Raw genomic sequence first — 144179 nt, 5'->3', positions numbered from 1 at the left:
GTTTTACTTGCTGAAACATATAATCTCAATATCTGTAAACTGTTGTTAAAGTGAGTATTTTCAGAGAATCATCACTTTCTGACAAGACAATTCTCTCTGAACAGCTCACTCACTCTCTACAGAATGTATTTTTACCCAAGTCATGCCTGTTATGTTTGCTGTGGTTTTCACTCTCTCATACAATCTTTTATGTATCTTGTCTTCCTACAGACTGAGTATTCCCTATTGGCAGGGCTAATACTTCTCTTGAATAATGGATACTTGTCAGAGCACCACTGGTGACAAACCTTCACTTTGGTCACACGCCTCTGTGTACACCCTTTTGTGCTGTCAGAGTCTGCCTGCCTCTTCTTTCCTCAGCACAGACCACAGTGCAGTTATCACCTCATTTTAGAGTGATAGTGTAGTGTAAATCTGAGCAGAGGGATTTCCCCTTCTACTACTCTTGCTTTTTCCTACTCTTGATGTTTAGACATAGCTTGTTTTCCCTCAAGTCTTTTTTCACCCATGAAGCCATTTTGCAAACCTACTGAGTAGCAGTTTTTAGGAGAAAAATGTTTATTTACACACCGCTCTGCTGTTATCACTTAGATACACTGATTTATACAACTTTAAGACAAAGAACCAAATTCTGAGTTGCACTATCAGGAAAAAATCCTGAATTCCTTGGTTAAAATAGGGACTAATTTATTAACTGTACCATCTTATCATGATTATGGCATACTTTTCTGCTATTCTCATAGTGTTTGCTGAAACTATTTTACCTTTTCCTCCAACAAAGTAATGTTCTTTCTGACAGCATTCAGATGCAGTATCACGCTGATTTATTGGCGTATCTGCTGAATTAAAATGCTTACTTATGTCATTAAGGAAATGAGATTATGATAAACTGAGGTGCTTTTGACATGGATCATTGTGTTAATGATCAATATCTCAGTCTTGTAGAACTTGCCACTCCTTTAGGAGACGTTTGTACATGCCAATTACAATCTATTAAGGTGTCATTTCAAGTTAGTTTATTACACTTTCTTTAATATTTGCATTTTCAGAAATTTTAGTGTAAAAGGACCAATACATCAGTTTCAAAAAGTAAGATACTGAATCATGAGTGAAATAATATGTGTGGAGCTTAGCGTTGAAAAGAATTTCTATTTTTAGTGATGGTTAAATCATATTTTTTTATGAAAATCATAGTGTATGCAACAATTAACAAAAGCACACTCACATAGACTACATTAAGTTTGCAAACAGAAAAAAAAAGAAAGTGAAATTTCAAAGTGAGGATTTCTTTTTATGGGTCTTATTATGCTTTAGTTATTTGGAGAAAGAAGGTCATGTGACAAAAAAACAATTAGCAAACTAGGTAGGGGAAGCATCTCTGACAGGTAAGTTTAGTTTTTGTGAAGTCTACTTATAAATTATTTTACAGAGTGATTTCAAAAAGAATAAATTGATTAATTAGTTTTATAAACTTGAGAAATACTTTCATAAGGTCATGCTGTGACACCTTTTTCTTTCTGTTACACTGGATGTAAAATAGTGCTGTTCAAGTACAGTTGCATAGAAATGACTGCATTAACAATGGGGCATATTGTGCCAAAACTTTCAATTCTTTTCCCTTCACAATAATGCAATATGATCATTAACAGTAGACAAGGCTTGCCAATTTGTCCAGAAATACTACTTATTGTCTTAAATAATGCAAACTTACATTTTAAGACTGAAAGCTTTGGTATTCGAACATAACAGAACAATCTAGATAGTAATAAAATTTTATCATTCTCATACTATTGTTTGTACAGTCAAAAATTAAGATCAATTTTTAAAACTAGAAACTCACCAATCCATCTATTAACCATCCATCCATCTCTCCACCCATTTTAATTATTACTCTTTTATATATATATATATATTTACTATCTAAATGCAATTATTGTTCTGGCAGGTCACTCATCCACATTGGCTGAGAAAATAGAATTCATGATAAAATAGTTATTTATACTTATATATATGTATACTAGGAAGTAGTTCTCAGACTCATTTGTTTCTGATGGCTGGTAAAGGACTACTGCAATGTCTCCAAGAAGTTTGTTAAGTGTAATTTGAAATCTTCTACATACAGAACAAACTATGGTTGATGATGCCAGAGAAGGTCATGAAACAAACTGCAGTGGTAGCTCATTATGGCAATGCATAAGAATATTAGGTAGAAAAAGCTAAAATAGGTAAGATGAAAAGCCTGTTATAAGTGTTTAGAGTTTCACAGAATCACAGACTCACAGGATTGTAGTGGTTAGAAGAGATCTCAAGAGATCATCTGGTCCAACTCCCCTGCTAAAGCATGTTCCCTAGAGCAGGTTGCACAGGAAGGCATCCAGGTGGGTCTTGAATATCTCCGGAGAAGAAGACTCCACAGCCTCCCTGGGCAGCCTGTTCCAGTGCTCCGTCACCCTCACCGTGAAGAAGTTCTTTTGCATATTCGTGTGGAACTTCCTGTAATCCATTTTGGGCCATTGACCCTTGTCCTGTCCCCACAGACCACTGAAAGAAAAGGTTGGCCTTTGTCTCCCACACTTAAGGTATTTATAAACATTAATAAGATCCCCTCTCGGTCTTCTTTTCTCAAGGCTGAACAGACCCAGGTCTCTCAGCCTTTCCTCATAAGGGAGATGCTCCAGGCCCCGTATCATCTTTGTAGCCCTCTGCTGGACTCTTTCCAGAAGATCTCTGTCTTTGTACCGGGATGCAAAGATTTGAAGAAATATACACAGGTATACCTGTTTTAACTTTACACTGGATATAGTGATGGGCTCTACTTAGGAGAAATAGCAAAAGAAGCAGTTGTCCTTTTGAACTACAGCTTTATTTTTTATTTTTTTATTTTTTTATTTTTTTGATAATAGTCATTTGCATTGGTTTGTACTTAGTTTGTGAATAGTGTGAATAGTCCTTTTCCGGTGATAAGTCAGGAAATAAAAAAGTAGAGGATACTACATTTATCTCTCTTTCAAGAAATTCTTAAACTCCTCATGATTGTTTTATATATGTGCTCATTTCAATTTGGAATTGTCTAGAAATGTCCTAGTGACAATATGCATAAAACATTGGCATTTGGAAACAGCATTGAACTGGAGAAGACAGAATTTCCTCCTCAGTAACTTTTGTTTCCTTTACATTTCTTTCTTTAATAGGTTGCAATTTTTTTTTTTTTATTTATATATATATATATGTATGTATTTTAGCAGAAGCCATTTCATCAACAGTTACTTTACTGTGCTTTTCTCTCTCTATATATATATTTGTGATAAATCTCTGGTAAACAGTGTATAGTATTACTCCTGCATCTAATTCTCCTGTTCTTGTTCCCAGTCTCTCCAGAACATGATGTTGCAGCCTAACAATATTTCCATCAGCATGTTATTGTCTCACCTTTATAAAAGATCTTAAGCCTGGCAGCATAGTTGCATTTCTGTGAATGGAAGGGCTTTGTGCTGTTTTGTATTGGCCTTGCAACAGGGACAAGGCTCTGCTGTGGTTTTAGCTGCAGAGACAAATTCTCTGACAAATCAGGAATATTACTGTCTCTCTCCTAATGTAAAGGAGCTAAGAAGAGGAAATACAGTGCTGTACTAGGAATGTACACTGATGAATGTAATGCACTGCTGGAAGCCAAAGAGTAAAACTTGTTTTTCTCCTTTCTTTTCCTCACCTTTCTTACTGAATACATATCTGCAGTCAGGTCTATATATGCAGGCACATTTCCTGGCATAGAGAGAATTCAGACATGTTTGAAAACAGAGGAAGATGAGGTTTGGTAACTCAGTGGATGGAAAAGCGAAATATGAAGGGCCAGGATGTTAGGTTATAACAGTGGGGTATACAGCTTCTGGGATGCACAATTAGTTCAGTTTGTTCAGTGTTTTACTCAGAGACTTGCCTCCTTTAGTGTGTCTTTTGTGTGTAACTGTGAGAACAGTTAATGCAGAGCAGTATCTGTTTGGGGTATAAGATACCCCAAAGTTCTTATGCTTATTATCTGAAGAACAATATATTTCAGGAGTGCTGCTCCTATTGCAAATATATCTGTAATACATATATGAAATATAGCCTCAGTTGCCCTGAAGAGCCAAGATACTGTACTTAGAAAGGAAATATTGAGATCTAAAAATGGTCTATTAAAGATGGATGCAAGATTTTTTTGTGTGTTAAAGGAAGACTACTAAATAATGTTAATGTCAGGCATACCAACACAGCACAATCAACAAAGAGAAATAGAACAGCACAAGCCAATTTCTAAGAAATCCTGGAAACCTTATAATAAAACGCTTAAGAGTCATAACCATACCTTTAAACACATATGGTAGAGGATCTCTGAGGACCTTTGGCTAGCTCAGGTGCAATATTTGAAGGACCTCTGCTGCTTTCTGAAGTTGCATGTATTTGACAGCTGGGGTACGTGCCTCTCTTGTCACACAAAAAACATAAAACAGCACAGCTGCCAGTGCAAATGCAGATATGACATCAGCAGGACCATGACGGAAAGAGAGGGAGCAATTCAGGTTATCCTGGGAAAAAAAAAAATCTAGTTGGCATAGGAATTTTATGATTTAAAATACAACTTTGTGTTTTAAATGAAAGAACCCCATTTTTCTCAGGCACAAATAAAAGAAAGAAAGAAAAAAAAAACCTGAATATTATTGTCCATCACCAGGAGCCTGATATTTTTCCAGTTAGTGCTATGAGATTATAAATCCAGAAATCTAATGTGCTTTTTTCCTTCAACAAAACTGATGTTTTTTTCTGCCTATTAGAAATATTTGCTATTTCTCTGTTTGGGGTTTTCTTTTTATTTTCTGTATATCATCTCTTCATGTTTAGATGAGTAATTTTAGGATCAGAAATTACCTTTTTTTTTTTTTTTTTCCCATTTTAGTAACATGCTAACCATGATGTTTCCTTTGTCTAGAAAGTCCACTATTACTTTTACTATTGCTAATATTACTGGTTATGTACTTTTTCACCATATTGTCTGGAGAGGAAGCCTTTACTCAGAAAAGTAGGGAAGTGGAAGGGTTAGCATTTTTTCTCACATAGTAGCAAATAGCCTGCTCTCTAATGGTTATCTACTGGTACTCTATTCACAATTTCAAGTAGGCTGAGATAGGAACAAAAGCCACTGCATAAAATGTTTAAAGGGCTTTTACTCTATTTGCCTTATCTGCTGAGTTCCTCTGCCTCCTTGCTGTAACATAGGGTGTTTCTGAGAACACAGTTTGACTGTGATAATTGGGTTTGTTAGCTCTGACCGTGATTGTGTAGGTATGGATGCACGTGTGCATGTGCCTGTACGGTGTTTCCATGTCCTTTACTTTCTTGAGATGCTCATCTTCTTAGGCCTTCAAAGAAGGGACCAGGACTGTATTTTTGCAATGTCTACTTAAAAATCAATCCAGCATGATCAAGATTGAGGATTCTAGCCCCTTTAGCACTCTTTGTATTTGAATAATAAATGTAACTGGAGGAGGTTAGATTGGATGATTTTAGAGCAGGCTGGCGGGCTTGCTGTTCCTTGAAAATACATATTCTTAACAAAGGCAAAAATGCAGTGACACAGAAATACTTGTCTTCTGGAATAAAGATGTCAAAAATGAGAGACAAGAACAGGATGGATATACAGTGCTGTCTGTTATGTTAATTCTTCTGTTTGACAATAAAGGTAAAAGGAAGCAAGGAAGTAAAATGACAGAGTATTCCACAAAGACTGATAAGGTGGTAACAAAACAAGAGCTTCAAGTCATTGATGAAAAGCAGATAATGAAGAACAAGAATCATAACAACCAAGGAAGAAATGTGGGAAATAAAAGCTGAAAAGAATGGAAATAAAACTGGCTTAGAGAAGGAAAAAAAAAAAAAAAAAAAGATGTTGCAGGAAGAAGAGTGGAAGAAACAGACTGGACAGGAATAAGAGATGTGGGAAGGGAAATGTCAGGGTGGCATATCCATCCAAATAGCCATCAAACAGACAATATTTTGCATACAGTGGATATTCAGTTGGATATGATTTTCACAGAAAATAACAGAGTGGAAAAGGACAGAACAGTCCCAAACAGTGTCTTTGAAATAATGGAAACTAAAAGTGAAATGTAAAGTCAGGAGATTCCCAAGGATCTGTATTTTGCTTGATTACACAAAATTGAGAAGATGGAGGCAGACATCACATTTGAGGCTCCACACTGGGAGAAGGCTTACACAAGGGAGACTGAGTTAGTTGTTTTCTAAAAAGTTATGTTTAAGCACAGTCATTGGTAGAAATGAACTTTTTTTTTTTTTTTGTATTTTTTTTTACCAGGCAAGCAGTCACTGTTTCACTGTGGATTTTTACTCATTGATATATTCTTTCTTACAGCTTTTTAGTGAGTTGGCCTGATCTCTACTTGTAATAAATGTAATCTGCAAGCCTGTCCAAACTCACACTATCATCCCTTGCAATGGGAACTCAAAAGGAACATGGCCAACAAAAGGAACTGGTCTAGTCTAGAAGGACTCCTAGAAGGAACTGTGGTAGAGTGTCCCCAGATACTCACTCTTTGGTTGGACTAACTGAAAGGCAAAGGCGGAATTAGTTCTTGTGAATTATTTATTTATTTATCTATTTATCAACCTATTTATTTATTTATTTCATTTTCAGTATTAGTCTATGTATTTTGAGCACTTATTAAGTTTAGGTATACTTACAAAGAGCCTGCTTCATAAAAGATGTGATTAGCAGGCTCTGCACACACAAGACATGAAAGAAATTTTATGTTGCAAAAAGGATCCTCATGTTATCAGTTTCACAAAATAAGTGGAGAAGTGTGCACTTTCTATTGATTACTGATGTTAAAGACAGGAGGTTAAAAAAAGTGCAAGAACTTTAATGTTTGGTCAAAAAGATTGAAATTACTTACTTCTCACTCTTTTTTTTTTGTATCTAATATGCTACATTGCATCAAGCCATTTATATGGATCAATAAGAAGAAAGGACAAAGAATCATAGAATCATAGAATAATTAAGGTTGGAAAAAACCTCCAAGATCATCTGGTCCAACCTTCCCCTTACCACCAATATCACCCACTAAACCATGTCCCTAAGCATCAAGTCCAACCTCTCCTTAAAATCCCCCAGGGATGGTGACGCCACCACCTTTTTGAGCAAACCCATTCTAATGCCTGACTGCTCTTTCTGAGAAGAAATGTCTCCTAATTTCCAACTGGAACCACCCCTGGCACAACTTGAGGCCATTCGCTCTTGTCCTATCACTGGTTACCTGCAAGAAGAGGCCCTAGCTCCCCACAATTTCCTTTCAGGCAGTTGTAGAGAGAAATAAGGTCTCCCCTGAGCCTCCTCTTCTCCAGACTAAACAACCCCAGTTCCCCCAGCCTCTCCTCACAGGACTTGTGTTCCAGACCCTTCACCAGCTTGGCACCAGTGCCCAGCTAAATAAATCCAATAGCACTGAGCAGCAAGTGAGTAGTGGTTGAATGACTTCAATATCAATGACTTTTTTGCAGTGTTATAGTTACCTTTTATAAAGTTCATGCAGCAACTTCTTCAGTTTTACATCCAATAGTTAGCTAATTTCTGTAATATGCACTGAAGAAGTCATCAGGTTGTACTTTGATTTTTTGACCGTGTGTGACCATTTTGACCTCACAAAGACCAGAGTGTAGTGAAGAAATAGATGCAAACTCTTATAAAAGTATTGAGGAGCAAAGAGAAAAATAAATGTTATTCCCTATGTGTTTGTCTTTCTTAGAAAGACATGGATTCTGCAGCAGAGGGAACAACATCATCCAGAGAAAAGATAAGGTTCAGTTAGGATAGGAATTGTCTTAGGTGGAAAATGACTAAAAATAAGGATATATTCAAAGTCTTTTTTGTTTGTTTGTTTGTTTTCAGTTCATTATGGGTTCATCCCATTCATGCTTTGAATAGACTGAAGCTAAATTAGCATTAAGTTCAGTACACTGCTTGCCAAGCACCAAGATAATACTGGCTTAGTGCAGCATTGACACAGCTACATAATGTTTAGTCCTTAAAAGACGTTTCCTTTGAACACAGTGCTCCTGATACAAACTAGTGTGAAGGTTTATTCACTGTTTTTGATGAATCGTTATTGTAAGACTGTGGTTCTACAGAACAACTGTAGATTGTATGATGATTCCAGGTAAATAAATAAAGAGTAAATCTGAATGTGACTACTTTACAGTGAATAAATTGAGTCTGCTACAATATCAGATGCAGCTGACATAAATGGAACTTAATTAAGTCAGTTCATACTATGCCAGGTTTTTAGACTCTATGTTAAACAGACTTATAAAAACAAACAAGTGAAAATAACTTCTGCAAATGAGGTGAAGGCAAATGCATGTTGCCCTAGGCCAGACTGTCTTGTGCTTTCACCACATGTGTAACTATATACAGAACTAATGTGTGTAGTTAATAAAGTTCATATTAATGAAAATGTTGAGAATTGGAATCTGTCTGGAAAAAGAAAAATTCTGCTAGTGCTTTTTCTTCATTAGATGTTTAGGTGTTTTTGTTTGTTTGTTTGTTTGTTTTGGACTGCATTACATCAGATCTTTGCTTCTCCCTCACTTTATGATGATACTAATCCATATATTAATGACAATAAAATTAAAAAATCTTTTTGGTCAGCAGGATGCAGACATTACTAAGATGTATTTATGTTGCTGAGAGATTTATGTTGCTATCACAACAATAAGTGACCGGTAAGTGTCATCAGTAAGTGATATTCCAACTCTGGCTATTGCACATCTCAACTATATTCTTTATTTCAGCTTGTTCACCTCAACAGATCATTTTCATTGACTATATATTTCCATCTCTCAGTGCCAATTAAGAACTGTTATTCACAACGCATAGCAATTAAGAGAAAATTCCATTTTTATAACAGAGAATAATCACCTAAACTCCTCTTACTGAACATCGCTTGTACAATGAATGTACAATTATAGCCCTGCTAAAGAAACTCTTACATGTACCAAATGAACAAAACCCATTAGTCTAGCTAGACAGCCATGTTAGTCATTCTTAGTGAGTTTCTTCAGAATCACAGAATGGCTGACATTGAAAGAGACCTCTGAAGGTCATCTTGCCCAACCCCTCTGCTTAAGGAGGACAACCTAGAGCAGGTTGCCCAGAACCATCTTCCTGACACCTTTTGAAGATCCCCAAGGAGGGACACTCCAAAACCTCTCTTGGCAACCTGCTCCAGTGCTCAGACACCCTCACAGGAGAAAAGTGCTTTCTGACGATCAAAATAGACTTCATGCTACTGATCACCCAACTCTGAGCTCAGCCATTCAGGCAGTTTTCAATTGATATCACGGTCTGTTCATTCAGCCCATATTTCAATAGCTTCTTTATCGGAGACAACACTGAAAGCCTTAGTAATGGTAGACGATATCCACTGTAATCCCCTTGTCTACCAAGATAGTCAATTCATTGTAGAAGTTATCAGATTGGTCTAGCATGGCTTCCCCTTTTGTTAATCCATGATGACTACACCTATTCACCTTCTTGTCCTCCGTGTGCCTGGAAATCGTTTCCAGATTCCAGGATTAGTTGCACCATCAGCACCTTCCCATGAATTTAGCTGAGGCTGGTGAGTGTGTAGTTCCCTTGGTACACATTCATGCCCTTCTTGAAGTTAGGAATCATAGAATCATTGAGGTTGGAAAAGACCTCTAAGGTCATCTGGTCCAACCATCCCCTTACCACCAATATCACCCACTAAACCATGTCTCTAAGTACCACGCCCAACCTTTCCTTAAACACCCCCAGGGACAGTGACTCTACTGTCTCCCTGGGCAAACCGTTCCAATGCCTGACTGCTCTTTCTGAGAAGAAATTTCTTCTAATTTCCAACTGGAACGCCCCTGGCATAACTTGAGGCCATTCTCTCTATCACTAGGTATCTGTGAGAAGAGGCCAACCCCAGCTCCCCAGGGAGTGATATTTGCTTTCCTCCAGTCTTGAACACCTCTCACAGTCACCATGGTTGTTCCAAGAATGTTGAGAATGGCCCAAAGTGACATCAGCTAGCTCCCTCAGCACTTGTAGATGTATTCAATCAGGGCCCAGAGGCTTATGTAATTCCAGTTTTCTTCAGGTGTTTCCTGACCAGATTCCCTCACACAAGGGTACATCTTCCTAGCTCTAGACTTTCCCCCTGATGTTTACCTTCTGTATACTTCCTTTTTATGTTTGAGTTTGGCTAGGAGCTCTTGTTCTTCCATTCAGGCCTCATGGAATTTTTGACTGACATCTGGCTCCTTGAGAGGGACCAGTCTCAGGAGTGGAGGAGGAGATCCTTGAATACTAACCACCTTTCTTGGGCACCCCTTCCCTCTAGGGTTTATTCCATGGAATTCTTAAAGGAGTCCATCATTCAATTTTTGCATTGCTTCCAATCAATCTTTCGCATTTTTCATGGCTCCATTCTGTCATATTAAACTGTAGTGGTTTAACATGGCAGGCAGCTAAGCACCACACAGCCATTTGCTCACTCCATCCACCATCCCCCCTCAGCGAGATGGGGAAGAGAAACAGGAGAACAAAAGTAAAACTTGTGAGTTGAAATAAAGGCAGTTTATTAGGAAAAAAAAAAAAAAAGTGGAGGGGGAAGAAAAAAATACACAAAACAAGTGATACAATGTACAATTGCTCACCACCATGCAACTGATGCCCAGCCAGTCCCTGAGCACCAGTAAGCCCTCCCCAGCCAGCTGCCTGCAGTTTTATTGTTCAGCATAACACCATATCATATGGAATATCCCTTTGGCTAGTCTGGGTCTGTCCCCTCTCAGCTTCTTGTGCACCCCCAGCCTCCTTGCTGGCAGGGCAGCATGACAAGCTGAAAAGTCCTTGTCTCTCTGTAAGCACTACTCTGCAACAGCTAATACATCAGTGAGTAATCAACATTATTTTCATCCTAAATCCAAGACACAGTGCCGTACTGACTACTGGGAAGAAAATTAACTCTATTCCAGCTGAAACCAGGATGCAAGCATCAAAATTATTTCCCCTAAATACATAACGATTTTCATACCCTGGCATATTTCTTGCTAAATTGACTTCTAATTGCTTTCTTAGCAGAGAATTCTGCTGATTTTTAATTGTTTTGTTGTTGTTTGTTTGTTTAACAGGGTGAGTGATTTGTTTTGGGAAGCTTTTTTGTGCTTGCTTGTTTGCTTGCTTGGTTTTTAGTCTGATTGTCTAAAAATGGAGTTTGCCTGATACTAAGATCTGTTTGTCACTTCACCCTCTTTTCAAATTCAAGCAAATCTAACATGCAAATTTCAGAGATACCAGTTTCCACACATTTCATAAAAATCTTCAACTAGTTAAAATAAAAGGTTATATTAATGTTTGTATGGAGAAAAGTCCAAAGAATTTGGCTGTTACTCATGCTAAGAGATAATGGGTGGGTGGCCAGTGACCTTTGTCAGAATACTAGCTGACCAGTCAGTTCACGTCTCCACATTTCCTTATATCTTATTTTCTGAAAGAAAAAAGACATAGAAGTGAGAAAAGTTGTAAGAGTCAGGAATATAGAAGGAAGAGAAATAGAGGCTGGGTTGAAGGCAGGTGTGGAAATACCCTGTGAGAATGAGTCAGAGGTTTAGAAAAAATGTTAGAGGAAAGAACATGTGGATATTGTGATTCAATGAGATGGGAAAAGATATAGATTAATAAATAGTTTGGCCTTTATTAGTTCCAATGCTCATAGGAAACTTCTACTGAAATGAAACAAAATTATATTCTAGAATCAGTGATCAGGCACTGGATACTTGAAAAATTCAAATCTACACACGGTAAATTCAGATTTACATGGGATGAAACCATTTTAGTGGTATTTATCCAAAATGTTAATGACTTATTTAATGAAAGTTTAAAACGAAAATTAGTTTGAAGTAAATTCTGGTATCAGTGCTAGCATTGTACACACATTTACTTATGTTCTTCTATACAGGGTTTGGAAAGCCATAAAAAATAGGGGTATAATGGGGGTAAGATATATCTCTGCATCGGGTTCATTACAGACGCTACTTAAAGAATGACATGAGGAGGTTGGGCAGAGGAGGGAAAGAGATCTTTCCTTTTGAAATATTTGCTTTATTAGAATAACCTGGATAGGATCTGAAGCTTGGCAATGAAATAGATTTTTCCTCATTGAGGATTACATTTATACAAAGAAAATTAGTGTTCTTATGACCTAGCTACAAGGTTCTGGAAATGAGGAAGCAAGCATGCCCATTTTATTTTAGCTAGGCTTATTAAGTGCACATTGACAAAAGGATTCACTTTACATTTTTTTGGCACCATTACTCTTCATGTAATGGTCTACTCTGTCTGTAGAGTAATTTAGCTTCAATAGAAGTTGTGATGAAGGACACTCCATCGCTTCATCACTGTTTAGAGACAAAATAGTAAGAAAGAGAAAGACCTATGAGTAAAGAGCTAGGCTGCATCAGGTATTGAACCAAGTCTTAGTAAAGACAGAAACTTTCTGATTTAGGGGAAATCACTTAATGAGATGCACCCCAGTTAATGATTGCCATCTAAAAGTAAGGCAACTAATCAAAGTCATCTAGAATCAATGGAGAGAGAAAAGCATCTGGAAAGGTTATTTCATTATTTCTGTCTCATAATGACTTTTTTTTTTTCTCAGCTTCATTCTATGCAATTCAAATGTGAATGACAATTCTGCCTTTCTTCTACCTTTTTTTCTTTTTTTTTTGTATATTTGTTTTGTTCGTTTGTTTGTTTCACTAGTTAAGTATTTAAATCTTTGAAGGAGATAACTTTTGTGTTTTGTTTTGTTTTGTTTTGAATACTTTATACTTATGTCAACAAACCTTAGCTGGTAAATTTGGGGAGGTTTAAAAATAACTGTGCAACTCAGTCTTCTACAAGTTCAGTACAAGAAATTAACAAAGCACAGAAATTCCATTTCAGAAAATACAATGAATGATTGCTTCATTTGAGAAATAGCATCTGGTAATTTAATTGTAGTGCATGTTTACCATAATGCATACTATGATTTGGTGCATCACCTGACAAAAAGTGTAAAAACATTTTATGAGACATCAGAATATAATGTATTCTGAATTATTAAATTGATAAATAGTAACAAAGCAGCAGAGTTTATCTTGCATGTACAATATTTAAAATGTGATTGCTAGACTTATGTATTGAGCAAGTCTCTAAACAGTCTTTTGTAAAAATGTAGGTGTCGTTTCTTCTGTCTTCTCATTGTCTCGTTGTCACCAACGTATACAATCAGTCAGCACATTCTGCTTGTCCTTTGACAGCAGTTGTTTATCATTTGTTCTCTTAGATAGTGTTTAAACATTTAAAACAAAAGTGTTCTTTTCTCATTGCTCAAAAGTTCAGAACATAACAGGCATTTCTCACTATTAAGGAATTAAAAAATGTATTTGCAAATATGTGTCTAATGGCAGTTGTCAGAAGCAATTAGTTTCAAATACTTTTCACAGTTTAATCACACTGAGAAATGCTTCTGATCTTTAAAGATCCAAACTAAATAATATGGATATAGCTTTCTATTAAAGAGCATGAAAAATACTGGAGGCAGATTAATTGCTGCAGATTAAAGTCATGTACAGTATTTAGGTCTCATTCCTTAGTTTATAAACTGTGACTCCTCAAGGGAGTATCAAGTATTGATATGACGACCCCAGGTCCTAGGATTTGCATTTAAAGCTTTAATTTAATGGAAAACATGTAAAATGTTTTATTATTATTATTATTATTATTATTATTTATTTAGGTTTCATTTTCTTTTATAGCTTCATCTGGAACATGGGTCAACTAATTATTGGTCAGACAAAAATTATCGTCTACGTCAGGTCTCATCCTGTTAAGGACTCTATGACATAATGCAGTGTTTGATTTTTCTCCTTATCTATCATTCTGCCTCTTAAAAGACTCACAAAAAATAGATACTGGGGAAACATGCAGGTTGTTTGAGTATATTGAAGAAAAAAAAAAAAAGGAAGAAAAAAGAAAAAAAGAAAAATATGTGCTCATTTTCATTTCCAAAATACAAATAAAGGGAGGTACTAATAACAAATGGTGATGGAAGAGTGATGTTGGAGACTGAAGACATTCTAGACCAACAGTGACAATGTACTGAACTCCAGAAGAATCTTCTCATGCTACAGTTTTCTCCTCTCTTTCCAGCTTGCCTGATCCCCTGCTTTGTGTTGATTTACGTACTGAAACTTAGGGAGTGAGGAAGACGACTTTCAGCAGAAAAAATAAAAAAGGGAAACAGATGCTGCTAATGAGGGGAAGAAGGATCTGAGAGGTTAATGAAAGCAACACAAAGTTTGTTTTGGGACAGATAACAGCTCTTTACTGATCCTGAAAAATGATTAAAAATCAACTTTCCGGGAATTGTAAAAAAGCCTAGAAATAATGAATTTTGAAACAAAACATACCTACATAGCAAAGAGACTGGTTAAACACTGGAATAACACATCTGGATGAATTGCTTAGAAATACTCTTTCCAAATACAAAGTGCTTTGGATGAAATTCTCGAAGGAATTTTTGAATTTCTTTGTATTATGGGGTTAGTTAGGAAAGCTGTCTCACAAACTGTGAATTCCCCGGTGTATTCCCTTGCATTTTGAATGTGGTCATACTAATAAAACAGAGCTGTCTCCAAAATCTGTGTTTAAGGAGTGCCATCTCAGGGCTTCAGCAGATCACATGAGGGTATTGGGAGATTTATCCACTGCATAGTCTGGCTTTGACAACTTATTTTTTGTTTTGCTTCTTATCATATCACACACTGAAAAGATAAACAAAAAGCACAGATAAATTAACTTATATCTTTTTAGAATATCTGTAAAAGATCTTGGCAAAGTTCATTCCTGAAAAACTCAAGAGCAACTAGGGCAGAATTCAGAGGGAGTTATACATCTGAGAATACAACTAGCTTCAGGTATATTTTTAAAATTTCACCAAGTAAGTTCCTGCTGTGGCCAGTTTCATCAAACTGACAGGATTGATGAGACAAATAAATGACAGTATTCATTTACCTAGGAAACATAATCTAGAATGGAAATGTAGACAATTCATCTGTCGTCAGAAATCTACATCATCCATCAACTGCATATTTCCTTAGGCAGTCTGAGTGCTTTGTAGTCTGTTATTAATGTAACGGTTTATTTTTCGCCTTAGTAATTCACTCATCTTGCTTGTGTGTAAATATAAAAGTGTCGAAAGCACAGCTGGTACCATCACAACCTCTGGTATTAATTTTGTTCCTGTTCCTGCATTTGGATCTGCTGGCACATATTGAATGCTTTATGCAGGATTCTGCTAACAACAGCTCTCATTTCATCTTGGATGCACTATATTTACATTAAAATGTCATACATTTTAACATATTTTCCCCGATCTTTTGAGACAAAATGTATGTTATCCTGACCACATAGCTCTAAATTTAATATAAAGAAATATCAAACAATTCCCTGAAGTTGCAAAAGAAGGGTGAGATTCGTATCTTCTAATTTTAGCTAGAATGTGATTGATTCCACTCCAAAATAGATATGTCTGTGAAAGAGACAATGGTATATATATATATATATATATGTACACATACTTACATATATATATTTATTTTTTTTTTCCCCTGGATCTAGAGAAAACCTAGATAATCTTCTAGCCTTTTATATGTCTAAAGCTGGATGAGATTAAGCTCTTGGAGGGCTGTTCCTTAGACCCTGGATTGTCTTATCATCATTCCCTGGATGTTGTTTGCTGTCACATGGGTACAAATGAGTCTGTATTTTGTTTCCATTTGTATATATTATCTTATAATGTTTGTCTTTTTCTTCATTATTAGAGCATTAGTTAGAAATAATAGCTATTGTTGCTACAGGGCAACAGTTCTACAGGACATATAAATCTTCTCTATCTGCAAGGGATGTTCTTCTAGAAAAAGTCGTCTTTAAAGAAAGAATTCAGTAATATCATAACGCTAAACTATTCATGATGACACTAAATTAAATGACTGTTATAGTCTTCAAAAGCAAAAAAAAAAGTATATTTGTTTATCTAATACAAGTATTTTCAATTTGATGGATTATTTTTTGCAATCTAAGAGATCTGAAATAGTAGGTTATACAATCAGGTGCTATTCATGTTGACTCATTATTCAGCTGAAATCAATAATGTTTTACAGTTCAAAAAGAGAAGCAGAAGCTTCAGGTTTAGTTGCAATGATGCTTTTTATCTTGAAATGCACTGTAGCATTGGGGATAATGGTTTATTCTCATTCCAAAATCCTCACCCCAAGTTCTTTTCTTCACTCCTACCTTCAGGAAATGAAGGAGGGGAAGTACAGGCCAGTAAACCTTATCCTGGTCCCTGGGTAAACAATAGAGTTAATTTTCCTGGAAATAATTTCCAAATACAGTAAGGACAATAAGGTAATTTAGAGTAGTTAGCATATATTAAAATATATAAATAAATAGATAAAAAAAAATCACGCTTGACCAACCTGATAGCATTCTATAGCAAAATAATTAGTTTTCTGTATGAGGGTAGAGTAGTAGATATTTATCTTGACTTCTATCAGGTTTTGATACTGTTTTCTATAACACCCTCATGGACAAACTGAAGAAGTATGAACTAGATAGTGAACAGTGAAATGAATGGAAAACTGGCAGAACTGCCTGCCTCAAAGCATTGTGAACAGCTGACAGAGAGAGTCCACTCACTAGTGATGCACCTCAGCAGTTAGTACTGGATTCAATCCTATTTGACGTCTTCATTATTGACCTAAATGGTGGGACAATCTACAAACACAGAAGGTTTGCAGATAATACAAAACTGGGAAGAGCAGTTGATAGACCAGATGGTTGTGCTGCCATTCAGAGGGACTTTGGGAGTCTGGAGAAGTGGGCTGACAGGAACCTTATTAAGTTGAACAAATGGAAATGCAGAGTCCTGCACATGGGGAAGAACAGCCCCATGCACCAACACAGACTGGGGGACAACTGGCTGGAAAGCGGCTTTGCAGAGAAGGACCTGGCAGACACCAAGATGAATATGGGATCTTGCAGTAAAGGCAAAAAGCACCCCAGATGTCATTAGACCCAGGAGCATTGATAGCAGGTCAGAGGAGGTGTTCCTTCCCATCTACTCAGACCATGTGTGACACATCTAGAGTGCTGTGCCCAGTGCTGGAAGGACATTGACATACTGGAACAAGTCCAGCGGAGGGGCACTAAGATGTCTAAAGGACTAGAGTTTCATATGAGAAGAGAGACATGTTAAGATAAGAGAGCTGAGAGACATGGGATTCTTTAGCCTGGAGAAGACAAGAGGCAATGGCACAAATTTAAATAGAGGAAATTACATTTAAACATTAAAAAATGTGTATATATTTACTTTGAGGGTGACTGAGCACTGGAACAGGTTGCCCAGTGAGATTGAGGAGTCTCCATCCTTGCAGATATTCAAATCCCAACTGGATGCAGATCCAAGCAACCTGTTCCAGTCAATCCTGATTTGAGCAAAGGGGTTGGACTAGATGATCTCCAAAAGTCCTTTCCATACTCAAACATTTTGTAATTCTGTGATTCATTTAAGCCATTTTTGAGTGAGGTGTTTGCCAAAACATATTAGCACGGTCAGTCCTTACAACTGCATACAATAGAGATTTGAGGAGTTTGTAAAGAGCCATGTATGTTACTTGATATTTATGAAATGTCCTAAATATGATGAATGTAGCAGTTAAGAGTTGGCATGTAAGACATGACTAAACCGAGCATTGGAGTGGAGTGCAATGCACAGAAACTTTTTTAGCTTCTGTCTGAGACAAAAAGGCCATATGATTTGGCATAGCATTCCCACCATGGCTTCAAAGCTCAGATACAGCAGTGTGCTGATACAGTTGGGCTGCTTTTGGTCCCAGGGTATTATATATGAACAGTTTAGTCTACAATGAATTTCTGCTATTGGGAAAAGCTCACATATTGCCATGGCAGTAGCCTGTGCCAATTGTATAGACATTAGGACATCACAATTAGGCTGAAAACTATTCTCCATTTGAATTGATAAGACCTTTGTTATTAATTTCAGTAAGGTTAAGATGCTAATCATAACTTTAACAGGACACACTACCACATGGAAAAAGAGATTTTTAAAGTCATTCTTTCTCATTGCTTTCTGGACACATTCATTAATCTCCTCTCACATACCTCATCCTTGCCTTACTGTCACAGCCAAAAGTTCATGCTATTTTGCACACTACTATCTTTTTTTTTTTTAAGCAAGCCCTTTCCATTGCAATAAATATGACCACTAGTTTGACATTTCTTTTTTAAAAACTACTGATGGTGAAAGAATATTTAAAACAGTTTATTATATAAAAAGTTTATAGAGTTTATAGTTCTAAAAATACCAAAAAACCGAGTAAGATCAGTCCTAAAATGTGGAATGTTTTGTTTTCCTTATAAAATACGTTCCTTAAATGTGAAGTTTTGAATTGAATATTTAGAATTACATTATTTAAAGGAAAGTGAAATGTATTTATTAAAATACTTATTGAAATAAAACATTTTTTCAGTGTAACTGAAAACAGTGAAACTGTTATTTTGCAGTTTAATATTTTCTGTAGTTTAGGCTGAGATTATGGCCTCTGATATCTTAATTACTACCGAAAGTCACACAAATGAAGAGGAAAATGGACATTTCTATGCCTGGGGAAAAAAAATCCAAGGCAAAATCTTGTTATCAGTTTATTATCGTGTCAGATCTCCAATTTTCTTGGCTTGGTCAAAGAAAATGTTTAACAGATTTTAAGATGAGCTTTCAGCAAAGCTCTAAAGAGACATTGTTTGTATATGCCCCTTTATAACCTTCATCACCTAATCTACATCTTCATTGAAGTTTAGAGGTAGTCATATTATCTCAGATATCAGAATGTACATTTTAGGTCACACCAAAGTTCCAGGTAATATAGTATCCTCTCTTCACCTGTAATTATTTTATGGTGCTTATAAAAAGAATTTAAGAATAGCACAGGCAGACAGTGATACTTCTCAGGTATAATCTCCCAGCTTTAAGCTGTCTGACTTCTTGAGTAAGAATTGATATCTTTGTGCTTAATAGCCCTTGATATATTTGTCTTTCATGAATTCATCTAATTTACATCACTTTGATATCTACATCCATCTTTAGGATCACAATGCCTTCATAAATATCTTGTCAAAATTCTTCAGTGTCATAGTGACCTTAAAAATATTCAATCAAAATCATTGGTGTCAAAAAAAATACAATCTCATAAATATTCTATCAAAATCTCCTTATCACTCACTGTCAAAACAGCATTATTACTTACCACATTCACATTCTAATCCAATAAATTAATGTGTGATAAAGCCCTGTTTTAGTCTAATATAATTAGTAGATTTTGGTATTGATAGCTTTACAATGTTCTTCCCCCCTCTTTCCCAACTTTGTGGTCTAACATTATGGGATTTAGTTTCTAAAATTCTTACAAATATTAAATTAAAGGAAATTAAAGTGAAAATAAATATTACACATAGATATTACGGTAATATTTTTCCCATTAGGTGATAGGACACTGCTGCTCACTCGCCCTGAAGCTTTTTCTCCAGACTGAACAAGCGCAGCTCCCTCAGCCTCTCCTCACAGGGCAAGTGCTCTAGTACCAAGCCACGGTGGTGGTCCTATGCTGACCTCACTCCAGTTAATTGATATCTTGTACTATGAGCCCCAAACTGGATGCAGTATTTGAGATGTCCAAAGTGTGCTGAGTAGAGAAGGATAATCCCTTCCCTGGTGTACAGTTTCTGCTCCTGTTACCACAGTCTAGGAGGTTTTGCCCCTGCTTGCTGCGAGGTCACTGCTGGCTTATGATCATCTTGCTGTCTACCAGAACTCCAGGGGGTTTTCTGCAGAGCTGCTCCCTAGCCAGTTAGGCAACAACTTGCCTTTATCACAAGGGGTTTTCCTCCTTAAGTACGGGGATTTGCACATGTCCTTGCTAATTTCATGAGGTTCCTGTTGGCCCATTTCTCCAGTCTGTGTAGGTTCCTCTAGAAGTAGACCTATCCTCCCAGGTAGTTGCTTCCTCTGATTTGATGCCATCTGCATAAACGATAAGAGTGCATTCCATCACCTCCTCCACTGATAAAGAAATCATTGATAAAGATGATAAGCAGAACAGTTCTGAGAATAGATAAAGATCCCTGCATTACTCCACTTTTACTGGCCTCCAGGTAGATTATGACCAATTAACCATAACCCTCTGAGCCTAATCATGCCACCCATCTAGTTGTTCATCAATCTGAACAGTAGTATTCTCACTTGGATACAAGAATTTTGTGGGGGGTTAGTGATAAAAGCCTTGATGAATTCAAGGTGGATGACATCCCCTGCTCTCCCCTCAGTCACGGATCCTGGAGTGACTTGCACTTTTGGAAGATGAGTGCAACATTTTCTTTCTCTAAGTCATCAAGGAAATGTCATGATCTCCATGACCTTTCCAAGATGATGGAAAGCAACCTTGCAAGGACTGGTTCTCACAGCTTAATTGAATGCGGCATGCATGGGACTGGTATGGGTCACGTAATTGATCTTAATCCACGGCTATGTATTCTCCGCTCTGAGCCCTGCTTCTAAATACAGAGGCTTGGGAGACCTTGTCTGGGAGAGGAAGGCAAGGAGTACACCAGGTTTATCTGTGTTTGCTGTCCCTGTGTCTACTCTGAAGCTGTCATGTTTTCATCTCAAAATTTAAAAAGAACTTAGAAATCTGTAACAGCTGTGATGTCTTCCTCTGAACTACTAACATTGAAGCATTCATTGGCAGGTCCCTGAGGGCCATATATCAAATTATTGAAAAGCTATTCGTAACATATAGGTTCATAACACAGCTATAGATTTTTATCTCCAGTGCTGGGTATTTCTGATTTACTCAGGATTGAAGCTTATTTGGACTTTACAAAACCTCAAAAATTAATAAGGAAATACAGCTTTTATTAGGAGAGAATTCATATTCTTTCATTGGAGACAATTTTTATGAAGGCAGTACTGTAATTTATTGTCTAGTAAACAAATTTTTTGAGAAGCTGTTTTGGACTTATGTGGCAAGATTTTGGTAGCTGAGAGTCTGCAGGGGTAGAGCCTCAGTGAGAAGAGCCCAGAAGCTGCCCCATGTCAGATCAGAGCCAGCTCCAAACAGCTCCAAATTGGCCCACTACTGGCCAGAGCTGAGCCAATGAGTGACAACACTGGCTGTGCCTCTGTTAGAGCAGATTTAAGAAAGGTCAGTGGGGGGTGGAGGGTGGAACTGCAGTGCAACAGCAGCGGGGAGAGAAGGATGAGAATATGTAGACAGAACCAGCCCTGCAGAACCCAAGGTCAGTGCAGGAGGAGGGCAGGAGGGGCTCCAGGCATGCAGCAAAAGCTCCCCTGTGGCCTGTGGAGAGGACCCTGGTGGATCAGGCTGTCCCCCTGCAGCGCATGGGTCCCACATGGAGCAGATCTCCACGCTGCAGCCCATGGAGGAGCCCCCGGTGGAGCAGGTGGATGTGGCCTGGAGGAGGCTGCGGCCCATGGAGAGCCCCTGCAGGAGCAGGCCCCGGGCCAGAGCTGCAGCCCATGGAGAGGAGCCCATGCAGAAGCAAGAGGGCTGGAAGGAGCTGCCACCTGTGGGGGACCCATGCTGGATCTGTCCGTTTCTGAAGGATGAACTGTGCTGTATGGACCCATATTTGGAGCAGTTCTTGAAGAACTGCAGTCTGTGGGAAGCCCACGCAGGATCAGTTTGGGAAGGACGGCATCCCGTGGGAGGGACCCCACGTGGAGCAGGGGCAGACAGTGACCATGAAGGAGTGAGTGGTAGATGACAAAGTATTATGAACTGACCATAACCCTCATTCCCTGTTTTCCTATGCTGATTGTGGGGAGAAGGCGGAAGAAGGTGGATGGGGGAAGGGGTTTTTAGTTTACTTTTAGTTTCTCTCTGCTCTAGTCTAGTAGAGATAGGTAATAAATTGTATTAAACTTCCTGTGCTAAGACTGTTTTACCCATGACAGTAACGGGTGAGTGATCTCCCTCTACTTATCTCAACCTATGAAACTTTTTTTCATAATATTTTTTCCCCATGTTCTTCAGAGGAGGGGGAGCGAGAGAGTGGTTTGGTGGAACTTAACTAGTTATCACTGTGAAATCACTACAGAAGCAATTAAGAATTCAGGCATGTTCACTTGGCATTTAGTGTTTTGCAGCTACAAAATCTGTTTTCTCATACGATTTCTTCTGGGTGCAATGCTGCAACAATTATTCCCACTCATGTCAGCAGCCCCAGCACACAGCAGATTTCTTCAGTGCTACATTCCTGATTTATTTCACTGTTAGGGGAGAGGTAGTGTTTGTCCTGAAATATAACAGTTAAAAATCTCTTTGAACATTGATCCAGCTTTGAAACTGAAATGATCGGAAAGCTGAAAAATATTTTGCTTGATAAGTTTCCACTAGCAAGAGGAGACTGTACAAATCTGCTGACATGCCCAATTACAATTTTCTCTTTTTATTTCTTTTATGTATTATCAGGTGCTGGGTAAGAACCTATTTCAGAACTGAAGCATCACTAAATAGAGTTATTTACCATGATTTGCCATACCTTCTTATGGCTTCCAGAGTCCTCTGTGCTATCCAGATTGGTAAACTCATTTTCTCAATCAGCTCAGTAATATCATTATTCTTCAGGTTATCCTCAGACAGCCAAGGTCTTGTGCTATAGTGCAGTAGAGCCTAGTAAACAACCCATTGCATACCCAAGATTATGTCTTTAGGATATAAAGTCTGTAATCAGAGAAGTGTGGAACAATCTCCAGTAAGTATGAAATCAGAATTTCATGATGGATTTTGAGATGTAGCCCCTCAGCGTTCAACTTCATAGCTCTGACTGTGATCTGCTGTGTAGAGTCTCATGATGTGTGCGTGTGGGGAAGGACAGAAAGCTCTGTTCTAGGCAAGGACTGTACCTAAATGAAGTCTTGTACTCATCATAAACAAGGAGCATGTAGGAATACTTCTGCCACTGTAAGGATTTACCAGAAAGGTTAATTTACAATGAAGTCCTTATACCATACCAGCTTTTTGTATACTATTTAGAATTATTATCCCACTCCCTGTGGGACCACCTTTACAGCTTCCTGAAAGAAAATTCAGAAGGTCTGCTTCTGGAAGTAATTTGCCTATGTGATTTTTGGGGCCTTCTTGTATGGTGATGGACGTCTACTTTACTCTTTTAGAGCAGACATATATTAAGGGCCCAGCATATTTCTTTAAAGACAGTTGAGATCAATAAAGGCATTTATGGGTGAAGAGCATCAAGGTATATGTTCGTCTTGAGCAATGGGAAACCTGACACCAAGAGGGAAGGAAAGGAGATTGGATCTAGTATTGTATTGGTAAAAGCAGGTTAACGTAGCAACTGGGCTTGACCTCACCATCTCTGTGGTTTGACTTTCCAGCCTATGTGGTAGTTTAGGTAAGCAGAAGGCTTTGGAATTTCAGGTTAAAGCAAACGAACGAAATAGAGCCTACAGCTAATGAGAAACTTAAGTAGCAAATGAATCAAATGAAAAAGAAAAAAAGAAAAAAAAAAGGAAAAGAAATAGGAGAGAAGAAGGAAGGAAGGAAGAAATAGAGAAAGAGAGAGAAAGAAGGAAGGAGGGAAGGAAGGAAGGAAGGAAGGAAGGAAGGAAGGAAGGAAAAAGAAGAAAGAGAGAAAGAAAAGAGGAGAGAGAGAGAGAGAGAAAGAAAGAAAGAAAGAAAAAGAAAGAAAGAAAGAAAGAAAGAAAGAAAGAAAGAAGGAAAGAAAAAGAAAAAACAGTAAGATATTAACACCAAATGAAAAAAAGGAGAGATTTGTGTAGCAGTGTTAAGTATGCTGGAAGAGTCTTTGTTTAAACGAGCTTGTATTTCGACAGATATGTCTAATATCCAATCTAAGATTGTCTTTCCACAGTTCAAACCCATTACTACTTTTCTGTTCTCTGATTAATGAGTCTTTCTTGAGATATCCCTGTACATGTTTCCAGGGAGAGTTATCACAACCTCCATCAGTTATCATTTTGGCAGAATACTCTTAGTTTTCTTATGCTTTCTACTTGAAAAGTTTTACATTCTCAAACCTTTTTTTTTTTTTTTTAATAAAATAAAATTAATTCCCCCCGATATAGCAATGCTGATTGCTGATTAAATGTAATGTTTCATTTCAGGGATGAATTTGATCAGGATAATTGTTTTCTGTACTTTATATTCACTTCTATTAAGACTAGTCATTGTGGCATTTTCTGTGTCAGCAACAGTTACATAACCAACTCACACTCAGTCTTTAATCTGCTTTAACTATATTGTTTGTTTGTTTTGTTTTGCTTTGCTTTTAAAAAAGTCATTGACCTTCTGGGACTATCCTTACTTCGCTGAAGAAAAAAAAAAGAAAAAATAAATATTATGATGAAACTTATTGTCCAGAAAACGTAGAGGAGTGATAGACATTCTTTAAGGAGTGAGACCACTAGTCTTTTCTCTGTTTTGTTAGTGTTGATTCATGACTTTATGGCTCCTGAGATAAAGGACCCTTGCTCCTCACTCTCCATTGCTCATTTCTGAAAAGCTCATTCAGAGCTGAATTCACCTTCTCTACCTTTGCCACCCACATCATGCTGTTTTCCTAACAGCTGTTTAAGGAATAAGGTAGTGTACACTTGGATATAATGCTACAGCAAATAATGAGCACGTTTGCCATTTCAGAGAGTAGCAGTCTTCCTTCTGTAGCTCCTGTGAGGAATGTCTTTCTGTGGTATTTTTTCCTCATCTGGGTAGCTGAACTCCACCACAACCACTCTCTCACACTGCCTCCTCAAAGGGAAAGGGGGAGAAAATATGATGAAAAGGGCTCAAGGGTTGAGATAAGGACAGGGAGATCACTCAATAATTATCGTCATGGACAAAACAGACTCAGCATAGCGAGATTTGAGAAATTTATTGCCTATTACTAGCAAGCTAGAGAAGTGAGAAACAAAGGAAAGAATCCAAAAATGCCTTCTCCCCCTCCACCCTCTTCCACCTCCTCCTCTCCAAGTGGCACAAGGGAATGGTGGAATTGGGGCTGCAGTCAGTCCATAACACTTTGCCTCCGCTGCTCCTTCACGGTCACTCTCTGCCCCTGCTCCACGTGGGGTCCCTCCCATGGGATGCCGTCCTTCCCAAACTGATCCTGTGGGCTCTTCAAGAGCTGCTCCCACATGGCTCCGTACCACAGGGTCCATCCCCCAGGAGCAAACTGTTCCAGCACGGGTGCCCCATGGGTGGCAGCTCCCCCCAGACCCCCTGCTCCTGCGTGGGCTCCTCTCCACAGGCTGCAGCTCTGGCCCAGGGCCTGCTCCTGTGGGGGCTCTCCATGGGCCGCAGCCTCCTCCAGGCCACATCCACCTGCTCCACCGGGGGCTCCTCCACGGGCTGCAGTGTGGAGATCTGCTCCGCCGTGGAACCCATGGGCTGCAGGGGGACAGCCTGATCCACCAGGGCCCTCTCCACAGGCCGCAGGGGAACTTCTGCTGCGTGCCTGGAACACCTCCTGCCCTCCTTCTGCACTGACCTTGATTCTTCTCACAGAGGTCACCTCTGCAGCCCCCTGCTACCAAAACCTTGCCACATAAACCCAGTACACCGTCCTGTCTCTCTGCTTTGCTGAATGCTTCTGCCACATCAGTTTGCAGCAGAACTGCAGTCTGGACTTCTACTTCTGCAAGTAGTGCCAGTGTCCTATCCCTACTGTCTTTCTAGCCTTCATAAATGCCTTTATTTTACTTAATGGCTCTGTCTAGTTATCTTTATTCCTTATCAATATAATGTACTTTGCACACTTCCATACCAATGTCTGGGCAGGGATAACCTCACAACAGATTCAGTTTTGATTATAATTGTAGTACCAAATAGGGTGTGACACAGCAACAAAGCCATGAGAAGGTATAAGGGAGTTTTGGAAAATTCTTGGAGCACAGCCATTCCTGAAGTTTTTGTAATATGCTGCAATAGACTAATGCGTTATTAATACTTTTAGTCTGCTGCTAAATTTGGGTGTGCAATTACTGATTGTCGGTAGAACATGGGATGTTTGCCTCGCTGTTCCTTACTCACATACTCAAGGAAAGTATCATTATCACTGCCCAATCTTCCCTCACTGAGTGGCATAATTCTGCTCAGTTCAACATCAGGCAGAGCGGCCTTTAAGTAAGCCACACACAGAGAGGGAAGAGTCCTATTCGATTTCCCCATGTTGTCTCAAGACTAGGCAGAGTTTAGCTTTAAATTCTAGCAGACTTCTGCTTCAGTTGTACTAACAACAAGCCTCTTGAATAAGTCTGAGATGAGTGTAACTCAAAGATAAAACGTGAATAAATTGTAGGGGTGTGAAACATAAGTGACAATGAGACATGACATTCAGAGTGTGTAGACAATACATTTTTTTAACTATAAACTCCATCATCCTCTTTAGAAAAGTAAGGGAAAAATACTACAAATCTCTTGAATTTAAGTTACATGGTTAACAACCATATGATGAGAAAAGGGAAGGAAGTTTGATTCAGGAATCCATATAATCACTAATTAGTTTTCATGTGCAAACACAGCACTTTAAATTCACAAAGTTAATTAGCTCTTCTGTGATTCCATAATGTTCTCTGTGTTTATTAGGCCCATAAACAAGTCTCTTTATTAGAAATTGATGGGTGTTGAAATAGCTGCATCCCAGAAGTAGATCACACTGGAAAACTGAGGACCTGAAACACAGGTACAGTAACTGAGCTTTGCAGGCAAGTCAGCATCAAAACACTGATTCATTTTCAGGACTTCATGACTATTAAAGAAAAAATTCTAAGTTGACAAAAAAAGCCAATGAATGGAATCACTGCTAATAAGGATAATTTTTTTTCAACACACTATGGTTGTCAAAAAGCCACAAACAAAAACAAAATAATTATGCACTTAATGATTTAAAATAAGAATTCATCTTCCATTTCTATTTTAAATGGCAATTCATAACTCATTTTAAATGAAACAAAATTATTTTCTATTTGCATGTCTGTGTCCTTTGAAAGGTCTTTATGTATTTGTTAATCTGCTCCTAAATATTCCTTAATTGGTTATATCCTGCAGTGTCTGGCTACTCAGTCCTCTCTACGTCAAAACTATTCCAGTTAGAAAGCATCCTTTGCAATGGTATCTTCCCTCACATCCTCTCTCTCTTAAGCCAATTTATATTATTTTCTGTCTTTTAGGTGGAGCTTGAGCAACTCTAGTCATGCATATTTTGGCTACAATTGGTGCAAAATTTTCTCGCTTTTATTTAAAGGCAGAGGCTCAGAGAAATTCAGAGCGCATGCTCAGTGAGGGGTGGTTGCACCTTGGAGCCAGGCAGCTTTTGGGATGGAGGTGTGTTTTGGTATTATAATGATATTTTAATGAGCAAAGTCCACCAAAGTACAGCATTTTGTCAAAAACATGACAGGTCATTGGCTCAGGGTAGCAAATGTGCAGGTTTTGGTGTGCACAAGAACAATCAAGTTTCTGTCTTATCACAGACCAAATGACCACTGATAGGATTGAGCCACTGATGAACTTTTCATGAGTTTTATATTAAGTAGTTGTGAGATAAACATCAGAATTCTGATAGCAGAGACAAGAACCAGGACTCCACTATGCCAGCTGAACACCCAAACCAGAGAATTATACTCTTGCTGATGCTCTTTCCTGTTTGTTCACATTCCTTTCTAAACAGCATACCGATTTTGACAAGAAGGCTACATAATATGTTCTATTATTGTATGGCGTTAGGATGCTCTCTTCCTGCCAGGACATGTGTTGACCATCAGGGTGACAAGGACGTCGAAACTCAGTCTCCCAGTCCTTGAGAAAAGCTTAGTCTATCTGGTGCTTATAAAAAGAACAGGGTGCTTATAAAAAGAACAGGAAGACGCTGACATATAATTTATTCCTGCTTTATTGTAGAAGAAAAGCAGTAGCCTTGCTCAGTTCTTTGTAAAAATAGTTACTGGAAAAATTATCAGTTTCTGTACAAGTTTATTACTGTTGCACAGATGTAAGACACCATTTAAGCTCTAAAAAACTGAGGAGGGTTGCTGCATCCAGTGCTTGGCTTTGACATTAGAATCATCCAAGCCCTTTATTGGATTTGTGTGCACTTACATAATTCTCAATAAATAAATAAATATATAAATAAAATTATATTTATTTTAACAGTAGTCTTAGAAATCTTTTGGATGAGTAGCAATTGACAGCAAGCAAAATATGAGGCAGCTATAATAGTAAAGCTGTCTGTAAATATTGTTCTTTCACAATCCGAAAGCAGTGTACAAGATTCTTGAGATAAACCTAAGTGAAAAAAGCAAATTGGCAACCAGGCTTGGCCCAGTCTTAAACAGAATTTTAATATAATCATTGTCAGGTTGCAGTCTGTTATCTTGATGATTATAACTGAGTATGGATAATTTCTTCTGCACAGGCTGCTGTAAGCAATCCAGTTAAGACATCTAAGGAAATCTAGAATCTATACTCCTGTATTTCCACAATTAGTAAACACAGAAAGAAAGCTAAGAAATAAAGATTAAAATTATAGCTATGAAAAAAATGTTGTTTTTTTTTGTTTGTTTTTTTAAATTACAAAACATTAAGACATTGAATATATGAGGTGTTACTGCTTTGCTACTGATAGACTTAAGGATCTCAAAGATCTCTTTGCTAAAAGAGGTATATGCTTTGGGTTGAAATACAACTGATTTCTATAACTGACTGTTTTTATATTTTTTTTTTCCTTTTCATAGAAGAGAAGGAATATCCACTGAAATATCTACTATAATTACAATATTTAAAAATCTCATACTTTGCACATCCTAATATTTAGTGTAAAATATTACTAGCTTCATGCCCAGAAATCATGACTCATGAATTATTGGTGAATGCATGTGTCAAATCCTTCTTTATTTAGTAGGAATGCCTGGACATGAAAGTATATTAATCACAGATTAATTGAGATAGCAGTTACTAAAAAGTATGTTTTCCTTTGTCTACAGTTTTGCACCATAATAGATATGGATAGAGATGGACAGATAATAAAGTGAAACAATACTAAGCCAAGACATCAGGGTGAATTTTAGAAATCAAACAATGCCACTTTCACAAGTGAAAAATTCCTTACATAGCCTTCTTTAGTGTTTCTTATTTAAAAATATAAAATAAAATAAATAAAATATAATAATAAAATAAAATAAAAAACTGTTTTTTATTTCCAAGATAAAATCTGCATCTTTAGATAAATATGCTTTATTTCATTTGAATGAATATATACATATATATAATGTGAGTTCATATATATGATTAGGTTAGCATCAACAAATACATTCATGTGTACATATGCGCACATTTGCACAGTCTTCTTATATACTATTATTGTACCAGAGCTACTGCTTCTGCTTTTTGTATCTTTCATATCAAAACACAATATAGTGCACAAGTATACTTCAGCTTTGGTGACCACTCAATTTGATCCTACTAGCTTATCGTCACTGAGTTCAGAAGAACAAGCATCAGGCCTCATTTATATAGAATTAGGAGATTTAAAGTGATGCTCATTTTGATTATTTCCCCACTCCTTACAGATTCAAGTATGGCATTCCTAGTCATGTCTAGTTCAAATAAAAGTGTGATCCAATCAAGATAAAAAGGATAACATAAGCATAGAAAAATCTAAATTTTGGAGTGCTATGATACATCCTGGATAACTAAATTTGACATATGGCTGCAGCCTTTTTATCTGTCCTTTCTTCAATAGTTGCCACTTCTTTTTTTCCTTTTTTTTTTTTTTTTTTTTTTTAATTAATGTTTCAAGATGTGACATTTCCTTTGGTCATTTTCTACACATTTTTATGTATTTTATGTATTTGGGTGCCAAGTTAGAAACCCAGTATCTGTAACACAAAATAAGTAACTTTCATATTAGAAAAGAACCTTTAGAGCATTTCTAAAATAAATGTTCCTACAATATGTGTCATATACATAGTACATCATTGTGACAGATAATTGTTTCATTGGCACTTGTATGGTACCTAAATGGCACATCTGTCTAGATTTCTATTGTATTGCTGTTTATTATTCACTATATGCTTTGTTTATTTATAGTATTACCATTCCGTTTTCTGTATTTACGTAGAATACATACATCACATGCAATAAATATAAAAGTTCAACTGATGCAGACGAACAAAACACACCTTTTTAAGAGGACAGGAAATTCACAAGTAGTAAGCACTGGATGCAATGAAACATGAACTATTGTGTCTACACATATGAGGAAGAGAGAACCAGGCAGTCACTGGGCCCATGTTCTAAAACTGGTCAGATATCACTTTCCTCCAGTTCAGAAGCAATATAATCAATGCCCAGGCATGATTTGCCTGGGCTTCCTCCAAAGCTAATAGATTTTTGTGGCTTATAGATTGGTGTCAGTTCGTGGGTAGTTGACTTAGAACCAAGACAGAAGAAACATTACTGTCTGAGTCCCTTCACAGAAACACACCCTAATTCAACCAGAAAATGTTACATATTTTACAACACTTGGGTACTTTGGTACACTACTGGAATCCCAAATTTTGAGTTTTTTTGTCTTGGTAATGTCAGAGAGGATCAGGTGTCTCTAAAAATATTTTGCATAGAATTAATTAAACTGTTCTATATAAAGACAAAAAACAGCAATAATAGAGGTAGCTCTTACACTGAGGATAATGGTGCTCACCTCCATCAGAATTGTATAGACCTCAATATTTTTTTTCTTTGTCATTCTGTTTTGACAGTGACATGCAGTGACAACATAACAGAATGTAGGTTTAAGGGGACAAGATTGTTCAAAGCAAGTACTCTATTTATTTATTTATTTATTTATTTATTTATTATCAAGACAATACTAACAACATGAGAATATTTAGTTTCTATACAACTGAAATTGGAAAAAATGGTCTTGACCTTGTAAAGGACCTTGCAACTTGTGAATTTGTTTTCTGTCACCTTAAGTTTCCCTATGCTTGTTGGAAATACCTAGCAAAATTCGTCTGAACCACAGCTTGTAACACAGCATAGTTTGCAACAAATTCCTGTAGTTGTTTTCTGTTTTATTTCCTTTTGCTTTGCTTTTTACTAGCACATAAAAACATTACAGGGTTCCATTGCATTCATGTGCTTATGCAGTAGCCTGCAGTGGGGATTTTGCTAGCTATCACAAAGTATTACACACATGCCTGAGTACACATGTGAACACATGCAGTTGTACAAAACATCCACATATATGTATTACAAAATTCTCTGTTGATATCTCCACTGTCTAAAAAGCATTAGAGCTGCCACTTCTCCACTCTATTAATGTCTAAATAAATCATAAACCTGGTAGCAAAGGTACTCATTTAGGAGATATGTATATATATATTTTTTTATATTAAACCTGGCTCTCCCATTCAAAGGCAAATGAAAGCATAAAAGTAAGTTTGTAGAAAGGAGTAATAAAGCTCTCCTTCATGGTATTTTGAAAGAAAAGAGTATTGCCAATGCTCTTGCTAGTGTCAAACTCAATAGTGTGCCTTTAGTATGCTTTAAGAATTATTAAGTAAAGCCACAGGCAACCCAAGCAAGCTACAGAGAGACCAACACCTATGTCCTGGCCCAAGCTTGTTATTGAGTTTCTCAACATGCTGAAGCTGGTATAGTGTTGAGAATATCCATAGGTCTACTTCTAGGAGCAGAAAGAGTTTGGAAAAAAATATTATTTTTCTTTTAGTAGTAAAAAGTAATTTTTTTTTTCAAATATTTATCTAATTGAAAGAGAATAACCTGTGTCTGGGCCAGAGCAATTCCAAGAAAAAATAGAGGCTGGGGGAGAATGGATTGAAATCAACCCTTACGAGAAGGACCTGGGGGTGTTGGTTGATGAGGAGCTCAACATGAGCCAGCAATGTGCACTTGCATCCCATAAAGCCAAACATATCCTGGACTGCATCAAAAGAAGCATGGCCAGCAGGTCTAGAGAGGTGATTCTCCCTCTCAACTCTGCTCTCATGAGATCCCACCTGGAGTACTGCATTCAGCTCTGGGGACCCCAGCAGAAGAAGGACATGGAAGTATTAGAATGAGTCCAGAGGAGGGCTACAAAGATGATCAAGGGGCTGGACCACCTCTCCTATGAAGACAGGCTGAGACAGTTGGGGTTGTTCAGCCTGGAGAAGAGAAGGCTAGGGGGAGAGCTTAGAGTCCCCTTCCAGTACCTAAAGGGGGCCTAACGAAAAGCTGTGGAGGAACTCTTTGTCGGGGAGTGTAGTGATAGGACAAGGAGTAATGGCATTAAATTAAAAGAGAGTAGATTTAGATTAGATATAAGGAAGAAGTTCCCTAACCCTAAAACAAATGCTTAAGCTAACACTAAACCTAAACCTAACCCTAACCCTAAACCCAACCCTAAGCCTAACCCTGAGCATAACCGTAACCCTAAATCTCACCCTAACTCTAACCCTAAGCCTAAACCTAAGCCTAAACCTAAACCTAATTCTAACCCAAACCCAAACCCTAAACCTAACCCTAATCCTAACCCAAACCCAAACACTCAACCTAAACCTAAGGCTAAGCCTAAACCTAACCTTAACACTAACCCTTACCCTAACACTACTCCTAGGTCTCCCTATACACCTACACCTACCCCTAAGCCTAACCCTACACCTAACCCTAACCCTAAGTATAAACCTAAACCTAAACCTAACCCTAAACAAAACACTAACCCTAAACCTAACTCTAAGCTTAACCCTAACCTAAGCCCAACCCTAACCCTAACCCTAACGCTAACCCTAACCCTAACCCTAACCCTAACCCTAACCCTAACCCTAACCCTAACCCTAACCCTAACCCTAACCCTAACCATAACCCTATCCCTAACCCTAACCCTAACCCTAACCCTAACCCTATACCTTACCCAGCACTACCCCTAACTCTCCCTCTACACCTACCCCTATCCCTACCCCTAGTCCTACCCCTAACCCTAACCGTAACCTTAACCCTAAACCAAAAACTTAAGCTAACACTTAAACTAACCCGTACACTAAATCTAACCCTAAGCCTTGCCCTAACACTACCCCTATCTCTCCCTCTAACTCTACCCCTCCCCCTCCCCCTAAGCCTAAGCCTCAACCTAAACCTAACCCGAACCCTAACCCTAACACTAACCCTAACACTAACCCTAAGCCTAACATTAAGCCTAACACTAACCCTAACCTTAACACTTAACCTAACACAACCTAACCCTTAGCCTAACCCTAACCCTGACCATAAACATAACCTTAATGCTAAACCTAACCCTAACCCTAACCCTAAGCCCCAACCTAACCCTAACCCTAAACCTAACCCTAACACTAACCCTAACCCCAAACCTTAAGATAACCCTACCCCTACCCCTACCCCTAACCCTAACACTAAACCTAACCTTAACCCTAATGCTAACCCTACTCTAACCTCAACACTTAACCTAACACTTAAGCTAATCTTTGCCCTAACCCTAACCCTAACCCTAACCCTAACCCTATCATAACCTTAACCCTGACCCTAACCTAACCCTAACCAATAAAACATCACCGTGACCCTAACCCATGAAACTCTGTCCTGTACTGATCTTTTGGCATTCCAATTTTGCCACCAGACAAGAAATTACCACACGTTAGTGCCATGAGAAATGATAAACAAGCAAACAAACAAAAAACAGACAAAACAAAGTAAAGAAAAAACACATTTAAGTCAGAAATACTGTTGAGGGAATAATATTAAAATTTTCTTCACTTCATACAAATATATGAAATTTGAAGTACAGATTGAATCCCTTTCTCCAGACCTATAGATGAATTTTTGAAAGAGAAAACAGCCTGATGAAATACTAAGATTATGTGATAAACAGCAGACAGTTAGTTTCAAAGTTTGGCACATAATCATAAGAAATTCAAAACAAAAAAGAACAAGAAAAATATCTTAAGCTAAGCAGATGATACTGACAGTTTAAGATAATAAAGTCATGAAAAGAATAAAAATGTTGACAAGTTAAGAAGCTTTAAAATTCCTTTAGAATCTAAATCTTACACAATGTACATATAAAAAAAAATAAAAATAGTCATGCTATTATGTTCTTTTAACTTAAAATATTAGTCTGCAGTATTGTAACATATAGTGCCAGAGAAATATTGTCAAAACCTCAGAGGGATTATACCCATCTGTAAATGGTGAGGGAAAGATTCCTCCATTTTTCATTTCCCCCTGTGTGAGTTTGTCATACATTTCATTTTATTTCAGTCAGAATCACTTGGATTAGACCCAAATCCCCTCATGCTGCCAGCAATTCTGGGGCTAGAAGTTCTAGTTCAGGTCAAGCTGGAGAGTTAAACATTCAGAGAGTGTCTGTTATCTTTCAAAAATAATATGAAAGTAATATGCTACTGCATTATGATAGAGCAGGTTAAAAACTCTTCAAATACTGCCTTATAATAAGGAAATATAGCACTGATATGTCTTCCCCAAATGAATGTTACTGTTATTGAAACAGTTTGGAAATTCTTAAAAAAAAAAAAAAAAAGACATTCTTTGAAACTGCAACTTTTCATGAAAATGCGTCTGTTTCAATTGAATTTTCCTGTCTCCACAAATAATGTGAATACAAAAGAGCAAAAACCCCTCCTCTGCCAGCTTTGAAATAGAGCCAGTCTTTCTGTCTCCCAGCACCTTTCCCAAGCTGCCAGACTACAGTTACTGAAGCTCCTATTACTCCTTCAGAAGCCAGAAAGATCTCTGCTTTCTCCAAAGTTCTGGTCATGCTGCATTCCGTCCAGCATTCTGCCAATATAAATTTACCTTGAAGTTTCAATTTAATACATTATTCACCAGCTCCCAATTCTAAAACTTCTTGGGTAATACTCAAAAAGTGCTTGTCTACCATTAGGATGAACTGGACCTTAGAAATACAGGGTAAATTATGATCTCCTTATCTTCACAGCAATAAATAAATCTGACATCTGACAGTTCAGACTAAAAATGTAATTCCAACCTTTTCCAAATACTTTTAAAAGAATTATGGAATTTATTGTTATTAAAGCACATATCTTCTTGTGTTTCTTCATCTTTGATGTAGGTAACAAACTGGTATTCAGCAAAGTCTTTTATTGGAGAAGAATATCTTCTAGGGAAATCTTCCATGTGGTTTCCTGCCAAAACCAATGGCCATCCCTCTTCTAGTGATTATAACAGGTAGGAGGGTGGACAGTTGGCAATGGCTCCTTCATTAGACACTACCTTGGGGGGTAACTGAAAACTATTAGGTGCTCAGAGGATATTTCTTCAAGAGCTTTTTGAACACAGACAAATGGACAGTCTTTTTCATGAATGGTTGCAAAGTTAGCTTTTATTCATTATATATTTTGATTTAAATTTGAAAATATAGCAAATATTGAGTAATGTGCCTAAAAGTTAAGCAAAAATATACTAGAAGGACTTGGCAAGCTGATTTTTCCATTAATAGTTTTTTCTGCTTTTTTTTTTTTTTTTTTTCCCTCTGTAAGGAGATTTACCCAATCAAAGTAGAGCACAATAGTGTTTGTACTCTCCGATGAGTGAGGATGTTGTGTTTTAACCAAGCAGGGAGCTAAGCACCACACAGTTGTTTGCTCACCCCACTCTCCTGTGGGATGGGGGAGACAATTAAAAAGGAAAATTAAAGAAGTTGTGGGGTTCAGATAAGGACAGTTTACAGAAACTGTAAGAAAGACAAAAACAATCAATCAAAACTAACAAACAAACAAACCACAAACAAAAACAAACAAACAAAGAAGCAAAACAAAACAAGTGGTGCACAATGTAATTACTCAACACCAGCTGACTGATGCCCAGCTAGTCCCTGTGCAGTGGCACCTCCCAGTCAGTTTCCCCCCAGTTTTATTGTTCAGCACGATCTGGGTCAGCTGTCCTGGCTGTGTCCCCTCTCAGCTTCTTCTGTACCCTCAGCCTCCTCACTCACAGGGCAGCATGAGAAGCTGAAAGATCTTTGACTTGGTGTAGGAACTGCTCAGCAACAACTAAAATATCAGTGTGTTATCAACTTTATTTTCATCCTAAATCCCAAAATATACCAGCCACATTAAAGAAAACTATTGCAGCCAAAACCAAGATGGGACAAAAGCAAACTGTCACGTCTTTTTGTTTTCTTGGCTAGTTTTGCTTTGCCAGCTGTCCCTATTCCAGACCAGTCCTATTTCTGTCTTGAAGGATGTTGAAAACTTCAGCAGATATTGATGATCTGTTTTTCCATTTGATCTGTTCTGCCCATGAGCTGCATTCTTCTTCTGTGCTCCTCTCCTGATAGTGTCTGGTTTTCGTTCCTTTTAATCTGGGTTGTGGTCTGTCTATGTCTGCTTTTTACCACATCTGAGAAGAAACTCCTGTACATCTTAGTGGTACAACATAAGGGCTTGAGTGAAGTGTCTATCTTCCTGCACCCCAATTGCTAATGCTATAGAAGTGGCAATCAAGTGCTGTTGAGACATTCTAGACAGAACTGTTTTACAAAGAACAAATGTATTTTCATCTGTAGAAATATCTAAAAGAAACATAGTGCAGTCATTTTATTTTCAATGGGGGAAATTTATGTTTATTTTTTAATAATAATATTTTGTCTATTTTTAAAGATATTTTCATTATGTAAATATGAAAAAATCAAGACAAAATTAGTATTATGCAAGCAGACATTTTATCATATCTCGTATGTTTAATATATGCAAATCTTACCTGGCAATTTTGAATTCTTCTTCCAGATCATGTTGTTCGTGTCAAAATGTCAACATTTCTTACAAAAAAAGAAATACTGACTTCTGCTTATCTTTCTAAACTGACTAGTAAAATGTGGATGCAGATGAAGAGGGATGGATGAACCTTTTAATTTGTGGATGGGTAGTAAATACTACCGAACACAATAATAAAGCTTAAAAAAAAATAGTCACAGCAGTCCAACATCACTGTCTGCATACTTGCAATCAACAGTCTTGAACTGTTGAACTGTAGTCAAAAAGTGTGTATTATTTTCCAGCAGAGGGACTATCAGAGCTAAAAGTGAGTGGGCTAATTGAACTCTCTCCATGAAAATAAGAGCCTATCAGATGTAAAAATAACCATAAAGGTCATTGAATCAAGATATTTGGAGGTTAGGATAGGTGCTTGGAAATATCTGAGTATTTGCTTTAGTGTGTAAGTCAGAAGAAAAATGCAGCCTTGTCCATTCACTTTAATAGACCTTCCTGTAGAAGAAGGTGCCATGTCTTCACTACTTTTTTTGTGAATATCGTATTTGGTGGTATCAAAATAGAAAGTATTCTTTGTAATCAAAGGTAATAATAGCAAAGGGCTTTTCCTTCGCTTTATACTACTAGGCAATTGTATTCTCTTTTACATCATAATGAACACAATGCTCAGTAGAGTCAAATACGATAAAAGTAAGGTGCAAACATTTTCATTCAGATCGTGGAAACTAGGACTTCAGTTTTGTATAGCTAGTCATTATCATTGTTTTAAATGAGAAAGTCTTTTGGGTCAGTAGGGCACCAAAACCTTTGGATTTGTTCAGACCACTTAGAAACTAGCTGCAAAGGAAAAAAAAATATGGCACATTTTTTCTTGCAGGGAGAGAAAAGAGCATTTCTTTGTATTGTGCCTCGATCAAGAAAACAGCATCCAGCTGAGCCAAATCAAACAGAGAGAAATACGTGGTGGTGTTTGTGTGCAGAATACACACACGCTGCAAGACACAGTATGAGCCATAATGCCTGCTGTCAGACTTTCTCCCGTCTGCAGTGTATTATTTTTTAAAACTCATTTTATTGAACACTGATTTTGTTAGTGATTTTGGATTTATTTATTTATTTATTTTTAACTGAATGCATCTAGTCATTCTTTAGAGACCCATTAAACAGGCAAGTCATTCTTTCTGTATCAGGGATGAAGCACAAGGATGACAGCCAGACAGCCAGGAAACAATATTTCTTTTCCCTATCTCTGATGTTGATTGACTATGTCACCTTGGAGAATGATATCCTCTCTCTTGGCCTCAGTTTCTCACATAAAAAATTGAGAAAACACCAAAACCACAGCATGACTATCGGCAGGCACTTATGTAAGATATTGAAAGGAACATGACAACACAACTAGGTTATATCACTGTCTCCTGCTGTTTCTAGTGATGTACAATGCTCAGTAACAGATGATGGATAAGCCTATTCTGAACAAGACAGAAGTCTCTTTTAAGTGCTCCACATCTTTTTTTTAATTTATTTTGTTTTTGCTTTAGTTTTTGTTTGGCTTGTTTGGTCTGTTGTTTATTACTTATTTATTTATTTTGTTTTGTGAATTCATTCACTCCATACTTGAACCCATGTAAGTTTTTAGCACGAACAATACTCTTCGCCAAGGACAGAGTGAATGAAGAAATTGTCTATATACTACTTGCTTATTTTTCTGGATATTCTTTAGTTCGTAGAATATTAATCTCCTATGCATTTTCTTTATGACATGCATAACTTTCTATATCTTTATTTAACCTTATCACTTGCCTCTTTTCTGGGCTGAAGAGCTACAATTTATTCAGTGCCTCCTTCTAGAGTTTCATACTTTAAAAATATTTTTCTCACAGATCTCCAGTCCTTTTCCTTTTCTACTATAATCTTTTCACTATGATGTATAAGAACTGTGTACAGTCTTAAGATATATGCATACCATGGATTTCTACAAAAAAATGGACAATGAAGTTTTCTATTTTGTTTTCCATTCCTTCCATGATAATTCCTAAATTACATTTGTTCTCTTGACTGCTCCTGCACTGACCTTACATTTACCTGAGTAGCTACTGTTAGCTGACAACCCGTCATTGTATACGCAAAGTTTTGTCATTGTTTTTTCTCCAATCATGTTTAAGGTCCAGCCATGTCAGATCCATAATCTCTGACAAGATACCAAGATGCTTCTATGACTGCTGGCTTTCCTAATTCTGATGTGAATTTTATTGTATTCATTATTCCACAATGACTCTTGGAGCTGTTCCACACTGTATAAACAGTTCACTGATGGAAAGATTTAAATCTTAAAGGTTCCAAAAGAAGCAAGATGGACTAAAAGGAGGTTAATTTTCATAGGATTCCTCTATATTGAACAGAAAGAAATGGTATGATCCATGGAAAGAACAACCTCATGTCCCCTAGATTTTTTTCTACTGCCTGTCACTTTGGATCTTGTATGAACACACTCTTGGCTCAGCTCAGTTAACATGGCATTTCTCTGAGCATTTTTAGAGGTAACATAGGGATTTGAACAACAGTATCCACCTTTTAGGGTAAATTCCCTGGCTGCTGGGAAAAAAAAAAAAAAATCATTCTTTTAAGGAAAGTTTTTTGTTTGTTTGTTTTTTTACTGCATCCAAGATATTGCTTCTGATGAAAACTATAGGATATTCATTTAAGATCTACTACCCTAAAAAGAGAGTACTGAGTAGTAAGAAAGTAAATGAGCAGATAAAAAATAGCTCCTCTGAAATCAAAAGGGAAATAAATCAAATATAACAGCTATGAAAAGTCAACAGGTTAAGTCAAAACCATCTTGAACTCTTTCTGAAAGTATAAGCTTACTTGCAGCCACCTTTGAGACAAATTCAACCTCAAGTCTGGATTTTCGTTCTTAATTTTTTGTTTTAAGTTAGATTCATGGTGAAGTCTTTGCAGTAAAAGCAGTCACAGCCCCATGGAGTAAGTCACTGGGGCTGGGCCAAAGCCAGGCCGAGTCATCGGCCTGTGGGCAGGCCCAGTTCAGTGGGGCCTATGGCCGGTGCCACAAACCTGTAGGGCAGCAGGAGCTGTAGCTCAGACAGGGCCAAAGAATGAGCCTCAGCTCAAGTGGCATGCCCAGGTTGGGGGCTGGCCTTGGCCATGACCACGCCACAGTACCTGGGAGCCTGTCCCCAAGGTTACTGCGGGGAAGGTACAATCCTTGGCTGTGCTGGCTCTGAGCTGGCCCCGAGCCCTGGCACAGACAACCCTCCAGGAGAGCGAATGTTTTAAGAGCCCTTACAAAATCATCCACTCAAAAACCTCTTGAGTAGATTGCAGAGATCACTGTCATTGAATTTGATATGGACAGTAATCTATGAGAAATATTGTGAGATTATCCACTGGGTCAAACTCATTAAATGTCATGGACAAGGATCAACCAGTTTCTAAGTATCTATTTAGAGTTGACATTGTTTAAGTGTGGATCTATTTAAGACTGTCCAAACTGAAGCATATCTTGGCAGTTTCATAAACAGGACTTCAAGTGTGAAAGAAATACTGATGTTGAAAATGTAAGGGATGAAAGATTTTGGCTTGTTTGAAATGAAGCAGGAGGTAAAACAGAATGGGAATAGGGTCATATGTGAAACATTAAGTACCTGAAATGACTTCAGTCATTTGAGGTACCTCATTCATCTTCTGGACCACATTTTTTTGTACCCTGGTGAAAAAGATGAGCTAAAGTCAGTTTTACAGGCATCATCATATGTATATGTGAAATCTGTCTCTTCCTCAAGTACTATTTATATATTTTATATTGTTTCTGCATAAAACCCCAGATTAGTTGTGAGAACAGTGCTCTTTTCCATGAATACTTGCTTATGCAGTTTTATTTCTTTGGCTTCGGTCACTGGAAATGTTGTTGCATTCTTTGTTATGTGATGACTTAACATTCACAGGCATGAGAAAGAAGTGTAGATGCTCCCACAGCCAAGTGCATAACAGCTGGCATTTACTGGTAGAAAGGAGTCCTATCAGGCTGAGATGGGTACTGAATGTGGTTGCTTATCGTGCTGGAGATATATATGCCCCTTTTATTACGTGCAATATCCTGTGTAGTGCCCCCTTTCCCAGCTATATAGCAAAACCAAAAATGGTTACAATTGTATTTCATCCTTGGCCCAGTCAGATCAATTTAGATGGAATTTAGTGCCTAGCTTCAGGCACATAAAGTTTCTCATGGGTGAGACACAGTAAGCAACAGTCTGCAGTGGAGCTAGATATTTTTTTATTTTTTTTTAGGGACCTAGAGCTTTTACCCTCTGATTATCTTATACACTCAGTGCTCAGTGACTTGCTCGTGCTATGTTCACTAGTTCTTAATTTCCCTTCCTTGCAGGGAAGTATCAGCTGGCCAGAAAGTCATGTCAGTTTGTTCTGAGCAGCTGCTTGCAGCTACCAGTTTCAGGCATTAATGGCAAAAATCCCTGTGAATTCCCCAGCATTCAACTCCACTCATCTCTCTGATCTCCAAAATCTTCCCCCACTTCCAGAACCTTTTCTCCAGTCATGACATTCACCACCTCTTTTTCAGACCTCCTTCTTCTTCATGAAACCACTTCTTGGAAACCCTTAAGAAGTATCTATTTTTTCCAGAAACCTAACCCGCTGGTTTTCCCATCTAGATAATGTACGTGCACATACTCAGAAAATGATGGTTTTTTCTGATGCTTCTTTATTACTTTCAAGATTCAGGATGTGCCACTTTTGTTCAGTCCAGCCATTATCAGAATTTATGAGCAGTCTGTACTGGCTGCAGCTAGCAAGTAACAGCTTTCTGCTTAAAAATACAAAAGTTCAATTTCAGACATCCATCCATATCCTCACACATACATCTAATTATCTGTCACATTCACAATTTAAGCTATTTTTATCACCTGTAACAGGTTTAGACAGCTGTATCTATACTAATCATAACACAATGTCTTTAAAGTTGGTAGAAAGATATTTTTAGTGTCTCTCATCTACTTTAAAAGTGCCATTTGAAGATGTCACGGACTAAGCCATTGAAATGCCAGTTGTCTTCATTGACTGTAAAGAAAATACTGGGTAATGACCTCCAGCTTACTTGGTTAGGTGGCTTCTACTTTTCACAGCTGGATACAATTTATAGAAATAAATATTATTCTGCCTAGTTTTTGAAGCCAAAGGGTTGGAGCAGGTCTGATCATGTCTGAACACAGTGCAGCATTTCAGGTGCCAAGAGAATGCTGAAGTAAAGAGGAGAGCTTCGCAGGTGGTCTACACTTCTTTACAGTCAGACCTTCTTTACAGTCAATTTGGGATCTCATTTTTAAATTTGCACATATAAGATCCTTACATAATTCCTGCTGATCCTTAAATTACTTTTTCAGATCAGGTTTACTTTTTTTTTTTCTTTGTTGTTGTTGTTGTTGGTGGTGGTGGTGGTTTTGTTTTTGTTTACCTGTAGTTCGGTTTCTTGTTCTTTCATAGGAAAAAAAAAAAAAAAAAGGCAACAAAATTAAAACAAACAAACAAAAAAACACTATTTTTTACTCTTTAATTTAAAAACGACACTACTTTTTTACTGTTTGATTAGGCCCTGAACTCGTAACTGATGTATTCATACATAACTATTTTAAGTTGGATTTTTTTTTTCTAGACTTTCACACTAGCACTGACAGGGAATAATTCATAATTCTGTGGTTATACAATGCAGCATAGCGAACAGGATGGTTACAAAAAATCCTTTTAGCACAATAGTCTTATTCAAATAATTATTTCTATGTCTTTGGTAGTTATTTTTATATAGAGAGAGATAAGTAGTCCCACTCTCCAGGACAAAGATCTTCTTATTTCTGTTGACGTTCATATCAGACATTAAAGCAGTTTACAATCAGACTGAACTTTTCTATTGGATTTAGGGAATGGAACATATACATCTTCTTTCTTTTCTTTTTTTTGACTGTTACTCAAATATCTATTTATTTAAAATTCAAGGCACATTTACTAATTATTGCCAGAGGCAACTGTAATCTTAATAGGTCATAATATGTCGTATACATCATACTGTTTTATATGCACCCTAGAATATCATTACAATACATAAGATTAATGTTTTTTTTTTTTTATATGTCAGATTTGATAACAGGTAAAATTGTTTATACCTATCACTTTAAAATCAGAACTTGTGTCACATGGAACCCCTACGTGAATCCACTACGATAAAGGAATCAGGTCTTGAATCAGGTCCTGAGGGAAAAGCTTAATACTCTCTTTTCCTGTGTTCAGTATACATAGTAAATCAACTTCGGTCTATCTAAACAGGGATTTTGTAACTGTGATTTTATTTTCTGAATGTCTTTTAGAATTTAGAGCTTTATAATATAGTAAAAAACAGGAAAAGCAGACAAAATGAGAACTATTATTACTTATTCCAATTTGTGTAAAGTTATCAGTTGGGAAGGAGAAATGAAAAAGCACAGCTTTATGCAATTTTTTTAGAAATAAATGCACAAATTGATGTCCCTGGTAGAGAATGACATGCCAAGGTTATGTCTGCAGACTACTTCCTTGCTCTTTTTTTTGTATGTGTATGAGAATCTAAAAATGGCCCCCATTCCAAGGAAGGGAAGCCATTGCATTTTTGTAGGTGGTAGGGGGCTCCTAAGAAGTTGGCACAAGAGAATTGCATTTTTTTTCAAAAGTTTATAAACCAGCTATGTAAAGACAAATCCTATGTGCCTGGCATAATACGCATTACTTTGCAAAGGTGACCTCTCTGTCAAATTGTCCTGGCACTACCTCAAAGATAGGGCTGTTCAAAGAAAAGATCCCTGCATATACTTTAACATGTGTAACACCACATTCCTCTGGGTTTTACTGCTAAAGTACTTACCATGTCAGCTAAAATGTTTCAGAAATGTACTCTAACTCTCAGTCTGTAGACCATTAGTGTATGCATTAAAACAAAAACCAACCAACTAACCAACCAAAACTTTTATGGACCAGAACTACCCCCCCGCCCCCCCCTTTTTTTTTTAAATCCATTTTCTTAGAAGGTAGAAAACGTGTCAGGTCATTCAGAAAATATTTCTGCCAAAGTAGGAATTCTTCTCCCATTAAGCTTTCCAACTCTAACTGAACTCTACATCCACTTCTGCTTGCAATGTTTCAAGGGACATAGTTTCTACACATTTTCTAATCTATGTCACATTCTCAACAGAGCCTGCTATGGCAGTTTGCAGTTGAGAGAAGTCCCATAAAGATCTAAAAATATTAGCTCTTTCATGGGAGAGATTATGTGAATATTTCCTACTGTGTTATTGGCTTACTGAAAAGAGAATGTTTCAATTCCAATTTTTAAAGGAATAAATAATAATAATAAAAATAAATAAACCTTGTGAGATTCTAGAGGTCATGGATTTTAGGCTGATCTTTCTAGTATTTCTACATAAAAAAGCACCCAGAAAAAAAAAAAAAAGTAAAAAAAAAAAACATTCTTCCATTTCTAGATAAATAATTCTATTCTCAAAGGTTAGAAAATGCTAAATAATCTGCTCCATTTTTCAATGGAAAAGGCAGCAAAAATTAAAAATGATGAGAAATGAATGAACAAAAGGCAAAAAATGTAGAAAGAAGAACAGGACAATGTCTCTGGAGAAGCTTGTAAAATTTTTGGATTACCATTGAAAAAAATGAAAACTGTTACCTTTAGCTACAAATTATTAATCAGTGTCCTATACTTTGATACAGAAATGAGTACAGAGCCTGCATATTACAGTAGGGTAGACTTCTGCTGCCCTGTGATATTCACTGCTTCTGAATTAGAAATCCGCACAGTTTCTTACTTTTTTAACTCTGCAGCATAGCTCAGACCAGTTTTGTTGAGTGAAGGTTTCCACTATTCTTTTCCTTTATATATTTAAAGGAAAAAAAATAATGGAAACGAAAAGTTCATTGTAAAAAAATAAAGCCTCCTTTTTATCCATTTACAACTATTAGAATAAATTATGTGCCCAGCTATGCCAGTGTAACTGGCTTCAACTCAGCACAAGTAGTCCAGAATTGTGCCAGTGTAAATGAGAGTAGATTTTGGCCCAATCACTTCAAAGTAACAGGACCAATAAAAGTAGCAGTTTCGTTATAAGTAACTCAAATAGCTTTTGCCTGCTGTAAATGCAATTTATCTACCACTATAGATATGATATACCGTTAAGCATTGCTTCAATGTCTGTCTTCCCCTGATTTTTGAATTCACAACACTGAGGTGATCTGAATCTATAATTCGAGTCCTTCCTTGAAAACCCTACTATGTTGCCATCTTAAAGCTTGAATTTGCACCCATTTTAACATTCATTCTTGGACCTGACTCTTCATGGATAGTTTAAATTGTTTTATTTCTTATACTAATGTTATACTAATGTTATGAATTTGGATTAATCTTATAAATATGAAATCAGTTCCAAAGACCTGAAGCAGTATACTTTGTCCCAATTTAACTTTATGCTGTATTGTCATAGAAAACAAACAAACGAGCAAACAAACAAAAAAACAAACAAACAAAAAAAAACCACCTTCAAATCCTTCAAATCCTTTTCCTATTTTCCTGTTTCATTAGACATTCTTCATTTTTCAAAAGTTAGCCAATATTTTGCAGCTATTGGCCAAAAATGTGTTAAAAATTTGGAACTATTCTGTAACAAATATGCTGACAGAGTACACTAATCAACTAGGAAGAAGCTAGCAGATAGTCTCTGAAATGGTCAGCTGACAATCTGGCCCCATAGCATTGATACTGTTTTAAGAAGCCATAAAGCTTTAGCATTTTTTTCATTTCCCCTAAAACTTCAAGATCAATTGTGAGTATTCTGACTTCATCTGCCTTGACACCTGAGAATATCTCCCTACATTTTTGTTCACTGTCATTGCATATATGAAGTAGTTATGAAGCTCATGTTACCTCACAACTGAACATTTGCTATTGGGAATAATAAATTTTATTTAAGTGATACCCCAAAACCTTATGGGAGCTGTAGGTCCTTTAGGCTAAATATTCTTGAAAAAAATTTTAAGGTATTACTTTTGGTCATATGTGGGATTTCATGATACGGTTTATGATATTGGCTTTATATTGGTTTTCTGAATACTCTTAAAATACTAAACTTTATCTGAAAAATCTTATATGATCGGGGATCTAGATGACCAAAGTGTTTTATGTTTAATATCTATGTTAAAGGAATATACTCCATACATAATGAAATAATAATAAAAGACTTCAGTTTTCTCCACTTGTCTATTAGTCTGAGGAAGAAAGGTGTGCTAAAAAATCTTTAGTCAGTCTAGTTTTAATTTATATGTCATGCAGAACACAGTGGTAAACCTGACTGTAGCATTTATAAGTCTGCCACTGTGGCTGCCTGCTAAAAAGAGTATAAAATTAAATCTTTTATAAAGCTTTTTTTTTTTTTTTTTTTTTTACCTTTTACTTGTTTTAAAATTGCTTAATATAAAGATTTCTTATTAGACACAGCTATTTTCTAAACAAGAAATAATCATGATGTCTACTCAAAGTATTACATTCAGCAGGTTTCTTACAGAAGACCTAGAGACCTTCATTTCAACTGACCTCTGTCAGACTACCCCTCCCACAGACCATAACAAAGTAACTAATAATGTTTTAGTATGGTTCTGTTTCTTTTCTTTGGAGAAGTCACATCAAATATTGTTGAATGACTAACTCAAGTGGTACAAGACTGTTCACAGTGAAGAGAACCATACTGTTTCTCCGGTCAACTCTTTGAATAGATTACCAAGAGAGCTGCCAGAAATACTTGACCTTATAAACCATATATAAACAATTAATTTATGGGTGATATTCAGCACATTCAAACAAAGTGAATTAATAAACAATCAAGTAATTAAAGTAGTGCCTTAATAAGACCTGTATTAGAACTCTTTAGAACATGTATACCTCACAATAGAGATCATACAGAAAAGATCATTTAACCTGTCAGAGATCCAGAGAAGCAAGCCAGCAAGTTCTTGTGGGGCAATATAGTCTTATGCAAACGTAAAGCTCATGTGCAAGGCTAGAGGGTTTCTAACCTGGACCAAGCTGTTTCTGTATGTACATTGCCAGAATCTTGTAGATTGGCATTGTCTTGTCAATGTATATTGACATTGAGTCTGTCCTGGTTTCAGCTAGGACAGAGTTAATTTTCCTCCTAGTAGCTGGCAGGGTGCTATGTTTTGGATTAGGATGAGAAGAGCGCTGATAACATGCTGATGTTTTAATTGTTGTAGAGCAGTGCTTACACCAAGCCAAGGACTTTTCAGCCTCTCTCTGTCCTGCTAGCGAGCAGGCTAGGGATGCAGCAGGAGCTGGGAGGGGACAGACCCAGGACAGCTGACCCAAACTGGCCAAAGGGGTATTCCATACCATCTGACGTCATGCTGAACAATACATAGGGGTGGCTGGCCGGGGTGGGGGGGGGGGGCCGGCTGCTCAGGGATAGGCTGGGCATCGGTCAACAGGTGGTGAGCAATTGCATTGTGCATCACTTGATTCGTACACATTATTATTAATACTATTATTATTATTATTATTATTGTTATTATTATTATTTTCCTGTCTTAATAAACTGTCTTTATCTCAACTCACAGGCTTTACTTTCCCGTTTCTCTCCCCCATCCCAGAGAGGGAGGGAGGAGGGTGAGCGAACGGCTGTGTGGTGTTTGGCTGCCAGCTGGGCTAAACCACAACAGAGTCTTACTCTTTGTGTCCCTACATCACGCTCACTGATGATTCTAGTCCTCGATTTAGCTTGGGATAAGCCAGTTCAGGTATCTCAACACCTGCCATGCAAAATTAAATAAATAATTAATTGCATTAATTAATTTTATGAAGAACCATAAAAGCACCCAAATTATCCATGTCGGTGGATAAGGGACTCATCTTGCTTGCTTCAGGGGATCTACAACATCATAAGGACACTCTGAGCTCAGCCTGCAAAGGGTGTCCACATTGATAATACCAGGGGTCACTTAGAAAGGTGTGGCAGATTACTCTGACACCAGCCACATGCCATTTGTTACTATTGCATAATGATAGGTGAAACACACAAGCATTTTGTAAGTATATGCTAGGATTTGTGTTACAATGATCTTGCTATTTTCCTATTTTTCAATCAAGCTACATCGGAGAGTGACTTCTGCTTGCACAGCATGTACTGGTTCAAATTTTGTGGTCCTAGGCTTTCATCAAAAACACAACATAGAGTCAGACTGGTGCTCTGTCTTCTCCAGTACATGGCTGGAGCACAGAGCAGAAAACTGCAGGCAGTGATGATGGAGTCTTTGCAACAGGTAATTACAATGTCAAGTTCCCATTCCTAAATCATATGCATTAAAGTTTGGGGGATTCCTGTGTATATGGGATTTGCAGTTCACATATTCAGTTCCAAGGAACACAGCTATTGTTATTGTTCTTGACTTAGAATTCTTAAGAGAATATATTAATCTCCCAAAAAACTAATAGACACCTATATTCCATTTCTCTCTGTTTCCTCACTGTTTTCAAGTGTACTTTAAAATTGTATGTGTATGGTGTTTTCTTTCCATGAAGACACAATCCATAGATCTCCCTTCTTTATCTCCCTGTCCCAACAGGTGATTTCTTGAACCTTTTGTTGGTCCTCTTTCTCTGCAAATCTTCCTTTTCCCCATAAGGAAAAGAATATCAGATAAGAATACAATAAGAGACAGTTAGAAGACATAAGGATAATAAATGCAAATCACATAGTGTATGTTGACAGATGCTCTAAAAATGCTTTAATTTTCCTTAAAAGAGCAAGTGACTGTCATATTGACCAATCTTTACATTAAAATAGATAGATTTGACCCCCCATTGTGAAATTAAAGTTTATGTTCATTAGTAGCTATATTAGCTTACATTGTTTTCATTACTTTGTATCTTCCTGCTATGACAGTAAGTAACACATTGCTCTTTGCTATGATGAAAATCACAGCTCACATAATTTATAAATGTATTTGGCTTTCATTTTATGTTGTTATTTGAGAGAGTTTAAAAATCATACCCCTATGTAGCCCTCTACTCCTCTGGCTATTGTATTTCTTAATCATGCCCTGCTCACTGTTGTTAAGCTAAGCCTCTCCAATCTCCTTTGTTTCTTGTCACATAAAAATACACTTATGTCTCCAGACATAAGTATGTAAAGTATGTTGCATTTTTGAAGGAGTTGCATGAAGTGAGTAATAGGTCCCTCTGCTTTTGACATCTCTGAATTTTACCTATTGTGATTAACATGGGCCTCAAAACAGATGGTCATTAAGCATTGCTGTGGATAAAGGCATGGAGAGTCATCATCTGCTAATTTAATACATTTGCTGAATTAATGGCTTTTGCAGAGCTGCAGTTTGTAATTTAAGTAAAGTCACCTCATTTTTTAAAGGCCCTTTCTTATTAACTGGCTTAAGTATAACAACCTTTCTATTCTCGCTGTAACTTTTACTGTGTGTAGTGGGTTTACGTGGCAAGGTTTTGGTAGCAGGGGGCCATAGGGGTGGCTTCTGTGAGAAGGATCTAGAAGCTGCCCCATGTTTGGTAAGGGCCCCACTGCTGACCAGAGCTGAGCCAATAAGTGATGTTGTTTTGCACCTCTGTGAGAGCATATTTAAGTCAGGGGAAAAAAAAAATGCTGCGCCACACAGCAGCTGGGAGAGTGAGAGGAGTGAGGAACAGCCTTGTAGGCACCAAGGTCAGTGAAGAAGGAGGGGGAGAGGTGCTCCAGGCGCCAGAGCAGAAGTCCCCTGCGGCCTGTGGTGAGGACCATGGTGAAGCAGGCTGTCCCCCTGCAGCCCATGGAGTACCACGGTGGAGCAGGGTTCCACGCTGCAGCCTGTGGAGGAGACCACGGTGGAGCAGGTGGACCTGCACCAATGGAGACTGTGACCTGTGCAAGACCCCTGTCAGAGCAGCTTCCGGGCCGGACCTATAGCCTGTGGAGAGGAGACCACGCAGGAGCAGGTGACCTGGCAGGAGCTGCTGCCCGTGGGGGATCCAGGTTGGAGCAGTTTGCTCCTGAGGGATGGACCCCATGGTACGGACCCATACCTGGAGCAGTTCTTGAAGAGCTGCTGCCTGTGGGAAGCCTACGCCGGATCAGTTCAGCAAGGATTGCATCCTGTGGGAGGGACCCCACAGGACAGGGAACAAAAGTGACCGAGAAGGAGCGGTAGAGAAGAAGTACTATAGACTGACCATAACCCCCATTCCTCCATTCCCCTGGGCTGCTCGGGGGGAGAAGGTGGAAGAGGGTGGATGGGAGGGAAGGTGCTTTTGGTTTCTTTCCTTTGTTTCTCACTTCTCTAGCTTGTTAGTAATAGGTAATAAATCTTACTGTCTCCCTACGCTGAGTCTGTTTTGCCCGTCACGATAATTACTGTGCGATATCCCTGTCCTTATCTCAACCCTTGAGCCCTTTTCATCGTATTTTCTCCCCGTTCCTCTTTGAGGAGGGGGAGTGAGAGAGCGGTTGTGGTGGAGCTTGGCAGCCCACCCCAGTAAAACCATCACACTGTGGAAGTGCTTAACAGCTGAGAACATAATCTTGTGGTGCTTAACGCTTTTCAGACATGCAGAAGATTATCTATATCTCAAAGATCATGTGTTCTAAATAGATGACAAAGGTAAAGTGAAAAGAATAGGCCATCAAATGCAGGGAAGCAAATTGCTACAGCTTCCAAACAACTTTTTAGTGAGGGTTGCTCTACACAGGTATTTTATTGGTCTAGAAAGAGTTATTGAAAAGTCTGCAACCACCCACAACAGATGGTATTTAAAAATGCTTATACTGTGACTGCTAAATTTAATGGAGGTTCCACAAATGTAGAGCAAGCCCTCAGACAAACAAACTATGATGATGAATTCAAAGCAATTTAGCTATACTTGTGTCTCAGCATTCTTTTCTCACTTTCTTTATTCTTCCTTCACTTTCTCCCTCCTGCTCTCAAAACAGTCTAGAAAAGAAAGTTTTCTTGAAGTGTGAAAGGAGACAGAAATGATTGTGGCAGTATATCTGCCAGATTCTTTGTCTTATAGATTTTCTCAAATAAGTAAAAATATATGCAATTTGCAAGAGAGAGCTTCAAGCTGAACTTTTCTAAGTTATTCAAAAGAAAGAACAAATATGTGTGTCTGGCAGTTAGGCTGCAGTAAGACAGTTCTGGCAGTTGCTGAATGATTAAAAAGTGCTTTGTCCTATCTTCCACCTGCTAGTGGAGAAGAACAGGCTAGTACTACAGATAAATAACAAAATAACAGTGTACTCTTTTGGTTGTGCCAAAATGATCCAAGCTAATTTAAAAATTGTGATATTAGGGTTTCCTGATAAGGATAATTCTGATGGAACAGAATTAGGAAAAAGTTCTTCACTGGCATATCTGCAAGAACAGTAACCTCTGTCAGCAAGGTACAATGAACAGCTGCTGATACGTTAGGGACAATAGTCTCTTCTTCCAATTCAGCAGCAGCCAATACAGTTTCTCAGATTGCAGATTAAAAAATTAAAAGACAATTTCTGAATGAAGAAAAAAAAAAAAGACAACAGAAAATATAAGTAATTAATTCTGGAGGAATCATCTTTTGGTAGCACTAAAGAGTCTTTAAATTCAGATCATGGAATTTCGCTTTGATATTTACAAGATGATTAAACTGGGTTCTACTAAGACTACAACTCTCTTCCAAGTAATAGACTAAGTGATAGGAAGCATGGAAATGTTAGATCTGCTCAGTCACATACCCTGTCCTTCATAGTGACCAATATCGAACATTTAGCAAGACAGCATAACAGAAAAGCATGGAATGACAGCTTCCTAGCTTCTAGCAACCCATAATTCAGACACAAAATGTTACATTTATCTCTGTGTTTAGCCTTTGGTGGAATTCTGTTACACTAATACATGTAATTCCGTTTTGAGTTCATTTGCGCTTTGGCATTCACCAATATTCCAAGGCAATGAATGCCACAGGTTAAGTACCTAACAACTTTTGCATGAATCTGCTCCAAAGAGTTTCATTTGATGACCTGTTAGTATTAAACCATGAGCAATTGTGAATAATCCCTGTATATTCACCTTCTCCTTGTTAACTGTGATTTTTGTACCATTACCATTTGCTTCCTTGTTCATCCCTTTTTCAAAGTAAAGAATGTTAATCATTTTCTACAAGACGCAAATTAATCCACAGCAGTGATAAGTTTTTATCACTCTTTCTATACCATTCCCTATTTCTACGAAAGATTTCAGATGGAAAAAAAAGAACATTTAAGATGTACATAGTCTAGAGATTTATAAAGTATCATGCTTTCTGCTTTCTGCTCTATTTTATCATTAATAATTCCTATTTTTATTTTAACTTAAGATTTCTGTTGAACACTGATCATTTTGCCATTAGGCAATCAAAAATTAGGCAACAAACACCATTCTGAACTTGAATTTAGACTGCAACTCTCATATTTAGGATTGCTTTGTGTTTTACTCTGACTTGTTTCTCCCCATGGGTATTATTTACATTTCAACTGTCACTTTATTTCCCCCTCTTTCAGTGTTGTGAGAACCTTTTACAATGAAACATTTCTACAACATTTTATGGTCAGCCATGTGGACAGATGTCTGGGTATTTTTCTGTTGTTATTTTTGTGACTGTACTAATTATACTCTCAGCATATTATTTATGAAAGTATTGAATATCACAAACATCATAGAAGGGTATGGTGGGATTTATTCCTTTTATTTCTCAATCAACAAATGCTATTCTAGTTTTTTTGTTGTTGTTGCTGTTGTTGTTAACTTTTCACATATATTGATAAAAATTACCCAAGAAGAATTTTCTCATTTCCCAGTAGTTTATGGTAATCAGAGAAGCATAAAATGGTTTGGGTTGGAACAGATCTTAAAGATCATCTAATTTCAGCCCCCTGTCTATGAGCAGGGACACCTTCCAGCAGAACAGGTTGCTCAAAGTCCCATCCAACTTGGTATTAAACGCTTCCAGGGAGGTGGCATCCACAACTTCTCTAGGCAACCTGTTCCAGTGCTTCACTACTCTCATAGTAAAGAATTTCTCCCTAATATTTAATCTAAATCTATCTTTTTTTAGTTTAAAACCATTACCATTTGTCCTATCTGTATACTCCCTAACAAAGAATCTCTCTCTAGTTTTCTGTAGGCCCCTGGAAGGCTGCAATAACATTTCCCAGGAGCCTTCTCTTCTTCAGGTGTTATGGTTTTACCCAGCTGGGCAGCCAAGCTCCACCACAACTGCTCTCTCATTCTCCTTCCTGAAAGAGAAAGGGGGAGAAAATAGAATGAAAGGGCTCAAGGGTTGAAATAAGGACAGGGAGATCACTCAACAATTATTGTCATGGGCAAAACAAACTCAACATAGGTGTTGTGGTTTAGCCCGGCTGGCAGGGAAATGACGTCAGATGGTATGGAATACCCCTTTGGCCAGTTTGGGTCAGCTGTCCTGGGTCTGTCCCCTCCCAGCTCCTGCTGCATCCCTAGCCTGCTCGCTAGCAGGACAGAGAGAGAAGCTGAAAAGTCCTTGGCTTGGTGTAAGCACTGCTCTACAACAATTAAAACATCAGCATGTTATCAGCACTCTTCTCATTCTAATCCAAAACATAGCACCCTGCCAGCTACTAGGAGGAAAATTAACTCTGTCCTAACTGAAACCAGGACAATAGGGAGTTTAATAATTTTTCTTATCTATTACCAGCAAGCTAGAGAAGTGAGAAACAAACAAACAAACAAAAACACTAAAAACGCCTTCCCCCCATTTGCCCTCTTCCAACTCCTCCCTCTGAGCTGCGCAGGGGAATGGGGAATGGGGGCTACAGTCAGTCCGTAACACTTTGCCTCTGCTGCCCCTTCATGGTCACTGTCTGCCCCCGCTCCACGTGGGGTCCCTCCCACGGGATGCCGTCCTTCCCGAACTGAGCCTGCAGGGGCTGCCCACATGCAGCAGCTCTTCAAGAACTGCTCCCACATGGCTCCATACCACGGGGTCCATCCCCCAGGAGCAAACTGCTCCAGCATGGGTCCCCCACGGGCGGCAGCTCCCCCCAGACCCCCTGCCCCTGCGTGGGCTCCTCTCCACAGGCTGCAGCTCTGGCCCGAGGCCTGCTCCTGCAGGGGCTCTCCATGGGCCGCAGCCTCCTCCAGGCCACATCCACCTGCTCCACAGTGGGTCCCTCCATGGACTGCAGTGTGCCTGGAACATCTCTTCCCCCTCCTTCTTCACTGACCTTGGTGTCTGCAAGGCTGTTTCTCACTCCTCACTGTTCCAGATGCTGTTGCACAGCAGTTTTGTTGTTGTTGTCGTTGTTTGTTTGTTTATTTTTCTTGAATATACTCTCAGAAGTACAAACAACATCACTTACTGGCTATGCTTTGGCCAGTGGTGGGTCCTTTGGAGCCAGCTGAAACTGGCCTTTATATAACATGGGGCAGTTTCTGTATTCTTCCCACAGAAGCCACTCCTGCAACCCCCTTCTACTTTAGTTTTGCTTTCTTGCATTTTATTGAAATGAGGAGGAAAAGACAGAAGTATCAGGCATATCCTGAGACAGAGTCGTTTTTCATAGCATCAAATTCCTGTTGTTTGTTTTGTCTTACATTGCTGCTCATGGTCATACAAAATTCCTCTATTTTTTTTTTTTTTTTTTTTTAACAGAGAAAACTGTACATATGTACTACTGATGTACTAAAGTTGCTGATTCTTATTTTCCTCTTAATGACATATTTACAGCACTGACATAGAATTTCTATTCAATACAGTGTTGTTTTTTGTGATTATTGTTCAGCAATAGCCTGAATGTAATTGTTCTCAAGCAATAGTACACCAAAAAAACAGATCTTATTTTATTATGGTATTTTCAAATGGCAGTCACAAGAATAACCTGTGGGTCCACTTTAAATAAAACTTGTGATTTTATTATCTGGACTATTTCATTTCCACATGAAGTCCAAATGAAGATAGAGAACAGGTAACGACAGTTGAGGAGATGGCAGAGGTACGTAACAACTTCTTTGCCTCGGTCTTCACTAATGGTTAGGCTTCCCACAGCTCTCAAGTCCCCAAAACTCTAGATGGGGGCTGGGAGAGCGGAGTCCTTCCTGCTGTAAGTGAAGAGCAAGTTTGAGACCTCCTGATGCAGTTTAAAAACTACAAGTCCTGATGACATGCATCCCAGGGTCCTGAGGGAATTGGCTGATGTAGCTGCAAAGCCACTCTCCATCATATTTGAAAAATCATGGTAGTCAAGCGAAGTCCCCGGTGAATGGAAAAAAGGGAAACATCACTGCCATTTTTAAAAAGGGTAGATAGGAGGACCCAGGGAACTACAGACCAGAACTACAGACCAGTGAGCTTCACCTCTGTGTCTGGCAAGATCATAGAATGAATACTCCTGGAGGCAATGCTAAGGCACACCCTGGACAAGGAGGTGATCCATGACAGCCAGCATAGCTTCACCAAGGGTAAATCATGCCTGACCAATCTGGTGGCCTTCTATGTTGGAATAACTGCATTAGTCGACAAGGGAAGACCTATCGATGTCATCTACTTGGACTTCTGGAAGGCCTTTGACATGGTCCCACATAACATCCTAATCTCTAAATTGGAAAGATATGGATTTGAAGGGTGGACCATCCGGTGGATAAGGAATTGGCATGATGGCTGCACCCAGAGAGTGGTGGTCAATGGTTCTGTGTCCAGGTGGAGACTGGTGATGAGCAGTGTCCCTCAGGGGTCTGTATTGGGACTAGATCTTTTCAATATCTTTATCAATGACATAGATGATGGGTTTAAGTGCACCCTCAGCAAGTCTGCAGATGACACCAGGCTGAGTGGTGTGGTTCATACCAAAGAAGGAAGAGGTGACATTCAAAGAGACCTGGACAGGCTGGAGAAGTGCGCCCATGTGAACCGCATGAAGTTCAGCAAGTCGGTGCTGCACCTGAGCCGGGGCAACTCCAGACAGGAGTGCAGACTGGGAGAAAAACTCACTGAGAGCAGCCCTGCAGAGAATGACTTGGGGGTTCTGGTAGACAAAAAGCTCAACATGAGCCAGCAGTACATACTTGTATCCCAGAAGGCCAACTGCATCCTGGGCTGCATCAACAGAGGTGTGACCAGCAGGTGGAGGGAGGTGAGAGTCCCCTTCTGCTCTTCCCTCATGAGGCCTCACCTGGAGTACTGCATCCAGATTTGGGACCCCCAGCACAAGAAATATGTGGACCTGTTAGAGTGTGTCCAGAGGAGGACTACAAAGGTGATTAGAGGACTGGAGCACCTTTCCTATGAAGAAGGCTGAGAGAGCTGGGGATGTTCAGCCTGGAGAAGAGAAGGCTCCAGGGAAAGCTCATTGTAGCCTTTCACTACTTAAAGGGGTTTTATAAAAAAGATGAAGAAGGACTCTTTACTTGGATATATAGTGATAGGACAAGGGGGAATGGTCTTAAACTAAAAGAGGATAGATTTAGACTAGACATTAGGAGGAAATTCTTCACTGTAAGGGTGGAACAGGTTGCCCAGAGAAGCTGTGGATGCCTCATCCCTGGAGGTATTCAAGGCCAGGCTGGATGGGGCCTTGGCCAGCCTGATCTAGTGGCTGTCGTCCCTGCCTATGGTAGGGGGGTTGGAGTTAGATGATCTTTAAGATCCCTTCAAACCCAAGCCATTCTATGATTCTACGATTAGCCATACTGAACTCATACTTCCAGGTTCAATTCCTTCCATGGTATACCCATCCATTAAAAAACGTACTTCCATATATATAAAAGTATCTTAACCCATTCAACTGAAGATTTTTGCCAACACAGTATCTAAACACCTTAGGTAATTCTTCTTCCCTATATGGTACTTTATAAATAAAAGGGCTAAAAAATCTTGATGTTCATGACTGAAAACAAAATTATTAAACCTTCTTTTTGGAATGAAAATGTCAAAATATGCATGAGTATGAAGATTCATTCTTCCTCCTCTCCTCTTCTCAATTGCTTTTATTTATAGCCACCTATGCTATCTACCATGTATTTAGCAATCATACATATATGAAATTGAAAAGCAGAAATAAAGAATGTTGTTTCATTAAATACCAAGGATCAAAACCCCCCACAACCTTATAGTTATATTTATTATTATTTTCTATATATTATTGTCCTGGTTTCAGCTAGGATAGAGTTAATTTTCCTCCTAGTAGCTGGTACAGTGCTGTGTTTTGGATTTAGGATGAGAATAGTGTTGATAACACTGATGTTTTAATTGTTGTAGAGCAGTGCTTACACTAAGCCAAGGACTTTTCAGCTTCTCACTCTGTCCTGCCAGCGGGCAGGCTGGGCGTGCTGGACAGGTTAAACCACAACAATTATGATAAAATTTACTGATTGATATGAAGTTGTTTTTTCAATGAGGAGACTAAGAGCTGTATCTTGGAAGCGCAGGGACAACTGCTTTGAAGGACCTTGTGCCTGAGTCCAGAAAAATGCTGAGCAGAAACGATGGTTAGTATACTTTCTCATCCAACTGGGATGACTCATCCTCTGGCACAGAAAACAAAATCTGTGTATCCACAAGTAATATGACAGAATCTGATATGAATTCTTTCATCTATACAGATGTCAAGAACAAAAATTCAAGTGTGGGTGAACCAGCTGATTTAAACAAGATATTATCAGAAATGTGGTAGGTAGAGGATAACCAAAAGAATAATAAGAATAAATAATAATAATAGATATCAATCATACAGGTTTCTTTCTCCAGAACACAGCATGTCATTTCAGTAGGACTGACACATTTCAACAGTGACACATATCACTAAACCATAAAGTTGAAAAAGACAATTTATTAACAGATCGGCAAGTAACAAAAAATATACAGACTATGCATAAATAAGAATATAACAAGTGGACAACTCCTCTATCAGGTACTTAAATGCTATGTCATGTTACAACTGATTAAAAAGGAATGTTCCAGTCCTTTTAGTACACTATGGTTAGAATTTCCTAACTACTAACATAGAATGATAGAATTATTAAGACTGGAATAGACCTCCATGATCATCTGGTCCAACCATCACCCTACTACCAATGTCACCCACTAAACCATATCCCTATGCACCAGGTCCAGCCTTTCCTTGAAAGCCCCCAGGGATGGTGACTCTACCACTTCCCTGGGCAATCTGTTCCAATGCCTAGTCTCTTTTTCTGAGAAGAAATTTCTCCTAATTTCCAACCTGAACCTCCCCTGGCACAACTTGAGGCCATTCCTCTTGTCCTGAGTTTTCACTATATTTATTATGAAGAGAAATTCAAGGTTCTGAAATAGCTTTAACATATGATTAGCTTGCTATTTTAGGTCCATGAAATACTGTTTTATTTTAATAGATTTTTATATTTTCAACACTTTTTTCTACCTCTGTAATGCTCTCAAAATATTATTTTTCAGTAAGTGACACCGTTATTTATCTGCTGCCTATATAGGTAACTTACTGTCATTTTTGATCTATAAAACAATAAATTTAGGTTGTTCCAGACACCTTTCTGTCACTCAATTTATCCCAGAACCTTGATAATCAGTTTTATGGACCATTGGTATATGATTTCTTTCCCTAACCTCCTTTACTCTGTCTCCTCCTCTCCATGTGGTTTGATAGATTATGCCAGTTTGAGCAAAACATAATGTGATAAATTTCCAAATAGTTACAATTTCCAAACCTAATGTAATAAGGATGAAATTATTAAGTATTCTTTTTTCAAAGTTCTAGAAGCTGTGAGTAGTTTTATACTTGGATGTGGAAGACGGTGCTCATCTGTGACTTAAGTCTTAGAAGATCTAAGCAGCAAATTCTAAATGACGTGAATTATTGAAATTAATGTTATGCAAAGGAAACAATTTTTGCTGATCATGGATAGTAAACTGATTTGTCACGTTGTTTTGTTTTTTTCCTTACTCTTTCATTCAATTACCTGCTATAAGTTTGAAGGGTTTTTCCACATTCTTACCTAAGATGTGGCACTTCATCCATGCAATGAAGGTGTGAATTTCTATAAAACATTATTACTAAATGCTAATGAGGATCTGTATAATTTCAGGCATAGCAAGATTAATAGAAGTTTCGTTGGAGTTAAAGTGATTACATCTAGGGAAATGGTCCTGTAACAAAATTAATTATGCACACTCAAAGCATCAAAGCAGGTTCTGAGTTAACTTGAAAGAATAAACTCAAGTAAATACTGTAAAAGAGAAAAATAAAAATGCTAAAAAAAATATTTCTCTTTCTGGAATCCATAAGAAGAATTTACTCAGTTAGTCTATGTATGCTTATGAGACTGCAAAGCTGGAGTCTCAAGACTTATTTGAGATGTGGGAGTTGGTTTCAAGTTCTTGCGTGTTTTTTTGTTTGTTTGTTTGTTGTTGCTTTTTTTGGCCCTCAACTTTTTTTTTCCTATGCAAATTACACAGAAGTTGGAGAGAATAATAAAACATACAAAGATATGGTTCAATGTCCGCCTAAGTTTTCCGTTTGATTTTGTAGATGTCAGCAAACTCTTGGACAAAAATTCACCTAAGTTTCATGATCCTCTGTTCTTTTTTTCATCAATTATTGTATTACCTATCTGTGAAGTAGCCATGATTGCATCTGTGCTACCATTGAAAGGAGTGCTCTTGCCTGTGTTAGCTCAGTGGAGCTCCATATTCTTAGCTACATGAGATCCAGATTTAATGCTTACATTGGTATATATATTGCATTTCTTATGCAAGGTTTTACACAGTTTATGCTTTCTGAACTGTTTTATTTTGCATTAATTTTGCAGTGTATTTTGTAAAGTTCAGAGTGACAGACTGCCAACAGCCCCACTTTTTTGTTTGTTTATTTTTGTCTTTGTTTTTCTCATACACAAGATAGATAACATCTTTGTTCTGTAAACATATGTAGTGCAGTAGATAGTGCTGGAAGATGGAAGAGCTGCCCTTCTCACTGCACCAGCAGGTAATGCAGCATGAATTCCAGACTGAACTTTCAGTTCTCCACAATCTATATTGTTGACCAATCCCTTTCTAACAATAACACATGGCTCTGGTAACTCAAAGCACCAAAGAATAAATGGTGGCACAGAATAGCTCTGTGTTTTGAACAGCACTACATTTTCGTCTTGTTTTTTATATAGTCCAATTAGCTGATCCAGACTTTATATTCTTGGAGTGATTTAACTTTACCACAAAATAATTCTATATTTATTTTTTCTAATCACTTTTTTTTTTTTTTTTTTTTTAATGCAATGAAGATAAAAGCAGGCTAGTTTCTCATGTCTTTGAAACATGACTAACTAACACAGGGGTTAGTGAAAGCAGTCTCTAGTTGAACTTTGATGGCACTTAACATGATTATCAACAACTCTGTTATTGGACATCAATGTTTTCTAATTGGAGTAGTCTTCATTGATACTCTCTACATTTTGAGCATTGAAATGTATATCATTGTTATCTAAAACCTCAACATCACTGGCATTTGCTTCCTTCCTAGAATCATCTTTTTGACAATGAGCAAACAAACTTCTGGTAGGAAAATGTCCAAATCAATGTTCAATGGACAGATTTGTTATTTTTTTTCTTGTAGAAATTTGCATATAGAGCTTTTCCCGGTGGCTTGACTAACAGTGTCTTATTCATATAGCAGTGATCAAGTAGAAGATCAAACTATATGAACTCTCAATGAAGGCTCTACACATTTATCTATAAAGATTTGTGGGCTTTAAGGACAAAGAATTTACTAAAATAAATTTAGATAATAAATACGGGTGCTTGTAGATATTTGAGACTTCTACTTCCATGCTAGTTGTCTAGCTACCTTGCACACTTGGTGAATAGAAACAAAATTCTCTAGAGTGTATGCAGTCTCAGCTTACAATAGACAATATCCCTCAAAGGTTTTATTTTTCTCTTGACTATAAATTGAATTCAGGACTGGTTATTCCAAATATGGAACTACAAACGGAAGATTAGATGAGCCCTGTAATTAGAAGATTAGATTAGCCCTGTAAAGGCTGCAGAGATGGCTTTCAGGTATTTTATGTGTGTGTGTGCATGTGTGTGTGTTGTAGACAACCTCTCTGAATACAATGGAGAAAAATCTCCATTGACAGTTAAATCTTTATATTCCTCACAGCATGCCATTCACAACTCACATTAAATGTATAAGGGTAATGTATTTTTATGAACTAATTACCCTGACAACCCTTTCCTCTTTTGAAATGTAGTTCCCAGACCATAACTTGTTAGATAATTATATAATGCCACCTTTCTAGCATTTTGAGATATAACTCGACAAGTTTGTATAAGCAAATCATCAAAATTGTTTTGAAGAAATTTGTCAGTGCTGCAACTTTCTTGAAAAAAAAAAAAAAAGAAAATGTTTCAATCTATTTTTGGTCAGAATATATAGCTTGAAATTAGTTTTGGTATTGAAAAATTCATTTTTCAGTTCAAAATCACTTTTCACTTTTAAATATAAACTACTAGCAATCACGCAAGACTAGAAAGGAAGCACATGCTAGTGAAACTATTGGATGTTAAGTATTTAAAAAGTGATTAACTTGAAAAGTTTACATCAACTGCTGTCTTGGAACATTTTTCCATTTCTTGCTTTTCAATATGTTTTTATATTTTACCATTATTTATTTATTTAATTAGGAATACTGATATATTTTTTGTTGGTTTGGTTTGATTCAAAATCTCAGCTAACTCAAGTTGCAATCTTGTTCAAAAAAATCCAAAAAATTTCTTCCCTACTACATCAATCATAAGGAACTTTTGAGGGTTCTTTGTAAACAAAGCAGTACACTGTCACTCATCAAAGGCTGTACCTCAGGTAAATACTGCTTGAGCAAGAGGGTAAAAGAACACAGCATCCCTATGCAAATCCTTCATACATGCACCAATTAAATAGTTCTTCCTTAAATATGTGACGCTTCCAGGTTAGAACATTTAATAGTCTTTTGTAAATAAAAGCAAATATTAAAGAGAAACACAGGTCCCTGTACCTTAAATAGAAATAATGGAGATTCTGAGGCCACATTATTTACATATCTATGACAGTTTTAAGTTTATAAATATTCTTCAAACCTTGTACTTTGTGTGGTATACCTAAAAGTATAATTTGTATTGAATATTGAGTAGTTGCCATTATAAATTAAATTACATTTCCAAGCAAGTATGTCAATAATTCAGTTTAAAGTAATTCCACCAAGGAAAGTCCCCAAACTCAATGCCAGTGACCACCATTCCCCCATCCATCAGCTCTGTGTTCATTAAGATAGACCTACTTCATACTGCTTGTAATTTGCTCAATAATCAATATATTAACCTTAAGTATGTTGCTAACATCACAGTAAATGGTTTACGTTTTTCATGCTGAAGACTTTGTATGCTTCATGTCTCTTTCTTGAGGAAAAGAACCTGTATAGAATGAAAATATAGTCAGATGAATATTTGCTTATTAAAAACAAACAAACAAATAACAAAACAAAACAAAACCATTAATTTCAAACTGCTTGTAGTGAAGCCACACCACAGTAGTGGCTGTTATGTGGACCTCAAGATGGAAGCATTTTAGAAAATCAAGAATAGTATATGCAAAGCTAAGAACAAAGCAATGATATGTAATTATGCAAATGCATAATATACAACCACATGTTCTCACCTTTTGTGTAAAACTGGTAAAAACTGATTCACAGGTCTATAAACCTCAAAGTGTTTGTTTATACATTTTTTCCCAGTATATACATACAACAGTGAATTAGAGATCTGCTAATTTACTAATCACTATATCAGCTGAAAGAACATTTTCTCTGCGGGCTATGGCTATTACATATCATGTGGCAATTGCAGACTCCAGATTTTGCTCTGTTTGCCTCTTCTTTCTGGCCAGACAACTGAGCTGAGTCTTGTTCTTTCTTGGTTTATTATATGCCTTGTGTCACTGACTAGTGAAAACACAGGGGGATGGACTAAGGTTTGGTTTGTTGTGATCTTATAGCCACACCATGTTTACCTGCACATAATATGTTTGCTACACATGCCAGCCTTGGAAATGAAGTTTGCACCAACTGACAGTGGAAGGGATATGTTTTCCTGATAACTATGCATTACTTATTGAAAAAAAAATGCTGAAAAAAATTCATCATGTTTTTTAATTACTGGTCTTACAAAAATTCTAGAAGAATCATGTGTCTTTTTACATTAGTGTCTCTTTATGTTTACCTTGGCCCAGAAAGAATGAAGCTATAAGTAAAGGAATGGAATAAATTTTATTTCTGAATTCGTACTTATTTATAATTATTTAGTATTATAACAGCAATAAAATATCTTTAACAATTTTATGAACTTTAAAGGAAGTTCAAGATCAATTCTTCATTGTAATGATTTGTTTCTTATTTTAATCATTCTTGAAGAGTTTACATGATAGGAATTTGTTCTCATTTCTATCTCCTCAATTTTCTGTAAAATGAAGATTGATTAGTGTAGACCAAGTAATTTTCTTTGAAGGAGAATGATTCAGGAAGGTTTAGTATGAGCAAAAAAAATGTGTGTTTAAAGCAGAATTCTGTGTTACATGCTGATACCCTTTGATGAAGATGAGAAAATCTTTCCAATGTAATTATTGCTACATTTTCCTATACAATCTGAATAAAAATAGGGTACATTGATTACAGCAGATCAAATGGAACAAAACACTGAGAAAACCAAATGCATGGATAGTAGGACCTTTTTCTGATACTCTTTCTTTTTATAGTTTATTTCTATGTCAAGAATCCCTTCATTTGTTTGCCTCAGGTCCTTTACCTTAACTACTTCCTCAGTTTCTATTAAATTGCTTTAAACAGGCATTCATTCATAGTAATGCCTAATACTTCAAAGCTTATTGAAAAGTACAATTATGTCCAAAATCTAAAGTTTTAAACCTGCAAAATTTCTTATAAATATGGGGAATAGAAAATTCTATCTATACAATGAAAAATATAAAATTAAATTATGTAGACATTGTCCTCACTTATCTCTCCTCTCCCCTCTTAATTTACAAGTTTACAGAAAATAAACAGGTTTTTTTTTGAGACATTGAAGAAAACACTAGAAACACCATAAAATTAATGTCACCAAAAACTTTTTGCTTTACATTTTCATGAGAATCAAGTAAAAGAAAAAAACTAGTTTTCAGAGAAACAAGAAAATAGTGCATCCAGCTACATCACAGATAAATCCATAATAGGACAGTTCTACAGGCAACTCCAAAGCTGTTACACTGTTTCCTTGGGGATGTGCCAAGGAACCAAATGTTAAAAGCTGGAAAGGATTTTTATAGCTTAACATATGGCCTTTATCATGGCCAATAAAGGCTTCTGGGTGTCCCCAGGTGCTGCCCCTTCTGAAAAAAAAAAAAAAAAAAAAAAAAAAAAAAAAAAAAAAAAAGGGGGCTGGAATGCAGTCATGGCAAAAGAGACTGGCTTATTTCATTATGAACTAAAGCTATACAAAAATAGTCCTGAAGGTGACTTTTCTAGGCATAGTAGCAATGATCTGCAAAGCTTTCACTCAAATATTCTTATTTCACTTCAGACAATCTACTTCTGCTTATCAGTGTTGACTGATTATTGCTGATATTCAAATGCATGGAGTAAATATCACTGTTGTATACTCCAAGACCAAATTTATCAGCAAATTTTAGACAGTTTACTAACAAATTTATTCTGAAGTACTTGTGACATATCTTGTATAAATATACTTATCATGTAATCATACATAAAACAGAGACTCCTTAGAATTGTCTTTCCTAACTCAATAGTGCGTTGATACCTTTCAATTTTAGGTACCAACCACTTCCTCACAGTTACATACCAAAAATACAAAAAGTTTCCTGAAGAACAGTTCTTAAATACCTTCCACTTTTCAGTTCTGATTCATTACTTTCACAGCAAACTGGGATTATCTTTAATTAAAAAAAAACAAAACAAGCAAACAAACAAACAAACAAACAAAAAAAAAAAACACCAGATAGAAAGAAAAATGTAATGAGAATGTTTAGAAATACTTTATGAAAAATGTTTACTGCATCATTCCACCTCCTGGCCTCTATTTTTTTTTTTCCCATTTGCCTATGCTTTGATGGAAAAAAAAAAATAAAATAAGGGAAATCACGATGGAGTGTCATTTCTCATTTAGCATTATTGGAAATAAATGTAACCTATTGCCTGACAGTAATCTTGCAAATTTTACAAGTACTTCTCAATTATTGTTGTAATTATTATTACTTCTAAATCATGAATAAATTCCCTGTTTTCTGGGTCATGGCATTCAAACATTTAAACACAAAGAACTGAACAACTTCACATACCTATGTCAATTTTTTTTTAACTAAACTTTTATGCTAGCCTTTGAAAGATGATTATTCTAGATTACCAGTTGTCAACTAAAACAGTGATGTCTAGTTCATTTAAAATTTCCTTGGATTGAAACACTTTCTTCACAAACGACTGTGCAGTGTGCTGTACTAAACATATAGTATTTAGGTAGTATTCTGTGCTGCAGCATATGACTCTTATATGAAAGAATAATGAAGAGTTCTCAAACTTTATTTTGACAAGAAAACAAAATAAAAATGAACTGTACTATGAAATGTGATTTATCTTCAAGCAAGTAAACAATATATATGCACTAAAAAAAAGTAATAATAATAATAATAAAATTCTTCTATACAATGTTAAAAATGTCCTGAAAAAATACATCCAAATTACTGGCAGCTTCAGTGCATTAGCACAAGATATAAATCAAATTTTCGACTGTACATCAATTTACATTTGGTAGTAACTGCTAATTCACTATGGATTTTATAGGTATTTTTATGACATATCCACATAGCAGCAAAGAAACAGTGCTGTTCTTCCACACAATATATAAAGAGGAAATAAAAATGAGTAATTGGTCTCATGTCAGTAGCCTTGAGTAATTTATGCTGTAGATACCCCATGTGAATCTATTCTATTTTTATTTTTTTCCTGTGGTTATAATCATCAGTAGAGCAGAGCAACAAACAGGAGAAGATGAGAAAAAGAGAGCTCAATTTAATTTTTAATTATTTTGCATAAATTATTGCAATGTATGTCTATTAAATGATAAATATTTTATATACAATTTTAAACAGTGAAGAAATTCATTAAAACTTTTTTTTTTTATCCTATCACTCCGTATTCTATGTCTTATTCCTCCATAAAAGCAGAAGAAATCTATGTTCTTACCCTGTTCCGAAATATGTTGCACGTTACCCAAACAAATTTTTGATTTAGATAACGGCAAGCTCAGTGAACAATTACAAAATTAAATTATTTACCTATATGTTTTCTTCCCCTGAACCAAGGTGTTCTGCAAGATTTTTATGTCTATTATGTTCATTCCTAGTTTCTATTTCCCTTCACTTCTGAGAATATTTCTTATACTTCAGTATGGAGTTAATTAGATTTGGTATTACCTTGAAGCAACAAACCTACTTGCATGTCGGAATGCAGATTTCAGTGGCAGACATAAAGGAGGTTCAAAGCAGAACCTTTGATAATATCTCAGCGTTCCAGAATATCAGTATTAACTATTTCTCAGGAATAATGACAGTCATAATTTTCAAAACCTGAAAAAGGTTATTTTTTCCATGATTGTGTTTCAACACAGTAAAGATCTTAAGGAAGACCAATATGTTTTGATTACAAAAGGAAGAACAGCATGACAGGGAGATGAGAAAGAATTCTGTGGTTGAACATGAAAATGCAACTTTTATCAAGTTTACTAAGTAATTATAAATTTACCTTAAGATTAGAAATTATTCTTTTACATAAAAGGAGTGTTAACAACATAATAGTGTATAACATCAGGTATGAAATATTAATGAACGTTAGAAGAAAAGCACTGAGATTTTTTTAGTTTCTAGCTCCCATCAATTTCAATGGTACCTAGTACTTTTTGGATCTGGTCCCAGATCTTTAGCTACAACTGAAATATGCTCACTTAGTGGAGCTCTGCTATGCCCATGTTTGCATTTTACCATTATTAGGCACTTAGGGAAGGATGATATGTAACATAATTTACAGAAATTGCAAGCCTGGTTTGTATTATGCATGCATGTCCTAACACGTAAGGTACTTACTTCATAGCTTCTGAGGATGTAATAATAAGGCAACGCCCTTTTCCTCATGGGAACTACTTGTTCACTAATGGTCCTGGAAATTATGTACTAATTAGTACCTAATTTACTAGCAGGGTAAAAGCCACCCTGCCAGTTTCACATTGCTGGAGGAATTACCCATACAAAATCATTTCTTAGAAAAAACAGTTAATCTAACTTTCAGATATCATTCTGATGTGACACTGATGCACAACTATGATGTGCAAAATAACTGTGGTGATCCAATGATAAAACTAATCTAAAACTCTGGTGTATAAGAACTAGGAATTCAAAAAGGTAACTAATTTTTTAAAATCAGTGATATATATATATATGTTTCTGAAGTGAAATGTTTGTATAGATTTTGGTAGACAAAACATTATGTATACATTAACTGACAATTAGTTGAGTTGTTTTGAATGTGAGTCTGTTTTGACCATCACAAATTGGTAACTGGCAACTGATCTTACTGCATATAATTACTATTATAAACATGGCACTGCATTGAACTGCGGGGCCTCCAGTATAAGAAAGACACGGACCTGTTGGAGCGAGTCATTGAGGAGAGCCATGAAGATTATCAGAGAGCTGGGGCACCTTACCTATGCAGAAAACATGGGAGAGCTGGTGTTGTTTAGCCTGGAGAAGGGAAGGGTCCAGGGAGACCCTAGATTGCCTGTCAGTTCTTAAAGGGGGCCTACAGGAAAGATGGGGAGGGACTCTGTCATGGAGTCTGGTGACAGGACAAGGGGGAATAGCCTTAAACTGAAAAAGGGTAGATTTAGATTATAAATTTGGAAGAAATTCTTTACTATGAGAGTGGTAAAGCATTGGAATAGGTTGCCTAGTCTATTTTTGAACAGTTTTATTACTGTCTTATCTTTGACTTTCCATATTCTATGCTCATTTTTTTTTCTTTAATTTAAATATTGTTTTTCTACTTTTAAAAAGTTTCACTAACATCTAACAGTTGTCTTTATTTTGCTAATTAATGGTGAAAGATTTCTGTGCATTTTTCTAGGTGTTTCTGATACTGTTCAATTTTCATAAATTGTATGCATTTATCCTAAGACTGACAAAGTGCTTTAAAGCAGGTGTAATGTTTACAATTCGTCATCTTGACTGCTTCTTTTTGTTTTGTATTTGTGGTTTGTGTAGTGTTTAGGTTTACTATATTGAATATTACTGCAGTGTATTTGAGATAGTCTGATGTAATTTAAGAAATGAAAAAGAATTAGCAAAGGCATAGTGACAAAAGGTACTGAAATTTTGCTTTTATTTATTTATTAATAAAGAAATGTTTTTTAAATAAAAAGAATAAAATTATAATTTTAGTTATCTTTGTGTTTTGAGCAACTACAGTAAAAACAAAACAAAACAAACAAAAAAAACCCCAAACAATTAAAACAGAAGTTCAAGTAAAAATGTGAAACACTAACCATCTCCAATATCAAATTAAAAATATTGGGAAACATTAATCCCTGGATACCTGAAGTTTAAATAACTTTAAAGGTGAGAATAGACTTCAGGATAAAATATTAATTCCGTGAAAAGAAAACATTTCTCTAACTATAAAAATCATTGAAGTATATTATATCTTAATAAGGTTTCTAGTAGGTCTATTTCTAAAATATGTCTGTGTTCTCTTAAATACAGGTGTCTGTTTTGTAGAAGAAAGGAAAAATGTCAGTAGTGAGGCAAAAGTTAACGTGTAGTGTTGGGGAGAATGTAAAAGGCAGGGAGAACTTTTTGCTTTTCTTTATATGTAACCAAATAGGTAAATGGGAAGTAAATCAAACAAAGAGCCAACCTAGAAAAGTAGTGTATAAAACCAATGAGCAGTGTTCTTTTTCTTATCTTTCCCTTGTGATGCTCATTTCCTTCAGGATGACAAGGTCCCCATAAAAGCAGTAATAAAGTGTTTACTTACATGTTTCTTCGTAACAATATATGTATTTAGAGGCTGATCCATCTTGTCTAATTTTAGTTCCCTAATAGTTGGTCACTTTAATTTAGTCACTTGCACTCCTCCATGATTAAAGGAGAGAGTTAACTCTCTCCAGAGGATGACCCATCCCATCTTTCTTTGATGTTTGTCTGTCTTTCCTTTAGCCATAAAGGAAATTTCAACTGAAAATAAGTGTCTAAATTTTACTCTGAAATAATTGCTCAGCTTTTAGCTTTTTAGCTTTTCAAATGACACATCATTTGAATAAACTGTACAAAGCAAACACACTAAACCTTTTTTTTTTAATTTATTTTTTTAACTTATGTCGTTTCTCAAGTGATTTTGAAGTGTGATTTAAGGCATTGGCTGGATTTTTTTTTTTTTTTTTTAATGTGTAACCTAAATGACTTTTAAGTGCAAGAGTGAACAATAGAGAAGTGACTCACACTTGATCCAAACGGTGCCATAAGGTTGGAAAAGGGTAATAATATATTATACCTAGATTATGGAGGGAGATAGCTTATGGGAGATGATTATTTCTTTTCTTCTACAGATTTTAGGGGATAATTGCCCAGAGTCTTTGACTCAGATCATCTCATAGTCCTGTGCTAGCCTGGATTTTTTAAAGAAATATAAAGTTTAATCTGCTTTCATGGGTGATCTGACATCAAGGGAGTAAAGCATAAGTAGATCTCTGACTCTGGGAGAGCTACTTATTAACGGCAAGCCGCCTTGCTATGACATTCATATGCTAAGTAGTTTTATTTGATTTGAATAAAATTTAAATTTTAAATTTAAATATTATATATTTTTCCCACTGGTACATATAAAATCATGATAAAATTATATTCCAAGAAAAGTAAATAAATAAATAAAAGCATAGAATCATTAAGGTTGGAAAAGACCCTCAAGATCATCTGTTCCAACCATCCCTCTACCACCAATATCACCTATTAAACCATGTCCCTAAGCACCATGTCCAACCTTTCCTTAAACACCCCAAGGGATGGTGACGCCACCACCTCCCTGGGCAATCTGTTCCAATGCCTAATCTCTTTCTTCTGAGAAGAAATGTCTCCTAATTTCCAACCTGAACCTCCCCTGGTGCAACTCGAGGCCATTCCCTCTAGTCCTATCACTAGTTATCTGTGAGAAGAGGCTGACCCCCAGCTCCCCACACCTTCCTTTCTGGCAGTTGTAGAGAGAAATAAGGTCTCCCCTGAGCCTCCTCTTCCCCAGACCAAACAACCCCAGTTCCCTCAGCCGCTCTTCACAGGACTTGTGTTCCAGCCCTTTCACCAGCTCGGTAGCCCCTCTCTGGACAAGGGCCTCGATGTCCTTCTTGTAGTGAGGGGCCCAAAACTGAACACGGGACTCGAATTGTGACCTCACCACAGCAGAGTACAGGGTGATGGTCACCTCCCTGGTCCTGCTGGCTACACTATTCCTGATACAAGCCAGGATGCCGTTGGCCTTCTTGGCCACCTGGGCACACTGCCAGCTCATGTTCAGGTGAGCATTGACCAACACCTCCAGATCCTTTTCCTCTTCACAGATTTCCAGCCAATCTTCCCCGAGCCTGTAGTGTTGTTTGGGGTTGTTGTGACCAAAGTGCAGAACCCAGCACCTAGCCATGTTGAACCTCATCCCATTGGCCTCTGCCCATTGATCCAACCTGTCCAGGGCCCTCTTCAGGTCCTCCTTACCCTCCGGCAGATCAATTCTTCCCCCCAGCTTGGTGTCATCTGCAAACTTATTGAGGGTAAATAAATGAGCATTTTCTATTTCATATGTTATTTTTTGATTAAATTGAGATGTAATTTTTCTGTCCTTGGATTTTTTTTTTTTGTCTTATTTTTACTGAACATTTTTCATGGTTAGTATACAGATGCAGCCATATGAAGTGTTGCCTATGATTTAAAGGACAACAATATTGTATTAGTAAGCATAGGTAGAAATAATAAATCAGCGACAGAACTAAAAATCTTTCATGGAGCAATAAAAAAAAAAATGGCCCAGCAACAGTTGATAAAATGCTAACATTTACTCACATGTAGCATTTACCTACAGTTCCCACTTAAATGTGTCTTTCTGTCTCCAAAATAAGAGCAATAATGTAACAGAAAACTGTATATGTGTATGTGCCAATTCTTTTTTAAAAGGTATGTATGTGTATTCAGTCTGCATTATAACACATGAAAATAAGGACTAGCTTCAATATTGGTTATCATCTATTTTGGATATTATCTAATTCTATTTTATGATACTCTGGATAACTGATTTTTCCCAATGAATATGTATCCAACTGTGTATCAGATAAAAGAAGACAGCAATAGTCAATACATGTAAATTACAGTCAAGTTTCCAGTCAGGCTGTTATATATCAAAAAGTAGGAAAGTGCCCATCATTTTGTTCTTTGTGTGAAAATCTATAACAGTTTTGTAACTCAGACCTTTAAAATGAATGCAGAGAAGGATTATGTATAACTATAGGAAATGTCAAGTATTTTTTTTTTTTTTTTCAACAAGCATTCTCAGAACACTTCATGTTGTAACATGAAGTGAATCAACAAAACTTAGAGTGTGCCTGTGACACTCTGGACAAACCATAAATATAGAAGGATGCATTTCCATTTAAGCAGTCCATTTAAAGAGATACCTAGATTATCTAGATTATATAGAACATATACATATTATTTAGACACAGATACGATTAATGAAGTAGTTAGGAACTGTTTTTTATGTAAAAATGTTCCTTTAATGTGATTTCAGCATTTCTTTTATCTATGAATTATGAGAAACAGATGATAGTTTATATGACTGTACATCTCCATGTCACAGAAGAAAGGTGAAAAAAGAAATAATGTTCAGAAGCCTTAAAAAAAAAGTAAAAATTTTAAAAGCCTTAAGTGATTTGGGAATCTAATTTACATTTTTAGAAATACTTGAAGAAACTGGGCTCAGATGTGTAATTATGCCACTGTAAATTGGTAAACAATCATGCATCATCTGAGCTCTGATACTCTCTTGCTTTGTGGCTTTCATTAACACACTCACTTTGTGCCTCCAGTGGGCTGAGAGCACACAGACGTTTACCTTTTCTCACGTGATTTTCAGTAACATAGCAAAAGTTATACCATGGGATTTCTCATCCCTATGTCTCATTACAAGCCTCTCCTCACCTTTTATGTCATATTTTAAATCAGGATCCAGGTTCTGAAGTTTGCTTGTAAGTCAGTTACTGTTCTTTCATTTGCTCTTTGTTATTTTATTCTTTTCCCTTATTCTCAAATGCACAATTTAGAAATATTGTCTATACTGTGTGCACATGTATGAGCACACACAAGCCACAGTAAAAGTTTACAGATGGATTAAAATATCTGCCAGCCAGACAAAATCATCAAATAAAGCCATCTGAAGTACTTTTTCTTCATGGTTTCCCAAGCATCCGTCTGACAGCAATGATTTAGAGCTACAAATTAACATTTAGTGTAATAATCAATAGCAATTATTTTATTTCTTCTTCCTCTTTAAAGCTTTTATTTATTTTTTCACTGTAATTTTAAAACTCCTCTTTCCTGGCCTTCTGTTCTCAGGGAGAGCTCCCAGCTGCTGTGCTTAGCCAGTGAGTCATGCTATTGAATGACTGTGCATCAGCACAAAATATAAATTCAAGATGGGGTAAGAAAGCCTCAACTTTCTATTCAACCCACCTTTTATCCCTTTCAGAATGCACACTTAGCAAATCCCTGTTTGTAGCACAGGGATTTGTTCAGTTTTGCCATTATTACTCCAAGTATGATGATCTGCTCTCTTTACTGAATGATAGCTAACTGTTCAAGGGCATAGTAGATGCAAATTTGTGTTGCAGGCCAAACAGAAGTAAATCAATTAAGAAAGAAAATAGGAAAAAAATCAGTATGGAAGTCTAGCAGTTATACTAATTTCCCCTAACTGAACACGTTTCACTTTCAGAATCCTCATGGTCATATCATCGAACACTTCTGAACTTATTTTTCATTTTTTTCTTTGTACTTCAGACTTTATTACTGAGCAGAATTACATTTCTTTCTTCTAATTTCCAAGAAAGTGACTCTCTGTGCCAGAGACTGTTTTACTGCTTTCACAAGAAATCTGCTGCTTTGGTAGTTTGAAGATGGTGCCTTCTTTTGGTAAGGCGAAAGGGGAAGGGGAAGGGGAAGGGAAGGGGAAACCCTAAGTGGATTCAGAGTTACTGAAATGGCTGTTTGAAGAGATTATTTTATAGGACCTAACAGGCACACGAATCATTTATATTAGATATGTGTGAAATTGCATAACTACCTTCAATTTTCACTTTTTTTTTTTTTCTTCTTTTCCTAAGCCACTAAGCTTTTTCTTACAAATGCTGTGAGTGGTTAACAAGTCTTCTACTTCCCCACTCACCTAACTATTTCCTTTTTTGGATGGAGTGAACTCCTGAGAGGCATGTAATTATGTCTGTAGGGAAGAAGGTATGAATATTGGGTTTGATTTACTGTGGTTGCTCATTTAATTTAGAATTAAACAGGACTTAATCAGCAGAACATTAGGCAGAACTGACATTTGCATTGAAGATTTTTTCTTCGTTTCGTGTTTTTCAGTGGCCTAGTCTATATGGCAAATGGAAAAGGTTATTTGAGTGTTTGTTAAATGTCAGAAAAAATAGAATATTTCTTAGTGTCTCCCAAGTTTCTCATCAACCAGACATTGAACCTATTTTTCTGCTTATGAACGTCCTTTAAAAATTATATATAAAATTACTTTTTATATATTCATTTATTTTTTGAATGCTTATTCACCACTTTCTCAATTCAGGACCTAACTGCCTGGCTGTGGGACTGTCATAATCTAGACTGGAAGATTCCAGATGAGTAAATTCTAACTTCCTAACCCATGGCTTTCTGCAGAGGAAGATTAATGAGGTTGAGCCACACTGTGCAGGGGCCCTGAAATACCTGGAATTTAGCACTCATAGCATAGGTCAAACATAAAGTAGTAACAGTTAGAGTTTCAAACTATATAGACATTAATAACCCCACACTACTTATAAGGCAATACTTTTCAGAGCATATGTGTTAAACCAGAGAATCTATTTGTACTGCAGTTTGAGTGGCATCCCTTGGGATGCCATTTATTGTTGTTCGTTTTGTTTTGTTTTGTTTTTGTTTTGTTTTGTTTCAGACAATAATTGTGCAAGAGCAGTCAGAGTCAACCTTCTCAGATAAGTCAAGCTGATCAGTATATTTCTAATGTGATGTGCATTTCTCTCTCTCTCTCTCTCTCCCCCCACCCCTCTCTAGCGCATTTGGGTGCTAGAAGGGAAGTAAATCATCTGGGATCCAGGCCATACTCCTCTGAATACTATTCTTTAACAGCATTATGGAGTAGGCACAGCAATCCCTATTCCTCATCCATTTGTTATTGTTCCCCAACTTCCATGTACAATGTGGTTCTCTTTCAGTCTTCTGTTTCTCCTGAACAAGTTGAATTCCTTCTTCATTCTATTTGTTATTAATATCACTCACCATCATGGCCAACATCTGGAACGGGCAAGACTATTTTATCAATATTTTCAATATTAACGTTTTCTGACATCCTTTTGTTTGTTCCTATTTTGAAGCAACTCTATTTTGCATATATGTTCATTAATACAAATTTTGACAATCTGTAAACCCATTCAAACGGAACCCATTCAAGCAGAACAAAACAACTTGGGAGTGGAAATGGGATTTCTTTTAAACCATACAGAAAAAAGAAAAAAAAAAAAAAAAGTCATTTTGCTCAGTTCAAGCTGTAAAGCTGATTTCAGGAAAGTTGCTCAGGTGAATCTAGAACGAGAAGGCTAGATTTATGTGAATGACAGTGGGTCTGTGACGTATGGCACCATGCCAGATAGTCTGTTTACTTGCTCTTTCTGGATTATGTTTGAAATTATTTACCTTCGCTCTAGTCAAGAGTGGAGTCTAAAAGCAGTGTGTGTGTGCATGTGCGCGTGTACACACATGTACACTGGGGGTTTAGGTGAATGCAGTATGCACAAGGGTTCCCATAAACCAAAATACAGCTGGTAAGTCTAAATGCAGGCATATTGGCCTTGACAATGTCTTTTTCAAGATGCTATATTTCACTTCTTGTCTGTGATATTCTTTTGTTCCCATAAATGCTGCATTTATTGTGCATCCCTGAGAGTAACTCAGATGTATTTCTCAGTCACTCAGAAATTCAAAAATATTTCTGATCTCATATAGAAACTCTTCTGAAGCACTTGCATGAAACTGTTTTCTAAAGGAGGGGATTAAAAAAAAAAAAAGGAATACACAATGTATGGTAGGTGCCTTGTTGGCTTGAACCCACACATACTGTTTAGTAAAGGGTGTGAGTACTTTTCAAACCAAGTGATCAACTGCAGAAATTACTGGACAATGAATTCTCTAGCAGAGCTGTTAAAAACTAATTGAGTTTGGCTTGCAGAGTCCATGCAAAGGTTATATTCAGTTTCCTCCTGTAATATTTGCACCCAGCCTCCTTTTGTTCACTAGCAGCTCACAGTTTGATCAAGTTCAACCAAACTGCAAGTTCACTTGATTTGTCTTTGAATTTAGCTATTCTCTGCATCTACAGAATTACAAAATTAATATGAGTCAGTTCCTTTGGTTAAACTTAATATAAGCTAAACTCAAATATTTTGCTTATAAAGGGCATTTATATTGTTTCTTCAGCAACTTATCCAATAAATTTATGCTGGAATTTATTTTTTCTTTTGCTAAAAACTAAAAATAAAAATAAAAAAGAGACAGAGTGAAATATTTTAGGAGTTCCACTGTAAATAAATCTGTTTTGCCATAGTTTTCCAGTGGCACAAACTCCTCTTTGAGACTATCTCTGGCACTGTCAATATTTTGCCTTTACTTCAGCATGGTCTACATCAGGAAATAGAAATTTCAAAATAATGGCTATCTGACAGGACTGAACATGGCAGCCTAATACCAGGCTTTTGTAACTTCATAAAAGTAGTATAAAAAAATATAACAAATTAAGCTTTCTAGGACTTCATGCAAATTATTGTATTCCAGTAGTAGCTGGCCCATTTTGTCTGCCTCGTCCGTTGAAACTGGTTTATTTTATATATCTTCTGTATCTGGCAAGCACAATGATGTTGCTGTAGTTTATTTATTTTGAAAGGTGTTTTACATAAGTAACAAATAATAATTTAAACAAAATTATATGCATAGCAGAATATATATATATATAAACCTAGGAGTAATGATGAGAATAACAATAATGTTATGAAATCACTTCATTCTACCTACATATGACTCTAAGATATATGGATTTAGGTCATGTTAATGGAGACCTTATCTGTTAAACTGTACTCGAGAACGATGTATACTCTTTATTTGAGGTATTTAATGGGGAGATGTTTATGTTGTACTCATATCAGAGGAAACTAAGTGTAGGTATCATCTCACCCAAATTCAGACTTCTAAATGTTAGATCTCAAAGTCTGAGTTAGTTGCTCACTTGCTTTCTGGATGAGAATGGATGGAAATAAGAGATTCCAATTTGTAAACCTTCTCAACTATATTAGGTTTCTCTTTTAGTACAGTATCTGTAGAAAACACGTATTTTTTCAATGCATGTTAAAGTAAATTGGTTTGGACATAAACATCTAAGTTTAAAACTCAGAGTTAAAAGAAAATGCTATATTAAGAGTTCTTTTCACAATGAAAAAAAATATGGCTAAATTCTTTGCCATGGGCCTTACACAGTACAAATAATGTGTCTGCTGAATTTCAATATACATGGTAAATTAAAGAATAATTTAAAACACAGATATCCTTCTGATATTCTAATGACTGCTAAAAGATTGATCTTTTTCTCCATCATAGCCCTGAAGCTGATTTATTTATATTAGTTAAATTATTACTTGGAAGTTCCATTCAGTTTTATAAACTGAGAATATTTGCATGTTTTCAGTAAAGTTAAATTGTTAAATTAAAATTAGAGCTGAAAAAAAAAATAATTCAAAACTGCTAATTTATTTGACACATTTTGCCTTTTGTTTGGAGATTATACCCTCACAGATCAGAATATAAAGCACATATCTTCCACGAATAATTATTGAAGTACAGATAAGCCCATCAGCACTTCTTCATAAGCTTTCGTATTTAAAATTCAGAATATGTTGGTTAATTTTGATTGTACCTCTGGGTTACCTGCTACTGTTTCTATCATTTTCTTTAGCACAGGCAGTGAAAGAGAGCTACTTTTGCCATTACTTAATTATAATTCAAATATTACAGGATCAGAATCAGTAATGTACTTGCCTGCTTTTGCTGGTTCAGTTTAATCTGAATGGTGACAGTCAATTAATATGCCAGGCAACATGGAAAAACTTTTTTTTTTTTTTACCTCTTTCAGATTATAATAAAGTAGTTGTGTTTAGCTATCTGCTTTATATGACATTGTTTTAATTCCCTTGACATTGTTTTAATGCACTTTAACTCACTCTTTTCACCCCATAAAAAAATAAATTCATATACCTGATAGTCTGTTTTTCACCAGAATATAGACACAATTAAGGAAGATGTATACAATTCTCAAAAGAATATTTCAACTCATATAAATTTAATTCAATCAATATAAAGCTTCTTGTAAAAATGTTCCCTTTGAAGTGACAATGAAAGCCATAGAATATTTTATAGAAATAAGGTCTTGAGAACTGTCAAAACTGTTTTGTTTTTTTTTCTCCAAAAGGTACTGATTTTTCTTTACATTTGCTGTCACACCTAAAGATCTTTCCTAAATAAGATTTCTTCTGTAATGTCATGTCCAAATTCTATCCTGTTCTTTTTTTGCTGTAATTTAATAAGCCCTTTGAAGTACTTTAATCCTTCTTGCCCCTGGCCCTAGATTAATACCAATACAAAGATTTGTTTTACTTTGTGGTAAACTACATCAGAATAACAGATCCAAGAGAATAAAAACTATTGTGATTTTGCTGGGATAGACGTCAGCTGGATTTTTTTCACTGAATAAGTCCCTGGATATCCACCAAAACATTTGTTGCATTTGAAAAGAACAGGAAAAGCAGAGGTGGAAATGAATGGATGTCAGCAAAAGGTGAGGCAACTGTTCCTTTTTAATTACTTTTTTTTTTTTTTTTCATCACTTTATGCCAGTGTCATCTTGTAATTAAAGCACTAAGTGGAACTCAGTATGAAATGCCAGTACTATTAAGGAGCTGTTGTCTACCATCAAACTTGTATGACCGTAAAAGTCAAAATTATTAGTATATAGGATAGAATATAGTGCTAGTATTTATGTCAATTAGTTGATTTCTACCAGTTGTCTACTGCGTACAGGGTGAGACTTTCCTGAGCCGAAGATACCTGAATATCAATGTCTACGTGTAAATATCCACAGATGTACGGATGAATGAGCTCACAGGGCAATCACTGCAGATGAATGGCTTGATATTTTTTTTCCATAACTGTAGCCATCTGAGATGCTACTTGAAATGTCCTAAAGTACTTTGCTGCCACTCCAGAGAGGCACATGGATTTTGTGTTGTAGTGTCCAGGCCTAGCAGGATGTCTCATATACTGCAGGGGGTTCAGAAACTTCATGTGTATTCTAAGATGTAAGTTATTTTAGTCTTGATGTCAGCCTCATCCATGATTTCTGTATCCAGTCAAGATTGTTTTCCCTTCTAGCAAATGAGGAGAAATAGGCAACCTTACAGTGTATTCTATCTCTTGTAATACAATGTCTAATATAGGTCAAATGAACTGTGGTCTCCACTGATTACAAATTGAGTCTAGACAACTAGTTCAGAGGTCAAGTTAGACGAGATAAATGAGACCCAGTATGTCTTTTCAGGTAGAGTTTCTTTAACCTAAATTATAAGAGTCACGGTATTAACAACAATAAAATCATTCACTTTCTAACATGTTGTTGCATTTTTCTTTATATTTCAGAGAGTTGTCCTCGAACTCTCCCAAAAAAGGTCATTCATACAGGAACAAGTGACTAGCATCAGGCACACAAATTTAAACATATTGGACTTGGTATGAGAAAAAGACTCAGATTCAATCTCTAAATGATCTGAGTAGCCAACCACTGCAATTAGAGCAGAATAAGTCATATTGTAATTATTAATCTGTGTAGCCTCAACTATATGAAATGAAAACCTTTGTGACTTTTGGCTGAGATTATTACTGTGTCTTTTGGAGCTTATCTTTGGGAAATAATAATATCTTCACTGTTTGGAGCACCTAACAGTACTAGACACCGATGCTCTCAAGCACATCTGCAGCGGCAGTAGTTTGCATATCCAAAGGATTTACAGCTGGAAACAAAGCCATAAAGCACTTTGTGGTGTCTCTGACTACCAGTATTCCTGGAGGTCATATTCAATGTTTAATGAGGTATTTAGTTGCCAATGGCCCCAAAGTGGGCCTAGCCTATAAAGCAGATATTATCCACAATAACAGGTTATGAATTATAATTAATTTTCCAGTTTTGTTTGATTTTATTTTAACGCAATTTTAAATTAGTGCCTGTTGATATTCCAAGTCAATTACTGACTAATACAATGCTTTAATTGCAGCACTTTTGAGGAAGCTGAGAGGAATCCAAGCATAACAGCTTAAGTTATTTTTTTCTTTAAAATAACCCTGGCATCAAGAGATTTGGTCTCAAAACACTACTGTTCAAATTGCTGAAGAATTAGAAGGGGTGATTATCTTGTGTGAAACCAGAAATGTTATTCATGCTGGCAGTGAATAAAGTTTAGCTGGTTACACATTAGAATGTCAATTAATATTTGGTCAGTTTCCTTAAATGTCAGAGAGCAAGGCAAGACTTAGGCAGTCTATTTAAACACCACATTTCCGGACAGGTAAAATTAAGTTCAATTCAGAATATTTGATGGAAATTAATTTCTGACCATAAAATGTAAAGCTGAAATAATAGGAATAATTTGAATACAAATAATTAACTTTATCCAATCTATCAAGCAGTATCCTGCTAGTATATGCAATACTATGTTCCATAACAGAATTATGAAGTAGAAGGAATAAAAACATGTGATATACAAGTAGGCATCTTCAAAATGCCTGAAATGTTATGTGGAGTCCAATCACAAAATAATATCATCAAAATAAAGTAAAAAAGTCAATAAGCAACTAAAATACACCCGTAACTTAATCATGTGAATAGCAAACAGTTTTGTTGGTGCACTCAAGACATTTTGAAATCAAAATTTGATTTCATCCTTTGCAAAGGTATATGCTACACCTCCAAGAGTTTGCATTATCACATATTAACAATTGTAGTAGATACTTTTTCAAGAAGTATTACCATCATTCTCATACTCTTTCATTTTCTTACTGTAAAATGCATTGGAAAATTCAAAATAATAGCACTTATTTTAGAAGAAACCTTATAAACCCGAGCAAATAGTTTGTATAAACTTTTCCAAGGTTTATTTTTTAAGATTTATTCTTTCATCTGATAACTAACTCTCTAATTGTTTTATCATTTGTTTCAGCAAATGTTATAATTTCATAGCTGATGATATATGCTGCATAAAAGCAATTTAGTATAAGATAATGGTGGAAATGTTACAATAAATTTCATCCTGTGAGGAATATCAATATTTTGACATTTTTCCTAGTCCTCTGTCTTGACAAGGAAGTATAAAAATAGTGGAATGTGAAAAATGTTCCAGAAGAGCTGAAGGAAGAGAAAAATAAAAGATGGACTGAGAAACAGTAAATCACTTAATTTTGAATCAGTTAAACAGTAAAAGGAATCTCTTTGTATCACTGGAGTGTCTTCTAACTGTGGTTCTAATACAACATACTGTCATAATTTCTTCACAATATTATAGCTGCACTATCTGTGCTGAACAAAATATCTTAGACTGAGAAAAGACAATGAGAAATGTAAGTTGTCCTTGGGCTGCAAGATGTCGTAACACTGATCAAGTGTGATAACACCATTATACAGGAGTTAAGGTCGAACTCAGGAAGAGATTAGTATAAGTAATAAAAATGTTGCTGGATCAAAATAAAATATTTTGCTTATTTTCATATAATGAAGTAAGTTGCTATAAACTGTTTCTTTAGCCGAAATTCAAGTTTAGTGGAAAAATGAGTCTAATAGACAACTACAGAACAGTGTTAACTCTGCAGAGGTAGTTAACAAGATGATTATTGTGCTATTGGCATTTAATTATTTTTAAGAGACAGCAATTATACACCTAATCACATTGAACAGCATCTTTTCCCATAAACTGCTTCATGAGCATTTACACAAAATCCTACTTATTGTGAGTAAGGTGTAAGAATCTGCAAGTAATAATCTATATCACTATGATAAATTTCATAGAATCATAGAATCATTAGGGTTGGAAAAGACCTCAAAGGTTATCTATTCCAATCTACTACCAATATCACCTATTAAACCATGTCCCTAAGTGCCATGTCCAACCTTTCCAACACCCCCAGGGATGGTGACTCCACTACCTCCCTGGGCAACACCTTCCATTGCCTGACTATCCTTTCTGAGAAGAAATGTCTCCTCATTTCCAACCTGAACCTCCCCTGGTACAACTCGAGGCCATTCCCTCTAGTCCTATCACTAGTTATCTGTGAGAAGAGGCTGACCCCCAGCTCCCCACACCTTCCTTTCTGGCAGTTGTAGAGAGAAATAAGGTCTCCCCTGAGCCTCCTCTTCTCCAGACTAAACAACCCCAGCTCCCTCAGCCGCTCCTCATAGGTAGGACTTGTGTTCCAGGCCTTTCACCAGCTTCGTAGCCCTTCTCTGGACAAGCTCCAGGGCCTTGATATCTTTCTTGTAGTGAGGGGCCCAAAACTGAACACAGGACTCGAGATGTGGCCTCACTAGAGCAGAGTACAGGGGACAATCCTGGTCCTGCTGGCTACACTATTCCTGATACAAGCCAGGATGCCATTGGCCTTCTTGGCCACCTGGGCACACTGCCAGCTCATGTTCAGGTGAGCATTGACCAACACCTCCAGATCCTTTTCCTCTTCACAGCTTTCCAGCCACTCTTCCCCGAGCCTGTAGTGTTGTTTGGGGTTGTTGTGACCAAAGTGCAGAACCCAGCACCTAGCCATGTTGAACCTCATCCCATTGGCCTCTGCCCATTGATCCAACCTGTCCAGGGCCCTCTTCAGGGCCTCCTTACCCTCCGGCAGATCAATTCTTCCCCCCAGCTTGGTGTCTTCTGCAAACTTACTGAGGGTGCACTCAATGACATCAGGGAGAGGGTAGCATATTTGTATGCAGTTTTAATCCTCTGATGCTGTTAATATATTCTTTTTATTGACCTGGACAACATTCATTTCAAGAGACAATCTAGGTCAGCTTTAGCTGTCAGTGGTTGAATTTACCTGATTAGATACAGATGTCTTCATCTAAGCTCAACATTAAGATATCATTTACAGTCAGTGGAGTGTAACAGGCATTTCTTTGTCATATCTTAGGACAAACTACTTCTCTGCATCTCCAGATTCAGTCCAGAATTATAGTTTTATTAATCAGAAGTCACTACTTTGCAGCAAAAATTTTAATATAAATCCCATTCTACATGAACATGTGTACATGTATGTTTGTTGGTGCTAATATTTAAAATTTCTCTCTTATGAAAAATAATATATATAACCATTTTTAAGTACCAGATTGCTAAAGATTACCTGCAAAACTGTTACAGTTGTGTGCTCACAGAACAGTCACTGGCTGATATGACAAATTCTGTTCTCTGACAAGAAAGATTTGATTCTCTCACTAGCTGTCAACGTGAACTGTTTGGAACCTTTTAAAACATGGTGGTTACAACAAAGGAAAATTGAGAAGACAAAAGCAAATCTCTTAAATCTCTGTTAGATTTGGGATTGGGGAAATTGCCTTTCTGTAACGTGTCAAATGCTACGAGTGTGACTTCTTCCAAACCATTTGTTTAATCTGTCACAGTTTCTCTACTTCCAGATGCAAATGTGCTGAGAAAGATCACAAAGGACCACCACTGATGTGCTCCTTGGAAAATTTACTAGATTTGCATGTTTTATTATCTAATGTGCACAAGCTCATGTAGGCTTCTACAGATGCTTTTAATACTTTGAATTCTTTGTGGTTTATCACTAAAGCTGTTAAAAAATTTTCAAGAATCAGAACTCTGGACATTATTTCAAAAGGTATTGGTTAGCTTTAACTGGTCACCTGGAATCTCACTGTATCATTTGTTTCTGGTGCTGTGACTCATGATTGCTTTCATGTGTGCTTTTACTGTACAGTTTGTCATATACATGACTTTTAAAGTTGTTTTCCTGCAAACGCATTTACCAGAGAACTTGAATTCTTCATGCATTCACCTAAATTGAATATGGAGAGAGAAGTGTGGAAAAAAGGCTGTAGTTATATTAAAGAGTGGATAGATGTAGAGTGTATTTCTTTTTTCTTTTTTTTAATCATTATTTCCACTTTGAAGCTACCATGTACAGAATGAATAGAAGTTATTTATAGTTTTATTTCATCAAGACTTTAAACAGAGAACAAATATATTTCTCTCCCGCAACTGTTATATCTACTGTTTTTCATGACCACATTAATGAAATATACTTGCTGTTCTGACACGAACTATGACCCTATGCCAGAATACAAGATATAATGTTAAAATAGTCCTTATCTACTTAGCTGCCAAATTCAGCTCATAAGCAAAATGGGAATTTTCTCCTGTGCTGTCTACAGCGTTTTATGTAGCCAAGCACAGACTACATTTTATAATAGATACAAGAAGTATTTCTGCAGATTCTACTGCTTTTCTTTGTTTTCTGAAATGGTGAAATGAACAGAGAGACATACTTCTATCATAAAATAATGTGGTATGATGTTCACCATTCCTCAGCTATCAAATACCTGTCATCCAGTGATGATCTGGACTGCCTGACTTACAAACGATTTTAAACAAAATTTTGCTAAGCAGAGGGCTTTAGGATTCTGTATAGAACTGGTGGAAAATAGTGGAAAGAAAAGTCTCACTAATTGTGGCATAGCTTTCCTCAGAACCATGAAATTATGTTCATATTTTCATCATTTCCTTCCATCTTTACATATTCCTTCATTTTAAAAGGAAACCTTAAAAAGTTATTTTAAGATTTTCAGAAACATAGTTTAGTTATTTTTAATCTGTTAATATTGTAGATGTTGCAGAATGTAGATAATTGGTAGTTGCTATACGTGGCTATTACTGTTAATTCCAAGCATGCATTTCAGTTGCTGAACTACATTATTTGGTTGTGTTTTTCTACAAAAATATTAACTTTTCAAACACATGATTGCCTTGTTAGTTTCATTTACAGCTCTTTGCCATTTTACTCAGGTTGTCTTAGTGAGTGCCTTAGGAATGTTTTGATGGATCTTACTTCAATGAATTTGGAAAAGTGAGTGTTTCTTTTAATGCTAAGACTGAAACTTTAAATATTAGATGTGTCAGGCCCTATTCACTGAAAAAGAATAAAAAAAAAAAAGAAAAAAAAAGAGAAAATAATGCTGAATAGCAAAAGCAGTTTTGAAGCCCTGCAAAAAGTTCTGTTTATACTTTTCTTACAGTTTCACCAATATAAGAAAGACTTTAAGAACACTTAGTTTTCAAATGGATGTACTGAACATAAGTGTATAATTTGGCACTTACTCATAACACTGAATATATTTTAGTACTTTCCAAAAAGTCTGCAATGTGACTTATGAACTTGAGCTACACAGCAGAAGAGAGAGCAAAAGAGTCTTTACTTCTAGTCCTTACACAGCTACAGAAGAACTTGCACCACAGCAATCTGTGTTCAGGCATCTCTATATAAGGTTCAAACACAAACATGAAAGTAAATGCTTTCCTTTAGGTCAGCTACATTTCTTCAGTCCTTTACTTTTTATATTCATGGGTGACTTAAGTTGTAAAAATATCAAGTTTAATATAAAAAGAGCAATTTTTTTAAATTATTATTATTTTATTTATTGCCCTCTTGCTTCATCACTGTTGCCCCCACTTTAATAGTTAATTTCAGCCTATTGTCTTGGACCCTACTTTGGTTTTTTTCCCTCATACATACAGGCTTTTTTTCTCCATATAAAACCTTGCCTTCCACTTCTTTTACCCACAGATAGCCAAAGCAATCTTTACTACCATCATGCCTTGAGGGATCAAGCTTACTAGATTGTAAACATCTCAAGAGCTAGTACCTTACATAGGGGTGTATATCTGTGCTAGTTACCCAGTATTACCTTCTTGGTCTGTGATAGGAAATAACCTTTCTGTGCAAAGAAATTAGGATTAGATTCATCTGACCTATTATTCCCCTACTGTAGTATGCTAAGGAACATGATGCAGATGAGTTTATTTCTCTACATTTAACAAAAGATCTATGTGAATTTTATAATTCTTAATTTGATGAGATTATTGTTTTTTCCTCTCAGTTTATCTGCTTCTGTCTACTTCTCAAATCATTCTTCTGCAAAGAATATGAAACTATTAAATTTTTTGAAGAGGAAACAACATTATAGTTGAATATATTGTACCAATAAACTTTCAACAGGAAAATTCTGGGGTCTAAGATATTACGCCCACACAATATTATAAACTCATGGACTGTGTACAAATTCTGAGCAAATACATGAATGCAGATAGGTATTGCCATGGTGTGATATGTCATATCTAGTGCTTGAAATGTTACATTCCTATGTTTCTATGAGTGACGGTTTGTGATACCTGCTTACAATTGCAGGTGTTAGAATTTTGGATGGCAAAAAAATGTGTGTTTTTTTTTAGAGGCAGGAAGCTGGGAAAAAAATGCTGAAGAAGCCCCTGTCAATGTCAGTGTTCAGAGATAGAAGGGTTTTGGGGTAAACAATTCTCTGCCTTTCAGGCTATGGAACAAAGAAATAATGTCCTCTCTATTTCAATTGTAATCAGGTGAAAGAGGAGCTGGGTTCATATTTCTGTTGCAAATGAACAAGCACATATATGCAGGGAATATACCTGTGGTATGTAACCAATTCATCCTCCTAGCAGAAGCAGTCCCTCCAGGCCTGAATATTAGCCAGCTACTCAGACCAATTTGGGAACCTATCTCTAAAGCAGCAGCCAACATTATCTTTCTTGCCTACTGACTTTGGCTACTCACTCCTCTCTTCAAATTCCTTTGCTGGCAAACCTTTACTACTCTACTAAGTTTAATTTTCCAAGATTGTTTCTTTCAAGGCCCTGTGCAACTCTCTGCATAGACTTTAATAGGCCCCCAAGCCTTTCTTAGCTTGAGTGAATCTTGAAGAGTCTAGCCAGGAGAGAACAGCAGTTTTCTTCTACAGACAATTTTTCTGCAATGAATTAACTAGCAGACCCTTTTACATTAGCTGACCCTTTTACATTAGTAGCTCTGTTTCTCCTGACAGACAACTTTGAGTCTTGCCGCAGCCTAGGATGAGAGCAAACAAGCATTTATTTCACAAATACGTCAAATTCTTAACATGCAAGTGCATGCAATCTGTAATCTCAAAACAGTCAGTAACACATTCAATGTTTTGCTGTGTATTTATTTATTTACCAGTAATGTCAATATATTTGCTCCTTAGCAGTTTTGCTCCGTAGAACATATCAGGAACTTATGCATGTATATTTTCAAGCTCCAGCAGGCAGGAAATTCAATACTCTAAAGCAAACATTGTTCCATATACATTTTCTATTTCCTATCATTGCTCTAGCCACTGCAGAAATACAAGTAACTGATGTGAAGAACATTATTTCATGTTAATTCATTGGTGGGCAGAATCACAGATTTTTACTCAGGCATAATATTGTGCCCTTTGTGAAGTGGGATTTACTATTGCAGGTATTCACTATCCATGAAAAAGCAGCTCATGCTTTAAAATCTGGTTTTATACAAAGCCTGTGATTCTTTAACATGATTTTTTTTTAAATATATTATACAATGAAATTCTGGGTAAGGATATATAATCTTTTTTAGGTTCAAAAATATTGTTTTGGGTCTGAAATTGTAATTGATATGGAAGATGGAAACTGGATTTTTCCAAAGTGCATCAATGTCTTAAAGAGAACACTGAAAAGCTATAGCTGTTTGTACATCCATTTTACACTAAAGAAGCAGAGATGACAAAATTATGATAATTCCCTTCAATATGCTGCCTGGTTGCTTCTGCTATGCAAATACCTCTACTATAAGGAACAAGGTGTCCACATCCCCAGTAATGAAGACTTCTAACACTAACATCTCTGCTTTGAGTTTTTGTGTCATGCTGATGACTGAAAAAAAGTTACTAAAGAATGGGGAAAGTGTTTTACCCATGGGAGGAGCCTCCATCTCCACTGATAAGAGCAGAATAATGTAGGAGCTTTTAAGTTTGTCGCACCTAGAGAAAGTACCTGAGATTAGGTTGTGTGACTGCCTGCCTAAATACGTCTCTTGCAGATTTACATACCTTGCTTACAAATTTTCTTAAATTTAATAATGTATTTATTTCATTAAGACTGTATTCACTGAAGGATGGAGATGAAGATCTCAGGTAAGAAAATATGCTTTCATTTCTTGCTTCTAAATCTAACTGCTGTCTTTTCTGCTTTTAGGTTTCTTGCATTTTCTTCTCCACAATTTGCCATAAGTGCTAATAACTGGTAAGAGAGTATTTTAGTTGAATCAAAATATATCTTTTTTTTTTTTTTTACATATTTTTTGCCATTATAATGCAAGAAATAGTCAACACATTTGCTGCTTGCTACTCTGAATATACCTTTTATTTAGCGATACTATAGTTACCTGTGTTATGCTGTTTTTCTTTTTTTTTTCCTTAGTATCAATTTTAGTGGCAATTTCTCATTTATTTCCAGTATTAGGATCACAAAAATATATTTAAATTTTATGCTAGCCAACCATTAATCAGACTGTCATTGAGAAAAATGTCAACAACAAAAAATGCAGATTTTTTGTTCATATGCAAGAGAGTAGGCTATTCTAATGCTTTCCATCTTTTTCCTAATATTCAGTTATATTATTCAGTATATATTATTCAGTATAACAAGCATCATGCACACCCAGTGACTGTGATAGATTTGAACCTCAGACTGTTTTGACGCTCCACAGACTGGGAGACACCCTTCTGTTTTTTATGTCCCCTCTTTGTTAGATGGCCATTGTTACTGGATTTCTGGCTTGCTTTCTTAGGTGGAGTAGACTGCAAATCATGTAAATCTCAGCTGAGATTATTGCTGTCTAGGTTACATTGTACATTAGGTGAACATTTTAAACTATACTTTTGCTATCAGTATGCCTTTTTGCTCTATGTAAAACCTGCATGTAATCCAATTTATTAGGTTTTACATGGCAAGAAATGAAACACACCTGCATTTAAATAGCTCCATTAATTATTGTTCTACAAAGATAAGGTTCATTTTTTTGTTTTACAGTCATGTATACTTTGGGGGAAAATAAATAAATAAATAAAATTTGAAGCAAACTCCAAAACAGGCAAAATAAATTTTACACAGTATGCATTTTTGTCCCTGTTCTTAGTGTTACTTCCACTGTCTGTAGATCCATTACCAAGGCTATACTGACATATAAATGTGTATTGGGTTTATGTGGCAAGGGTTTGATAGTGGGAGGCTACAGGGATGGCCTGTGTGAGAAGAGTCCAGAAGCTGCCCCATGTCCGATAAAAACCAGTTCCAAAGGGACCCGCTGCTGGCCAGGGCCGAGCCAATAAAAGATGTTTGCAGCTCTTTGAGAATATCCGGAAAAAAAAAAAAAAGAAAAAAAAAAAAAAGTGGTGTAACAGCAGCTGGGAGAGAGGAGTGAGAACCAGCCCTGCAGACCCCAAGGTCAGTACAGAAAGAGGGCAGGAGGTGTTCCAGGCACGCAGCAGAAGTTCCCCTGCGGCCTGTGGAGAGGCCCCTGGTGGATCAGGCTGTCCCCCTGCAGCCCATGGGTCCCCACATGGAGCACATCTCCATGCTGCAGCCCGTGGAGGAGCCCCCAGGAGCAGGTGGATGTGGCCTGGAGGAGGCTGCAGCCCATGGAGAGCCCCTGCAGGAGCAGGCCCCGGGCCAGAGCTGCAGCCCGTGGAGAGGAGCCCATGCAGGAGCAGGGGGCCTGGGGGGAGCTGCCACCGGTGGGAGACCCGTGCTGGAGCAGTTTGCTCCTGGGGGATGGACCCCATGGTATGGAGCCATGTGGGAGCAGTTCTTGAAGAGCTGCTGTCAAACTTAGCATTTTTCTTTACTGTCCTAACACAGTGAACAACTTAAAACAGAAAAAATGATTTCAGTGGTAAAGAGGAGATGTAACAGAGAATGACTACCCAACACTGGGTACACCAATCCCAACACTGCAGGTTCAACGTGAATTATAAAGCATAGAATTTCAGCAGTAGTTAGGAAGCATAATTGTTGAGAATATCATGGATCTGGAAGCCATTTCCATAACCCAATACACAGCAATGTAGTATTTTCTGTAATTTTAAGCATATCTGTGTCTTTGCAGATTTTTTATCATTTATTACTTCTTACATAGATGTTTCTGTATTATTATTAACTATTTCATGGTATTGCTTTCTTCAATGCATGCACCCTAACTCTGAATCAAAGTGTTATTCACAGAGTAAAAATACTATGGGAGCAAAGATGTGCCTCTTCCTCTTCTCTAAGGGCAGGTGAAGAGTGAAGACACAATGTCTTGGAGAGACTGTGATGTGATGAAGCAAGAAACGCTGGAAGAAACTGGGGTTGATTCAGTCTATAAGTGCCTTCCAGCTTTTAAGGGTTATGTCATAGACTGCACCCTTTCTCAATCTTTGAAGACTGTAAATTATTTTTTTGCCTTTGTGTGCTGTCTAATGATATAGAGAAAGTATAGCTATGTTCCCCATGACTTCATGATGTAAATGACCATCTTGTCAGAACAGAACCACTGGTAGCTGTGGGTTTGATTCTTTCCTCATGTTCTTTTTTTTTTTTAACCTTTATATTCATTTATATTTTTCTCCTCTGAATGAAAGAACTTATGAAGTTCCATGCAAAATAGTAACTTTTTTTTTTTTTTTGTAATCTAAACAATTAATATATTCTTTAGTACATTTGATTGGGTAAACCTGAGAAATCTCCTTCCTCATCTGCACAGTTCCAGAAATGCTCTGCTGAACAACACACATCAGATGACATCAAGTGACAGTGTATGGCAGGGACAGGAGATCTTTTGAAATAAGAAAATCAAGAACTGACAATCCAATGCAACATCCGGCTACCTGTTGCAAGCATTAGAGTCAATACTCTCTGACCAGTTTCGTTTACGTATTCCATGCATAGACAGTGTAATGTTTGTTAACAGATTACTTATTGGAAGACATTTGATGTTACACAGGATTTTGGTTTAGAAAAGTGACACACCAGTTTACTAAGATCAGCATATAAGCACAATATATCAATTGCAATATCCAGTTGGATGACAGTACCAGTGTTATTTCCATTCCTGGTCTCTATATGCTCACCATCATGATTCTGGGTATCCCCAGTCACTAGGGTTGCGGCCAGCTCAAGCCTATTACTTTCTTCAAAATTATTTTGCTAGTTTTTCAGTTTACACCTATTCACTCCTCCCATGCTGGTCTGGCTAACTCAGGGAGACATTCACACTCTTAATGAACTTAGAAAAACATTTACACCACCAGTTGACCCATTCAGCTCTTGATAGCTGTTTATTTAAAACGAAAGCCACCCTCTGGTCCCCTTTGTGGTGAGATAAAATCAACTTCTTTGCAACAGCTGTTTCCGGTCACATCCCACATTATTCTCTGAACTTTATGGGCATATCTGTCTTGCCCATTTCCTGAGTCTTCTTTCAATGTAGGGTTTGTTCAGAGTGTTACATTAGACCCCTAGGGGTTTAGTCAGTTCAAGTGTGCAAACAGGAAGCCTGGAATCAGAACAGCACTCAAAGGATGGGAATGAAAATTATTATCGTGGTCATAAGTACAAATCTGTATAAAAAACACACGCCCATGTTTTGAAATACTTAAATCTTGGCAGATATACTTATGAAACCTTTGTGCAATGTTCTCTGTGAAACAAAAAATTGCCAGGAACAGTTCTGTGATGCAAGAAAACATAGCTATTCTCCACCTGAAAAAGTATTAATTGCTGAATCAGTGTGATTCAGAGAAATAGATGAATATTTCATATTCCTCCTCATTAGTACTTTAAACTTGATCCAAGATCAATTGTATTTTGCAGTGTCTGGATAAGGTAGTTAGCAGATACTTGATTAACATCAGAACTCTAATAGAATATGGTCTTATTATTGAGCAATTGCGATGACAGAGCTGCCTGTGCATTACTGCACTTTAAAAGTAATGAAGACTCTGAATCAACATCTAACAACTCAGGATCTTTCCATATTAAACATATATAATAAATATATGTGTATATATATATATTATTTTTCTAAAATCAGTGTTATCAGAAGGAATTTATACTGTCATAGTTTTGGACTTCATAGAGGTTTATGAATGGGAAGTCTGTGGTAGTGAGTGAAAAATAAATAGACAAATGAGGAAAACTCACACTAAATGAACCTTGCATTACAAAGCATGATCTAGTTCATCTCTATAATAGAGAATAGAAATAGTTTCACATCAGGGTCACATGAATAATTAATTCCACTTTTGTTCAAGAACATGCACTGAATGGAAAATATATGTGAAGTGGTTTGTTACTTTTATTTAAAAACACATTTTTGTTGGCATGATTTAACCATAGAACTGTGGTCTAAGACGAGAAAATGCCTCTGCTATTAATCTTTAATAAGCTATACAAAATAACACAGCTGTAATTCAACAGGCTACAGGCAATAATTCTACCTCACCTTGGATTTTACATAACATTAATTTATGGAGAAAATGTTTCCAATAAAAAAAAGACAAACTACTTGCACTGTGTACAAAGATACTAGCTTAAAAAAGGTTGTGACTAAAATTTGATAAATGCTGGTGGAGAAACTCACTTCCCATTGCCAAAAGTATCATATATTTGTCTGGGCTGTAATACTTCAATTTACTACAGTGTAAAATACAGTTATGTGTAGCTTGGATACATGATCACTTTATGACATTATTCATGCAATGACCTCTGTAACCCATATATTCCCAAACCTGATTTTATAAAGGTGGTGCAAAAACATTATTTGCATTTGGCACCTTGCCTTAAAGAGGAAACCTAAAGTTACCTGAAGAGGGAAAATAAAGATCCAACCAAATGCAATAAATCCTGACTACTGTAAGCACCTTTATAAAATAACAATAATAATATAAAATAATATAAAACAAAACAGGACCATACTGTCATTAATGAAAAGTTTAAAATAGTGTGTGGAAATGTATTTTTACTTATCTGTGTTTTGTTAGCAGAGACCAGAAATATGTTGGTAGAAAACTATGAGAGCTCTGTCTACTTGATTATGATCAGGTATTTATTTGCTCATATTTATCCATATATAAATATGACATACACAGAAAAGGAATTATTCATGATAACTAAGACAGTAGGAAAACAAGATTACTGCAGTAAAGAAAACAGGCACAACTATCATCCAGTTTGTGCATATAAGTCATTGTATAAGTCACCAAGTCTGAATTCAGCAGACATAGATTCAGCTCAAGCCTCCATCACCAGAGTTCCTCTGTAACTTGGTCATATCATCTAATATGATGAGAAAAGTAGAATGAGGGACTCGAGAGGAACCTACAGCCTTGGCCCTGGGCTATGTAATGCATGACTTGAAGAGCTGCCCGAACCCACCAAACGTGTCTCCTGAACCACTTCGTCTCCTGTGGCAACAGAGAAGTCATATGAAAGACCACCGTGATAACCTGCCTGACTTTTTTGGTCTGCATTGTCTTTTCTGCATGGTGGGCAAGCCTTATAATTCATTAAATTTCATCAACCTGTGATTAAAGTATTTTGGTATCCTGGTCTATTTATTCTCTATGCTACCAATTTGTTCTTAAACCATGACACTTTAAGCAATTACACTATCTTTATGTATAGGGAGTATTACACAGACACACAGTTTTCTAATCATTTAACAGTGACACACCAATTTTTGACAGACAATAATGACAGATCACATTAAAAAAAAGCTCTGTGACTATCTAGGATCTTAACTACTATGATGGGAAAGATCTAGCTTACCAAGAATAGATTTTTTAAGAAACACTCTTGAAAAATTGAAAGAAAATCACTTAAGTTCTATTTAGGCAGAATGAATGCCAAGAACAAAGACCACAAAAACAGCAATTAAACTGCTATCAACTTGTGTCAAAAGTTTTCCTTATTCTTAATTAGAGATTTTAATGATAGTGCAAGTCCTATTATATTATCCAAGGTTTAGAGATAATATAGGAAACCAAACGATTTTTTTTTATATATTATTATTTATTTCTAGGATGAGTGCATAGGTAGTGACTTATTGTCATTCTGTTGTAGTATTTCATGAGAAGAAAAAGATTGAAGCAAAAGGTGAAAACAGTACCACAATCCATGTTAATGCACTTTTAGAGCAAATCTATAAGTGGTGAAAAGAAATGAATACGTTATAAATCTTCCACAAAATCACTGGGAGGTCTTTAATGACTTTACCACAGGCTACAAGAAATATCTTTTATCATTTCCAATACATTTGAAATAAGTGTAGAGCTTTTTATTTAAATTAATTTTATTTCAAATAGATATTTTATTTGATTCTGTGATAGCGTTATGCCTTCTGTCATAGGTGAGTATATTCGGTGCTCTATATTAGCATAACGAAAAGGTGATCTCTGCCTCATGGTATGGTTTGTGATACTCACCACTTACATTCTTTTCTCTAACTGCTGTGTTCCTGCATGAACATTTGTTACCCTTATATTTTCACCAGAAATTGTGATACTGTTGTGTCCTCAGTTTAAACATAAGGAAGTCAAATCTCAGTTTGCTGTTTCCTTCACTGAGGTCTTCCTGCTCCCTCTTTTGTTATTGGTCTTTGCTGGTAAACATCAACATAACCACTCAGACACACAGGTCAGGCTCAGCTAGGATGCTTCTGTTCCTCTCCTGTGTGCCTCCACTTGCAGGTCCTGCCTTCTTCCATAGCATTTCCTGAATCCTAACTATCACTATCGCTAGTTTTCTGTACTGCTCATGCCTGTTCTTTGCCCACTCTACTTCCCATTAGTTCCTAACACATTCTCACTGTAATCTCTTCTAGTTTAAAATCTATTTAAATTATTCTAATCTAATGGATTTTGTTTGTTTGATTGGTTGCTTGCTTGCTTTTGTTTTTAATCTTCCTACCAGTTCTTCCAAACACTTTTGTATTTTGAACTATCCCGATTCCTTTTCACAAAAAGGAGCAAGTTCAAACCTTCTCTTGTCTTCAGGATCCTCTGCAGCTCTGCCCCTTGCTGTTCATTCTCTCATCTCTATCAGCTTCTTTACAAAACTTACTAACCTTTTATCCATCTTTCCTTTTCCAGTACTCTAATCCTGATTGTCAGTACCTTGCCTAATAACAAAAATCCTCTTGATCATTATAAATAGCTATGATTTTTGATCATAGCTGGTGTGGTTCTTCAAATTCTTTGTTTTGAGTTAATGATAGCCCTACTGAACTCACCAGGATCACTTTTATTTTTAAAGCTTTTGCAATAATCCTTCATAATCACCACGGTCTTGGTTTGCTTTTCACTGTAAGGACATATAATGGATGATATTCCAGATGCTTAATATCATCATTTTCAAATTTTTAAATAGAAGGTCATCCTGTTTTTGAAGAAAAATAAATAAATAAATAAATAAATAATAATAATAATAATAAAATCTTGTGCATCTTTCAGTTACAAGAAAATAAAATGTATCCTAAAGTTGGAGTAATAGTCTGTTATTTTTGTTTTCCACATTTTATGTGATTCCTTTCAGTTTTGTTTAAATTATTGTGGTTTGGTTCTTTTTTTTTGTTTATATTTTTGTTATTTTTTTAAAGACCATCTTATGATGTGTAATATTATGATATTTAATAAAACACCTACAGAAGTCACAGAAATAACAGTTAATGGAATTAGATGGACTGGAAGGAAAAATGTTTTTAATTTATTATATGTATTCAAACAGAGGGTGGGTATTATAGGTCTTGATAGGTAGTAAAGGAAACCTAGGGTGTTATTTTCTCTAGTTAAGTTATTTTAAATGAAAGATAAACAGGAAACCATTCCTAGTCATTATAGCTGGATTTATACATACTTAAGGATACCAATACAAGCAAAAAAACGAGGAAGCCAGAAATATGGTAATATATTGAGGAAAAAGAAAAGCAAGGAAATTAAAACTCAGACAATCAATCTATACCTAAAATTCTGCCCCAGGCAATGGCTGTATTCACAAGAATGTGAATCTCAAGCTTTCCTTCAAAACACAAAATCATAGAATCATAGAATCATTAAGGTTGGAAAAGACCTCCAAGATCATCTGGTCCAACCATCACCCATGTCACCCACTTAACCATGTCCCTAAGCACCATGTCCAACCTTTCCTTAAACACCCCCGGGGATGGTGACTCCACCACCTCCCTGGGCAACCCGTTCCAATGCCTGACTACTCTTTCTGAGAAGAAATGTCTCCTAATTTTCATCCTAAACCTGCCCTGGTGCAACTTGAGGCCATTCCCTTTAGTTCTATTACTAATTATATATAACATATTCACATACCAAGAATTTGTAGAGGTTGGTACTTCCATATGGAAAAGTTGGGTTCTTCCTAACATCTTTGAAAAGCTGAAAGTGATTAAGTTTTGAAGAACTCAGAAAAAATGTGAACAACAGCTATGACATAAAGACTTTTTCATTAAGAATAAGAAATTAGACAAGGTTAAGATACAAAGAACTACTCAGACATTATTCAGATATAAAGCTATGTCAATATGGATAGTTATAACCCTTGGATACAGTTATTGGATCTGACCAAAGTTATCATATGTTATCATCTATCAAATCCAATGGAAAACAAAACAAAACAAACAAAACAGCAAAACATCAGGACACCAGTAACGTGGATATAAAAGAAAGTTTCAGAGAAGAAATCAAGAGAAAGAGCATAGGAAGGAAAGCAAACTTTTTTTTTTTTTGGGGGGGGAGGGTAAAAATTTGGAAGAAAAATATATGAGAGCTAGTAATCTTACAACAGTCATATAAAAGAACGAATATTTTCTGTTTTCAGATAAAAGAAGATGTAAAATAAAGACATAGAAAAAAAAATAATAGCAAAAATCTGTTTCCAAAATTTGGGTAAAGGTAGAGCCACAATTAGAGAGTTTATCAAACCCCACTTGGGAAAAAAAAAAAAAAAAAAAAAGGCAACATAAAAAAACACCTTATGTTTTCAACATTATGATCTGAAAAAAAAACCACAAAAGTAGTAAATGCTGGGACTGGATGGTATCCTTACCAAGACCAGCACAACTGCAGGTGATTTTATCAGAACTCCATGAGTGAACATTCTGTGTCAGAGCAATGTTAATTATAACATTCTGAACTACTAGCTAATCCCATATTTAACCACAGTAAAGAATATGTTAACAGTTTTCATATCAGACCATATCTAAAACAGTCTATTTACGCAAATATATTTCCTGTGGGGTACAAAAAGAAAACGAGACTCCAAGGTTCAGATTCTGATAGACAACCTCCTAGTTATAAAAAATATCAAATCCATGCCAGGGTACCCATCTGGGGTAGTATGGATAGATTACAAGAAGGCCTTTTATGCATAACTGTGTTTAGTGTTGCTGAAAATGCCAAGACTATACCATACTGCAAATACCACAGCAAATTTAGAGTTTTAATTATGATCACCAAATATTACAGAATCATAGAATCACAGAATGGTTGTGTGAATGCATAACAGGTTTACAATAAAAAGATGAAACAATACTAACAGACTTGGCTTAACTTTTGCTGCCCATTTCTCTTCAGAGGAGTCTTGGTGGTCTTTTACATTCTTTCCCTTGCAAGGGCATCTAGCTTAAGTGAGATGCTGAATGTCAGCTTATGCTGTCGGCCTCATTAGCTGTATCCTCAGTCACCGAGCAGCTTCAGGAAGTTGTAGAATGCTCAGTGGAAGGTCACAGTGGCAGAGACATACAACGAGCTGCAAACGGTGACACAGCTTGTCAAACAGGCAAAGGGGATCTGGACCAGACAGTACATGAGCCTCCTCAGCAGACACAGATGAGGAAGCATTGCACCAGCCCAAATGCTAAAATCCCTTCCACTGCATTCAGAAGGAACGCTATGACTGTTATCAAGGGTCACAAAGGTTCTGAAAGACACCAAAACTGGTGAGGAACTGGTTTTCCAGTTCAATATTTTTTCCAAACAACAGAATCACAAGAAATGGAACAACCAGTGGGGCCCAGCAGTGCACCCAGCAGTGCTATTGGAAGCCAGAAAGCCAGACATGGTATTAATTTAAAAATCTTCCCATTCACAAAGCAAAACCATAAAGACTGTGAAAGAAACTTTTTTTCTCCTTTGGACAAATATCTCTCAGAGAAAGAGAACAACTCCTGCACCAACCTTGGTTGCTAATGAAAGAATCTATAACAATGACACAAAAAGAGAAAAAAAAAAATCTATTAAAATACCATTTGTTGCACATTAGTGCCTCGTAGTCTAAAACACTTCGTGGTCTTAATCATCTGGATTTTTTTTTTTTTTTTTAGCTTAGAGAGTCTCCAAAAAAAATGATTTAAAACCTGGTCAATATATTTTATTTTCTTTTGTTTCTGCCATTGGAGATAATCAACACCAAACAGAAGTTGTAATACTGTTAAATCTACATTTCCAATCTTTGTGGGATGAAATGATAAAATTAAGAAAAAAAATCTTTTGCTTTAGCAAGCAAAAATAGGGTAGGAATACATAGTTAATCAACATATAAGAAATTAATAGGAATACAACAAGAGGGCTTAAGAACTTTTCCAAGCATGCTTGTTAATGTACATTTTCACATACTTTCAGAGGCCAGTAACCAATTTCCCTCTAAGTGATCTATTTTACTTTAGTCTTTCTCAAGCCAGTAGTTTATAGAACTAAGTTCTTCAGTGAATCAGCAGCTGACATGGTACCTAAAAACTGTATATTTATTACATATGCCTATGCTTGTTTGTACTGGCACCTATGTCATGTTCACCACTCCTCCTGCTATAGTTGGCATGCAAGGTGGGAGATTAGTTGTATCACATTACATTGCTTTTATAGTCTGGAAAACTGGAATGATCAATAATGAACATGTTTAACAGTTTGGAAATTTTCTTGCCAGCATGATCTTGTGTGCATGAAATTACAAGAGCAACTATTTCCTAAAACTGCCAGAAGGATACATTTTATGTTAATACTAAAAACAAAATAAAAATAAAGGATAAAGGAATCCTTAAACTGAACAACTCTTCTGAACTCAACTGAACTCCAGCTAATACCTGCAAACAGATTCTTTGGCTACTTTCCAACTGCTAAGAGTGTTACTCTGGAAAAGACACCAAGGCACGTATGAATCCCTCTTCTGTGAGTCAGCCCCATAGCCCCATCTTGTTCATCTTGTTCATTCCAGTCTTTCCTAACTTTTTTCGTGTGTCTAACACACAGAAAAGCAAATTTAACTTTGATTAAAATATTGTATAAATACCAGATCACATGAAGAATTCTACTAATTGCTTAAACTCCTCTAGAGGATTCCTCCAAAATACGTCTGCTGTGTAAGTATTATCGTATATTAAAGGGTTGAAAGATTTGTAGAGGTAGCCTGAAGACTATCTGAAAATTTTTAAAAAAGAAACTTTCAAAATTAAGAAAAAAAAGGGGGGGGGGGGGGGGGGGGGGGGGGAGAGAATATCATCAAGTTCTAAGGCCAAAAGAAATGAAACTTTGGGCAGTTAAAAAAACATAGGTTACTACTCTGAGACTTAATTAATTCTTATGGAAATAAAATAATAATAATAATAATTATACAAATAATGAAAAAACACTGCATATACAATCATGATTCATTTTTGAGCATTTTTGCTCAAATAAAAATAAAATTTATACAGGGATATCTTTTTTTTTTTTTTTTTTTTTTTTTGTTATTCATAGAAAACACAAAATAAAGGGAAAATACACTAACCTATTTCCCTAAAGAAGGGAAAATATCTCAGAATGTAATACATAGTAATAATTATAGAGACTATCAGGAATTTGCTCTGGTCCTGTCTGCAATCAAATCTGAGGTCAGATTTTTTATTTATTTTTTTAAAGGGTTTTGGGAGGGAATAAGCCATTCTTTCCCTCTTTTGATACTGAAGTTGCTGAAAAAGGTTTATGAAGAGAAAGAATAAAGGGTTTAAGTAGATATCTAAGAGGGAACTAGACAGAGAAAGGGGCCAGAAGAACACCACACTTTGTTTGCTTTGGTTTATCTGTGCTTTATTATCACTGATTTTTTTTTCTTTTTTTCTTTTTTTTTTTCCCAGTAATCATTCACCACCTCTGCACCTCCAATTGTAATGGAAGGTTTATAATTATCTCTTTGCTTTAACCAAGTACTCTGGGTGTGCCTTATAACCTCAGCAGGCATATGATAGAACAGAAATCCACAGATTTGTGCAAGGAAATGTTTTGATCTTTGTCCCAAATTTTCTGAATCAGTAAATACAGGGTATGCTTATTTTAAAAAATGGCTTCATTTGCATTACAAAATGGTATTCATTGCAGCAGCATGTGCATAGGACCTGTCAGGTTTGTTAAGGAATGCCCAATATTGACTTTGTTTTTTAAGTCAATTCATTATGAATTTCAATAAAAATAATGATATAAGAATAAAAGTGTCTCTACATGGAAGGTTGCATCAACCCAGCCAAATCATCAAAAGATTTTTCTCATGGGGACAAGACTCACACAAAGTAGAATATTCATGCAGTATTGATGTTTGTGCATAAGATTAATAATCCTGTTAATACTTACATACGTAGTTCACAGAAAAATTCTCCTGGATCTCATATTAAATCTTAAATGCACAGAGTTGCTTTGATTCTGTTACCTTCTGGTAGCTGGAATGTAATATACTAAGGAGTCAGCGGTGCTCCTCCCTGAAGCAAATGTCACCGTGGTTGTGAGTTTGATCCCTGGCCTGGGAGGCTTATGGTTGTCTCTTAGCTTAGTGATGTGGTTTAGCAGCTTAGCGATGTGGTTTAGTGGAGGACTTGTTAGTATTAGGTCAGAGGTTGGACTAGGTAATCTTGGAGGTCTCTTCCAACCTAGATGATTCTGTGATTCTGTAATACTACACTACTAATCTAGACCCTCATTTAAGCACCTAAATTCAAACAAGAAAATCTAACATAACTTAGATCTCTGTTTATACATCCTTATTTATGGCTAGAGATCTTGGCCATAGCAACAACAAAGACAATAGTATCACACTCCTAACACTGGCATCGTATTTCCACGTTGTTCCTTACTAATAAATGGGGTTAAATTCCAGATCTGGACAATGGCAAGTATTAACAGTAATTTATTTACAACATGAACTGTGCATGAATGTTATGCACATTCTAAACAAACTTGTATAACAGGATACTGTATGGCAGAAAAAATATACATAGCTTTTCTTCATCTCCTTTCTAATTCTTTTACTTCCTAAATCCTATCCGTAAGTGGGTTAGGATATTTACTATAAAGAACTAAATCAAGTGGGAGCATGCCATTTTAAAAAAGCATAAGCTTTCCCACCACACTTTTCTATCAGAAAAAATGCCTCTGCAGATATTGGTAAAAGTAATATACCTTTGCTGGTATAGTTAATAACCAGTTCAAATATGAATTTCTAGGATAAACTTTTCAAGGAAAAAAATTCAGATGCAATTACTGTAACATGTGTTCACCTAAGCTAATATAGGGCTCAGAATGATCAGTCATTCTTGCTGCAGTTTGCAGCTATTCCTTTAGATTCTTATTATTCTAAAATAATTACGGATATTAATGTGGCTTATAATACCATCTAATGACAACAAGCAAATGTGATTTAAGAAAATGCATGATTATGTTATCAACATAATTAAAAACTAGTTGCTGCTACTTTGATAATCAGGTTAGTATTTACGTGTTTCAAGCCAAAGAATTAAGGAACTAGAATCAGCAATGAAGTGTTGTGCTCTTTTACATTATACTCTGCTTCTCAGAAAAGAATGAAGACCAGTTGCAAATGAATATATGGAGGTCATATTCATATCTTAATTAGATCTCATTAAAATATGGGAATCTGATATTTTATAGGAAATGTCAAATACTTTCTATGTTCTCTCAGTCTAAACAAAAATTAAATATTTTGTAGACTTTTTCCATCAGAGAGAACACAATATGAAAAAAAAATGTTCAACAGTAATTGAAAAAATAGTGCAAATGAGGAAACAAAAAAGTACTTCAAGCTTGGATATAATTTGTAGTGGAAAATTTCAATGTAATCCAGCGAAATCTTAGCTGGGAAAAAAAAAAAAAAAAAAAAAGCTTATCTGGATAAGCCAGATCCTCAGGTCCTTCTGATCTGTGTCAACTCCAAACTGTGGAGTGATGTTGGATCAATTCATTGTTGTCAGTAAGCATTAAGATGGATTTTAATATGGATAACATAGTGACAGAACCAACCAAGTTAAATTAAGACCATTCATGAAAGAAGGACTATTTAGTATGAGGACAGTTGCAAAATCGAGACTAAAAAAGAAAAAAAAAATACTATTCCTTTGTGCAATAGCTATTAGTAAGCTATTTAACATCTTAGTTTTATCACCCTGAAAAATGTGGTTTTCTTATCAACCAAAAATTATATTATGTCTTTAAGGGGTAACTTAATTAATGTGTAGGGTTTTTATTTTTGTTGTTGTTGTTTGATTTACTAAGCACAATGTTGCTCATGCAAGAGGGTATTTTCCATGATTTGCAGTTTTATACTCTCTTTTTTCTTTTGCCTACAGCCATTTAATTGTCTTCTTTTAATCACTGTTTTTGACAGTATGTATCTTTCAAATTTATGCTTACCTTTATGCTTACCTGTGTCTTAGGAACTGTCAGAATATAAAGTTTAAAAAAAAAAAAAAAAAGCACACAACAACAAAAAAATCCTCTTTCGGTAAGTTTCTTATTACCAAACTTTAGCTGATGTAAGTATAAGGCATCAGACCTAAAGCTAGTCAGTGAAGAGAGGACAGGATGAAGACCTCTCTGGAGCTGCCTGACTCTTTCTCTTAAAAGTCAAAGAATTTTGTACTGATACACTGACACTACACTACCCTTCACTACACAGTATTGAACAGAACTGGTGATATCTATTTACTCAATAAATAAAATTGCTCTGAGGATTTATTCCTGTTGAGATCAAGAGATCTTGCTTCAAGAGATCTTACATCTTTACAGTTATATTTGTGTGATTATATCTTTCTCGATCCTCTGCTGGCCATTGTGCAGAGGGGAACATGAGTCCTTTGTAAAGACAGCCATCCTCAATAGGAATGGTAATGTGGCTAATGGCAGCAAAAATTTTTCAGTGGGCAGGTGTGCTCTGCAACTTCCATCCTGTCAGCTGCAAACCTCCCTCTGGTCCAGTCAGCTCAGTACCATGTGCTTGATACCCAACAATGGGCTTTCCAGCCAGTTGCCTTTTCTACCTCATTGCTACCCCCCCTCCCACAAACCACATCATCTGCCATATGTTTAGGGCTCAGCTGTCTTCAGTACTTTACAAGACAACTTGTAATAGCAGTGGGGCGCCTGAAAAACACATATTTCTTAGTTCTTTCCCTAAGCACTTTAGGTGCTTGCACTGGAGAGAATCCATTCAGAAAATCTGTGCATTTTTAAATCAGTATAAATCTTACCTGGGCAGCTATATGATAAATAGCAAGTAGAGATATAAAATTAACAAAGCTGTGGAAAATAGGGTAAGGATAAACAGAGGCTGGCCACTTGGGAGGGAATGAGGGTGGTAAACAGGACGAACCTGGAAGGACAAAAAATGGATTATAATATTAAGTCAAGGAAGTGACTGTGATTGTAGGTTGTTCCTGTTGAGTAGCCCTGTACACGATCAGTAGAGAACAGCAGAACAACAGATCTGTCATTTCTTTGATGATATTTGCATCTGATTTTATCCTGTGGCTCTGGCACCTGAGCTTTTCTCCCTAACGCTGCAAAGGAATGCCAGGAGGGGATAGACCTGGCATCCTGACAGCCTAACAACCAACACATACATAAACAGGGGACAATATCTTTGCACAAGATTCATTGCCTAAAGAAAGAAACCAGGGAACCAGGGTGAACTGCATCCCTGGCACCTCATTGTTTTTTTTTTTTTTTTTTTTTGTTTGTTTGTTTTTTCTTGCCTTTTTTTTTACTGGAATTTGTTTTATATTATTATGCCTCTATTGGAAGCATCCATCAATGGAGCTAAATCACATTTAAATTGGTCTGAGATAAAAATGAGATGCCAACAGAGTCCCCGGAGGACAATATTCCCCTAAGGTTTTATTCTTCACTGTCTTTCTTTCCTGCAGCCAGGTGCCCTGCATAGAGCCAATATTAAATGCTAGTATTTTTATTTGGTGAAGGTTTATATTGAAATTAGAAGAACAGGGGATGATTGAAATGTAGATTGTGCTTTAACACCCAATGACAATGCTTTTCATGACTGCCATTCAATCTTAACTGTGTCCTTGTCATTACCAAAGCTCACTTAAGGATGACTTTACCTTGAACGTTCTTCTGTTACAAAAAAACAAAAACAAAAACAAAACAAAACAAAACAAAACAAAAAACAACAAAAAAACACATCAGGGGCTGATAATTGGTACAGTGAGTTATACTACATCTTTCAAAGTTTGTGCTACAGGGATTCTTCCAAAATAAATGACCATGCCCTTTGGGCGTTCTCACATTCTGATGATTTCTGCCTGTCAGAGTGGTAGGTTTGGAGCAGAATTAAAGTAGCCACATAGGAACATAATTAGATATATGTGACACACAGAGATTGAACGATGACAAAGTTCATAGGACAATTAGTGAAAATTCTCCTGAGTTCCTAAAGTGTTAAGTAGATGCTATACTCAACACAGACAACCATTTGAGTTAGGTGAGTGAATAAATCCAGTTTCACGTTGCATTCACTTCACTTCTCATTGTCCTTGACTTCCTGAAGTAATTTTCATCACCTACATCAATGGAGACTATTTCTAGCCTATGTTTTATTTATTTATTTATTTATTTTGAGGAAGCATGTTGTAAAATTCAAAGCACAAAGCGAAAACAGTGTACTTGAGCTACATGCTTTGGACAACAAGTGATTTATGAGCCTTGACAAGGTAATTTATAGATTTTCTATTTCTGCATTCAGAATATACTCTGTGTCTAACAGGAACTCCTATTAATTACCACATGAAACAAAGTCATAGCTGTTGTGGCATAAGATGTAGAAGACTATTCTAAAATGTATGGATTTGATCATGTATCTAGTTGAATGAATGTTGAATTAGTGATTGGTCCCAGCTTGTGTTATATAAACCAAAGCAAAATCCTATTTCTTAGATTAAAAAAAAAAAAAAAAAAAAAAAAAAAAAAAGTAAAAATAAAGGAAAAAAAAATCTACCACAGCAAGTTAGTAGATGTATATCCATATCTTGACATTTGGGGGATTATTTAAAAATAACTTTGGCAGCTTATTGGCCTGGATTTGTTGCATTTCAATTCTAATAATAATGCAACATAATATAAGAGTAAATACTGGAATATTTACTACTGACAGGAAAATTGCTTTTATAATTATGCATTCCCTTTAGAATTTACAGAAATGTTGAAGACCATAAAAAACTCCTCAACAAATTATTAAGTTTGAATTCTCCCTGTTACACAAGTACAACATTTTCATAACTGTTAAAGGGACTTAAGTGTATGTACTGAGGGATGAGCAAGCTGACTTGATTTTTCATTGCAATTTGTACTGAAAATCTAGATGTTCATCCTGCTTAGGGATTGTCTATGGGAAAATTACATTTATCATATTTTTTTTTTGTTTCAAATGGCTTCAAAAATAAATTGGACATAACATTTCTGTGGAAGGACACAGGACTTGTTCCCAGAAATTTCATTTCTCTTTTCTTGCATATGTAAAATTCCATATTTAAGCAGCGTGTCAGGTTATTTAATTCAGATAAAGTTGTTTCTGTACTCTGTATATATATATGTATATGTATATATATATATATCTGTAACCTGTCTTAATACTTACAATTTTTCTCCACCTGGAATTCATCTGGTCATTAAAAAAACAATGCATTATCTTCTCAGCAGAGGAATCTACTTATATATTGCAATTAAATATATATATATATTAGCCAACTGCAATAAATCCATCTAAAAATGGCTTTTTATTATGAGCTACATGTATATTTGTTGAGTCATGTTGTCCATGAAAGCATGTTGCCATGTTGTAAAAAAAAAAAAAAAAAAAAGACTTTAAGCTTACTGTTTAGCATTTTGGAATGTCAGGATATAGGGATATTTGCTTAGGAGCCTTAATATAAATTTAGAAAGCTCTGCAGATGCAGATTTTAAATATATATATATAAATAGTAACATTCGTCTTGATTCTTTATCATTTGCACCAACTAGTCCTATTTTATGATAGTTATGGTTATGTTATGCCTTCCACTAGGAAAGAAAAAAACATAGCTAAGAATTCTTTTAACCAGGCAATTTGCAGAAACTAAATCTTCCCCCTGTCTTTGTAAAGCTTGAGTAGCAGCAGTAAAAAATTTTGAAGAGGATTATTTATTACTGATGAAAGGAAAAAAAAAAAAAAGATATCTAGCCGTTGTTCCATTGGTTCTGTCCATGTAATAAGACTTTAGATTAGATGTCATAACTCTCCATATCTTGCAGAGTAATTAGTGTACTGTAAACTATAGATCTGCTATATTCAAAAAAGGCCTTTTCTTAAGAGACATCTGTTAGTTGTGATGTTACTCAGTTTCTGTTTCCCACCAAGATCATTGCTGCAAATGAGGGAATGGGTAATTCATTGGAAGGAAACACTATGCCTGAGTTATTCTTAATATGCTAAGCATATGGCCCCATTGTCTGTCACCACTTAGACCTATTTTGCTTTATTTTGTTCTTGAAATGCTTCTTAAGTTCTAAATGCTCATGAGATATAATGATTCTCATGTATCAATCTGATCACCAGGGTACTGCTTTATGGACTTTGCAAGAATATTCCTTCTGTTAAGACCATGTATTATATTTAAAGCAACTATAAAAGAATAAAAAAAATGTATTATGCTTACTGCCTCCAATTCTATTTTTTTATGAATGTCAATAATTAAGGTAGAACTGCCCTTTGACATAAAACATTTTTAAAATATTCATTCAAGTGGTTTTTTTTTTTTTTTTTTTTTTTTTTTTTTTTCCCTGCAATGCCAAAGCTTTCCTATTCTTTCACGTGTCCATTTATTTGTACAGTAAAACATAACTGATCTTTCCCCAAAGCCTCAAGCTAATTTATTCCAGAACTGGTTTTGTAACACTGGACAAAAAATAACTGAATACACAAGTGTCAAATTTTAGAGCACTTAGAAATCATCCAGTGCTTTGAATACCTGAGTGGTATTCAACAATGAAGAACTGAAGAGATGATGAAGTCAATGAATAAAGTCACAGAGAACTACAAAATAATTGCAACATGTCACCCTGACATGACCCAATGTACTCTTATATCGATGCACATCATAGTGAAAACATTGCAAAGCAATATTAAGGCATCCTGCTGTGACTGCTCTGTGGTTTTCCATGACAATTTGACACTCTTTTTCTTCCTCCTCTTTCTTCTTACTCCTGATTTCTTAGAGGAGTCAGGTTATTTCACACTGTGTACTCCTCTTCCTCTTTTTCCCTATTTTTTAATCTGTCATGGATTATTTTCAGTGACCTCGGTTTATTTGTTCATAACTTTAAGTGTCAAAGGAACACTAGGGCAACTTGTTCTTGCTCTATGGGTATTTTCTGGTCATGGACAATGGAAAAAGAGCTTCATAAAGTTTTACTGACTGTACAGGAACTACAAGCAGGCATCAAGAAATATACATATCCCTTACTTTAGAAGGATCTCAGTAACTCGGTCCTTCATGAGCCTGTATATAATATATAATTATAATTAAAATATCAGGAGGAAATGTGTTGCCTTTGTAAAAAAAGAAGACTCTTAAGGCTTCTAGTATCTCAAATTTCAGCCCTAATGCAAGAAGTGAGAGGTTTGGATTCAGCACAGCATATGGTTTTAAAGTTGTTATTACATACTTAAAGCATGCAGCCATTTTCTGTTCTGTGAAATTACTTCCCATTAAATATATTCTTCAATTTGCATTTTATTCTTATCCTGTTATTTGATCCTCCATTTATATTTTAACTCCCACAGCACTCACTATTAGGTAATGCCAGCTGTTGAGTCAGCAGCGTGAATACAGTTTAGATACTATGATTATAGAATTTTGTCTTCTAGTCTTCCAAGATGCAGCCACCTGCTTTGTTGAAAAGAAAAATTACTCAGATTGCAGGTAGACAGGTATCTGGATACTCAAAGTGAGTTTTATATGATGTTCAGCAGGAACTTAAAAGGGAAATATAATTATGTATCCTGCAAGAGGTATAAAATAACTAAAAGTGAATTTGAAAGATTTATGCTTGGTGGATGTGTGAAATAAAATAAGGTTACGGGAACTTATGCCTGCTCACCCTTATCTTTTTTACATTGTACCCAAAAACCTCTGAAAAAAAAAAAAGAAATAAAAAAGGAGAATTTGTCTGATTTGTCTGAAATAAGCTGGCTAAGAATAGTTTGGATATGTTTCTACTATGGAGGCATGAGTGCCGTTCAAAGGTTATGAGTAAACAATGTTCATTTTGAGCGAGGAAGGCTATGTTTTGGATTCTAGTATATTAGATACTGCAAATGAAACCTAAAAAGTAGTAGAAGAGGTTATTTATCTGCTATAAAATGGGGGATATAGAAGTATCACAGAAAACCTACAGATGGACATTTTAAAGCCATTCTGTTCATTAAATGATCCATTCCTGTTAGAAATTAAAGAAGCTAGAAATTGAGAGCGAAATTAATCTGATACAAAATCTAAAGACCTGACTTGCAGAGCTCAGCTGGTCACCTATGATTTTACAGTAAACAGAGATGAATCAGAACATTTAATGAATCTTGTTATAAATTAGATACCTAAAAATGATTAATCATACCCTAAAAAACGCTATTTCCTCTCCCATGTCTATAAAAACAGCCTTTGTGATTAGCTATGCTATATATGTAGACATCACAGATGTTTAAATTTACATTAGATAGGTCTTCTCCTTGGGGCACAATTATTTTATGAATTGTTGAACAAATTCAGTTATTCATAGCTTTTTGCATATTTATATATTCATATGATCATTTATAAAATTTGAACTCAAAAGACAGCAACTTTTACATCTGTTCATTTGTTTCTGAACTGTGCTATAAACAATCACGTTTATAAGTAACACGTGGGAAAAATATTCCATAGATATATAAATTCCCACCCACACTGAATCTGTAGCATGTCTAAATGTTACAGACCAGCAAGCAAATGAACAAAATATTATTATGAATGCTAATAGTAATAGAAAAAAGACTTTGTTAAGAATTCCTCGTAAGCCATTAGTAAAACTAAGTAAATCTGAATAAATTCTGCATTTTGTTAATAACTTGCTGAGAAGCAGAAAGTGATCAGAAACTATCACCTTTCTTCTTTTCCTCTGTCCTTCCTCTGACATGCTGTCGCTCTTTATTTGCTTGCTTAGTATTTCTGTAATATACTATGTCCATGGAAAACCCACATGGAGGTAGAAAAAATGATAAAGCACTTTTTTTTTTTTTTATCATAGAACCTATAATATTCCTCCATGTCTCTGACAGTAACATTCTTAAAGACAATACAGGCTTTTTTCTTTCTTCATGATAGAATATTGTTTTCTTTCAGAGATGAATAAGTCAATGTAAAAGAAAAAAAAAAGAGGTGATGGTGTGTGAGGTGGTGGTTATGGGCTTACTCTAAGGAGCATCTTGGTTATGTGGTTTGGAAGGCAATTTGGGGCAAGCTTTCAGAAGTCCCAGTGGCTGAGATTGAGGCATTTTTTAAAATCACAACTTTTTCTTATCCTTATTTTACTGTCTTTCACAAATCTACCCCTCTATGTCAATTACTATATAGCCCTGCAATATCTTCTAGCGATATTTTTAACTTACTAATTATGACTTCTAAGTTCTACCTCTTTTGTCTTTGAAGAAGTCACCTTGGCTGTGGTGCCTATAGTGAGCAATTGACATGAGAGAAGTCTCATATGGAAAATATTCCTAAGTGTCCTTATTCAGCATCATTCATGGACTGTGTATCATTGAGTTTTCCTGAATGGGAGAAAATGTTTCTCTCAGCAAGCAGCATGAAACATTGGCCTGTGAATACTTGTCTGTGACTCTTGCCCTCAAATTTCAGATGTGTAATGCTTACAGCAAAGGTCTTTTTTTTTTTTTTTTTAAAACAAACAAACAAACAAACAAAAAAACAGTCCCAGTTGGTTTTTTTTTTTTTTTTCCTTACACATATATATATATATATAAAGTGTGAATAGATGGAAGAATAGATCATAGCTTTATCTCCTAATAACGTATTTAGACAATCTATTACAACATTACAACATAATGTTAGGTTCCTTCCTGACTGCATATGGGTTAGACTGAATACAAGTCTAATAAAGGGTTCTGGATTTTCACTCACATTCTCAAACAAATGCTTACTTAATATTCCAAATAAGCATAGGAGTCCAGGATAGCAATGTAATTTCAGAGCCTTATTTTGCTCTTGTTGTGGGTATTTTCTATCAGATGACTTGTGTGTATCCTACATGATATTAAAAGCACTGCTCTGAGAGTCGCAGATCTGCCCTTCTTACATTTTAGACGAACGTAACTTTCCTCTTCAATCTGAATTCCCCTTCACAGCTTAGATGGCTAGCCTATAGCCTTCAATGCTTTTTTTGGCTGTAGTTTTACAGAGTCGTAGAATCATTTAGGTTGGAAACAACCCTTAAGATCATCAAGTACAACCATTGACCTAACACTACCAGCTCCCATAATTGGGACTACCAAGTCCCATATTGTCCCAACACAATATAGTTTGCTAAATATATGAAGGCTGAATCATAGAATCATAGAATCATTTAGGTTGGAAAAGACCTCTAAGATCATTAAGTCCAACTGTATCAATAAGTAAGCACTTCCTTATTTCCTCCTCCCTTTTGCTTGTATGACTTAAAAGTTAAGATATTTTTAGAAGAACTAGTTATCTGTACACTCACAGGACAGCAGGTCTCAAAAAAAGACCCATAAATTGATGCCAGCTATATTTTCCCTGAAGTTTTAATTGCATACATTAAAATTAAAAGTTAACGTTATTGCAGCAGCAATTATAATTCAGACAGACACATATATACTATGTTTTCACCTCTAAACAGAACAAAAGAATCATGGGGGGAATGCATAAAAAAAAATATCAAATGGAGTGATGGAACCTGTTTCTCTTGAAACCTCACCAGACTGACTCAGATCCAGAAGTTACTGGGCTTAGTACCAGGCAGGCTTCTAAATTATATTTCCTGTTACATAGATGAGTTCAAATTAGATCACCTAATGTTCTCTTCAGGCCTTGAGGCTGATGAAATGGAGACAGATGAGTTCGTGTCTCTTAACATGGTAGCTATAATTTAAGGCAAATCACTGATCATTTCTGTTCCGCAGTTTTCTCCTTTAAGAAATGTGAACAATGGTATTGACAGTCTTCACAGGAAAACATAGGTTATAGTAATTCATTACTGTTTGAAAAGTCTTTCAAAACAGCCTATTTTCTTCAAGCTGAATTTAAACTAAAAACATCATACGCACACACTTTAACCTATGTCTTTGGTTTCGTTGATGATTTGAGGAAAGGAGAGAGGATATTTTTATACTTTAACAGATATACAAAGACTTCACATTTGACATTAAAATATAACTACAAGCAATGCTATGTTATGTAGTATTACTTTGAGAAAAAAATTGCCAAATGGAGCACTGGGAGTCAGAAAATATGTTTGCCTTTTTGCTCTGTCACTAGCTTCCTGAGTGATAACAGAATTGCATGTTTTTGTTTCCCCTGCTACTTCTCTTTCCTCTTTGCAATCCAAATTTATGGAGGCATGTGTCTCCTGCTTATATGTGCATATAGAAACCTCATATTGCTTGTGGAATACTACATGTACTCCCATAATATAAATTGCAAATCATTATCCTGCAATCACCCAGGGGTTTTGAAATCATAAATCTTTCACTTTACACAGTGGCTGATGGAATCTTTCCTCATAAATGTCATTAATCCATATATCACTGTCTACAACACTGTCTGAGTCACTTCAATTCACTGTTGCTATGATGATTCAGTAGTTCAGCTGAAATATACTCATACTGGTTGATAGTACTGGCTAATTCTGAGACTTATTGACAGATTTTTTTACAAATTATAATTTCCATTGAATACAGGATTTGCATGTTTAATTTCTTACCATAACATCTGAAACAGAACACACATTTTTTAAAAAAGATTCATAAAAGAAAAAGACTTTCAAGTTAGGACAAAATTCTGTAGGAAATACCTATACTTCTGTAGTTTTGGTGTACACCTTTTGTATAATAAACTGCTGAGGAAAATACTCATGTGAAAAGTAGGAAATCTTCCTAATCTTAAACATGTTTGAATTCACATCCTAAAATATGTTCTCCTAGGCATAAGGTAGTCTGGAAAATTACCCTTTTGGTGAAGGTGGGCTACTAAATATCCGCATGGAAACATGAGGCTAGAATGAAATTCAGCAAAGTAGAGCTTGACTTCAGTCTACTGTTCAGGATATTAAGTTGGCACTCATCCTGTTTATGGTTATGATTTCCTATTAAAAGAATGGTTATGCACACACACTGTTAATCACTATTCCCATAACTTAAAAACTTCAGCTTTTATGCATTTTTCACCAAGTCTTAGACAGTGTTTCCAGTGACTTACAAAGTGAAATGTCCAACTGTGTTGACAGAAGACTTATTAATGATCTACAACTTCTTCAATTATATCATAGAAGACAGAACCAAACACTTAGTTCACAGTGGAAAGATGAGAGGTAATGGTAGCAAGCTGGAACGTGGAGACTTCTGACTTAATATAAGGGAAATATTCTTTCAATGAAGCTGGTCAAAGAATGGAACAGTGGCCAGAAATGCTGAAGAATCTTTATTCTTGGGGATATTTAAATATTAACTGGACAAGGCTCTAAGCAATCTGCTCTAACTCTCCCTTTGACCAGAAGGTTGGTTTATCTCTAAAGATCCCTTTTAACCTATACGTTTCTATCATTTCACTGAGGGAAAGTTCAGGAAGGCTCCCAACCTTTTTAGGCAATATCTACCTGTCCATTCAACATCTACAGGCCATGTGCCTCTAAAGAATCTGCACTTACAGATCCACTACCCATAACAGAATTTTACAGATCCAGTACCCATAACAGAAATGACATTTAAAAAAAATCTACAAACTTAATAGAGGTTAAGGATAACTATGCAACTTCACCTTCACTTGGTGAAAATTGCAGTTCTTCTCACTTGATCACCATTTGTCTTCAGGACTCTTTAATTTATGGTAGCAGAGTGGTCTAGATATGACATTTGATAAAGTCTCAGACCCGCAGAGCTCTTTCTTGTGAAGTTGCCCTTACATAAGTAAAAGCTATGGAATGTAACACCATGAGTTCAAACTTTAAGAAAAAAAAAAAATTGAAATATAAGGAAAGTGTTGGTTTGCTACTTTTTTTTTTTTTTTTTTTAAGAGCTCTCTCTGATTCACTAGATTGTACACGGGGAAAAATCTTAGCACTATAGGGCAGACACTGCTGTCTCCATTTCCCACACCAATTTTAAAAGGTTATACAATAATTATTTTTTTGTTTGTTTTAAGGCTATTAATAAGGATGACCAACTATAACAGTATTGCAACTATCATGTGGGTGTATTTGTGAGACCAGCTTGGAGAGAAAAGAAGCTATTAAAGGCTAATCTCATATTTATAATGCATATTCTTCTAGACACAATAGATGGCTTGTTTACAACAACTTAAGGGTGACGCTTAGAGTTGTTACAGGAGCAATTTATGTAGATTTATATAAAGTGCCTCTATGATCTATCACATTGTTAGTTCCTTAGACAACCAACAAAAAAGAAAGATATGAGTTTTGAAATTTGAAATTTTCAGAGACCTTTATTTCTTTTCATTTATTTGGTAGGAATTTAGGCACTTCCCTTAGGATAATCAAATATCCATCTCTGTCAAATTTATGTGACTACTGTGTTGTCTATACCTGAGCTAAACTTAAAGATCTTCTTCTTGTTCAATAGAAGGGAATAAGGATTCCTGGAAATCAACTGAATGTGAATGTAAATGACATGTAAATGTGAATGTTCATGCAAATGACATGTAAAATAAAACATCTAAATACTGTTCAACATGTGACTATTTCAAGTGTCTACAACTTTTCAACTTCTAGACAAGGAGGCTTGATGACTACCTCAGACACAAACATCCGCACTGAAGCCATCTTGTAAAGTCCATTCCTAGAGCCCATTTTAGGTGTCAAAAACTGGCATACCATATCTGACTTAGATGACTCAATCAGGCTTAGTGGACTCTTTTTGCGTTTCTCTAATTCCAATGTTCCAAAGCCACAATTTATACAATGCTTGTAATAGCAAGTTTTTATTATTATTATTATTATTTTCCATGAATACATTAGCCACGTATTCAAGCTTTTTGTTTTCTGTGAAATTATTTATTGAATGTTATAAAGTCAATTAATTTTTCAGAACCAATTAAACATCCTTATTTTAGTGACTTGGGAATTATGTCTTCCTCATGCTAACTCATCTACAGTTTGGTAACATCTGTTCCTTAGCCATTAACTGCTACACAGAATAATGGATGATTAAACTGAAGAAAGCATATTTTCTAAAAAATTTTGTTGTTATAAGCAAAATTAGGCAGATTCCTTCTGGCCTACATAATTTATCACATCCATGATATCCAGACATATCATCCAATAGAGAAGTGCTGAAACAAGAAAATCCATTGTCATCATACTAAAGTCTAAATGAACACTGGTTGATATAATTCAGATTTTTCTTATTGATTTCAAACCCATCAAACTTTGAATGTGCTATACAAAGCTCCAATTTAAAGAAAAACCTCCAGGAATACCTTTACTGAAAACATTTTAGTGTGGTTGTGGACAGCCTACCACCAGATTCTGGGGGCTCTTAGCATGCTATGGTACCATAAGAGATGTACTTAGCTAGTCTTCTATAACCTATTCACTGTTCATGGAAGAAGCATTTATGGAGCTGAGGAACAAAGATGAAAATAGCTGCTTCACTGCTGTTACAATAGACAAATTCAATCACTGCATTCTGAAAATAATTCCAAGTTTCTCAGTTCAAATACTGAGATGAATTTGTCTTTGCAAAGATCTGAAAAGCTGCCCTGATCAGGTCTGCCTGACTTTTAATTTCACTGCTGAAGAATGAGGACAGTGGTAATTAAAATACTGTTAAACCTTGTAGTAACAGCTATTCCTATTAATCCAAACAAGACTGGGTTAAACACTTAGTTTTATCATATTCCTAGTTTAAGGAAGACATGTTAAAGCACCTTTCCAAATGACTGTGATAGACAAAAGTAATCTAAATGGAGCTTGGTTACCTCATTATTTTTTATTGTATTTTATTTTATTTTATTTTATTTTATTTATTTATTTATTTCATTTCATTTCATTTATTTTATTTTATTTTATTTTATTTTATTTTATTTTATTTTATTTATTTTTTAATTTTGATTCCTATCCTATATTTTTGCGGATGCCACATTAATGCAGGATTTCAATTTATAGGAGTCTAAAATATTCAACTAAAATTGCACTTGATTTAATTATTAATGTTTTTAAGAGCTATTTCCAAAAAGTGAAAGTTATCCTTTCAGTGTAAACTACATCATTTCATTGGGGTGATGTCTTCACTTCATTATGTACTTTCCTTTTACTGAACAAATAGAAACTGCACAGTAACAACCCTTCTTTACTGCCAAGCTAAAAATCTGTCTGCAAGAAAAATGTTTGACTAGATATAAATCCATCATTTCAATCAAGCATAAATCATAGCATACAGTGATAAAAAAAAAAAAAAAAAAAAAAAAAAAAAGAGTGAGAGAGAGAGAGACAAAACCTTGATCTTGATTTGCACATGTATAACACCTTTTCTTCTGATAAATTTTGGAAAGCAAGAGATTTATGAATTATCAACTATTGTAATCATAATCCAGTGCAAGAAAGAAAAGCATCATTATCTGTGTCCTGTACATTAGCAAACTGAGACAGAGGAGAGAAAACTAGTATTGGGGAAACCATACAGCTGTGCACACAGATAAGCTACACATATGACTGAATTTAAGATTAAGGTACTACTTTTAGGTGTCTTTAAGTAAAAGTCTTTGTATGATAAAGTCTTTCGTTAGGTATCTTAGGTTCTATTACAGTCAACAGAAAGACAGTCAATGGTGTTTAAATTTGCTTAAACAAATGCTTCTAACAACATTTGAGACACTCTAGGGTATCTGAGACATCTGCAATGTATGATAAAGGAGATGTGGGAGATGGTTACCTTCTGGAAAGATAGATGGGTGTCAGAGACAATATCCTAGGCCAACTCAAGTGAAAGTAAACTATGCTATATGAGCAATTGAATCAAGTTCTAGGTTTCCACATTAGACTGATCCAATACTATTTCAGACTGAATGGACTATATTGACTTGGTCTCCACCTATCTGTAATCTCACATGTAGACATCTAAGGATAGATTCCCAAATGTCTTACTCTTGCATTTGATTTTGTCCCTTAGACTTAGTTCAGTTGCCTAAATGTCATCATCATATGCTGTTTGAGATAACCGTATAGTATCTGAGATACTTATGTAGTACTGGCAAATATAGTGCAGAACATATATATATTATTGGATAAACATCTCCTTCCAGAGAATCACCTACAAGCCAGCTAGTATGTCCTCATGTACATCAAAAGACCCTGTATGCCTATATTTAAATTACTATACATATCTGGGCTTTGAAATTTCCAGTCTAATTAAAATAGCTTACTGCTTTTCTCATAGATGACCACTAACAGACTGCTGATACCTGAGAAGCTATCTGAAGAATATTTTGCCTTCAGAGATTAATGTTTCTAGATGTGAATATTTCTAAGTAATTTATTTGCTCACACAGTTTTTAAAAGTAACTAAGTCATCATCTTTTTAATTAAGCTCTGAAAAATCCAAATGACAAATTTTATGTGTTTTAGTCAAACTATGAAGACATCTCTGAAAAGACAGCAGAGCAAAAGATCTAAGTACATGTCTACTAAAATGAGCAATTGTAAATATGACAGACTTCTATTTCAAAGAAGCAGTGGAGGAAAGAATACTAGTAAATTTGCTTCCTAACATTATTATTATTTCTTTTTAATTTAAAAATGATTCATTTTGTTCCAAATCATCCTTATGTTTTCTTTATGTTTTAAATCTTTGCTTACTAAGAAAAGGAATAATATTAAGCTACTCTGAAAAGACTTGGTACTCATACCTGTCAAGATGTTTAACTATATAATCCCTAAAATTGATTTTTTGATCAGAAATGTAGCTTTGGATTCAGCAAAGAATTAAACTGAGAAGCAAGGAAAAAAAAAAGAAAAAAGAACAGAAGTACAGTCATGTGTGCTAAAGAAGTATTCTTGATATATGGGAATAGAAAAATAACATATGTCAAATAAAAAATGTTCCATTAGCTAATTATTGTAACAAAGGTAATGTCTTATGATTAATTCACCATTTACTCTTTTCATCCAGGAAGGCTGCAGTCATTGATTAGCGTTAGGCTCTTGAAATCCCTATTTCCCCAGCTGTTGATAACTGAGATCATTTGACAGTTTACCTATATGTAAGACTGAACAAGTGAGGCCACTCTACTAGTAGGGTATTATGGTCCCTACTTTTTTCAGTACTCTGTCAGTCTTCCCTTCCTTTCAAGTAATCTGTGATTGTATTGTTTTCACTGCAGAGAATTTGACACAGACTCATCAGAAATGGATTTTGTGTACCTTCTAATTTTTACGTCCTTGTCCTGGTTTCAGTTAGGACAGAGTTAATTTTCCTCCTAGTAGCTGGCAGGGTGCTATGTTTTGGATTAGAATGAGAAGAGCGCTGATAACATGCTGATGTTTTAATTGTTGTAGAGCAGTGCTTACACCAAGCCAAGGACTTTTCAGCCTCTCTCTGTCCTGCTAGCGAGCAGGCTAGGGATGCAGCAGGAGCTGGGAGGGGACAGACCCAGGACAGCTGACCCAAACTGGCCAAAGGGGTATTCCATACCCTCTGACGTCATGCTGAACAATATATAGGGGTGGCTAGCTGGGGTGGGGGGGGGGCGGCTGCTCAGGGATAGGCTGGGCATCGGTCAACGGGTGGTGAGCAATTGCATTGTGCATCACTTATTTCGTACACATTATTATTATTAGTACTATTATTATTATTATTATTATTATTATTATTTTTCCTGTCTTAATAAACTGTCTTTATCTCAACTCACAGGCTTCACTTTCCCGTTTCTCTCCCCCATCCCGGAGAGGGAGGGGGGAGGGTAAGCAAACGGCTGTGTGGTGTTTGGCTGCCAGCCGGGCTAAACCACAACAGTCCTCCAACCCATTTCCTTTCTGCAGCATGTTTCTTTCCTTGCTGGAGATAAAAGAAACTAGCCATTATGGCACCCATGATATTTTTTGCAGCCCTTTTGTAGACCTCAGCAATCCCTCTCATACCTAGAGAAGAAATGAAAGAGCATTGAGGTTTCTTCCTCTGTCTTCCTTTTTTGGGGGCATTAGGAGTGGGGTGAGACTAAAAGAAAAGCTATTTTCCTAATGAGCCATTTCATCCTTTAATTCTGTTGCAAACCAGCTTGCTCAACAAAGCAAAGAAAGGCAATGAAAGACTAACAAATTAGTTCAACGATATACTTTGTCAGACAATGTGATGTGTTTTTAAAATCTGCAGTATTAACCACTGGTAATTTCTAAAGGGAACTGGTTCCTTAAGACTCAATAATGTATTGATGCAAACAAATAGCAGCTTTTAGGGTCATTTGGTTTTATGAATCTGACAGAGAAGGAAGTAAGAGTCTCTCTCCCTCTCTTCTTTCTCAGTTATACATTAGTTAACACCTTACTTTACTGAAGATTCTTCAGACCAAAACATTCTTTTTAACCACAGCTTATTGACAGAAGCGAGAGATAAATAATAATCCACTTCATACACAGAAGTGGAGAAAAACTAAAAGAAAACACTAGAGCTATGAAGATTTCAGTATTGCTCTTACTCTCAGGGAAAGCAGCAGGCACTAGAGATGATCCAGGCAAGAGATCTGTCTCACTGTCTTACATATGCTGCTACTGCAATGTAAGGTAATCAAAAGATAGCCGGATTTGTAGTTTTATTTTTACTTTCCTTTCATTTTAATATAGCTTATTCAGAGGAACTAAGTATGTTTAATGTACTAATGTACTAAGTGAAGAATGGCAACCCAGCTAGGAGGTGTTCCCCCAATGGCAATTGGTAAGTGATCTCCCTGTCCTTATCTCTACCCATGAGTTTTTTCTTTCATTATATTTTCTCCTCCTGTCTTTCTGAGTAGGGGGAGTGTGAGACCGGCATGGTGGTATTTAGCTGCTTACTGTGGTTGTCACCACACCATCCTCTCACTCTCACTCCTCAAAGGAACAGGGAGGAGAAAATACAATGAAAAGTGCTCAAATGTTGAGATAAATGCAAGATCACCCACCACTTACTGTCACTGGCATAACACACCCAGTGTATGGAGATTAATAAAATTTATTGCCTATTACTAGCAGACTAGAGCAATGAGGAATTAAAAGGAAACTGAAAACACTTTTCCCCCTGTGGTGGTTTTACGCTGATACGCAGCCGAACTCCACCATAACTGCTCTCTCACTCCCCACCCTCAAAAGAAAAAGGGGAGAAAATACAAAGGAAAGGGCTCAAGGGTTGACATAAAGACAGGGAGATCACCCATCAATTATTGTCATGGGTAAAACAGTCTCAGCATAGGGAGATTAATATAATTTATTGCCTATTATGAGCCTATTATATTATCATATATTATTATATATATTTATATATATTATATTATATTATATTACCTATTATGAGCAGACTAGAACAGTGAGAAGCTAAAAGCAAACTAAAAACACCTTCTCCCCATCCACCGCCTTCTACCTCCTCCCCTCAAGTGGCACAGGGGAACAGGAAACGGGAGTTGCTGTCAGCTCATAATGCTTTGTCTCTGCCGCTCCTTTACAGTCACAGAAAATAAGTTACTTTTGAAAGCTTTCTAACAGACATGAATCTACTGGGTCAATACATTATTTTAGAAGGTATATGAGATTACATTGTAATTCTTAATTGGAAATAACATTGTAAAGGACAGTAAAGATATAAAGACATTAAACTGAGCAGAAGACTATTAGGATATCCTGAGCAATATTTTTAAAAAAGCATAAAATCACAGAAGGCTGCAGAACAGAATGAAAGAAGATTGGAAGTACTGTCTGAAAAACTAGATGATACAGTGGTAGAATGAGATACAAGAAGAAAAACCTGTGCACACATGTAACTTCAGAAAACAAGCCTGTTCTTTCCCTTTGACTTTTTTTTTTTCAGTGATTGCGTTTGGAAACTATCAGAGACTCTTTTTTCATCTTCCTCTGTTGTATAGCTTTGAGGCACAAATTATTTTTACTTAAACACACAGGTGTAGCTTTCACAGAGCATGGATTCTTTAATTGAAAAAAGTCTTGAAGCAAATTTGAGGTAAAAAAGTTTTTTTGTCAACACCACATAATTGATACTCCTCTGAAGACACCAAAGACAGTGGGTATTAAATTAAGTTTGTTAGAAAAAATTAAAAATAAAAAAAAAGTCAGGACCCCCAAACCCTAATGAAAATACCAAATTTAAGTTGCTTTTTTTTTTTCTTCTTCTTTTGTCATTAAGGCAAAGACGGGTACTGCAAAACTAGTTTATGTAGCAAGCTGAAAATATGCTTCTGATTAGAGAAACTTTTTTTTTTTTTAAAAAAAAAAACCATTGTAGCTGAAATACAGATTTGATACTTCAAAGTCACTAAAACCTGTGACAAAATCACAAGTCATTTTTTTTATAATGGAAAACATGTAAATCTATCTCTTAGGAGAGATATTTCTAGTAATACTTGCACTGAACAGCATAGCTATAACAAAAGCAGTTTTAAGCCTGTGATGTTGTGTGATGTCCAGTACATAAAACAAAGCATTCTTAATAAAAATCCAACTGTGAGAAGATGTGTTTTGATGGGTGGTGAATTGGGAACGTGGTTCTCCTGAAAGTTATTCAAGGTGTCTCCTATCAGACTTTCATAGAGAAGCTAGTGAAGTACAGGCTGTATGAGCAGACAGTGCAGTGGGTTGAAAACTGGCCAGGCCCAGAATGTGGTGATCCATGGCATGAAGTATAGTTGGAGGTAAATAAGTAGCAGTGCATCCCAGGGATCGATATGACGTCCTATACTATTTGAAGTCTTTATTAATGATCTGGATGAGGGGGCAGAGTATACTCTCAGCAAGTTTGTTGATGATAAAGGGAAGTGCTGGGAAGAGTGACTGATACACCAGAGGGTTGTGCTGTACCCTGAGAGACCGCATCAGGCTGAAGATATGGGCTGACAGGACCCTTAAGAAGTTCAGTCGGGGAAGTGCAAAGAACCTGCACATGGGGAGGAACAACACCAGGCTCCAGTACATGCCAGAAAAGGTGGAAAGCAGCTGATGTCCTGGTGGACACGGAGTTGAATATGAGCTAGCAATGCACTTCTGCTGCAAAGGCAGCAAATAGTACGCTTGGCTGCATTAGGAAAAGTATTGCTAGAAGGTGAAAGGAGGTGATCCTTCTCATCTACTCAGTGTTAGTGGGGCCACATCTGGAGTACTGTGTCTAGCTGTGGGCTCCTCAGTAAAAGAGAGATGTGAAGCTACTGGAGAGAGTCCAAGATGATCAAGATGATGAAAAGACTGGAGCATCTCTCCTGTGAGGAAAGAGAAGCTGGGACTGTTCAGCCTAGAGAATGTTCAGGGGGGATCTCATCAATGTGTATAAATACATGAAGACAGGATGTGAAGAGGACAGAGTCAGGCTTTTTCAGTGGTGCCCAGGGACAAGACAAGAGACAATGGGCACAAACTGAAACACAGGAGGCTTCATCTTAACATCAGGAAACACTTTTTTACTGTGAGAGTGACTGAGCACTTGTGCAGGCTGCCCAGAAAAGGTGTGGAGTCTCCCTCCTTGGAGATCTTCAAAAGCTGTCTGGATCTGGTCTGGGGAATCTGTCTCTAGATAGGCCTGCTTGAGCAGGGGGGTTGGACCAGAAGACCTCCAGAGGTCCCTTCCAACCTCAGCCATTCTGTGACTGTGTTTCTAAAGCCATGTGACTGCAATCTACTAGGTGGCTCTTTAAGTTCTTATCCATAAATAAACATTGATTAAGATAGAGGTATAAGCCTTCTTACCACCTCCTAATTTCACTTGGCAGGAAAAGGGCCCCCAAGATGGAAGCATATGGCAGCAAACTGACTGACATAACCAGCAGAGCAACAGTAGGGGCTTAGAAAACATGGAAGAGTAAAGTCATGCCTCTCTCGCTATCAAATTTACATGAATATCTACACTAAACTTATTGACCTTTAATTTATAGGGATACAGACAATTTGAATAATGCCAGAAAGTCACCTGACGAAAGTAACATTGTCATCATGGTAACAGACAATGCTAGGACAGATTCATTCTTCTGGTACAATTTTACTAGGAAAAAAATAAGGAGATAGTGGTCTCATCTCACAGACAATGGATTCTCTGGGCTTCAATTTTAAAGTAACTTAGTGCACAAACTACAATATTGTGAAGGCTGAAAAACACAACTGAGAACAGTGATTGTAGTTCAGACATTATTCATCTCTCTACTTGTTATTAAGCCAAATCAATAAATTGTAATGATTGCTTATGTTGTGGTGGTTTTACTTGGGTGGGCAGCTGAGCTCCACCACAGCCGCTCTCTCACTTCCCCTCCTCAAAGAGGAAGGGGGAGAAAATACAATGCAAAGGGCTCAAGGGTTGAGGTAAGGTCGGAGAGATCACTCAACAGTTATAATGATGGGCAACATAGACTCAGAGTAGGGACTTTACTTTGATTTATTGCCTATTACTAACAAGTTAGAGAAGTGAGAAACAAAGGAAAGAAACCAAAACCACCTTCCCCCCACCCTCTCCTACCTCCTCCCCAGAACAGTGCAGGGGAACAGGGAATGGGGGCTACAGTCAGTCCCTGGCACTTTGTCTCTGCCGCTCCTTCACAGTCACTCTCTGCCCCTGCTCCACGTGGGATCCCTCCCACAGGATGCCGTCCTTGCTGAACTGATCCCGTGGGGGCTTCCCAGAGGCAGCAGCTCTTCAAGCACTGCTCCCACATGGCTCCATACCACGGGGGCCATCCCCCAGGAGCAAAATGCTCCAGCACGGATCCCCCATGGGCAGCAGCTCCCCCCAGACCCCCTGCTCCTGCGTGGGTTCTTTTTCCATGGGCTGCAGCTCCGGCCCAGGGCCTGCTCCTGCAGGGGCTCTCCATGGGCTGCAGCCTCCTCCAGGCCACATCCACCTGCTCCACCGGGGACTCCTCCACAGGCTGCAGCATGGAGATCTGCTCCATGTGGGACCCATGGGCTGCAGGGGGACAGCCTGATCCACCAGGGGCCTCTCCATAGGCCGCAGGGGAACTGCTGCTGTGTGCCTGGAGCACCTCCTCCCACTTCTTCACTGACTTTGGTGTCTGCAAGGCTGCTTCTCACTCCTCTCTCTCCTATTTTTGTTGTTGTTGTTTCTTTTTCCTTTCTTAAATATGCTCTCACAGAGGCGCAAACAACATCGTTTATTGTCTCAGCTCTGGCCAGCGGCAGGGCCCTTATCTAACATGCGGCAGCTTCCAGATTTTTCTCGCAGAAGCCACCCCACTACCAAAACCTTGCCACATAAACCCACTACAGTGTAGACATCACATTGAAAAAATCACAGATCTAGAGAATATAAAACTGTATCTTCTGAAAATATGGTAATTATAATCTAAATGCGTAAGATCAGTGTATTCTTATAAGAAAGAACAAGGGCTTGTAAATTTTTTTATTGTGCAAGGTGGATCAGAAGGGCGTGGGCCTACTCAACATTGACTTGAAGCTATTAAGGAATATGGTGAAGGTCCTCCTCTGTACAGTCCATATAACATTTGGAAGTGGCATTGGAGATGATTTGTATAGAATCAGTTAGTGCTGGGGGTTGTGATTTTGTTCTCAAAATTTACCTGGAGATAGATAGTTTCCCACAGAGGGAGAATAATATTCCTTGATAGATGAGGAAAAGTGATAAGATCCCACCAAGAAATCATGAGAAAGGGTTTGTGGTACGTGTCCTCAAAGTCAAGTAGAATACAGAAGAAAACATGACCCGAACTGTAGAGCATATAATCTCCATTTTTTTTGTTTTGCTGAACAGACACAACAATGAAAATTCCAGATTGAGAGATGTAAACCCTTAATCAGGCCACAGCCTGCTTGCTTGCTTGCTTGCTTCCTCTCTTCCCTACTTCCTTTTCTCCTTCCTGCCTTCCTTCAGTGATTAGTTCATTTAACAGATGAATACTTTAACTTTCCTGTAAACTCAAAGTACTGCTGTTTCTGCAGAAAAATTACACTTCTGTAGTAAAATCAGAAATCAGAGAAATATTCCTGGGATTTTAGTTTATTTAATAGAACATATAATACAGGAGAGAAGTTGGAGATAGAATATCTAAATATACAAGAAAAATGTTGCAGAGTCCAGCATGCAATTATCATTCAGAGAGAACATGTAATTATTCACAATTTTGAAACTATAACATTCTAAATTTAAAAGTGCTGTTTCCTGTGATGTTGCTGGGATGTTAATGATTTTGACCATACTTGACTCATTATTTTAGGACTTAGTGATTTCTTGACCAATTTTCTTACTTCTTTTCTCTTCCTGACTTGAATTGCTACTTGTGTTGCATTTTTTTCATTCCTTAGTGATCTCATTCACCCACAAATCTATTTTTTTACGTTATACAAACCCTCAGTCAAAGCACATGGATGCCTGCTTAGAAGTACTGGGTGCCTGAAATAATTTATTTCCTTGATTTGTGGTTATTCCTCCCGATGATTATTTGTTACATTTCCTGACAACCAAACTGTTGATCTGTCATTTTCTAACATGATGAAGTTAAAACAAGGTGTTCTGGTAATAACAGCTACTGGTTGTATAAGAGTATAGATTTTATTGCATTATGACACATTAAGATAGAACCTGGCTCATTTTTTTTAATAAATATTTTACTTTTACATTATTTTTATATTCCATACATTTCAAGTTAGATGCATTTTATCATGTTCCCTATTCACTTCTCTTCATTTTCCTACTCTTCTGCATTTTCGTTCCTTAGCATTCTCTGTTGCCAATAACTTCTGAATTTATAAACACATTTTTGTTTAACATTTTATAATTGTGAAACAAGGGGAAATTCTTGTACAGCATAACATTGCCATTATAAGCATGTTGCTGCTCTCATTAAAAGCTCCCATTGACTTCAGTGCATTCAGGTTCTGTATAATATGATACAACTTTCTGTTTCCAAAGATTTTTAAAGAGAAATTTTTATTTAGTGTTCCTTTAAAAACAAACTTCAGTAGGAGAGTAGTAGTTTCCTACTAGACAGTAGGAAGCAATAGAGCTAATTCAGATGAGCCTAACCACTGTTTTAGAACTTTTTTTACATCATTGTACTAGCTGCAAGTGAAATGGAGTGCCCAGTGAAAAACAGCAGTGGCAGGCTATAAATTTAGCAAAGGATTTTATTCTTTAGACCCTTATTCTAACATCTTATTGGCAGGTGTATTTGGAAAGGAACCATATTTTGGAAATAAAAGCTTAAAAAGCATATATATATATATATTATATACACACATAATATATATAATATAATGATCTATATTATAATATAGATTACATATATTAACTATATTGTGCATGATATATACAATTATATATATTATAATCAAGAAGACCCATAGTTAGATAAGTAATTCTGTTTCACAGCTCTCAATTTTCTGTTATTAATAAATTCATTCACTTGTCACAGTTTGAATTGGAATGCAGTATGTTTCAACTGTAAGAAAACTTCTCTGAGTGGGATGTTGGAAGTTACTAGGTGTCTAGGTCTACACTAGGACAGGTAGACCTAGACCATAATCCATGAAAGCCTGGTCTGCTCACCAGCTGGAGCTGGCAATGCAAGCTTGAGAGCTCCTCATTTCTCCACCAGGCAAGCTGAAAGCAAGCCTTGCAACCTTGGCTAGGCAGAGCAATTTGGGAGCCAGGACTCACATCTCAACAGCCTGCCAGGTGGACAGCTGAAAAGTTGGGAGCCTGGAAGTTCACCAACAGCTTTTATAAAAGGCAGGTGGGTAAGCTGGCATTGCAGAAGACAACTGGAACCCTGTTTCCATTCTGTCACAACTTTGTCAAAATTGAACTTACTCCTGAAAACACTTTGATTTTGATGAATTTGCAGTCTCTGCTCCATCTGAGAATTTCAAAACAACTCTGATTCTAGAACCTACCATTTGGAAAGTAAGGCTCTTCACTAGAAAAAAAAATTGGACAGTGTTCTTGGGAAACATAACAGTTTTATACAGCTGGCAAAAAGAAATCTACACTAATTGAAATATTCCTTCATGCATGACCAATGAAATCTTGTTTGTCTGGCTTCTTTTTAACTTCTTTTTTTTTTTTTTTTTTTTTTTTTTTTTTTTTTGGATTGTTCAGCTACATTCAGCTACATTTTTGAGATGAAGAATATTGTTGCTTTTTTTTTTTTTAATTTTGCAGGTGATTTTCAGATATCTGTCTTTTTTTCAACATTGTTTTGGAATAGGTTGAAAGTAACACAATACTCTAGTGAAGTAACTCAGCTAATGACTGCATCGTTAAAATGCTGGTATATCTAAAGATACAGGTAATGTTGAAAAAGGAAAACTGAAGCACTTCAATATGCAATTTCACTTTTTCAGTAGTCTAAATTCAGGGTTTTTATAATTTATACTCTATTTTATCAAATAGTTCTATTTCCTGAATGATCAGGAAAGGGCTTTCATTTTACCAGAAATTAGGGTGTAAAGAATTGAAGTTTGTCAGTAAAGTTCTAATTCTTGAATTTTCATATAGTCAGCTTTTAAAACAAAATAATTTTTATATGATCTTGTCTTTTATTTTAATAAATCTTACTTCATAAGTAGTGAAAGACATGGTTTTATTCACCTTATCACCTTATCTGTGTTGTTTACCCTCTATTTGTGTTGTTTACCCTTTCAACACAGGATGGCGTTGAGATTTTGTGGGGTTTGCCTCTATAACAAATAATCTATCTCCGTATAATAGATTTCAAATAGTTCAAAAAAACCACTTATGAAAATAAATAAGTTAATGGCAATATTTCAGAAAAGGGTCAGCAATTCTCAAGAGTGTTGAGTACCTGACAGTTCTAGCAATTGTTCGACCTTTTGGCTATCAAAAGAACTGTCTGTTATTCATTTATTATGGTTAGAAATATTAAAGGTACAGAAAGACTGGAGTCAAAGTCTGTGAAAACTGGGTATCTGTCTTTACATATCCTTGAAGAGTTTTTGTTATTTTCATGCCTTGTCTCCATATTCCTCCACTTTTTTTTTTTCCTCTCAACAGATATCACTTCTGTGCATTTTTTTAAAATCTATTTTTCGATCTAATTTGGATTTCACTTTCATTTGCTATACATCCAACATGTGAATAAATTTTGCTGGTACTGTACAGTGGTACGTAAATATATCAGATGCCCCATTTATTGTTTTTTAATCAATAGGATTGGAAAATACATAACAAATAAGTAAAGATGTGTCTTAGCTAATCTTTAATAAAATATCAGTGTTTGAGACAGATGTTCAGCTGACTACAGAGGACAAGGAAAAGGCTGAGGTTCTTAATGCCTTCTTTACATCTGTCTTTACTAGTCAGACCACGTATCCTTGGGGTACTCAGCCTCCCGACCTGGAAGTCTGGGACAGTGAGCAGAAGAACCCCCCCCACAGTTCAGGTGGAAACAGTTAGAGACCTGCTGCTCCACCTGGACTGTCACAAGTCCATGGGGCCAGATGGGAGCTACCCAAGGATGCCGAGGGAGTTGGTGGATGTGATTGCTGGGCTGCTTTCCATCATCTATCAGTGGTCTTGGTCATCTGGAGAGGTTCTGGATGACTGGAGACTTGCTAATGTGACGCCCGTCTATAAGAAGGGTCGTAAGGAGGACCTGGGGAATGACAGGCCTGTCAGCCTGACCTCGGTGCCAGGAAAGGTGATGGAACAGGTCATCTTGAATGCAATCATGAAATGTATGTGGGACAACCAGGGGATCAGGCCCAGTCAGCATGGGTTCATGAAAGGCAAGTCTTGCCTGATCAACATAATGTCCTTCTGTCACCGGGTGACCCACCTTGTGGGTGAGGGAAAGGCTGTTGACGTAGTCTACCTAGACTTCAGCAAGGCCTTTGACACGGACTCCCATAGTGTTCTCCTGGAGAAGCTGGCAGCCCATGGCTTGGACAGGTACATTCTTTACTGGGTTAAAAACTAGCTGGATGGCCAGGCCAAGAGAGCGGTGGTGAACAGAGTGAAATTCAGGTGGTGAGTGGTGTTCCCCAGGGATTGGTGTTGGGGCCCATCCTCTTTAATATCTTTATGGATGATTTGGATGAGGGAATTGAGTGCACCCTCAGTAAGTTTGCAGATGACACCAAGTTGGGGGAAAGTGTCGATCTGCAGGAGGGTAGGAAGGCCCTGCAGAGGGACCTGGACTGGTTGGATTGATGGCCAGACGCCAGTGGGATGAGGTTCAACACAGCTAAGTGCCAGGTCATGCTTTTTGTTCACAACAACCCCATGCAGCTCTACAGGCTTGAGAGAGAGTGGCTGGAAAGCTGTGCAGTGGAAAAGGATCTGGGAGTGCTGACTGATGCTTGCCTGAACATGAGCCAGCAGTGTGCCCAGGCAGCCAAGAAGGCCAACGGCATCCTGGCTTGTATCAGGAATAGTGTAGCCAGCAGGACCAGGGAGGTGATGGTCCCTTTGTATTCTGCTCTGATGAGGTCACACCTCAAGTACTGTGTTCAGTTTTGGGCTCCTGTTTTTGTTTGTTTTCTCAATACTTCTTATGGATCACATTTACTTTTCAGCTGGTGTAAAACCACACATTTCAACAAGGCAGTTAAATAACCTAACCAACTATTTAGATCTTCCTTTCATGGTTCAAAGCACACTTCCCTGAGAATGTAACACTTTGGATTAAACTCTGAAAAGACCATAAATACTGTGCAAACATGCTGTAGAAACTGAGGCATCAGTTTGATATATGACTACCAGAATACTAGCTTCTTGCATTTCCTGCAATAAGAAGAAAAATGAGGGAAAACAGGAAAAGGTGTGTGTTGGGTAATACAGATATATTGACCTTTTTTTCATGAGAAACAGAGAGAATTGGGCTGTTATGCTCTTGTATTGTGCAGTTATGAGGAAAGTCACCACAAGGGAGAAAAGTTTAAATTGAATGCTGTAAGAAAAAACTTTCAGCAGGATTTCTGTAGCAAATAACACCTTCTGATCAGAAAATCTCCTCTTTTCCATGTTTGATCTTTGAACAGTGAAAAATTATCTGTACAGGCAAAAAATATTAATTTTCTTCTACTTTCCATTTTAATTTGATCCAGAGAATATTTTGTGAAGTATGACTAATAGGTTTTGAATGTGGAACAACTGTACTACTTTCAAATCCCAAAGTATAGACAAAACTGAGTTTGTTATTGATTATACAAGGAATTCCCATATCAGAGCCAGAGCAACAGATGGGGTTTTTCCATTGTTTTTGATGATTTCAAGAAAATTCAAGGTAAGCAATGGTCATTTAGAGGAAAGCTCCTTCTTATCTCTTATCAGTCGCCTTTCAAATTATCCCGAAATTTGCACTATCACATTCAAAACAGTTATTTAAAAAATGAATAAATAAAAAAAATCTATTTTTCAAGCTTAACTAATACACTGGCAACTTTTGACAGTAAGTTTCACAGGTTGTTCCATGTAAGAATTTCCTGAAAGCTTTCACCTGAACATGTCATTAAGTAGCCATGTATTGTCCAATAATAAAACTGTATTAGGGCCCATTTTTTTCAGTTCTAACTTTTACTACTTTTTCTGTCCCCACTTTCACCCTGCTGAATCATCTCCTTTCTAAACTAAACAGTCTCAGTGGTTTTTATCTTTTTTATTAGTCTATAAATGTTTATGTCTGATTTTAGGATTTGAATGATGTGAACATGAGACAAGGTAGATCTTGTGGCTAGTCTTCTGATCTAGGCTTAACAGCCTATATGAATTTACCCAAGTGGTTCTGATTTACTTAAAGAGTTTTGACAACATTATCGTAAAAGTTGCTAGTTGCCTACAATTTCCACTGCTCTCATAGCTTAGTACGAAGTGAAAGAAAGTTTTATTTCAAACTTCTTCTGTAGACACTATTTACTGTTGCTATCCTTGTCTATCGTATTTCTCATTCTCCACTCTATGTGGTGAAGATGTGTCAAACTGAGCCAATACTTTCTTCCCTGGCTAAAGAAGGATCTGATACGACTCCACATGAGAAAGGATGCACAGACTAACTTTCATGAAGTACAGCTTTCTAGGGAGATTTCAAAGTGACATAAGTGCAACTAAGGAATTCCATATCTGCTATTGAGATTCATCTCGTTGATTGTAAATCCAGTTGTCTAGCATCTACTGAAGTTTACATAATATAGGAGGACTAGAATTATGTCATCTTATGCAACAGTGTTCCAGGTTCACATACTTCAAATTAAAAAATAAATAAATAATAATAGTAATAAAAGCAGGGAAAGATCTATCTAGTGATCATTTTGAAGATTAACAAACATATGTGGGACTAAATATTAACTTTTCAGCGTACACAAATCAGGTCAGCATTTCAAAAGACAGTCAATAATGCTTAAATATTCAGTAAATGACTGGCTTTCTCTAAAGGACTTAACAACCAGTAGCTCGTGGATCCAAACTCAGTCTATGTTCAGCACTAGGCTTCTTTGAAAATGTACTTAGTCAGTTGTGATTTGTGAGTGTGTTGGATTTGTTTTAATATTTATTTCCTAAGTAATCAGCAAACACAGTGATGTAATGATTGTGAAACTGTGCATTTGATAATTTCTATATGAAAATGCAAGAACAATGATCTGAAGTTCATAACAAAATTTAGTGTAGTACTTTTATGTGTGCTTTGCTATCATAGCATTTTTATATTTTAGTTAAATGTGATTAAGCTACCAAAACAGTTTTACCCTATTGTGTAAAGGTTCACTTTCCAGTTTTATAAACAGCTTTGAAAAATGCATTTTGTTGTATCAAGCATTGCATCCATTGTACATACAGCTTGCTGAAAGATCATTTAATTTTGAGGCATCGATTCTGCTTCACATTTCATGAAGAATCTTTAAATTGTAAACTATTGATCTAAGTATTACATATTAAATTGATCTAAGTATTACATATTAAATTATTGATAAAAAATCACTTGGATAATTAGAGGTCATATTTTCAAGAAAAGTGCTATGCAAATCTATGCTGTTTATTGTTACATTAAGTTGAAAAGTATCAAGCTACAAAAACGAATCTTGAAATATGTATGTGTATAGTTTTAGATAGCTTTTATTAAACATTTGTGGTGGTTTCACACTGATGGCTAGCTAAATTCCACTACGCTGGTCTCTCACTCTCTCTCCACAAAGGAACTAGGGGAGAAAATATGATGAAAAAGGGCTGAAGTGTTAAGATAAGGACAGGGAGATCACTCACCAATTACCATCAGGGGCAAAACAGACTCAGAGTAGGGAGATTAATAAAATGTATTGCCTATTACTACCAGACCAGAACAGTGAGACACAAAGCAAACTAAAAGCACATTCCCCTCGATCCATCCTCTTCAACCTCCTTCCCTGAGCAGTGCAGGGGAACAGAGAAGGGGGATTGCGGTCAGGTCATAAAGCTTGATCATCTGCTGCTCCTTCATCTTCAATCTCTTCCCTTGCTCCAGTGTTGATTCCCTCCCACAGGATGTAGTCCTTCACAGAATCACAGAATGGTTTACGTTGGAAGGGACATGTGGAAGTCATTTGTTCCAAGCCCCCGTCTCAAGCAGGGACATCTCTAGCAGGTTGCCCAGGACCACGTCCAGATGGCTTTTGAAGATCTCCAAGGACGGAGACTCCACCACCTCTCTGGGCAACCTGTGCCAGTGCACAGTCACCCACACACTAAAGAAATGTTTCCTGGTGTTTAGAGGAAAATTCCTGTGTTTAGAGGAAAATTCCTGTGTTCCATTGCCTGCTGGGCACCTCTGAAGCTAGTATGGCTTCATCCTCTTTGCACCCCATCTTCAGATATTTAAGGACATTGATAAGATCCCCCCAAGCTTTCTTTTCTCTGGGCTGACCATTCCCAACTCTTTCAGTCTCTCCTCATAGGAGAGGTGGTCCGGCTTCTTGATCACCTTTGTGGTCCTATATTGGGCTCTTTGCATTATGTCCATGTATCTGTTGTATTGGGGGAACCAAGACAGGACACAGCATTCAGGGTGTGGCGTCACTTCATCTGAGAAGAGAAGGATCACTTCTCTGGACCTGCAGGTGATACTTTTCCAAATGCAGCCAAGCCTATTGCTAGCCTTCACAATGGCAAGTGCGTGTTTCCTGCTCATGTTCATCATGCTCATGTTCATTCCTGCCTCATGTTCATGCCTGATGGGACTCCTAGGTACTTTTATGCAGTGCTGCTTTCCAGATTAGTGGCCCTTCAGCAGCTACTAGTGATTGGAGTTCTTCCTCCTAGGTGCAGGACTCTGCAATTCTGTGTATTGATCTTCATGAGATTTTTGTCAGCCCACCTCTCTAGCCTGTCAAGATCCCTCTAGATGGCCCCAGCCCTCTGATGAGTCATCCCATTCCCCTAGTTTCATGCCGTCTGTGAATTTACTAATGGTTCACTCCACCTCATCTTCCAGATCAGTCATGAATATGTTAAACAGGACTGGACCCAGTATTGATCCCTGGGGTACTCCCTTCATTACTCGCCTTCAACTAAGACTTTGCACAACTGACCAACACACTCTTGGTCCTGCCCTTCAGCCAGTTTTCAATCCACCACGCTGTCTGCCTGCTTCCAAAACCAATCTTAAGTTGGCTTCCCCCAGAGAGCAGTTTTTCAAGAACTGCTCCAATATGGATTCTTTCCACAGAGTGAAGTTCCTTCAGGAACAGAATGATTCAGCATGGGTTCCCCACGGGCAGCAGCTCCCCCCAGGCCCCCTGCTCCTGCGTGGGTTCTTTTTCCATGGGCTGCAGCTCCAGCCTGGGGCCTGCTCCTGCAGGGGCTCTCCATGGGCTGCAGCCTCCTCCAGGCCACATCCACCTGCTCCACCGGGGACTCCTCCACGGGCTGCAGCATGGAGATCTGCTCCATGTGGGACCCATGGGCTGCAGGGGGACAACCTGCTCCACCAGGGGCCTCTCCACAGGCTGCAGGGGAACTTCAGCTCTGGTACCTGGAGCACCTCCTGCCCTCCTTCTGCACTGACTTTGGTGTCTGCAGGGCTGTTTCACATTTTCTCACTCCTCTCCCAGCTGCTGTTGCACAGCAGTTTTTGTTGTTGTTCCGTTTTGTTTTGTTTTTCCTTTCTTGGGTGTGTTCTCAAAGATGCACAGCCAACATCACTCACTGGCTCAGCTCTGGCCAGCAACAGGTCCCGTTTGGAACCAGCTGGAGCTGGCTCTTATCTAATCTGGGACATCTTCTGAGCTCTTCTCATGGAGGCCACCCCTGCAGCAGCCCTGGTACCAAAACCTTGCCACATAAGCTCATTGCAACCCACTAAGTACTTTTCTTTTTCTTCTTATAAAGATACAGAGCAATGAAACAAAAATCTGTTCATGCTATTTAGAGGCAAGGAACCAGATCAAATATAGTGATTTTTTAATTATCACTTTGTCTCAGTGAGAAATATGGATATAGAATCTTATGAAAGTTGTGCTGTTGCAGCAACCATTGTTCATTTCAAACAACTAATCAGAAAGACGATGGAGAACATAAAGAAAATGTGAATTAATTCTTTCTGATTTCAAAGTATCCTGAACTTCAGTCTCATGTTTTTCTATTTGTTCTCAGATGGATTGGAAGGGGAAGAAATGTGAGAGCAGTAGAGGGAAAAAAAATCCATGGAGAAAACCGTAAGATATAGAAAAGGCTTGGAATAAATGCACAATTAGACCAAATAAAGGAGTAGATAAGGAAGTAAAAAGCAATGTAATGAAAATATATACATATGTAAGATCACCATGTACCTCAACCTGGTTTTCTTTATTTCTTTTATCCAAGAACAACATATAGACTTCTCTTTCTGCTAGCTATCTGTAATGTTACCTTTAGATTTATTGATTTCCACAATGGGAAATTTAGTTGGGTGTGAAATTTACTCTTCCCGGAATAAATAAATAAATATGGGCCTGAATTGTACTTAGGGCAAAAGATGGCTATGAACTCTTGTTTTGCAAAAGGGCCTGCTAAAGTAGCTATCCTGCAATCATTTATGCACACACTTGTGTCAGTGTTATTATTTGTGTACTAGTGTTATTTTCAATCTCCATCAATTCCTCACCATGTCTGTCTTGACCATATTTTTTTTTTTTTACTAGGCCAGCTAATAGTTTAGTGGGGGAATGAGAACATGGGGTATGGGAGGCTTAAAGTCAAACTATGATGACAAGAAATGATTATGAAACTGTGACCCAATCAGCTAACTTTGAAAATACAAACATTTTGCAAGCCTTGTTATATGTCAGCTTTTAACTGGTTGCTATTTATTACTAGACATGGAGCTTATAGCTGGATCCAGGTGCAATTTCACGTCAACTTGACTATATCAAAGATTAATCTAACCACTGCGTATCCATACTTTTAGATATTATGGTTGGCATCAGGTAACTCATTGATTCAATGGAAATTTCCAGACTGTTGAAGTCAACACATTTGCAACACTTTTTCAGGCTGGAGAGAGTTTTTCATAGAAGCAGAAAATGTTGTACATATGATGTTCAAGAGCATGAGAATTCAGAGAGCAAATGTGAGCTAAGAAGTTTTATTGATTGTAGAGTCTACGATACGTATTTGGCTTCCCAGGGGCATGATATGTAGAAAGAATCTTTTGTGACTAAGGCAGGATTTTTTCCAGCAAATCTAAGGTTTGCCCTTAAATGTCTTTTCACTAAACTAGGAATACTCTTGTGAAAATGTACCTTTCAGGCAGAAGGAATCAGGATTTTTTTCTTCTGTATTACTAATGGTAAGAGGAGACTGTCCACAGCTTTGGGCAATCTCACTATGACTGACACCTGAATGATCTTTTCTTCTATCTTTGATTTCCTTTTAATTTGCACTCCACTCATTATTTTTTTTTTCCATTTAACCTTCCTTAGAGATTTCTATTGTTAATCAGCTTGTAATCTGTATTATTATTACCAATGCTTCACATTACAGAGGTATGACTCACACTCATCACTGATTTTCAGTATCATAGTGATTTTATCCTAAGCTTCATGCTTTGTTTTCCTGAGTACTGCAAAAAGATAGCAAATTGTCCAAATCTCTGGAGACGAACTGCCTGTGCTGTTGCTTTGTAAAGAGTACCTCAAAATATCAAAATGGTTTTGAAATTCTAATGTTTGCTTTTATTAAAGCAAAAACTTGGAACAAGTAACTCTAACTCAAGAAGATTGAGGCCTTCCAGCTGATTAGGATAAAAGGATTTGAAAATGAACTTTTTACCTTCCCAAAACCTCTTTGTTGTGCCAGTCCATCCCTAAGGTGTTGCTCTCTAGTCATCAGCTTTTGGTAGTACATGGGTTACATCAAAGGCCACACAGACATTTCTGGGTCTCTAGAAGAAAACTCTTTCCTTCCATCAAAACTTAGGCTGATCTGCCTGTTCTCTTCTCTATTGTGAGTCTTCCATTTTGTTCTCATTCCTTCCTGGCCATTACTTGAATTAAAGATACTTTTTCTAGTACAGAATAGTTTACGGTTCAGGATATTCCACCAGGAGAGGACCCCTCACTCCAGAGAATTTTTTCTAACCCTCAAGGCAGCTATTTTCATAGGCCATTCCTGTTTAGAAGACCTTAATATTTCCACATAGTAGAAACTGAACAAACAAATCAGGCAGATATGATGCATTAAGGGCATTGACTGAGACTGTCTTTCCCTTAACACATCTTTCAGCCTTTATGTTTCTGTCCCATGTAACAACATATACCTCCTTCACCTATAGCAATTTAGCTGTTTGTGTGTTTATGGACCGAATTAGTAAACAGTCTTTAGATGAATGTAATCCTTTACACCAAGTCATTTTTTAGTAATTCACCTCAAAGCACATCCTTATGATCTGCTGTATTTAATTACTTGAGGGGCAGTAGCCTTTTAAGCTGATTTTGCCTCTGAAAAAAAGAAACACGAATTCACAGCCTTATAATGATTCCTTTGGGAAGGACTCTACATGAACCGTAGCCTTGGAAATTCAGACACAATGCAAGTCAACCATAGCATCTCCTCTGTGTTCAGTGTAATCCTTCTCCTCAGGATCAGCTTCATGTAACCAAGCTGTACAACACAGGAATTAACTGCTTCATTATCTGATAGCACGTTGCAGTCCTTCTGAGTTACTCATTGGGATTAAAGAACCATCACTGAACCTTTTATCACATCTTCCTTCCCTCATTCATTCTCAGGAAATTCCAGCTATGCCAAGAATAATTTCTTACCTGTTTCATGCGTAACTGTTGTTGTGTTATTTTAAATCTTTTTGAAGTAATTGAATTGCCTTACAATAGATCTGTCCATAAATTCAGGTGTTGTGCATCAGGCATGCATCAGATACATGTAGGATTTGGGCACCTAATGGTATTCTCTCAACTTATCTGAATGTAAGGCCCAAACAAGGCTTCCTGTGAACAGAAATGCTTTTACTTCATTAGTATTTCAAACATTATTTCAGGAGTAAGTATTCCTGGCTGTTTGGTTAATTTACATGTGGTAGTTTTTCAAGAACAAATGAGGCACTTCATACATATTGGCAGAGATGTATTTCAGATCTATCAATTGTGTCACAGAACGCCCAGAGCTCTTAATTTTCAATTCTCTTCCCTATGTTGCAAACAAACTACCTTATCCAGTGCTGAGTACAGATTAACTGATTTTATTCCCTTCCTTGGAAGACGAACAGAATGGATAGCTGGATTAAAGTCACGCAAAAAGTCTGGCTAAACAGAACATCTTACCTCAGGAAATTCTTCAAAGTCCTCTGATGAAAATGATTCAATGAACTGTTTATGCTTCTTCCTGCCTGCTACATGAAAAGCTGCAGCTTTCATTCAGACGTGTTTGGGATCAGATGAGGGTGGGAGTGTGGGAACTGGCATGAGAGAGCCTGCAGCCCTTCAGTGAAAGCTGGGAGATGAGGACAGAATTGAGATGCATCACACAGAAAAAATAAATTATCAGTGGGTTGGTGTAAGTTCTCAGGTGACAGGATCAGTGATGTCCAGCTAAGCTGAAATGTAATAAAATCACAGAATCACAGAATTATAGCAGTTGGAAGGGACCTCAAAAGATCATTGGGTCCAACCCCCCTGCCAAAATACCTAAATGAAGTTTAGATAGATTTTCCACGTGATTGTTTTCTAGCTGGCTAGTCTATTACTTTACAATTTGTTGGTCTTCTGGTTAATAACATATTAAAGACAAAAATTTAGTGTAGGCAGAGAGGTACCAGGAGGACTACAAAATATCTACCAGCACTATTTGAATCTAGAAAATTGCACCTTCCTTCTTTTGGGTCATGGTTTATGGCTCCTGGAATACTTTACAAGTTGAGGTTTGATACTTTCAACTTTTACACAGATTCACCCTTTATCAGGGTTGGAAATTCTCTGGGATTCAGTAATGCTTACTGAATGCAAATAGATCGAATAGATTTACCCATCACAGAGTTAAGTAACCTGCTAGTAGACCTGCTGCACATGCATTGACAGTCTGTATGGGCTGAGTAAATATCAGAAAGAAAATAGAGAAAAGAAACATGGTGAAAGATCTAGAGGGGAAGGCATATGAGGAGTGGCTGAAGTTACTTGGTGCATTTAGCTTAGAAAAGAGGAGACTGAAGGGAGGCCTTATGGCAGCCTGCAGCTCCCTCACTAGGGGAGTGGAGGGGCAAGCACTGAGCTCTGCTCTTTGGGGACAGCGACAGGACCCGAGGGAATGACATGGAGCTGAGACGGGAGGGTCAGGCTGAGTGTTAAGAAAAGGTTCTTCACCGAGAGGGTGGTCGGGCACTGGGACAGACTCCCCAGGGCAGTGGTCACAGCACTAAGCCTGCTGGAGATCAACAAGCATTTGGACAACACTCTCAGACCCATGGTTTAATTTTTGGGTGGTTCTGTGTGGAGCCAGGAGCTGGATTCAATGATCCTTGTGTGTCCCTTGCAACTCGGGATATTCTTTGATTTTATGATTCTATGGTATTAGCGACAGGAAGGAAGCCAATGCTGAACCTGCATTTCTGTACAGTTTTAAGAAACACACTATTTAATTGTTTATCTGAGTTTTTGTTCTTATCTTTAGCACAAGAAATCTTTGTACTAAAACACAAATTACAACATGAAATTATATAACTATGAAAGATGTCCAGTGGCTTGAAATTTATTTTCCTAAGCTGGAAGTGATTTACAGCTAGAAATAAGGATTTGAGATAGCACAGTTGCTTATTTTAAACAGAGCTACTAACAACAGTTTTGTCTGGCTGGTATTGCTATTACTGGCATTTGGAAGAAAGGTTGGATGACTCTTCTGAACTTGTTTCCAATGCCTAAATGGAAATCAGCAGATGCATGCAGGTTTGGTGCATCATGCTTTACATTTCTGCTTGAACTGTTCATTCACTCTAAATAGGAAGTACAGACGAGGACTTCAGAGAGGACAGAGAGGTAACTGAAGGGCCTGTTGAAAGTGACAAAGCATTAATAATGTAGTAAAATTAGCTAGAGTCTAAATGGAGATGACAAGAAGTAACATAACATGTGAAACGGAGGTGGGAGAAGCCTAGAGAAGAGAAGGCTCCAGGGAGACCTTATAGAGTCTTTCCAATGCCTAATGGGGGCCTATAAGAAAGCTAGGGAGGGACTCTTTAGCAGGGAATACAGTGACAGGACAAGGAGTAATGGCTTTAAGGCAAAAGAGGGTAGGTTTAGACTAGATATAAGAAGGAAGTTATTTATTATGAGAGTGGTGGGGCACTGGAACAGGTTGCTGAGAGAAACTGGATGCCACCTCCCTGGAGGTGTTCAAGGCCAGAGTGGATGGGGCTTTGGGCAACCTGATTTAGTCAGAGGTGTCCATGCCCATGGCAAGGGGGCTGGATCCGGATGGTCTTTAAGGTCCCTTCCAACTCAAACTGTTCTATGAGTTTATGAAATATTGTGATTATTGGTTAGGTAATTAATCTTCCCATTCCCACCCCCCTCAAAAAAAAAAAAAAAAAAAAAAAAAAAAAAAACCAAACACTTCTCACTGCCAGCAAACTATTCCTGAACCTCTCTGATTTCATCTTCATCTCACACAGACTAAATTATACACGTGCAGTTTGCACTGTTGTGTGATATGACAGTTCACCAGCTTAAGTGCTGCTGGTCTTTTTTGCAGGGTCTGCTGTTTTTCTGACCCTGAATTCTAGAAGAACAAACTAGACCAGACAACAGAAATGTCACTGTTTTATTTTATTCTGGCAATGTGGCTAGAATGGTGAAGCAAAACATTGGCAAAATGCTGAACAAATGATAAAAAAGTCATATAACTGTTCAGCAAGAGAATACGACTAGCCAGCATTTCCCTTCTTTACAATATGCATTCCAATTCATTTTACATAATGTGATACCTGCGATTTTGGGGATTCAAACTTTATTTACATAGCCAAGTAGGAACACAGATCAGGAGTTTTAATCTGGACTTCTTGGCTATATTTGGAACTACTCAATTTTGACATAGTTTTTTGAAGTAGATGTAAATGCATGGTTTTCTATGAGTCCAACTTGGGCAGTTGCATTTCACATTTGATTTTCATTAATCTGTCAGAGTACACATTGTCTAGCATTACTCAGCCCAGCATAAGCTGCAATAGATAACAGTTCCTTGCTAGTCACTACATTTGTTTTTTATTATTATCAATGCTTAGACATAGAAATTCTTGTTTATTTATTTATTTATTTATCTTCTTTGACAGTAACAGTGATCAAGTCATTTCTTAGCTTTCCTTGGCTGAACTGAACAAGTCACATTCTTTAGTCTCCTGTCATGTGGTAGCTGCTTCATCCTCTGAATATCCTCCAAGGTTTTCCTATGCTTGTTCCATTCTGTGTTCATTTTCATTAACCATGAGTAACCACAGTCGTATGAGCATTCTGGAAGAGGCTAAACTGGCCTAAGCTGTACAGTGGGATCAGTTTCTTCCTGCTTTTGCTGAAAGTCTCTGTTCTGTTGTAGTTAGATTTCATTTCTTTCCCACAGCTATATCAAGCTTGCAGATAGAAATTACTCTGTGATCAACTACCAGATCAAATTTTTGCTTTCTGTTTTTCTACAGATAAGCTCCTAGACAGATGCCACTGAAGTTTATCTTATTTGATCTAAAGCATGTGAACCTGCATTTTTATCACTTGCATTACATCTTAAAAATCGTATCATCACAATAGTCAGCTCTTCTGTGTACATTAATTCTTTTCTTATGGGCAACACTTAGCAAGTCTGTGTCATCTTAGATTCTCTGAGCCAAATCGTATCATTTCTCTTTAGACAAAAACGTTAAAAAACATCTGTCTTAAAAAAAATATTCTTGTGAAACACCACTTTACTGATAGCCCATCTTTCAAAATCCTCTGTAATCTTCTCTTCAGGTTGTATAGTTCTTCCCTTGCTTTTTAATTCATCAGTAATCCCATCCTCACTGTTTTTGTTTGTTTGTTTGTTTGTTTTCTCCATAAGGGATTAAAACAGATTCTTTACTCTAATTCAAATACTGTAATTATTGTAAATCACATCTATCTGAAAAAAAAAAAAAAGTAAAAAGAATTTGCAGTTTAATTTGGAATATTTTATGATTGATAAAGCAATATACACATTTAATTTTTGATTTATTATATCTTAACATATTCTTAATACTTAGTTCTAAGGCACATTTTGAACTACAGAAGCCAGAGTGCTCGTGACCAAATCTATTCTCATTCTACTCCCATCTTTAGTAAATTTTCTTGTAAATAAAATACATTTTGCAGTATACGGTATAATCACATATGCCATTCTTGAAGTATAGAGTACCAAAATATGAGATAATAATAAACATAAGAAAAATGTTTTCTATTACTATATGATGTTGTGCATTTGTTCTTTAAAGCATGTCGAACTAAATTAAGCAATTCTGGTTTTGCTTCACCTGGTTTGTAATTTTTTCCATTCTATACTTTTATTTTCATTAGTCAACTTGCTTTTGGTCTTATATTCAATAAACTTCCTCTTTTTGTAAGTCCTTTTGAAAATGTAGCTTTAGTTTACATCCTAAACTTGAAGAACCTTTCAGTTTTAATACTCAAGCTCCTACTTCCAATTCATTTCATTTGGTGATCCTACTATTAATAAAGGTCACATTTTAACAAAGAGAATTTCATTTGCCTTTTTTTTTTATTATTTTCTGTTTTTCTGGCTACATTCAGGTAACTCGGGAAACTTGCAATTATGCTGCTCATTTTTATAATGCAACCATGATGAATCCAAAACAGCCGCGGAAGAATCTCTTAAAATAAAAATTCCTAAGTTTTAGGGCTCACCTGCAACATAAAATTTTCCTAATTGACACAGAAACCTGAAATATACTTAAGCCAGGATCTTTCAGTCAAAAGTTAGGTTACATGTTATTGAGAACATATGGTATGGATTTTAGATTAACAGAAGAAAATACCTATGGATAAGATAAAGTTTGTCTCCAGGTACCTCAATTTCTACTTCAAGAAAAGTGAGATTGTAAGTGGAGATTTAAGTCAAAGTTTAGGGCTGGCTGTAAAACATCCTTGTACAAATAAACCTGAGATCTCAGTTACCTCTGCTACTCTAGCCTTGTTTTCAGGTGCAGAATGTATCAGTATATTCTCTAAATCATCAGCTGTGAAAATTACTTATTAAAATGTTCCTTTTAGAGCAAACAACTTGACTGCTGTGAAAAAAAACTTCCTTATTTTAACTGTTTTACTTCATTAAGACTCTTGAATCACAGTTATCCAGACTTACATGTATTCTGATATAACTGTACCACAGGCAGATTCAAGGATATGAAATTTGCTTATAATTTAGAATAAGGTATTAGTTAGACAAGACAATACGTTTTAGATTTCCAGGAAAGAACTGTTGTAGTTCACACTATCTATAATAAAAGAAAACAAACTTGTTGTTGTTTGACACATATTCAGCTTCTTCCTTAACATACTCATGTTACAATCTACTTTTCCTTTACTATGACACAGCAACAAACTGTAATTTGAGCAGATGTTAGGGATGTCTGTCAGATCAGAATACAAACACAGTATGTGTTGGTATAAATATTTTAGAATTGTTTTCACACATCAATGTGCCCTTGTAAATTTTTGTATTGTCAAGACCAAGTGTCTTCTGAAATTTTTTGTTTTTCATACCCCTTTTCATTTAAATAAATTGGAAGAGAGGAAGGAAGGAAGGAAGGAGGAAAGAAAAAGAGAGAGTGAGGAGAGATCAACAACAACAAACTATTTTATGGGTAAATCAAAATGGGGACAGATTTAAGTTCTCGCTCTGACTCAGTTATGTCTATGGTGTCAGCCTCTGCCTCCTCTCTTACACCTATTGCAAGTGAAGTAATTAACTTGGCCAGAGATTTACAGAGAGGGATCTAAGTGAAGACAGTCAGTTTCTAAGCCTAGGTACCTGTCTGAACACAGTTGGTGTCTTCTCTCTTCTGGGGCTCCAGTAGCCACTCCTAGGTTCAATGTTTAGAAAACCTCTGATGGCCATTGAAAATGACCCTAAGGCATCATAAGTGCAACTGGGCTATGGAATGGGGTATAGATAGAGTCCATACGTGATTCTAATCATTTCTTTGAGTACTTTTCTTTATCATGTCATGGCATGTTCTATGAACAGTTCTATTTACACAGGACTTGAGCTCACCAAATAAGTGAAGCAAGCATATGCTGGAAATACGATGTAGAACAGCTGTACAATATCAAAGAATGTGACAACTGATGCATGCTACATTAATCTTATGGGACTCTGCTGCCTCCTGATTCAAGAAAGACCCTGACATTAGGAAACCATGTGGAGGAAGATTATACAATGTCCCATTTGTGATATAAATATTCCCTTTTCCTCCTTCACGTTGTTGTTGTTGTTTAATTTGTTGATTAATTATTTTTCTGGTTTGGTTGGTGTTGTGCTTTTTTTTTTTTTTTTTTTTTTTTTGAATGGAAGAGTAGGCACAGACAAATAGGCAGTGTTTCTTTAATCATTTTTTCAGCTTCAATAGACACAGCTTTAGCAATTCATCTCATTTTAATGTTGTGACCTGTATCTAGGTCATATCTCTGGAGACCCCAGCTCTGAATGATTTTGTAAAGAAGTCTGATTCCAAATTTCAAACTTTGCTATGTTTTCTTATGAAATGAAACAAAACTGAAATTAATTGAGGACTGCAAGGGATAAAGAAGTTAAGTTGAATAAGTCAAATAGGCAGGGATCCTAAGGCTTGCAACAGGGTGAATGCCTTTATTTGGACCTTTGGCAGAAGGTTATCTAGTAAAAATAAAAATTAAAAAATTAATTCACCTAAAGATAATGTCAAAGAATTTCAGAAAAGATTTCATGTGTGTGAATAATTTATATTGATAATTTATATTGATATTTAACTGGTGACTGAGAATTCTCTGCAATTTCTAGAAATCAGACCCCTAAATGCGTCTTCAATGTATCCCATTAACACACTAGACTTTTAAGAAAAGTGGTGGTTCTCAAAGAAAAAGCAATTAGTGAGTATTTTCTTGGTGTTTTTTATTATT

Source organism: Cygnus olor, chromosome 1 (assembly GCF_009769625.2).
Source record: "Cygnus olor isolate bCygOlo1 chromosome 1, bCygOlo1.pri.v2, whole genome shotgun sequence".
Lineage (NCBI taxonomy): Eukaryota > Metazoa > Chordata > Aves > Anseriformes > Anatidae > Cygnus > Cygnus olor.
This window is presented reverse-complemented; position numbering follows the sequence as displayed.